The sequence below is a fragment of the Erythrolamprus reginae genome, chromosome Z (genome assembly GCF_031021105.1).
Source record: "Erythrolamprus reginae isolate rEryReg1 chromosome Z, rEryReg1.hap1, whole genome shotgun sequence".
Classification (NCBI taxonomy): Eukaryota; Metazoa; Chordata; class Lepidosauria; order Squamata; family Dipsadidae; genus Erythrolamprus; species Erythrolamprus reginae.
Genome location: NC_091963.1, coordinates 121,304,336 through 121,429,817, shown reverse-complemented (window position 1 = coordinate 121,429,817; position 125,482 = coordinate 121,304,336). Strand labels below are relative to the sequence as shown.

The following is a 125,482-nucleotide window of genomic DNA, read 5'->3' as shown; positions in this document are numbered from 1 at the left end:
ATAGCTTGATGGGCATGACTTGGTGGGGGTCATGTGACTGAGTGGGCATTGCCAATTGAACATCACTCACAGTAAGGTTCAGTAGGTGTGGTCAATTCACTGTCACCCACCAAGCCATGCCCACCAAGCCTTGCCCACAGAACCATCAGAAAAGGTTGCTGCTGTAGCCTGCCCCTTTCTGGTTCCCCTTCCCCCCCAAAATCAAAGTACCTTAAAGGGACATCACAGTTCAACTGCCTTGCAAGTAGCACTGCTGTGATGCTGTTCCTCCAGCACAGTAGGCCATTCTCTTGGCTGGATCCAGCAATGGGATGCAGCTGTGGACATATATCAGCAGGAAATGGAGGGCATGTGCATGGCCAGCATGAAGAACAGGGCAGCACTGGGATTTTAGGCTTCTTTTTTGACCTGTAAATTTTGGTGCAAGCAACCTGCAGCCACTGCCTTTTTACCAGCCTTAACTGAACCAGCAGCAGCAGGTGGAGGCTTCTCGTGCTAAAAAAAGAGCTGGTGGGTGTAGGTTTTTCCGCCCAAACTAACAAAAAATACAGGCTGAAAAAAAGGCCTGAAGAAGTACCAGTGCCACTGTCACCACTCTGTTCTTTGTACTGGCCCTGCATGCACACTCCATTACCTGCTGGTGCCTCTCCCATGCAGACCCAGTCAGGAGAATGCCCTGCGGTACTGGAGGGATGGCATCTCTGCAGAGCTGCTTGGTAGCTAGAGTCTAATTGGGGATCCCCACTCCCTCCAGCCGAGCCTAATCGGGGACTCCCACCAAGATGCTGACAAAAGTGAACAGGGTGGAGGGTGAATGGGTGGCATGTGGACAGAGGCTCTGAGAAAGGCCAGAGCTGGGGAATGGCATGTTCCCTAGCCAATATGAATGGTGAGCAGGCAGGGGCTTCAGGCAGGGCAAGGCCAGACCCAGGGAATAGAATGTTTCCCAACCCAGCTGAGATGAATGGTGAGCAGATGGCATGCTTACCTTTAGTGAGCACAGCAGGCGAGATGTAGAGGTGAGGTGATTAGCTGGGCCATGGGGTGAAGGCAAAATATATACCCAATGGACAGAGTGAGCGGGTGGGCAGGGTGAGTGGTGAGCGGGATGGTGGGGCAAGTAGTGAGGGGGACAATGGAATGAGTGGGGAGCAGGTGGAAAGAGTGGTGGGCGAGAGCGAGAGCAGTGACTGGGCAACCAGTTGGATAGAACCGTGGCCAGCTAGAGTTTGTATTTGCCAGTTCAGTGAACCAGTTAAATGTATTGGCACTGGTTTGGGCAAACTGTTCTAAACTGACTGAATACCATCTCTGATCTTGTGGGTGCCTGTATATGCAGTATGTATATAATTGTTTACTCACACACTGTCTTTGGTAGAAATCATTCAACATTTTAGACAATTTGTATCTCCAGACTGCAAAGCAACTACTGTAGATTTTGTGACAATTATAGAGTATTTCCCCATTACAAAATAGATATTCAGACTGAGGATTTGCTGCTCTTTTGACATTAATTAAGGAACTTCTTCATCCTGAAATATTTTAAAGGATCTTTTTTAAGAAAATGAATGAGCTGACGAATGTAAGAGCCACATTGTTATTGTTTTTGAAAGGAATATCCTGCCTAAAATAGATGAGTAAGAAGAAGTAATTTTATTTTTTTTAATCCTTATTAAAATTATTCCCCAGCTCTGGCCTTTCTCAGAGCCTCTGCCCACATGCCAACCATTCACCCTCCACCCCATTCACCTTTGTCCGCATCTTGATGGGGGTCCCCGATTAGGCTCAGCTGGAGGGGGTGGGGATTTAATCCTTATTATTTTTAGTAGATAATGCAGTGAACATTATTTCCCTTCCAAAACAAAAATTTTATGAGATGCGTTGAGAAATGAAAAAGGGATTGTCCCAAAATCCCCAAGCTGATTTTATGCAATGTGAATTAAAATTTAGGCTTTCCTATTATCTTTTATCATTAGACCAAACTGGCTTCCTAGAAACTGGTGAGTATCAGGATTCCAAATTGCATCAAAAATTCAATCAGTCTGAGGCAAAGTATTCCTCAAGATTTCAATTAATTAGCAGAGTCGTGTTGGTACACCTGGGAGAAAGCTGATACTGAAGTTGAAGTTTCAAGACCTTGTCCTGCTTGTTATGGCTACATGTTATGGTTACATCCAGTGAAGGGCTGCAATACTGTGGACATTTAGAATGTCTAAACTGCCAGCCCGCAGACCAGATCAGTCATATGTTGGCCACACTCATGCCAAATTTAGTGAACTGGTAGCATCAGAGCATATTAATACAAGGCAACTAGCAGTTGGAACAGAGTTCTTTTCAGGTGGGGAGAGGGAATAGAATGTCAAAATTTCGAGCTCACAGGCCAGATGTATCACACACTGGCCACATCCATTCCTGGCTTAGCGAAGCGATAGCATCAGAGTGTGTTGATTTAAGGCAACTGGCAGTTGGAACAGAGTTCTTTTCTTATGGGGAGGGGGAGTAGAATGTCTACACTTCCAGTCTATAGGACAGATGAGTCATGCGCTGGCCATGCCCATGCCCGATTTAGTGTGTTAATATAAGGCAGTTCTTTTCAGGTGGGGAGGGGGAGTAAAATATTTAAATCTGCAGGCCAGATGAGTCACATTCTGGCCACACTCATGCCTGGTTTAGCGAAGGGGTAGTATTAGAGCAGTGTTTCCCAACCTTTTTGGAGCCGCGGCACATTTTTCATATTTTCAAAATCCTGGGGAACATTGAGGAGGGGGGTGTAAAAAAAGTTTGGACAAAAAAAATCTCTCTTCCTCCCTTCCGCTCTATTTCTCTCTCCCTCCCTCTTTCTCTCTCTTCCTTCCTTCCTCTCTCCATCCTTCTTTCTCCCGTCCTTTCTCTCTTTCTCTCTCCCTCCTTCCCTCCCTCTATGCGTTTCTTTCTCCCTCGTTCCCCCCTTGCTCTCTCTCTCTTGCTATCTTTCTCTCTCTCTCTCTCTTGTATCTCTCTCTCTTGCTATCTCTCTCTCTCTCTCTTGCTATCTCTCTTTCTCTCCCCCTTTCTCTCTCATTCCTTTCTCCCTCTTTCCTTTCTATCTCTCTTTCTTTTTCTCCTTCCTTCATATCTTCTTTCTCTCCCCCCTTCCTCCCTCTTTCCTTTCTCCCCCTCCCTTTCTCTTCCTTTTTCTGTATCCTTTCTACCTCTTACTCTTTCTTTCTTTCTCTCCCTCCTTCATTCAATTTTCTCTCCCTCCCTTTCTCTCTCTTTCCTTTTTCTCCCTCCCTTGTTCTCCCCTGGGGTTACCTGTGCCTGCCCTGCACCACCTAACACGGACGGACATCCCCCGGTCGTCGGTTCGTCGCCCCCCCCACGGAGGGAGATCAGGCTGGCGAGGGCGGTAGATCTGCATCCCCAGCCGCGCGGAGGGAAATCGGGCTGGCGGGGGTGGCGAATCCACCTCCCCAGCCGGGTGGAGGGAGATCGGGCTGGTGAGGGCGGTGGATCCGCGTCCCCAGCCACCGGAGGGAAATCGGGCTGGCGGGGGCGGCGAATCCACCTCCCCAGCCGGGTGGAGGGAGATCGGGCTGGTGAGGGTGGTGGATCCACGTCCCCAGCCGCGCGGAGGGAAATCAGGCAGGCGGGCGGGTGGCCGCGGCTCTCTGCGCACCCCTGGAAAAGGGTGCACGGGGGGCATTTTGGGGTGCGCTGGCACAAATTGAACAAATTTGGGGCCCTCCCGCCGGACCCCAAAGGAGATTTATTGCCGCCCCTGCCAGGGAAGCTCCAGCTGGCCGCGGAGAATAAAGCTCAGCTTCCGGTCTCAGAAGCTGAGCATCGCGGCACACCTGATCATGTCTCGCGGCACACCAGTGTGCCGTGGCACACCGGTTGAAAAACACTGTATTAGAGGATGTTAATATAAGGCAATTGGAACAGAGTTCTTTTCAGGTGGGGAGGGGGAATAGAATGTCTAACTCCTTAGCACCGGAGCATATTAATATAATACTGTACAAGAAATACTAATACAGTGATCCCCCGTTTATTGCGTCCCCAACCATTGCGAACAGGGTACTTCGCTATTTTTCAACCCGGAAGTCAAAATACCATCTACGCATGCGTGCCCGTGGGCACGCATGCGTAGATGGCAACCGGGAGATCAGCTGCTGGGCGGCTTCCCTGAGTCTTCCCCCTCTTGCTGGCGTCAGCGAGGAGTTTCCCCACTGCCCACGCAAACTCCTCGCTGCCGCCCGCCCTTCGCCCGCCCACGCCGTTCATTCTCGCCGCACGGGCCTGTCCACGCTGTCTCTCGGCGCTTTCGAGCTGAGTCGGGGAGCGAGTTCGCTCCCGGACTCAGCACGAAAGCGCCGAGAGACAGCGCCAAGGAACGGGCCTGTCCACGCTGTCTCTCGGCGCTTTCCAGCTGAGTCGGGGAGCGAGTTCGCTCCCGGACTCAGCACGAAAGCGCCGAGAGACAGCGCCAAGGAACGGGCCTGTCCACGCTGTCTCTCGGCGCTTTCCAGCTGAGTCGGGGAGCGAGTTCGCTCCCGGACTCAGCACGAAAGCGCCGAGAGACAGCGCCAAGGAACGGGCCTGTCCACGCTGTCTCTCGGCGCTTTCCAGCTGAGTCGGGGAGCGAGTTCGCTCCCGGACTCAGCACGAAAGCGCCGAGAGACAGCGCCAAGGAACGGGCCTGTCCACGCTGTCTCTCGGCGTTTTCCAGCTGAGTCGGGGAGCGAGTTCGCTCCCGGACTCAGCACGAAAGCGCCGAGAGACAGCGCCAAGGAACGGGCCTGTCCACGCTGTCTCTCGGCGCTTTCCAGCTGAGTGGGGGAGCGAGTTCGCTCCCGGACTCAGCACGAAAGCGCCGAGAGACAGCGCCAAGGAACGGGCCTGTCCACGCTGTCTCTCGGCGCTTTCCAGCTGAGTCGGGGAGCGAGTTCGCTCCCGGACTCAGCACGAAAGCGCCGAGAGACAGCGCCAAGGAACGGGCCTGTCCACGCTGTCTCTCGGCGCTTTCCAGCTGAGTCGGGGAGCGAGTTCGCTCCCGGACTCAGCTCGAAAGCGCCGAGAGACAGCGCCCCCCGGACCCCCAACCCGGGTTTGGGGGGCTGCTAGGAAGCCCCCCATGCGGGGGCAAACAGCCGCGCCGCCCCCAATCTTCGGCTCCTCGCTAGCTCTGTGGGAGTAAAAACACCCTCTGCACATGCGCAGATGGTGTTTTTACTTCCGCATCGCTACTTCGCGAAAACCCGCTCGTTGCGGGGGCTCCTGGAACGGAACCCTCGCAACGAGCGGGGGATCACTGTAATCTGATGGTCATTTTGAAAAATCCTTTCTGAGTGAACATCTAGAAGCAAAGAGAAACATGCATGCCAAGTTTCAAATTTGTAGGCTTTACAGTTCTAGAGATTTCATGATGAGTGAGTAATATTTGTCTTTTATTTATTTATTTTTATTGATTGATTTTGCCCAATTCACAATGAGGGTTTTAGTGGGTGTACACATAGTAAAATACATAATGAAGGTTATAGAGGATATACTCATAGTAAAATATATCTAAGAAAGAATATAAGAGAAGATATAGGAATAAAACATTACAATGAAAGAATAGAAGAAGAGATATAGGAATAGAAGAAAGGTATAGGAGATATAGGAGAGCAGTAGGACAGGGGACCGAAGGCACTCCAGTGCACTTGTACTTGCCCCTTACTGACCTCTTAGGAATCTGGAGATGTCAACCGTGGATAATCTAAGGGTAAAGTGTTGGGGGTTTGGGATGACACTATGGAGTCCGGTAATGAGTTCCACACTTCGACAACTTGGTTACTGAAGTCATATTTTTTACAGTCAACTTTGGAGCGGTTAACATTAAGTTTAAATCTGTTGTGTGCTCTTGTGTTGCTGTGGTTGAAGCTGAAGTAGGACGTTGCAGCATATGATCTTGTGGGCAATACTTAGATCATGTTTAAGGCATCTTAGTTTTAAGCTTTCTAGGCCCAGGATTGACAGTCTAGTCTCGTAGGGTATTCTGTTTCGAGTGTAGGAGTGAAGGACTCTTCTGGTGATATATCTTTGGACATTTTCAAGGGTGTTAATGTCTGAGATGCGATATGGGTTCCAAACAAATGAGCTGTATTTGAGGATGGGTCTGGTGAAAGTTTTGTAAGCTCTGGAAAGTAGTGAGAGATTGCCAGAGCAGAAGCTACGTAGGATTAGGTTTGCAACTCTTGAAGCCTTCTTGGCTATATTGTTGCAGTGGGCTTTGGTACTTAAATCTTTTGTTATTAGTATACCGAGGTCTTTAACTGAGTGGGTTTTATCTGTGATAATTTGATTATTCAGTTCGTATTTGGAGTTTAGATTCTTTTTCCCAATGTGTAGGACAGAGCATTTGCTAGTTGAGATTTGGAGTTGCCATGTGTTAGACCACTCAGAAACAGAGTTCAGGTCTTTTTGGAGAGTAGTTGTATTATCGGTGGTGTTGAAGAGTTTTACATCATCGGCAAAGAGGACACAGTTGCTTGTGATGTAATCGCAAAGGTCCTCGATGTAGAGAATGAAGAGCATTGGTCCCAGTACACTACCTTGGGGAACACCGCTTTTAACTGGGACGGGGTCGATATGGAGCTTCCTAGTTTGACCACATGTTGTCTGATTACAGGAATGCTGTAATCCAGCTGTGGAGGGATCCTGAGATGCCATAGGATTTGAATTTTAGGAGTAGTTTCATGGACCACTGAAGGCTTTGCAGAAGTCGATATAAATTGCACCTATAGATTTCCCTTGATCTAGATGAGTTGCCCATATATTTTTGCAGTGGACGAGGTGCAGGTTGCAGGATAGTTTTTTTCTGAATCCAAATTGTTTGTTAGAGAGCAAATTATTAGTTTCTAGATGGAGAGTAATTGATTGATTTATAATTGATTCCATGACTTTGCATGGGATGCAGCATAGTGATATTAAATAGATAGTGTCAGGCTGAAATCTTCATGTGGATTTAAAGAGTTCAGCCTGACACAACACAAGGGGTGGGGGTGGGAGGGGTAGTGAGTAGTCCGAGGGGAAAGTTACCAGACACAACCAAAGATTCCTTTCTCCAAGCCAAGGTCACCTTTTGTTCTGCCTCAACTGAAGAGAAGAGGAAGTTGATAAGCCCTTGCACACAGACTCTCTCATGATGAACTTGTGGGTATGGGGGATGTAAGATGAACCTTAACCTAGGTGGGATTCTGAGAACTATTCAGAATCAGAATGACGATGGTATAGCCAACATGGTTCTGTTAATAAATTGAGCTCTGATTGAGAGATTTGGACTGGGACTTGGTTTATTTCTCAGATGCTATTTGGAGCGCTGACAGACAGACAGACAGATAGATAGATAGATAGATAGATAGATAGATAGATAGATAGATAGATGATAGATAGATAGATAGATAGATAGATAGATAGATAGATAGATAGATAGATAGATAGATAGATAGATGGTTGAATCCAGATGTAGAAACATCTAAGGCAGTAAAGGTGAGATAAAAATAAAATAAATGAATGAATGAGTGAGTGAATGAATGTATAGTGGCTTGTCTATATAGAATGCATTCTTTAATAAGCCTTACTGCAATAAGACTAGCAAGCTATATTGACAATTGTCTACAAAATTTTACTATGGAAGCAGCTAGAAGAAAGAAAAATGTCTCTCCAGCCCTGCCTTTCGGCCTTCTTTTTTTACTGAAGGTTATTATTATTTTTTAGAATGTAGATGCAGAACCATCTGTCCATCCAACTTTTACCTCGCCCAAATCCCAGTGTCTCTATCAGTAGCATTTTTTACAGACTGGGGAAAATAATTTGCTTTCCCAGTACAGCTATAATTTAAAAACACAAATGCAAAGAAAAGTAGCAAGTGGGAATGAACTCAAATGTAGTTTTCTTAAAAGAAAGAGAATGAAATAAACAGGTCCAAACTTCTTCCCTTTGTTGGTTAACATTTTCCTTAGAGGTAGAAACTTCATGTTGTTGTTTGTTGATGTTAAAATCTGCTTGAAATTTGTAATTTACTGGAAAAGTGGCATGTATAATTTTATTAAGATGTAAAAAGAGCACAGTTAATATTTGTTTTAAGTATTTAATTAGTTCATATATAAATAGCTAATCTATTAGAGAACAGATGGAAAAGGGAAAATATAGACATATATATAGATAGGAAACACATAAAGTAAAACAGTACATAGTAATATAGAACTCATAGAAATATACAAAGAGACATAATTCGTATTATTAGAGATAAACAGAAATTTAGAAAATATGCTCCGAGTCTCCAGAAGGGGCGGCATACAAATCTAATAAATAATTAAAAATAAATAAATGTGAGTATTCCCAATTTTGTTTCAGAACAAACTTACTTTTTACAATTTTAATCAAATTTCCAGAGAAAAATCTTCTTCAGGGCATTCTTAATGTCCTTATTTCTTAAGGTATAAATCAAAGGGTTTAACATGGGAGTGATAATGCTATAAAGCATAGAAATAAGTCGGTCTTTCTCCAATGAGTATGTTGATATTGGCCGGACATAGGTGAAAATGGAGCTTCCATAATACAAGATGACAATAGTCAGGTGTGAGGTGCAGGTGGAGAAAGCTTTGATCCTCCCTTCATTGGATTGAATCTTCATAATAGTGGAGATGATATAAATATAAGATAGAAGAATGCAAACAAATGGAATCCATCCTATGAAGATTCCAACTACAAGTAAGATAATCTCATTTAAGGTTTTGTCTCCACACGAAAGCATTAGAAGGGGGGGAATATCACAGAAAAAATAATTGATGTGATTGGCTCCACAGAATGGCAAACGGAATGTAAAATAAGTGTGAAGAGCTGAATTGAGAAAGCCACTTGCCCAGCAGGCACCAGACAATTGGAGGCAAAAGGGTCTTCTCATAATTGAAGTATAATTCAAAGGATGGCAAATAGCTACAAAGCGATCATAGGCCATTGTAGCTAATAGGATGCATTCAGTGCCCACAAAAGTCAGGAAAAAATAGAGTTGAGTTACACATCCAGCATATGTGATACTCTTCTTTTGTGCCATGAAGTGTACAAGTATCTGAGGAACATTGGTGGTGGTATAACAGATATCCAGAAAAGAGAGATTTCCTAGGAAGAAGTACATGGGAGTATGAAGCTGGGGATCTAGACAAGCAACAGTGAGGATTGAGATGTTCCCCATGAGAGTACCTACATATGTGGCAAGAAAGATAAAGAAAAGTAACAGCTGCAGTTCCTGGAGACCAGAGAAGCCCAAGATGAGGAATTCACTTGGAACAGATTCATTCATCATTGTGAACTTAGACTCAGAACTTAATCATGGTTTTTTAAATCAGAAGAATAATGCTCAGTTGATGATCAGAAATCTAGCAAGCAATTCAATACCTAGAATCTAACATTTCTCCAGTCACATAATGAAATCTGCACCCTCGTTTTTTACTTGCTCTATCAAAAATGTCATCTTACAATACTATCACAATGCAGTTGTTCATATTCATATGCTTATTAATGCACAAATAGGAAAAACAGTTTGGCATCGCTTAATCCATATAGAGTACCACAATAACTCATGCAGATTTTAAAATTATGGTCTGTTGAATAAGCTATATTTCACAAGCAGCACACAGCATTCTAAGTTAAAAATAGCGAAGTCACTTTATCTTTTATTGAAGTTGTAATGCTCAGTTCCGTGCAGATATTATGACCACAGATGTTTATAACTGGGAAATCTTGAAAGGAATTTTCAAACTGTGAAAAGACATTCAAATAATTAAGTATGTTTCTGCAAACCTCGATTTGAATTAAGAAAAAAATGCAATCTAAACAAGAGCAGCCCAAATTTTCTTTTCTAAAAAAACAATGATCAACATTTTAAGCTGCTGTAGCCTCTTCCAGCTTCATTCTTAATAGTTTTCTGTTTCAAGGCTAAATATGAGTGATTTATCCATAGATTGAATATGCAGATTCATTGCAATTTTATCTAAATGCCACTTCTATGCTACAGGTTTAAAAAAAGTAAAGTCATTCACTTAGTCAATATTCATGTTTAAAAGGTATCCTAATTATTATCTGGTTTGAATACAAACAGACAAATCAAATCATATTTTCAAAGAAGGAGCAAAAGAGCACACATAATTTTTGTTCAACATACAATACTACAAATCAGTTGATGAGAATACAGTAAAGTAAAATCCATACTGAATTTGTGGTACAGTGATCCCTCGATTTTCGCGATCTCGATCTTCGCGAAACGCTATATCGCGATTTTTCAAAAAATATTAATTAAAAATATTTTCCCACCCGATGACGTCACTCTCTTCCTTTCTCATCTTTCTTTCTCTCTCTCTTTCTCTATCTTGCTTCTTCCTCTCTCACACTCTCTTCCTCCCTCTCTCATCTCTTTCTTTCCTTCTCTCTCTTTCTCTATCTCTCCCCCTCTTGCTCTCGAGCGGCGGGCGGCGGGCGAGCGGCGGGCGGGCAGCAGCGAGGAGCCGAAGATCGGGGTTTCCCCTTTGCGTGGGCGGCGGGGAAACCCCGATCTTCGGCTCCTCGCTGCTGCGGTGCTGCCGAGCAGATCAGCTGCTGGGTGGCCAAAGGAACCTTCCCTGGGTCTTCCCCGCTGCCCACGCAAAGGGGAAACCCCGATCTTCAGCTCCTCGCTGCTGCGGCACTGCCGAGCAGATCAGCTGCTGGGCGGCGGAAGGAACCTTCCCTGGGTCTTCCCAGGTGCGGAAGTAAAAACACCATCTGCGCATGCGCGGCCATGGAAAACAGGGTGCGCATGCGCAGATGGTGTTTTACTTCCGCACCACTATATCGCGAAAAATCGATTATCGCGAGGGGTCTTGGAACGGAACCCTCGCGATAATCGAGGGATAACTGTACTTGGAATTCTCAAGTTTGTTGAAAAATAAGGTAGAAAACCAATTATAAAAGATAAATCTAATAAGCAAAACCTAACTTACCGTGCAATTCCTTTTCAAAGAAAATTTAGAGCACCTCAAACAACAAACTCAAACAATAGCAGTGATATGCACCTAAATACTGAATAATTTCCCCTTCACATATATAAGTTCAGCAACTATATAGTTCACAGATCTGACACCTCAGTTTCTAATACAGTCGCAGGCAGGTACTTTTCTATCTGTCTTCTGGGGATTATAAGAAAATCGGGATGATTATAAGTAAACAGGGTATTACAATTACATTCACTGAAAATAAGGATAAAACTGTTCTAATAATGTGATGTTGCAATTACATTTCTGTCCATGAAATAGCTTAACTAAAATAATCTCAAATCTATAGTGCTTAAACATAGTGCAGAAATTCATTTTATTTTTGAAATCAGCATACTGGTGACGTCCATATTCTTCTTTACCAGGTTATGTATCTGGAAAGATATATTTTACTTCAGAGGTGGTATTCAGTCAGTTAGCCCCAGTTTTGGATGAACCGATAGGAGAAAATTGACCTTGTTCACTGAATGACTCTGTAGTTTTATCACCTAACCCATAAAAAATTACCCTTAGACTGTCCACTGTTGATCTCACCCAATTCCTAAGAGGTCAGTAAGGGACGTGAATAAGCGCACTAGCATGCCTACTGTCCCTGTCCTAATGTTCCCTCTTATCAGTATCCATCTTATGTATAGAAACAATGTCATATCTATGTATATTACCTATACATACTTGACAAATAGATAAGTAAGTAAATAAATAAATAAACAAACAAACAAATGATTTGCGATAAAAAAAGAAAGTCTGAAAGAAATCCATACTGAATTTGTGGTAATTGGAATTCTGAAATTGGTTGAAAAATAAGGTAGAAAACAAATTATAAAAGATAAATCTAATAAGCAAAACCTAACTTACTGTGCAATTCCTTTTCAAAGAAAATTTAGAGCACCTCAAACAACAAACTCAAACAATAGCAGTGGTATTGTAGACTTTCTCTGAGTCAATTATGAACAGACTGTTAACAAAGTGCTTTGAATGTTTACTTTGCTATAGTTTAACCTGGTAATAATTTTTTTATATATAAGTAGTGTCTGACAAATCAATTGGGTTACAAATAGAGGTACAAGCTTATAAATTGTGGACCTCCATCACAAGATGGGAAGCTGCTTTAGTAGTTTTATCACTGTTCAACTCAGAGTGATAATACAGTGGTACCTTGTCTTATGAACGCCTCTTCTATTGAACTTTTTGAGATACGAACCCGGTGTTTAAGATTATTTTGCTTCTTCTTGTGAACTGTTTTCACCTTACAAACCCAAGCCGCCACTGCTGGGATGCCCCACCTCCGGACTTCCGTATTTTTGCAATGCTGCAATTTCCCTGAGGCTTCCCTCGCTGGGAAACCCCAACTCCAGACTTCCGTTGCTAGTAAAGTGCTCACTTTTGCACTGTTGGGATTCTCTTGAGGCTCCCCTCGCTGGGAAACCCCACCTCCGGACTTCTGTGTTTTTGTGATGCTGTGGTTTCCCTGAGGCTCCCCTCACTGGAAAACCTCACCTACGGACTTCCGTTGCCAGCAAAGCATCCGCTTTTGTGCTGCTGGGATTCCCTTGAGGCTCCCCTCACTGAGAAACCCCACCTCCAGACTTCCATTGCCAGCAAAGCACCTGCTTTTGCACTGCTGGGATTTCCCTGAGGCTCCCCTTCCTGGAAAACCCCACCTCCAGACTTCTGTGTTTTTGCGATGCTGTAATTTCTCTGAGGCTCCCCTCTCTGGGATTCTCTTCATTTCTGCCAGTGCTGTTTTGAATCCCAGCAAGGGGAGCCTCAGGGAAATTGCAGCATCGCAAAAACACAGAAATCCGGAGGTGGGGTTTCCCAGGGAGGGGAGCCTTAGGGGAATCCCAGCAGTGCAAAAACGTGCGCTTTGGCTGGCAACATAAGTCCGGAGGTGGGGATTCCCAGCGACGTAATGCAAAAGGGGTGAGTTTTGGAATTGCACACATTATTCACTTTTACATTGATTCCTATGGGAAACATTGTTTCATTTTACAAACTTTTCAACTTATGAACCTTGTCACGGAATGAATTAAGTTCGTAAGGCGAGGTACCACTGTATGTGTTTCTATACTTTGAGGGGTGTTTTAATTGAAAACTATTTTTCCAACATTTTTTGGGGTTTTATTTTGTCTCTTCATTTTTTTCTTTTGGATTTTGAATAAAATATTTTTAAATAATTCATTCAATTCAATTTCATCTCAAGTAATTGCATAATGCTTACTTTTTACATTTATTTAGGAGATTCTTTTAGTTCTCATGACTTTAAAAAATGATTTGGACACTTTTTTATTTTCTTAACTTAATTTTTTGGAACAATACTTTTGCATTTTCTTTTTCCTGTTGATTTCTTTGATTATATTCTGCAGTTGTCTTTTCTTCTTTAAGTACATTATGTCACATCTTTCTTAATATTTGCACCTATTGTACCCCTTTCTTAAAGATCTTCTTTTTATTTAGATTTTCATTACCATTTTATTCAGCATCTTTTTTATACTTCCTATCATAATAACTCCATGCATTTGTGTCACACTGCAACATTTCTTTTCACTCTGTTTCAAGTAGATTCTTTATAATCTTTCCTTTTATCTACTTTATTTCCTTTTTGTTGGCAGATTAATATATTTGGGCATACTTTTTTATATATAGTACAGTGTTTTTCAACCTTTTTTCTTCAGGGGAACCCTTTGGTGTCATCAGATTTCTGGCAGAACCCTGGTTGAAAAACACTGCATTAAGCTGTACACCCTGAAGCTGAAATAGAATTCTTTTATTGGCCAAGTATGATTGGATACACAAGGACTTTGTCTTTGGTGCATATGATCTCAGTGTACATAAAAAAGATACATTTGTCAAGAATCAGCCAGATTTTGCACAGCAATCCTATGTGATGGGGGGGTGCGCTATGTGGCGCGCTGGGTCACTGGCCACTGTGGGCAGTAGTAACAGCTTGAGGCTTCAGCTGACACAGAAAAAGAAAAGGCAGAGAAAGAAGGTGTCCCTGCGGTTGACCCAAAATTATATTTAGAGAAAGCGCTAGTGGCTTTGTCTTGCAAAGCAAAAGGAAAGGTAGAGAACGAAGGTGGTCCTGTGGTTGCCCACAAATTAAATTGAGAGTCAGCGCTAGTGGCTTTGTCTTGCGTAGGAAAAGGAAAGGCAGAGAAAGTAGGTGGTCCTGCGGTTGACCCAAATGTACATTACAGGTTCTCAGAACAAATCTCTGCAAAAAATAGGTTTATTGAACAGAAACTTTAGTCAAACACAAAGTATACAAATCTAATTAATAATAATAATAATAATAATAATAATAATAATAATAATAATAATAACCAAACTTTCACCATAAAAATATAACTGACTATATAACATGATAAATTTTACAACTGTCTGTGAGGGTGGTGTTGGTGGTAGTGGTAGTGAACGCTCTAACCACTCACTCAGGTGGTGGCACAGCAACGTCCTCTGTGATCCAAGACTAGTTCATTTTTAGAAATGTCAGTATATCCACGTTGACTGTGGATAAGTGGATCCTTCTGTCAGTGATGACCCCTCCTGCGGTGCTGAACACACGCTCTGACAGGACGCTTGCCGCAGGGCAGGGCAGCACTTCCAGGGCATAGAGGGCAAGCTCTGGCCACGTGTTCAATTTTCCTACCCCAAAATTGAAGTTGGTGGAGGCATCGCATGGACAGGTATTCGTCCACCATGCGGTTCACGTGATGCCTTCTGCTATGGGGCATCACATCTGAGAGTGGTGCATCTGTGTGGATGTCGAATATGACATTATGCATATTTGCAATGTCTTCCAATGACCACCCCCTTGTGTTGCTGCCAGTGTCCCCACTGCATTGCCGACTGCGTCCTACTTCTGCTCCTACTCCGTGTGCCACCACTGGGCACTCCAATTGCTCTGGGAACTCTTCCAATAGTGTGTCCACGACTGCACGCTTGTACTTGCCTATTCTGTGCTCCCACTCGGCTGCTGGTATGAAGGAGGTGATGCGGTCCTTATAATGGGGATCCAGTAGGGCGGCCACCCAGTAACTGTCCGAGTCAAGGATGCAGGCTACCGTGGGGTCATTCCGCAGGCACTGGAGCATGTAGTGGCTCATGTGAGCCAGGCTGCCCAGAGTCAAGGTGATGTTTTCATCAATAGGTCTCTCCTCCTCCTCTTCCTCCTGCTCCCCCCTCCAGCCACGCTCCATTGGTGCCTTTGAGCCACCCTGCTGCAAGTCCTCCTCCTCCTCCCCCCAAAATACTCTACTCTGGCTGGACAGCAGAGTACCTGGCTGCTCTCAGCACAGCCCCCCACCCTGCGAGACATGGATTTTCTGGGAAAATGGGCCTTCCTCTGCCTGCTCCTACTGTTCCGCCTGCCGCTCTGTTTCCTCCTGTTGCAAAACCTGCATGGCCTGAAGTGTTTTTTCCAGTAGGCAAACCATGGGGATGGTAGCACTGATGACGGAATTGTCAGCGCTGACCATATTGGTGACATACTGGAAGCCATTCAAGATGGAACAAATGTCCCTCATGGAGGCCCACTCATTGGGGGTAAAATGCTGTGGGTCTGCACTTCCACTTGAATGTGGGTTATGAAACTGGTAATCCACTATTGCCTGCTGTTGCTCACACACCCTTTTAAGCATATGCAGCATGGAATTCCACCTGGTTGGCAAATCGCAGATGAGGTGGTGGGTGGGAAGGCCAAAGTTCCTCTGCAGGGAAGATAGGCGAGCAGCAGCAGGGTGGGAACGTCGAAAGTGCACGCACACCGCACACACTTTACCCAGCAGCACCGACATAATTGGCCAGGAACTTCTGCACCACCAGGTTGACCACATGCGCCATGCAAGGGATGTGAGTCAACCCTGCTCGGCCCAAGGCTGCCACAAGGTTCCCCCCGTTGTCGCACACCACCTTCCCTGGCTTTAGGTTCAGTGGCAGCAACCACTCATCTGTCTGCCCCTAGATGCCAGTTCATAGCTCCTGGGCGGTGTGTGGTCTGTCCCCCAAGCAGGTGAGTTTCAGCACCGCATGCTGCCATTTACCCACAGCTGTTCTGAAGTAGGTAGTTGCCAGGCTGCGCTTACTGGATGCAGAGGAAGAAGAGGGGGAAGCAGAGTAGGAGCAGGAGGCAACAGCAGGCACCGACTGATGTCCAGTAATCCTGGGTGGTGGAAGGATATGCGCTGAACTGCTTCCCGCCTCATTCCCTGCTGCCACTACATTCATCCAGTGGGTAGTGAGAGAGATGTACCGGCCCTGGCCATGTTTGCCGGTCCACGTTTCGGTGGTGAGGTGGATGTGGGAACTGACAGCATTTAGCAGCACACACTGAATTTTCTCCACTACATGTTGGTGCAGGGCAGGGATGGCCTTGCATGAAAAGTAATAGCAGCTGGGGACAGAGTATTGTGGGATAGCCAATTTAAGAAATTTCCTGAAACTTGGTGTCTCAACCAGGCAGTAGGGTAGCATTTCAAATGCAAGCAGCTGTGAAATTTATTTATTTATTTATTAATCAGATTTGTATGCCACCCCTCTCTGTAGACTCGGGGCAGCTAACAGCAATAATAATACAATGTAAACAAATCTAATATTTAAGTTAATTTAAAAAAACCCAATTTAAGAAACCAATCATACATACTGACATACCATGCATAAATTTTATAAGGCTAGGGGGAAGGGAAAGTCTCAATTCCCCCATGCCTGATGACAGAGGCGGGTTTTAAGGAGCTTACGAAAGGCAAGGAGGGTGGGGGCAACTCTGATATCTGGGGGGAGTTGGTCCCAAAGGGTAGAGGCCACCACAGAGAAGGCTCTTCCCCTGGGTCCCACCAAGCAACATTGTTTAGTTGACGGGACCCAGAGAAGGCCAACTCTGTGAGACCTAACTGGTCGCTGGGATTCGTGTGGCAGAAGGCGGTCCTGGAGATATTCTGGTCCAGTGCCATGAAGGGCTTTATAGGTCATAACCAACACTTTGAATTGTGACCGGAAATGCTGGCATTAAGGGCCAGGGCTCATGGGTGGGATGGCCCGAATGTCCGCTTTCTCTCAAAACCTTTTGGGATAGATAGCTGGAGGCGTCTGTAATATGGTAAATGATTTAGCTTTACTAGATAAATGGTCAAAGCAATGGAAACTGCAGTTTAATGTTTCCAAATGTAAAATAATGCACTTGGGGAAAAGGAATCCTCAATCTGAGTATTGTATTGGCAGTTCTGTGTTAGCAAATACTTCAGAAGAAAAGGATTTAGGGGTAGTGATTTCTGACAGTCTCAAAATGGGTGAACAGTGCAGTCAGGTGGTAGGGAAAGCAAGTAGGATGCTTGGCTGCATAGCTAGAGGTATAACAAGCAGGAAGAGGGAGATTATGATCCCGCTATATAGAATGCTGGTGAGACCACATTTGGAATACTGTGTTCAGTTCTGGAGACCTCACCTACAAAAAGATATTGACAAAATTGAACGGGTCCAAAGACGGGCTACAAAAATGGTGGAAGGTCTTAAGCAAAAACGTATCAGGAAAGACTTAATGAACTCAATCTGTATAGTCTGGAGGACAGAAGGAAAAGGGGGGACATGATCGAAACATTTAAATATATTAAAGGGTTAAATAAGGTCCAGTAGGGAAGTGTTTTTAATAGGAAAGTGAACACAAGAACAAGGGGACACAATCTGAAGTTAGTTGGGGGAAAGATCAAAAGCAACATGAGAAAATATTATTTTACTGAAAGAGTAGTAGATCCTTGGAACAAACTTCCAGCAGACGTGGTAGATAAATCCACAGTAACTGAATTTAAACATGCCTGGGATAAACATATATCCATCCTAAGATAAAATACAGAAAATAGTATAAGGGCAGACTAGATGGACCATGAGGTCTTTTTCTGCCGTCAGACTTCTATGTTTCTATGTTTCTAATGCTTTCCTGGGACAGTGTAAACATGCTTGGCGATGGTGGTGGTGATGCTGGTGCTGCTGCCGGTACTGCTGCTGCCGGTGGTGCTGGTGCTGCCGGTGGTGGTGGTGGCGATCCATCAATGTCCCTTTGGGGACAGACAGGTGACCTTGTTGTTTTGGGGGGGGGCATTGGCAGTGGCCGAGGCAGCCACAGCAGAAGAGGAAGACCCAGGCATTTGAATACTTTTAAGGTATTTTCCCCACTGAAGATCATGTTTTGAAATCAGGTACCTGGTCATGCAGCTGGTGTTGAGATTATTAAGATCTCTCCCTCACTTCAGGGACTGCTGGCAGAGATTGCAAACGACCTTTTTCTTGTCTTCTGCTAACTGCTTGAAAAAATGCCATGCTGGTGAGATTCTTTGTGACATATGAGGCATGCTCGGCTCCTGGACATGGTGGGCAGTAGTACACAGAGACTCAGCACTGAGGATTTGCAGCCTTCTCCCTCCACTTCTGCTGGCTGCCTGGGTCTGTGGGACTACCACAGCCTCTTCCTCCTCTGAACTCTGTCGGCCTTCGGTCCACGTGGGATCTAACACCTCATCATCTTCTTCCACCGACTCCTCCCTGCTAGCCTCCTTCTCAGACTTTACATTACAGTAAGCTGCAGGATCGGGGATCTGGGTCTCATCGTCATCGATCATGGTCTTCCCCAATGATGCCATGGACACCTCCTCTTTCTCCGGCAGAAGTTCCTGGCTATCCAGAAGCTCAAGGTCTGCAACTGCGGATTGGGCAGGTGGACGCCCCATGACATCCCAGTTGCAAGTTTCAGAAAACAGCATTAAAGACTCCGCTGCTTCTTCTGGGCGAGACGGCCTTGCTGCTTTGGAGGGTGGTGATGACTCAGGCAGTGAACACACAGATGTGGTGGAGTGTGTTGAAGGCAAAACCAAGGAAAAGGTAGCGCTGCATGACATGTCATCTCCAACTTCTTCTTGCATCAATCCCCGGCACTTGTTTGCAACAGAGGAGACGCAGGTGTTACATGCCCTCTACCTGCCCCTGCAGAACCAGCTCCATCACCACTACCAGCAGCAGCACAGCCATGTCCCTTTTTCACGGCTTTCTTCATGTTTGAAGGCTTGTGGTGACACTGGTCCAAGGAACAGATGAAGGTGCGGCATTCAGGTGGAACTAGAATTAGAGAAAAAAATGCCTTGTAAAACTTAAATGCCCACGCAGCAGTAGAGCTTTTGAATTAGACAGAAAAAACATCAAAATCAGATGCATGAAGTCGCCCCATATTTGTCAAACAAATGTAATCTAAACTCAAACATAAGCATAGAGACAGAAGAAATAACTTCTTAATGCAAACAAGATTCCCAGAAGCATCACCATTAATGATGAGAAAAGGAACAAGGAGAATTCTGGAAAGCATTTACTTTTATATAAAAAATGATACAGGATTATTGAACTAGATCTATTCCTAAGGAAACTGGTAAAATAATGCAAGAAAATTCAATGTGGGCAAATATCTTTAACAATATAACAATATAAGTTATAAATGTCAGATAAAAGAATGGGTAGAAACATTAGACAATGTGCTTTTGGCAGAGAAAAGACATATTTATTGATGATGACTGGAAGCTCCATATGGGCCTTTTGCATAACAAATGAACAAAATAAATGTGATATATAATTTTGATCATTAGACAGAGTACAGAAAGAAGAAAAAAACGATGGGACTGGAATGGAGTGGATGGAGTGGAGTGGAGTGGAAAGAATAGAATAGAATAGAATAGAATAGAATATTATTTATTCGCTAAATGTGATTGAATCCCACCCATTTTATGAGCTGCACTGGAAACTGGTTATTTATCATACCACAGCTGACCTTAGAACACCATCTTTCAGCTGTGGTGAGAAGGGCATTTGCCCAGGTTCGCCTGGTGTGCCAGTTGCATCTCTATTTGGATAGGGAGTCTCTACTCACAGTCACTCATGCCCTTATCACCTCAAGGTTCAACTACTGTAATGCTCTCTATATGGGGATACCATTGAAAAGTGTTCTGAAAGTACAGATTGTGCAGAATGCAGCCACACAAGTGGCCATGGGCCTTCTCAGGTATGCCCATATTTCTCCAGCACTTTGCGAACTCCATTGGCTGCCGATTAGTTTCCAAACACAATTCAAAGTGTTGGTTATGACCTATAAAGCCCTACATGGTCTCAGACCAGATTCCTTACAGGACTGCCTTTTGCCGCATGAGTCCCAGCAACTGGTCAGGTCCCACAGAATTGGCATTCTCTAGGTCCTTTCAACTAGTCAGTGTTGCCTGGTGGGGCCTAGGGAAAGAGCCTTCTCTATGGGGCCCTCTAGAATCAGCTTCCTCCAGAGATTCGTAGTATCACCACTGTCCCCGCTTTCTGCAAAAATCTAAAAACCCATCATGTTAACAGGCCTGGGCCATTAGACATTAGCACCCAGCTGATGAAGTGAATGTATATTTAACTTTTTGAATGAGCGTGATTGGTTTTTAAGGAATTGGGGGGTTAGATTAGTTAGTTTAATTTTAAATTTGGATTTAGGTTGTTTTTATTGTTCTTTTATATGTTGTAAGCCACCCCGAGTCTTCTGAGAGGGGCAATATATAAATCCAATAAATAGATAGATAGATAGATAGATAGATAGATAGATAGATAGATAGATAGATAGATAGACAGTCTGTCAATCAGTCAGTCACACACAGAGACAGACAGACAGACAGACAGACAGACAGACAGACAGACAGATGCAGAGATGGAGGCATTGCTGGGAACAATATGTTTGTTTTCTAGCTTTGTGTTTTCTTTATGAATCCTGTCTTATTCTGGATTGACACTGTTTCTAATTAAATCATGCCTTGAAAACTGGACTTTTCTTGCCTCATGAACATTCTTGTGTGTAGATTTAAATTTGCCTGGTGGATAGAAGTTTTCTGGTGGAGTTATTTTGTTTAAGAATCTTTCAAGTACCTTGCATTATTTTGTCATTGCCCTGTGAACTAATCTTGGTCTGCTCATGGCTGGACTTAATTGGGAGAGTTCAGGTTTTGGTGAAGGGAATTGCTAGGCAATATTCATAAACTCTCTAAACCACACATGTTTGTGTGAGTGAGCAGGGCAGCACAAGAGCCTATATATATATGATTTAAGAATTTGCAGAAACATCTGTTTTATCACCAATACGTACTTGACAAAACAAATTAAATAAATAAGTAAATATATAAATAAATAATGCTTACTTTTTAAATTTATTTAGGAGATTTATTAGTTCTCTTGATTTTAAAAAAACTGATTTGGATGCTTTTTTTAGTTTTCTTCACTTAAAAAAAACTTTGAAAAATACTTTTGCATTTTCTTTTTCTTGTTGATTTCTTTGATTATATTCTGCAGTTGTCTTCTTCTTTAAGTATATTGTGTCAAATCTTTCCTAATTTTTGCATTTCTCGTAATCCTTTCTTAAAGATCTTCTTTTTATTTCTGTTGTGTAGGTTTATTCCAATAGTCATATGTTTAGATAATTTATCCAATGGGAAATGAATTCCCAATTCAAAAAATACTTAATTCTGTTTTGCCATCTATGTTAACTAATTGTTCTGATGTTTCCCCAAGAAGGTACTTCTCTTTCTCTGCTCTCTGTCTCTGTCTGTCTCTGTCTCTCTGTCTCACTGTCTCTCTTTTTTGTTCTTTCTGTGCTCTCTCTCTCTCTCTCTGTTTCTCTGTCCTTCTCTCTCTTACTCTGTCTATGTGTCTCCCTCTCTCATTCACCCATCCACCCATCCACCCACCCACCCACCCATCCATCCACCTACCCACCTATCTAATCTATCTATCTATCTATCTATCTATCTATCTATCTATCTATCTATCTATCTATCTATCTATCTATCTATGTATCATCATCATCATCATTTTCATCATCATCATATATCTCTAGTTACCAATGATAGTTTATTTTTTAAAAAATCAGTTAATAATTGATTTTTTTTAACCAGACTACCATCCCCTTGAGAAAAAATGGATGGACTTACAATACTTATGGGAGCACAGTTAAAAGATTTAAAAATCAAGTTGGAAGCCAAGATTGATGGACAAAATATATCTATTTGACTCCTGTGACATGGTACCAATGATGCCACATAATCAAATAATGCCATTTAGAAATGTACCATGGAGAACAAAACTGCAGTGACTGAATTTCTACTCTTGGGACTTTCTGATGACCCAATGATCCAACTTTTCTTGTTCCTGGTTTTTTCATTAATCTACTTAATAACATTAGTAGGAAATATGGTCATCATACTGGTAATAAGGGCTGATCCTCAATTATACACTCCAATGTATTTCTTCCTCATGAACTTATCCTTACTTGATATCTGTTATTCTTCTGTAACAGTTCCCAAAATGCTACAGAATCTCCTGGCTACTAAAAAGATAATTTCTGTCTGTGGTTGCATAGCTCAGGTCTTTTTCTTTATTTTCATGTTTGGAACAGAGATCTTCTTACTTTCAGCAATGGCGTATGATCGTTATGCTGCTATATGCTACCCACTGAGATACAGCACCATTATCAGCCATCGCTTATGCATCCAAATGGTACTGGCTGCATGGTTGTCAGGTTTCCTGGATTCCTCTGTCAATACCCTTTTTTTAACAAACTTATATTTCTGTGGTCCGAGTAACATTACTCATTTCAGCTGCGAGTTACCTCTGCTCTTGCAACTGTCTTGTACTAGTACTTTTGCCAATGAAATGGTCATTCTTTTCTTTAGCATGCCATTAGGATTTGCCGCCCTTCTCCTAATTATAGCTTCCTATGTACATATTTTCATTTCCATTGTCAAGATAAATTCTGCAAAAGGAAGGCAGAAGGTATTCTCTACTTGTGCTTCCCACCTAACAGTAGTTTTCTTGTTTTGTGGGACTGCTATTATTAGATACATGAAGCCTACGTCTGGTTACTCAGACACTATGGATAAGCTGGTGTCAATCCAGTACAGTATCCTAACTCCCATGTTAAACCCCATTATATACAGTTTGAAAAACAAAGATGTAAAAAATGCTCTAAAGAAGCTTTTTAGAAAGTGACTTGAACTTATTAAATTTGGAGATTTCCTTAATGAAGAAAGAGAATGCATTAAGGCAGAAATAGCAAAACTGGTGACCATGATGTGGCAGGCTTCATTAAATTACTAGCTGCACTTGTCACTTTCTTCTACAGTTTTATCTCCCTTTAAATTATGAGATAGGGTTCAACCTGTTTGGAAGGGCTTGTACTTATAGGGCTTTCATCTCTTCACTTATAAGTTATAACTTCAATCAAACTATAGTAATGTTTAAGCAGATCCCACATTATAGAATGTCATATTCACTAAGACTATGTGTGTTAAGACCATGATTGGTAGTTTAAGATAATCTTGACTCCAATTGCATTTTTTATGGAGCTGGATGTACTGAATTGGAAAAGTAATTCTAGTCTAAGACAAGGCTTTTCGGTGCTCTTGGAACATATATATATATATACTTGAATTTCCTTCCCTCTATAAATAAGTCTCAAGTCTCGCTGTGTTCGCCCCAACACAAGGACAGAAGCACCAGGCTGAAGATGACGAGTGGGACCTTGTCGAAATGTCGCCAGAAATCTCTGAAACTTACACATGAAGAAACCCAAATATGCTAAAACCTTCATACCTATACCCGTGAAAATCTACAAACACACACACACACACACACACACACATAATAATAATGCAATTAAATTAGGAAACTAGGATAGAAACTAAATTACGAAACTGCAAGAAAAAGTCCACTAATTCATTATGCCCATTCCAATTCCTGTCCCCCCTTTATCTAAAAATGATAAACTAGTTCAAATATTTATCTCTGTATTTCTACTTAAACTAAATTGCAATTGTTGGGGAAATTATCAATTTAAAATCCTAAGGAAAGATTTTATTATTAATAGTTAAATGAGGGTATTTGATCTTGGACTCAAAGATAACAGTCAGGGTGATTTGTAGTAAAAAAAAGTCAATCTTATAGATTTTCTATCAGTAAATTATAATGTCAGACCGTTAACAAAGTACTTTAAATTTTTATTTTGTTCTTTGCTCAAACTTATTATTTTTTAAACATATGTATTGGACTGATTAATTGGGTTACAAATAGATATACAAGAATATAAATTATAGACTTGCTTTGCAAGGGCAGAGAGAGAGGGGCAGCATACAAATCTAATAAATACAAATACAAAATACAAATTAATATTGCAATAGTTTTGACACTATACAACTAGGGGGGATAGGTTGTATTTTTTTCCTTTTTAAAATGCACACATTTTCAACATTTTTGTTTAGTTTTGTCCAACTACTTTTGCCAATAACAAGTTAGTTTTTATCTGTAGCATGCCATTAAAGTTTGCTGCTCTTTTGGTAATTATACCTTTCGGCATTGACATTGGCGATTCCATTCTGCTGAAGGGAGATAGAAAGTATTTTTTGCTTCCCCTCTCACAATAGTTTTGTTTTGTGCGACTGCTTTCATTAGATACATGAAACCTGCCTGGTGTCTGGCTATTCAGACACTATGGACAAGCTAGAGTCAATTCAATCCAGTTGATCCAGTCAATCCCATAGGGTCCCCATGTTGGACATATAAAGTCTGAAAAACAAAAGTCCAAAAATAATCTAAATAATGTTTTGGAAAGTGACTTCAAACAGCTGATCTTACTAAATTTTGAGATTATCTTGATGAAGTGTCTCCTGCTTGGGATTTCCTAGATCTAATACTTGAGCAGGGGGATCTTAAAGGTCCCTTTCAATTCTGTCATTGCGTTATATTTACCCATCCAAAGATAAGAGTTAGAGGAGATGGGATAACTGGGTGAGTTTAGGTGCTACTCACTATAGTATAGTCCTGAAAGCAGGACAAGAATGAGTAGAAGATCGTTAAAGAAAAATTCAACCTGGAACTAAGGAGAAATTCCTGACAGTGAGAACAATTAATCAATGGAATAGCTGCCTGTTCTGTGCAGCTGCTTATGAATTAAGACAAGTGACTTTGGCTTAATTGGGATCTGTTGAATATGGCACACTCTTAGCTAAGCCATAATGTCTTTTATTTAATAAAGTTTTTACTCTTAAAATTTCTTTTAGTTACAATTATTATTTTATATTTATATTTATCTCCATCCTTAAGTTTACTCCACTATTTGCTTTGTGTAGATTAATAAGTACAATAAATATGTATTTGTTTGAAAAGAAAGGCTATGTAATTAAATCCTATGCTTGTAGTTTGGGCAAAATGGTGGAGAGAATTATGACAAAAGAAATACCAAGGTTGTACTTAGTTTATTAAAATGTTTACTAAATATTTTAAGATCCCTTCCTCTGTATCCATCTCCATGAAAAAAAATAAAAACTAGATAGAAATCCAATCAATTTTGCTGCATTCTCCTGATGTAATGTCTGAAGAACTGTGTACCATTTATTTGTTATGCTGGGGATATTTTCTCTTCAGAATGGGACAACTTGCCATGCCACAGTCAATTCACTGCAGCCAACTCACCATGGCCAACCAATTACAGGACAACTCACTATGGTCAGCTCACTGTGTGACAACTCATTGTGGAACAATTTAACAATTGCATTTAATTACCTTTTTTTTTTGCAATTCACATTTCATTCAGTTCCTCCTTTTGCATCCTTCCTTTAATAATTCTATTACACTATTTCTTTAATATTAGCATTACTCTTGTCCTGTAGTAATTTGTCCTGTGGTGAGTTGGCTGTGGAGAATTATTCCTGCAGAGAGCTTGCTATGGAGATTTTGCCATGGCAATTTGTTAATAGCGAGTTGGCTGTGACAAATTGACCTTTTTCTCTTAGCTTTTGCCTTATAGAATTATGGAAAACAAGTAGTCCTTGGCTTTTATGACATAATGGTAGTAAGTCAATGCATGTATATAACTGGATGTGATATTCCAACATTTTTTGTGAGAGTAATAAAGTAAATTACTATGGCCATTAAGTTAATCCATGGTCATTAAGTAAATGCTGTGAATAACAGGCAAAAAAGATTTAAAAACCAGCAAAAATATCACAAATTATGTTTACATGTCTGTGGGATGTTACAACTATTTTTAAAGTTGTATTGGTTGCCAAGCACCTGAAAAGCAATTATTTGACCATATAGTTGAAGTCAGTAATGAGCTGCCAAAACTTTTACTGCCACACTGTGAGTGTGGCTTATTTTGTGTGTGTGGCTTGATGGTCATGTGACTGGGGTAAGAGTGGTTTGCTGTCCAGGTGACCAGGTGGAAGTGGCTTGAACAATCATCATTGTTCAAGTGAACTGTTAAGTCCTCGATCTACAACCTCACCAGTGTCGCTCACTGGGGTGATAATTTGTTTTGCATTTCCCCAGCTCTCCTTACTGGGTCACCCCCTGCCTCAGGCTGGGTAGCTAGGCGAACAGGTGCTGATCAGCTGTTGATAAAAGATGGGGGAGGGAAAGGCCCCCCTGCAACTCCTGTCAGTGCTGGTCTCTCTGCCACTTTCCAAGGAGGAGGAACAGGATGGGAGGGGGGATTTTAAAATATTGGAAAGCTGAGGGAGAGTTACATGGGTATTATTGCCACATGAGATGCATTTCATCTCAGCTGGGGAAATAGACCGCACAGAGTTTTTTGGCATGGCTCGGCTCAGCTCTCTTTTCCCCCCTGCGGCTGTGTGCTCCTCGCTTTTTTCCTCTTTTCTCCTTCCTGGCCTCAGGCCTTTGTGAGACTGTAGGGGAGCCAGGCAGGAGAGAAGAAAGCTCATCCAAGGCCAGGAAGGAGGAAAGAGGAAAAAAGCAAGGAGCGCAGATGCAGCAGCAGCAGGGGGAAAAAGGAGAGCCCAGTTGAGACCAGTAATCCCAGAAGTGACTGCCGCCGATCAGCTGGAGCTGGGCATGCAGCTTCATTTCTACTTGTAGAACTACATTCCACCCAATCCTATCTGCTGCCCACCCCTGGTTGAAGCCCAACATTTTATATTACAGTCTATCATAATTTCATGTTACTGCAATTCAAATCCAATTCCAAGAGCTAATTTTGAACTTTAAAGTATGTCATGCCTGCTGTGATGAGGACACAAATCTTATGATAAGTAAAAGAAATTGAATTAAGGACTGAACATTCTAAAAACATAAAGTTGGGTGACATTTTGCAGATGAAATAAAGACAAAGAATTTCACTATCTTTATTTCCAAAGAACAAGTTCAGATATTAGATAGTATTTATGCCTGACACTGGTCATATTACCCATATTCTATTAAATTAATCTCTAGGGGTTTTCAGGAAACTCAAGAACCCATCCACAATTCAAGAATTCCATAGACCACCTCTTTTCCCACCCACCCACACAGTGTTTAACAAAGTACTCAACAGCTCTAACCACTGGGAAATTCCCAAACATATTGTAAAGATATTCCAGCTCTACCAAAATCCTGGAGTAGGCGATTTAAACTCACAATTTACCCCATAGTAATGAGAAAAATATCTAGGCATGGCAAATGATTGACAAGAACATCTCTTTACTCAGAACATGTCTCCAAGGTGAAATACTAAAGCTAATGTGCCTTTCTATGATTTTATATTTCTTGCCAATCAATAGTGATTCCTTTCCTTTATATAATAATAATATAATAATGTATTAAACTTGTAAATACGCTTGTTAATTAAACTTTATTTGTTTAATTTGGAGCAAAGTATATCATATTCCAATAAAAATAAACTGATCCCAATATTGGAGACCTGGGTAATATTGTTCTAATATTAATATTCTAAGCAAAATGGATTTCTAAAAGTCATAAATTTTCCTCAGAAATAACTGTTGCCATTTTAACCTCCACTGATGATGAATATTCAATTTATGTTTACTTTGGGCATGAGTATTATGCCAGAATCCTATTCGGGTCCATACCGAATTTTGCGGTGTTCGGTATGCCAAACATGACCCCAAATTTTTTTGAAACTTCAGGCAAAATTCGGGGTTGCGTTCGGTGTTCGCAGCTTTGACATCACCGGCAGGTTGCTAAGGACGCCAAGGTGATCACTTCCTGGATTCCATGGAATCCAGGAAGTGATCACCTTGGCGTCCTTAGCAACCAGCTGGTATACGTGACGTCAAAGCTCCGCCCCCGGAATCTCTTGGTGGGATTCCCCTTTCAAGTTCGTCGAAATTTTGCGTACAGTTCGTCCAAACTTGCCGAACCCGAACACTGTTAGGTTCGCACATCACTACTACCCTGTTTCCCCGATAGTAAGACACCCCCGATTGTAAGACGTATCGGGGTTTTTACAAAGAACATTAGTATTACAAAGAACAAGGAACATTTTATTCTATTGTTAGTGTATTCATATTGTCTAAACAGAAAGGCATTTTAAGTATTCATTTTTTGGATGTAATATTGGATGTAATTTAATATTAATTTAGAAAGAATTTATAAGAATTGAATGAGCCAAACAAGATTCTTAGTTAGAATACACACTTAAAACAATGACATGTATTAACAATAGAAAGAATAGATAATATAGATACATTTGCTAGTCACTTTAATCTATGGTAATAGACAGGATGAACTCTAAATTTTCCAGAAATAAATGTAATATTAATTTACAATTCTGCTTTTATCTCAAGTATAGTACCTTCAGAAATATCTTTTTTAGGCAATTTTTAATATCCTTGTTTCTTAAAGTATAGATCAAAGGATTTAACATGGGAGTAACTATGCTATAAAGGACAGAAATGAGTCTGTCTTTCTCCAATGAATAAGCTGATATTGGTCGGACATAGGTGAAAATGGCACTTCCATAATATAACATAACAATAATCAGGTGTGAGGTGCAGGTGGAAAAAGCTTTGATCCTCCCTTCATTGGATTTTATTTTCATGATAGTGGATATGATATAAATGTAAGATAGGATAATGCAGACAAATGGAGTCCATCCTATGATGATCCCAGCAACAAGCAAGATAATCTCATTTAAACTTGTGTCTCCACATGAAAGCATCAAGAGGGGAGGAATATCACAAAAGAAATAATTGACCTGATTAGTGCCACAGAATGGCAAATGGAATGTAAAATAAGTATGAAGAGCTGAATTCAGAAAACCACCTAACCAACAGGCATTAGCTAACTGCACACAAAATGTTCTCTTCATAATTAAGGTATACTTTAAAGGTTGGCAGATAGCTACAAAGCGATCATAGGCCATTGCAGCTAGAAGGATACACTCAGTTCCCACAAGAGAGACAAAAAAAATAAAGCTGAGTTACACATCCAGCATAAGTGATACTCTTCTTCTGTGACATGAGGTGCACAAGTATCTGAGGGACATTGGTGGTGGTATAACAGATATCCAGAAAAGAGAGATGTCCTAGGAAGAAGTACATGGGAGTATGAAGCTGTGGGTCCAGACAAACAATCGTGAGAATGGACATGTTCCCTAACAGAATACAAATGTATGTAGCAAAAATGATAAAGAAGAGTAGCAAATGCAACTCTTGAAGACCAGAGAAGCCCAAGATGAGGAATTCATTTGGAGAAGTTTCATTGGTCATTGATTCACAATTTGCTCATTTCTGTTCTATAACGAAATAAGAAAGACAATAAGGTTATGATGCCAATTACTTTTAAATTTTATTTTTTTCTAAGGCATGCTCATTGGATGACCAGAAAATTGCCAAAACCAGATAACCTGCACCACATAATTAGAAAATAAATCTGAAAAATGCTTAATGTGTTCCTTGCTTACTGCATATTAGTAGAAAGTGTAATCTATACATATTTACTGACTCTGGCCAGAAATGGTAACTTGATTCTGCATTATGATAAATGAATATGCATGTTTGCTTTCTCATTTAGACAGCACGGAGTTCACATGTTATAATGCATTGAATTTACCAAAGTATCAAACAATTATTCACCATATTTTTTTTCCTTTTGCATTTCTCCGGTAGTTGTGCATTTTTTTTGTATGCTCAGCAATTTCATATAAGAAAAACTATAAATGCAGGATACATTTTTTCCCTTGGCCAAATTATCCTAAAGCTGACCCTAACTAGAGTTGAAAGGGAATGATGTACTTCTCTGTCCAAAACAAGTTTGAAAACATGGGTCTAGTGCATCCTAGTTTAACATCTAAATATTTATGCCTCATTGGATGCTGCTAAATAAAAACAGTGAAATCATTTTATTGTTTACTTCCAGGTACATTAACAAAAATGTATTGAGACGCTCCTAAAGAGCAGTTATGCAAATATTCAATTTATTTTATATACAGAAATAATATTGTGACCAGTTTCAAAACTATTATCAATAGCTTTCAATTTCTTTATATTCTATTTGTACAATACTTTAAAAATAATAATAATAATAATAATAATAATAATAATAATAATAATAATAATAATGCATTTGTTATTATTATTATTTATTATTTATGATGATGATGCACCATTACCAACTATCATTAATAATTATCATTATTATTTTTTAAAAGCACACAGAAACATAAAACCACATTTAGCATTATATATCTATATCTACCTATATGGCAAAATAATTTAATCTGAGGTAAACAACAGAGCTAACAATCAATCAAAAATAAATCTGTGATCTTTTGATTAAAATAGATGACCCAAAATGAGAACATAAATGATGTTACAGAAGAAACATCAATTTACCATGATGTAGGCAGAGTTTCCTTTTTTACAACAAAGCAACATTTTATACATTAAATAAAATAAGTATGATTTTAAGCAGGGAATTAGATGATGAGTCCATAAAAGGAATAACAAGTATCCTAATTAAATTATGCTTTGACTTTTTTCACTAAACAGACTGACTTAAAAATCTCTTTTCTCCTGAACTAAGTGCAGGAAAAGAATTTATTTTAATTTACTATTTCCAACAAGCATGGTCTTAGAATCCAATACATTTATCTGAAAGTGCATTTTCTATTTGATTAAATTTGACTGACTTTAAGTAAAAATGGAGACAGCCAAGCAATCAAGCCAATACATGTTCACACAGTCTACTGCTTTGCTAGATAGTGAAGGAATAGTAATACAGTACTGTAAAATCAAAATAATGATATAATTATCATTCTGACAGAAATGTGAACATAAAAATGAGATTATTTCACCTGAATTGATTCATATTTACCTTTCTTACCCCAGACAAGTATAATATATTTGATGAACTCTATAGAAAAATGCTCCATTTATTTGCTGGTGAAATTCAAAAATGCTAACCTTGAATTAAACCCAAGAGGCAAAATTAAAATAATTCCACCTCAGATCAAGATGGCTACCAGTATATAACCATATCAAAGACTTTAAAAAAACATTTATCAATTTATTTATTCCAACTTCAATTTAATAAGCTAAAGACAGTGAAAAGTTTAGAAATAAAGTGCTTTAAAATGAATTAATGATCAATTTTGCTATCCATTTCTTTCAGGAAATATTGGGAAAAGAATGGGAAAACACTAATTTATCTGGTTTTTAGCTTCCTAGCTATTCCATCTATTAATCTTACTAAGTTCTATTTTTTTCCAAAACCGAAGTATTAGTTATACTGTACTTATCAATATGCATTCTCTCTTGTCTGCACTATTTTAGAAATCAGTGAGTTTGGCTATATAAAAGTGTTAGTCTTTATTGTGATTATATAAAAACCAATGTAAAGGGAATCTCCTTTCTTGACCACATCACAAATGGCACCATTCAGCAACATTTTGGTACGGTATCAGTTATAGAGAATATAAGAGAAGGTTGGTGCGTTGCTATGGACATGCAATGCATGCCCTTGGGAGCAGCAACTTCCACCATTGTCAAGACTGCCTACCAACTAGAATTCAATGGCCGGAAATCTCATGGGTGCGCAAAATAGAGATGCCAAGACACCATCAACAAAGATATGCAAACTGCAGGCCTGCACCCTGGAGAAAACAGCTGACCATGCAAAGTAATATCGCCGGCTGACTCACCGGCCCCACGGCGCTGTTGTGGAAGGGCCGGGCAGACTCGGACCCTTCCGATGGCGGCCGCCATCTTGTTTTCGGCCGAAATCTCGCGAGGCGAGATTTCGGCCGAGGATGCCATGCCCACGTGGCTGGGCATGACGTCGGGTCCGGGCGGGGCCTGCTGGCCCTATTTAAGGGACAGCAGGCCGGGAAGAGAGCCTTTTCGCCCGGACCTTGGTACAAGAGCAGACACTCTCTGGTGCTGCTCCGCCGCCATTTTGGTTGCCCTCGTGTTGCGGCCGCCATTTTGTGGCCTACCGAGAGGGCGAAGAGTTTCTTCCTGGCTGGAAGCCGACGTTGGAGGCTCAATCCTCAACACCTGGGAAGCGGTTTTCAGCGATCCCCCTCGGGCTCGAGGGGGACTGGTAACCTCCTCCCGGCCGGGAGGAGGCCGCGGTGGAGGCGTCGCCTCTGGGGTCCAGGGCCTTGGGCGGTTGGGAGGCCGGATTGCGGGCCTGTAAGGCCTACCTGTGAGGGGAGGCTTTCCACTAGCGCCTGGGGAACGGGGCCTGGGGGGTAACAGGGGCTTCTCCCGTCCAGTATTTGCCCTAGGTGGGGCACAGCGGTAGGGGGCCTTGCTTGCCACTGTAGGTGAGGTTTTGCCCCAGGTAGTTTGGGTTGCCCTGCATATTGGGGATAAGTTGGGATGGCTCCAAAAAAGAGGCCTGCCACTGCCCCTGCGGCTCCGCCGGCTGCACGCCCCAGGAGGGCCCTTAGGCCTTCTGCCCGGGCTCGGGCCAGTAGGGAGGGGAATGCGGGGGTGGTCCCCGAGCAAGGGGGGGGGTTTCGTTGCCTCCTGCCCCTCAACCTGTTCTTTCTCCCGCCATGTCTTGGGCCAGGGTGTTGGAGAGGCTCGACGAGCTCGAGCAGTGGCGGAGCGGTGCGGTCCCCGGAGCGTCCATCGAGCAAGTTCCCGCGGCGTTGGGGAGAGATCCGGCGGCGGCCCAGGCGGGGCAGATGGCTCCGGTTGGACGACAGGCCCCAGCAGGGCCGATGGCGGCCTTCCCGGGCCCTGCAACAATGGGCCCCCCGTGGATGTCATCAACCCCATACGGGGCAGGTGAGGCTGCACCACACACCACACCGTTGTCCTTTATTCCTTCCCCCGCTCCGGGTTTTCCCCCGGCGGGGGTTGGGAGTGGGTCCAGTTTTTTGGGGTCCTCCACGGGCACTTGCGGGCAGGTTTGGGCCCAGCCGGTTCCTCCTTTGGGGCCGCCCGCGGCCGGCCCCGGCTTCGCAGCCCGGGACGGGGCCTACGGGGATACCTGCGGTACCCGGGGCAGGGGGGTGGGTTCCCCCGGCCCCTGCTGTTATGCCCCCGCTACCCGTTTTGCCCTACCCCCACGGTGCGGGGGTGTTTGGCATGGCAGCCAACTCCGTATGGGACCCGTTTGCTTGTATTAAAGCAGGGGCTATCCCGTGCGGGTTGCCGTCCACCCCTCTAGGATGCCATCTTCACCCGTCGGTCAAGGAGGCTATTTGGCGGGGTGAATACGTGGATCTTTTTTCGCTTTTGAACCGAGAGGTTCCCAAGCAGGAGAAAGAGATTGTTCCGGGGGAGAAAACCAAGAAGACCAAGGTGACGAAATGCTTCAGCTCCTGGCTGTATGCTTTCCTCACCTACGGATCTGTGGTGATTCAAAGGCAGCCGGCTATGGCCTCTGCCATGTTTAAGTATATAGACTTGATTGCTAGGGCCCACTTCGAATATAAGGGCACCATATGGCGCCATTATGATAAGGGTTTCCGTATGAGGATGGCTGTTGAGCCTAACTTGCCTTGGGATATGGTGGTGCCGGACCTTTGGTTCCGGGCCACGCATATGTCAGGGAAAGAAGGGTGTGAGCGTACGGATAGTGGGCACTTCATGGAGGAGGAGCCTGGCGTGGCTTCACCGGCCAAGGCGACTCCTGGTGTGGCTGGCAAGGGGGCCTCGCCCGCTTGTCATGAGTTTGCTGCAAAAGGGGCGTGTTTTCGTCCCTTTTGTAAGTACAAGCATGCCTGCGGGAATTGTGGGGGGTCCCATGCAGCTTCAGTCTGTCCCCGCCCCAAGAAAGGGGCGGAGAAGAAGGGCGGGGGTCCAGGAAAACCTTCCCCACCAGCTGGGGGAAAAGGGGCCCAGCCCAATTAATGTGTCGGTGCTCGAGGGTTGGTTGGTCGACTACCACCCTCGCCCGAGAGCCGAGCTGCTCTTGAGGGGCTTCTCAGAGGGATTTAGGATCCCTTACGTGGGTGTTAGGAAGGCCTTCATGTCGGACAACCTCAGGTCGGTTGTCGGACATGAGGACATTGTGAGGGCTAAGATTCGAAAGGAGGTTGCCGAGGGCAGGGTCCTCGGGCCTTTCCCGGAGCCGCCTTTTTCGAATCTTAGAGTGTCCCCCCTAGGGGTGGTCCCCAAAAAGGCGAGTGGTGAATTTCGGTTGATTCACCATTTGTCTTTTCCAAAAGGGGAGTCAGTGAATGACTTCATTCCTGACGAGCTTTGTTCAGTCCGGTACGCATCCTTTGATGCGGCCGTGGCCATGGTTAGGGAGTGTGGGGTGGGAGCCTTAATGGGTAAATGCGATATTAAGTCGGCATTCCGGCTCCTCCCCATTCACCCAGGCGACTTCGAGCTTCTGGGCTTCCATTTCGAAGGTGGGTTTTATGTGGACAGGGCACTGCCCATGGGCTGTTCTGTTTCCTGCTCTCTTTTTGAGAGCTTTAGTACCTTCCTGGAGTGGGTGCTCAGGAGGCGCAGTGGCCTGGGTTCGGTCGTTCATTACCTTGATGATTTCTTGATGGCCGGGCCTGCGCAATCGGAGCAATGCTTTGCTGTGATGCGGGACTTCGAAGCCCTTTGCGCTCAATTGGGGGTGCCTTTAGCCCCCGAGAAGACCGAAGGCCCTGCCACCAGGATTACCTTCCTCGGTATTGAATTGGATTCAGAGGAGCAATCTTCCAGATTGCCCCTGGACAAGTTGGTAAAAATTAGGAGTAAACTCGAGGCGGTCCTGGGATGCAGGAAGGTTACTCTTCAGCAGCTCCAGGAGTTGGCCGGGATCCTTAATTTCGTCTGTCGGGTAGTCGTGCCTGGTAGGGCTTTTTCTCGCCGGTTGTATGATGCGATGAAGGGGCTAAGTTTGCCCCACCATCGTACCCGCTTATGCGCAGGGGTCAGGGCTGACCTCTGTGTATGGCGGGAGTTTTTGGAACGTTTTAACGGGTTGTCTTTCTGGCGGCAGGAGCTTCTTTTGGAAGCGGAGCTGCAGCTGTGTTCCGACGCCGCAGGGACTTGCGGTTTTGGGGTAGTGTTAGGTGACCAGTGGTGCTGGTCGGCATGGCCTCCGGAATGGAGTGCCTGTTCATTGGTTAAGGACTTGACCTTTTTGGAGCTTTTCCCCTTAATAGTGGCCTTAGAGCTCTGGGGGGAGCAGTTCAGGGATAAGACTGTGCATTTTTGGTGTGACAATCTAGCGGTTGTTCATGTTGTGAACGCCCTGTCCTCTAAGAGTGACAGGGTGATGCGGCTTGTCCGCCATTTCGTGCACAGGTCCTTGTCTTTGAACGCCTTGTTTTTGGCTAGGCACGTCCCTGGTTTAGATAACGGGGTGGCTGACGCCTTGTCCCGTGGTCAGTTGTCCAGGTTTCGGACCCTGGCCCCGTGGGCCCGAGAGTCGCCAGAGGTGTTTCCAGCCCACCTGTGGAGCCTGGGCGGGCTCTCGAGAGCTGGAGAGATGAGGCCTCCAGGGCGATCGCCTTATCGGTAGCTCCTAGCACCCTGCGGGCTTATCAGCGTGCAGGTAAGGAGTTTGGGGATTTCAGGCTGGGTAAGGGTTACCCCCATTGCTGGCCTGCCCCGGTTGAGCACCTAGCCGAATTCTGTGTCCTGCTGAAGGGGCGTGGCCTTTCAGTAAGGACTATCAGGGCCAGGTTAGCCGGCCTCGCCTTTCTGTCCAAGGCGGGGGGGTTTGGTGAATTTTCGGGTGATTTTCGCATCCGGAGGATGCTGGAAGGCTGGGTGAGGGAGCGACAGGGGTTCCCCTCCGACACTCGTCGGGCCCTGACGGTTCAGCAGCTGTCTCTGATTAATCAGACGTTTGACAGTCTGTGTGCCTCTCTTTACGAGGCTCGGCTGTTTAGGGCAGCGACTTGTGTTATGTTTTTCGGGGCCCTCAGGGTCAGCGAGGCAATGGCCTCCTCGCAGTCTGACTTGTCGCTCCGCGCCTTCCAGCTCGCTGATCTGTCCTTTAGACCGGGGGGTGTCTCTCTTTTGGTGAGACACTCCAAGACAGATCAGTTACACAGAGGGGTTAGACTTGAACTTAGCGCAGCCACCGATAAGTCTGTTTGCCCGGTGGCTGCTTTGCAGCAATTTTGTGTTTTGCGTGGGTCAGGGTGTGGGTACCTTTTTTTACACCAGGATGGCACCCCCCTGACCCGGTATCAATTCTGGGCGATAGTGTCTAAGGCTATGTCGCAGGTAGGCATGGATCCCGCCGGCTATGGAACGCATTCGTTCCATATCGGCGCCGCCACTAGCGCGGCACTTTCCGGTTTCCCGGCCCAACGGATTCAGGAGATCGGCCGCTGGCGGTCAGCGGCATATTTGGGTTATGTTAGGCCCGCTGAGGATTCTGGGCAGGGTTTAGGCTAGGTAACCTCTCTGTGTGTGTCCTCTTCCAGGTTCCCAGTCCAGGCAGAAACCGACGGCGCTGCTGTGTGGCCACAGCATGGTCTTCTGGGCCGGCCGCTCCGCAGCTAGAAGCGCCATCGGGACCCAGCTGTCGTTGGGACGGTGGGTCAATGTTGTTTGGATGGGCCGGAGGGGTATGCGGTGGGAGGGGCTCCTACCGACGTTGCTGGGTACTCAGCATCTCAGGGCGGTACCCGGCGCTGCTGGGCGGGCGGCTACCCAGGGTCGCGCCCAGATGGGACTGGGTGGTCGGCAGCCCATAGCCGCACCCAGATGGCTGGTCTTGCACCTTGGTGGCAATGACCTGTGCCTGCTTGGCGGTCTACCGCTGATCGTCCAGGCGCGCGAAGACCTGCGGAGGCTTCGCACGGTATGGCCCACCACACAAGTGGTGTGGTCAGAGATCCTTCCAAGGATCGTTTGGAGGGACGCCATTTCCCTTAGGGCCATACACCGGGTTAGGCGTAGGGTGAATAAGGCCGTGGGAAAAACTGTCAAAGAATTAGGTGGGGTTGTAGTGGCCCATCCCCTCATCACTGTAGATCGGCCGTGGCTTTACCGGGCCGATGGCGTTCACCTGTCAGAACAGGGGAACGCCATTTTCTTACAGGACCTGCAGCGGTCTCTGCGTGAGCTGGCGCAGATAGAGGGGGGAGTCGGGGGGCCAAGATAGAGATCTGACCCCCGCTCCGTGGCAGGTTAGGGGCGGAAATCTGGGTGGTTTCAGCAACTGCGCGTTCTCCCTTGGGCATCTTTGGGGATGATTGACAGGTTCTCTCCAAGCCCATGGTGGGTGCTACCTACGCGCTTGGGGGGAACCTGTCTTTGGGTCCCGCTATTGAAGTCCCAGGGTAGGGGTGAGCCAGCGGGACCCCCCTCATGCGAGTGTATGGCAGGGTCTCAGGTGAGGGAGAGGTCCCTCACCTGGACCAGCATCGATTACGCCCATAGTTGCCCAGGAATGTTGACCTTTTACGTCATTTCCGCCCCGGTTTGACCCTGCAGGTCCACTGTTTCCGGGTCATAGTTGAGTATGTTGATTTATGCAAATTTATGCTAATTCATGCTAATTTAATTAATAAATTATGCAAATTTATTATAATAAAAATGACCCAAGTTTAAATCCAGCTCTTGTGTCCGAGTCGTTACTCCGTCTCTTCTGCAATATCGCCGGCTGACTCACCGGCCCCACGGCGCTGTTGCGGAAGGGCCGGGCAGACTCGGACCCTTCCGATGGCGGCCGCCATCTTGTTTTCGGCCGAAATCTCGCGAGGCGAGATTTCGGCCGAGGATGCCATGCCCACGTGGCTGGGCATGACGTCGGGTCCGGGCGGGGCCTGCTGGCCCTATTTAAGGGACAGCAGGCCGGGAAGAGAGCCTTTTCGCCCGGACCTTGGTACAAGAGCAGACACCCACCCGCCCTTCCCTATTTTGCAGTGTGCCTAGTGGGTCGCCTTCGGGGGCCGAATGGGAATTTTTTGCAGCCTCGCCCATTTGGCCAGGCTGTTTTTTCGCCCATTCCGCACTGGGGAGATGGATGTGCGGTTAGGGGGTGTTTGCATTTAATTAGGTTAATTGGCTTACCTCTGGTCATTGGGTAGGCAGGTTAGGGGCGGAAATCTGGGTGGTTTCAGCAACTGCGCGTTCTCCCTTGGGCATCTTTGGGGATGATTGACAGGTTCTCTCCAAGCCCATGGTGGGTGCTACCTGCGCGCTTGGGGGGAACCTGTCTTTGGGTCCCGCTATTGAAGTCCCAGGGTAGGGGTGAGCCGGCGGGACCCCCCTCATGCGAGTGTATGGCAGGGTCTCAGGTGAGGGAGAGGTCCCTCACCTGGACCAGCATCGATTACGCCCATAGTTGCCCAGGAATGTTGACCTTTTACGTCATTTCCGCCCCGGAAGTGTTTGTTTGACCCTGCAGGTCCACTGTTTCCGGGTCATAGTTGAGTATGTTGATTTATGCAAATTTATGCTAATTCATGCTAATTTAATTAATAAATTATGCAAATTTATTATAATAAAAATGACCCAAGTTTAAATCCAGCTCTTGTGTCCGAGTCGTTACTCCGTCTCTTCTGCAATATTCAATCACCTGAAAACAGGTCCTGCACTTGTTATGCTTGAATATGCTAGGAGGAGGAAGAGGAGGAAGAGGAGGAAGAGGAAGGGGGAGAGGGAAAGGGAGAGGAAGAGGGAGAAGAGCAGAGCCAAGCAGGGGAAATTTTGCATATGTGCAGATTTTCTAAGTGCTGTCTAAAATCTTTTGGGTATTACATTTAATGGACTGATAACCATTGAGAACACCACAGCCAGCTTTTGTTTTAATATCTTGCCTTGCCTTGTCTTGTTTTATTTTTATCATAATTAGTTACCCTGTGAAATAAAGTGCTCCTTGTTAGTACATGATACTCAACAGTATTTGGGGTTGCCTTGTATGTAAACTACCAAGTGTGGTTTGATGCAATATACCTTTAAGGACTTTGGCTGGTTCGCCATAAAAGGGCGCCAGCACTCTCTCCTGATGATGATGCTGGATAGCTCATTCATTCTTTGCCTTTGCTTGTGAGTGGAGTATATTCTGCTTCATGCTGCTATGTGCGGTTTGTTGTTTATTTCTGCTTTGTGCTTGTAAATATGTATATATGTAAATAATACTTGTTTAGCATACCGAGTCTGTGTTGTTACTGGATCTACCACACATCCACACTCTTACAAAAAACTCTGCTCTGTATATGTCGAAGGACTTGCAGCCTAGCTGCTCCAAGACATTCTAACATTGGATATGGGCCCAATGCTGGCAGAGAAAATTGTGGCTTGTTAATGTGTGGTTTAATTTAGCCAGCATTGTATCACAGTTAGTATTTTTGCTGTAATAGTATTATTATTAAGATGGCAATGTTCCAGTCCAGTAAAGCTTTCTCCATTGCTCAGTTGGATGGAAGCAACTACAGCACATGGTCTGCTAAATGTACTATGTTGCTGCAATGTGAAGGACTGTGGGATATTGTTCCTGAATCCCCCGATTTGGATGCCTCGGATCCTGATGTGGAGGAGGATGCCAAGAAGAGAAAAGACTTTATCCAGGACAATAATAAGGCTTGCAGTTTAATTGGTCTTATGCTTGCAGACCAGCAACTAACTTACATTCATGGTGAGAACTCAGCTGCCAAGTGTCGGGACATTTTGTCACGCTGAATATTGACAGCCCTAGAGACATTCAGTAATTAAATAGTTAACTGTGTGTGTTTTACTAAGATCCTCCTATTATGATGTAATATCCTGCCACATCTAACCTCACATCCTTCTTCTTCATGTTTTTTGGAGAAAGGTGTGGGGGAGATGAGGAGAGTTGGGTGGACAAAAACGGGAAGAAAAGAATCATGGAGCTCAAGGGAGGAGAAAGGTGTGGGGGAGATCAGGAGAGTGAGGTGGGCAAAAATGGGAGGGAAAGTGAGGTCCACCCCACTCTCCTCATCTCCCCCACCCCTTTCTCCTCCCTTGAGCTCCATGAGCCTTTCCCTCCCGTTTTTGTCTACCCCACTCTCCTCATCTCCCCCACACCTTTCTCCTCCCTTGAGCTCCATGAGTCTTTTCTTCCTGTTTTTGTCCCCCCTACTCTGCCCAGCAGAGGGCCTGTTTTTGTGATCCTGGGATTCCCCTCCTGGGATTTCCCTACAGCATTGCAAAAACGCAGAAGTCAGGAGGTGGAGTTTCCCATGGAGGGGAGCCTCAGGGGATCCCAGGATCACAAAAACTTGTGCTTTGCTTGCAATGAAAGTCTGGAGGCGGGGCATCTCAGTGGCGGTGGCAGGTTCGTAAGGTGAAAAAAATTCATAAGAAGAGGCAAAAAAAATCCGAACCCTCGGTTCGTATCTCAAAAAGTTTGTATGATGAGGGGTTCATATCACAAAGTACTACTGTATAATCTCTTCCAGGTCAACATCAATCTTGAGGCATCTGAGAAGCCTGATTTTTGTTAAGCTTATGTCATGACTACCCAAAGACCTTTTTTCATTTTGAAGAATGCTCTTCAAGCTTTGGTGGCCATTTTCCAACTTTCATGTAAATTAGAACAGCGGTACATCATCCTTTCAATTTTTTCTAGTGATATTCTTTCCAAAGTTATGATAAATTAATGGATTGTTTGATAATGAACACTATCTTAATTTTTGAGGTGATAGGCTTCAAGATGCATTTTTCAGATATTTCTCTGGCTCTGTTGAAGATGAACTGAAGATCTTCATGCTTTGTGGCAAGCATAACGGTGTCATCAGCATATCTTAAATTGTTTATCTAAATACCATTTATTTTGAGGCTAGCATCAATGTGTTCTAGTGTTTCATGGAAATTTGATTCAGATTCGTATTTCTGCATCATCTGAGTATTTTCAGCCTAGTCTCATATTTGCTACCTGATACTGTTGTGAATGATCCTTGTTGGCCTCAGGACATGCCTGATTCTGATTCATTAGGTTCATTAGGTTATCCTGGGTTAGGGAGGTTGTCAGAGGAAACGGGAGCCCAGAGTGAAGTTGATAGCGAGGAGTGTCCAAGGGAGCTGATGTTACAATGGGAAGTTGGTCTTTGTCAGATAGTGATATATCTTGGATCAATCCATTCCTATCAGCATAGGAATGGATTGATCCAAGGTATAGGAGAATAGCAAAAAGGTAAGAAGTATTAATCCACATTAGTAGCTTTGCAGATTGTAAAATGTCATTTCCAGGTTAGAGCAGGAAGTGAAGGTGGGATTTAACAACATTGATCAAAGAGAATGGCAGAGATATTGTGGTGTTCCTGAAACAAAAGAGTAAAAACCCCATGCTGTCCTTTTCAAATTGAGTCATAAGCTGCACTGCTGAATTTATTATAAATCCTGGTAAGCTGATAAACCTAAAGCTGTGATTTGTAGTCCTGTTATCTCCGAGCTGGCTGAGAATGGAATGTTGGAACGCTTCCCTAAAAAGTTAGAGTTTTCAAGCCGATAGAATTTGCTCTAGTCTTGCTGTTTTGTTTTTTACCTTGCTAAAGTTTCATGTATCTAAACTGGTCTGAAGATAAATAAAAGAGACTATTGTTTCAAGAAGTGGGTCTCTGAAGTGAGTCTTGGAAAAATAAAGAAACCATGCCTAGAACAGATAACTATATAGATTCTTTATGATTCAGATGTCTTTGTCATCTAGTCCCACTTATTTCAAGGTTTGTAATAGTTTGCTGTGTCTTATTTTATCTAATGCTTTTTCAAAATCAATGAAGAACACGTAAACACTGTGATTGACATCTCTACAATGCTGTGCAAGAATTTGAATGCTGAATATGGCTTGTGTACCAAGATTGTTTCTGAAACAAAATTATATGTTACTTAGATATCTCTCCCTCTCCCGCCCCACCCCCCCACCCCATACATTGTTGTGTGAATTATTCTAAGGAATATTTTCAGGACATGATTCATTAAACTTATTGTTCTGTATTCAGTACAGCTTTTTTGGGGGGTGGGGGGGGGTTATCACAAAAGTTGATTTTGGTTAATCAGAAAACCCTCACATTGAGCCAAGTCAGCTAAATGTTGAACAAAATTAATGTGAATATTCACCTTTTAAAAAAAAATTAGCTGAAGTGTCATAACAACACAATTTGAGACTTTTAGCGATGGCACTATAATGCTGTTTTTTTGTACCCTGGTCAATAGATAGTAAGCATCATCCAAGAATTTCTATATCCTATTACAATAAATAATTATTTCAGACCTGGTTTTCCAGCAGGCCTGGGGCCATTGGGTTATCATTTTGATTCAGTCATGAATGATTGAGAGTATGTATGGGTTTTTAAGGGTTATTAATGTATTTTTGTACTGTCTTTTAACTGCTGTTATTGTTGTAAGTTGTATTTTTGCATTGCCTTTAACTGTTAATTTGTAAGCTGCCCAGAGTCCAACTGGAGCTGGGTGGCATATAGATTTTACAAACAAACAAACAAAGATAAGAAATGTTCTTAGCTACACTATTCCGAGTGGAAATCTAATCCCTAATGTATATATGTGGACATGCCCAGCAAAGCAAGTCAAAAAGATAATATATGAAAATAATTCTGTCATAGTTTTGACTAATTGGTTAGTTACTTTAGTGCATACTGAAGGGGTAAGCAATTATATGAATATTTTAATGTCACTATCCTCTTAGGACAATATTATAAATGCCCTCACGACATTTATTACTCACTACAAAATTAGAATACATATTGCAATTTTTATAGCACATAATACATAGTATTCAATCTATTTAATAAATATAATTTGGATTGGAATCAAAATCTAGGATTTCCCCTCCTAAAGCTAGGTTGAAAACAAATTTTATATTCTGTACTTTAACTTCATTTTCTGCAGCTGATTATTCTGAAATGATAACAGCTTGTCCAATACAAAAATGGAAAAGGTATGTGATTTGAATGTTTATTGCTTACATTTCAATTTATAATTTGTTCTTAAATTTATTTTAATTCTCAATTTAAATATTAATTTCATCTTTCCTTTATAGTTTAAACATATATGAATAATGAACATAGAAAGTTTTTTCTATGATTAAATCCACTGAAAATATTTGTAGGATATACAACTAACCAAACTAATGCAACATGAAATTAGGTGTAACTGGATAAAGGTTGTCCTTAAAATTAGAAATCAATTGCTTTATATAATTGAATTGGAAAAGCAAATTGTGATTCACTCTGTCTCTTTGTACCATGCAAAACTATATTCAAAATAAAATAATGAATCCAAGGTAAGTGAAATGAAGAGATTTAATGTGAGAGTGAATTGGAATTCATTTTGAAACCTTTAACAGGACTGTGGAAAAGAAACAGATAAACAACAGAACTGTTATATACATATAATAAAATTGTACCATTATAAATGAATTACTTTAAAAAAATACAATTATAAGTGAAAGAAATAATGTAGAAACTGAAAAAATGATGAATGCTATTATTTTAGAATAAGAATAAGAATAACTGAGTCTGGTTCAGCATCAGCTACATGTTATTATAACAAATTATTTCTAATATTATCATTATTTTCACTAAAATACAATTTTTAGTGAAAATAATGATAATATTGTAAACAACCTACCATTCTATAGCAGTACTGATATTGCAGTACTGATATTGCAAACAACCATGTTACCATTCTATAGCCAATAAGGCAAATGCCAACAGCAATTTCTCCCTGCCTGTAAAATTATTGGATCTTGCTCATAGAACTGATATCATATAACACTCATGGCTGATCTTGAAAAATATAGTAACCCAGAGCATCTCAACATGACTTAACATACTCTTTCATCACCAAGTTTAAAACGGAACGTTCAGTTTTGTTGCATTTATCAGAATCCCTAAATTAAATAAATAGAATGTTCAGAATATTATATGTAAGCTGATTAAATGCTTTGTATATTGAGTTTTCCTTCCAGGTCTCAGATATTTTTTTAAATAACTGTGCTGAAAATGAAGTGCTGACCAGAACATTGCAACTATTCCAGATCTGAAATGAGAACAGGACAGTATAAATTTTAGCATGCCAATGTTTTAGAATCCTAGATATATTGCTAAATTCATCTTGTTGTAGAATATTAGACTATAAAATAGAAAATTATGCTTTGATGAGAATTGTCACCAAATATTCTTCTAGTAAGATAAAGTTCTGAAGCATGTACAAAGAACTAAAAAAAATTCAAACTATGTCAAAAGATTTGAAGAATAATTGTGTGGCTTACTTTATTAATAGTTTAAGCAACCATTCATTTTTACTTCAAGAGTAATCAAAATTCTACAGAATAATTCTGGACACAACTTTTACATTATTTATCTTTAGTACAATTTTATTATTATTATTTATTTATTTATTTTTACTTGTTTATTTATTTAGTTTTGTCAAGTATTGCTAGCATATAAAGATATTACAAGGTTTATATATATAATACTAGTGAGCCAGAGAGACATCAGGATAGGGGATGGAAGAAAAATGGAACATATTACCATGCATGATGGACCTGTCCAGTGGTGAAAAATTTTTGGAATAAAATTAAAAGCTATTTAGAGCTAATAACTGGTCAACAAATCTCTCTGAAACCAGAACTATACATACTCAGAATTATTAGACAAAAATATCTAAGGAAGATCGATATTTAATAATATGGGCCGGGGTGGCGCAGCAGGTAGAGTGCTGTACTGCAGGCCACTGAAGCTGACTGTAGATCTCATCACCGGCTCAAGGTTGACTCATCCTTCCATCCTTCCAAAGTGGGTAAAATGAGGACCCGGATTGTGGGGGCAATATGCTGGCTCTGTTAAAAAGTGCTGTTGCTAACATGTTGTAAGCCACCCTGAGTCTAAGGAGAAGGGCAGCATAAAAATTGAATGAATGAATGAATGAATGAATGAATGAATGAATGAATGAATAAATAAATAAATAAATAAATAAATAAATATAATCATAGCTGCCAGACTTGCTCATGCGCAGACTTTATTTAAATTTAATAAATAAAATTTACAAAATTGCAGAGATGAACAAGATGACATTGGAAATACAAGAAAGAGACAATACTGAATTCTACCAAACTTGGAGCAGATGGTATGATTGGGTGAATAAAAAAAAATTAAAAAACCTAAATATCTATAATATAGCCAAATCTTTCACAATCTGAAAATATACAGGAAAAAGTGGGGGGAAATGTAAGCAATCGTGTTACTCCCCTCGTTCACTAGAGCAACAAGCTCTGTGAGTTAATGGCCATAATATCTAGAGATAATTTGGATCTGGTTGCCATAACTGAGACATGGTTTAAGGATTCCAATGAATGGGAAATATCCATACCAGGATATACACTGTATAGGAAGGATAGAATAAAGAGAAGGGGAGGTGGAGTAGCCATTTATGTTAAAGAAAGTCTAAAAACAATACTAATTCAAAATACATGTAAAGATCTGGAGACCCTCTGGATTTGCATGCAAAATAAAGACGGTTCTGTCATTAGAATTGGGGTGATCTATAGGCCTCCAGGGCAATCTGAGGAACATGACAACAAGATGGTGGATGAGATTACCCTAATGGCAGTAAAGGGAGATATTGTGGTTATGGGTGATTTCAACATGCCTGATGTTGACTGGAATATCCCCAGTGCCCTTACTTGCAAAAGTAAGAATATAGTAGAGGCCTTTACAGGAGCAGCTATGGCACAGCTAGTTAAGACACCAACTAGAGGGGAGAATATTCTAGATTTAGTTTTTACAAATGGGAATCGGGTTTCAGAGGTCAAGGTGGGAGAAAATTTAGGTTGCAGCGACCATCTATGTTTGTGGTTTGATGTAAAAACTGATTGTGAGCAATCCTATACTGCAACCAAAGTATTGGATTTCAGAAAAACAAATTTTAATGCAATGGGGGAATATTTAAATAATGAATTAAAGGGGAGGGATAAAATGGCAGGAGCGAGCACCCAGTGGACTGTATTAAAAAAGGCCATCTTAAAAGCCACAAGACTTTATGTAAAGCAAGTAACTAAAGGTAAAAGGAAGAAGAAACCGCTATGGTTTAGCAATGATGTAAGGGCTATAGTCAATGAAAAAAAGGCTGCCTATAGGAGGTATAAAGAGTCTGGAAGTATAGCTGATAGAGAGGTGTATAAAATGAGACAGAAGGAGGCGAAACAGATAATATATGCTGCTAAAGCCTCAAAAGAGGAAGAAATAGCAAAATCTGTAAAGAAGGGGGATAAAACCTTCTTCAGATATATTAGTGATAGGAAGAAGAAAAACTGCAGCATCACAAAGCTTAGTACCGGGAATAATACATGCATTAATGGGAATAAGGAGATCGCTGACCATTTCAATAGCTACTTCTGTTCAGTTTTCTCAAAGGACACCTTACAAAATAATACTATAGAGGGATATAGCATTGCTTCCAGCTGTACGGATTCAGCTCCAGTGATCTTAGAAGCCGATGTCTTAGAAGAACTTGAAAGATTAAAGATAAATAAGGCAATGGGTCCAGATGGCATCCATCCCAGAGTTCTTAAAGAACTCAGATCTGTCATTGCTACCCCCCTGACTGATTTGTTTAACCAATCCCTGTTAACAGGAGATGTTCCTGAGGATTGGAGAATGGCCAGTGTTGTGCCTATCCACAAGAAGGGCAGTAGAGAAGAAGCTGGAAACTACAGGCCAGTTAGCTTGACATCAGTTGTAGTTAAAATGATGGAGACTCTACTCAAAAAGAGGATAAATCAGCATCTAAAAAACAATAACTTATTGGACCCAAATCAGCATGGCTTTACTGAAGGCAAATCGTGTCAGACTAATCTCATAGAGTTCTTTGACTATGTCAGAAAGGTGTTGGATGAATGTGGTGCCGTGGATATTGCCTATCTGGACTTCAGCAAAGCCTTTGATACGGTTCCACATAAAGAGCTGATAGATAAATTAGTGAAGATTGGACTTAATCCCTGGATAGTTCAGTGGATTTCAAGCTGGCTGAAGCATAGACATCAGAGAGTTATTGTTAATGGCGAGTATTCTGAGCAGAGACAGGTTACAAGCGGTGTGCCACAATGGTCTGTTCTGGGTCCTATTCTTTTTAATATGTTTGTGAGTGACATAGGGGAAGGTTTGGTAGGGAAGGTTTGCCTATTTGCCGATGACTCTAAAGTGTGCAATAGGGTTGATATTCCTGGAGGGGTCTGTAATATGGTAAATGATTTAGCGTTACTAGATAAATGGTCAAAGCAATGGAAACTGCAGTTTAATGTTTCCAAATGTAAAATAATGCACTTGGGGAAAAGGAATCCTAAATCTGAGTATTGCATTGGCAGTTCTGTGTTAGCAAAAACTTCAGAAGAGAAGGATTTAGGGGTAGTGATTTCTGACAGTCTCAAAATGGGTGAGCAGTGTGGTCGGGCAGTAGGAAAGGCAAGTAGGATGCTTGGCTGCATAGCTAGAGGTATAACAAGCAGGAAGAGGGAGATTGTGATCCCCTTATATAGAGCGCTGGTGAGACCACATTTGGAGTACTGTGTTCAGTTCTGGAGACCTCACCTACAAAAAGATATTGACAAAATTGAACGGGTCCAAAGACGGGCTACAAGAATGGTGGAAGGTCTGAAGTATAAAACGTATCAGGAAAGACTTAATGAACTCAATCTGTATAGTCTGGAAGACAGAAGGAAAAGGGGGGACATGATCGAAACATTTAAATATGTTAAAGGGTTAAATAGGGTTCAGGAGGGAAGTGTTTTTAACAGGAAAGTGAACACAAGAACAAGGGGACACAATCTGAAGTTAGTTGGGGGAAAGATCAAAGGCAACATGAGAAAGTATTATTTTACTGAAAGAGTAGTAGATCCTTGGAACAAACTTCCAGCAGACGTGGTTGGTAAATCCACAGTAACCGAATTTAAACATGCCTGGGATAAACATATATCCATTGTAAGATAAAATACAGGAAATAGTAAAAGGGCAGACTAGATGGACCATGGGGTCTTTTTCTGCCGTCAGTCTTCTATGTTTCTATGTTTCTATACACTAATATGCTGAAAAAATAAAATAAAATAAAAATAGCTGTAGCATTATTGTCAAATGGTAGGTTGGCAAATGTGTAAATCGTTGAGTGTTTACGATTTGATATACAATTTCAACTATGAAAGACAATAGCTGTATCTATATGTCTGTACAGGTCATGTTTTGTTTGTGTCTTTTGTTTTTGTATATTTTGTGGTATTTATGTCTTTTTTCTTAATGTAAATAATTAATAAAGATTACTTTTTAAAAAAAGAAAGGATAGGGGACGGAAGACAGGCTGGTACCCTTCTACATGCCCCTTATATTACAGTGACCAGTTGTTTCGCCGGAATTGACATTATTTACTAGTCGAGCCCCAACCAGGGGTCTAGGTTGTCACAATGTATTTTCGAAGTATATGTGCTGAACTGAGCAGTGCGGCTTTCTGCATTTGACTGATAGTGATTTTGTCCATTTTAAGCTGTTTTAAATGTAATGACAGTGGTTTCGGAACAGCAGCTAGTGTTACAATTACCACCAGAATTACCAATGGCAATCTGAGCCATAATTGTTGAATTTTGGTTTTTAAGTCCTGGTGTTTTGCAATTCTTTGTGGGTGTTCCTTTTCATCAATCTTGCTATTCCCTAGTATTGTGATGTTAATGATAATTACCTTGTTGTTGTTGTTGTTATTGTTGTTGATGTTGTCATTATTATTGTATTATTATTATTATTATTATTATTATTATTATTATTATTATTATTATTATTCCTCTGCAGGGAAAAGAACCATTCAACACAACCAGAGTAATGGAGTTCCTGTTACTGAGTTTCTCTGATATTGCCGAACTGCAGATGTTGTTTTCTGGATTCCTTCTACTGATCTATTTGCTAGCCTTGATCGAGAACCTTCTTCTTATCACCATTGTAGTACTGGACTGCCAACTTCACAAGCCTATGTACCTTTTTCTAGCTAACTTATCCATCCTTGATGTTTGCTTCATCTCTGTCACAGTCCCTAAATCCTTGAATATCTCTTTAACACAGATCAGATCTATTTCTTTTTCTGGATGTATGATTCAAATCTTTTTGGGAGTTACCTTTGCAGTAGTAGAATTTACACTCCTTGCTGTCATGGCCTATGATCGCTATATTGCCATATGTTATCCATTACATTATCAATTGCTAATGAGCAAAATAAAGTGCTTCTGTATGATAGCTGTCTGTTGGCTGAGCAGCATTATATATTCAACATTGCACACTCTAAACATCATTTTCTTACCCTTTTGTGGGCCAAATAATATAGATCAATTATTCTGTGAAATCACTCATACTCTGAAGCTTGTTTGTGCTAATACTTATGGCAATGAAATGGCAGTTTTTATCTGCGGCATTATTTTTGGCATACTTTTCTCATCTCCAGTTATTGCATCTTATGTTCGTATCTTTTTGACCATCAAAAAAATCCCTTCTGCCCAAGGGAGGAACAAAGCATTCTCCACATGTTTTCCCCACCTTGCTGTTTTTTCCTTGTTTATGAGTACTGGGATGTTAACATACTTAAAGAAAAACTCAGAATCATCTCTCACAGAAATCCTAGCATCTTTGTTGTATTCTACTGTGTCACCAATAGCCAATCCAATCATTTACAGTTTGAGAAACAAGGAGATCAAAACAGCACTTGAAAAACTGATTAACAAAATCTTCTATTACCGGAAAGTGTTTTCAATAAAGTCAAGAGAAACAACATGGGAAACATAACCTCAGGAATTTAAATTTCCTCACAAAACACTTTTATCTGTGCACCTATTTTGTGTGTGTGTGTGTTTGTGTGTTTTAAATAGGATTCTTTTTTTAAATTTAGAACCTGAAGGAGAGAAAATGGTGTTTGAATGATAGAGTTGATCAAGTACATGCAATATTTTGCTATAAGGTATTTTCTCCAAATAATTGTTCCATTTCATCATAAGATGAAAATATTTCATTACAGAGACAGATATTAGTTGAGTAGAGTAATGTATATGTAATATAAACTAGAAATTTGTCAAAACTATGTAAGATGAACATTAAAAGGTGGTAATTTCTATAATATCAAAAAATAAGATTGCTTGAACTGTGCAATTAACTGTTCAATTAAAGTTGAATATTGGGTCAATAGATAACTGCAAAGTTAATTAATTTATAATATAAAACAGGTTTCTATCTTGAATTTCATTTAATGCTACGGTGTTAAGAGATATGGATGAAAAAATGAGAAGACAAAACAGAAAAGGAGACAGAAAAAATTGGCAGATATCTATTTGATTTCTAACTTCCCCCTTATTTATATTTTGAACAATATAATAATAATAATAATAATAATAATAATAATAATAATAATAATAATAATAATAACGACGACGACGACGACAGCAGCAGCAGCAGCAGCAACAACAATGGAAGGGATCTTGGAGGTCTTCTAGTCCAACCACCTGCTTATGCAGGAAACCCTATACTACTTCAGAGAGATGGTTATCCAACATCTGCTTAAAGCCTTCCAATGTTGGGGCATTTGCATCTTCTGGAGGCAAGCTGTTCCACTGATCAACCATTCTGACCGTCAGGAAATTTTTCCTTAGTTCTAAGTTACTTCTTTCCTTGTTTAGTTTCCACTCATTTTCTACCATCAAGTGCTTTAGAGAATAAATTGACTCCTTCTTCTTTGTGGCAACCCTGGAGATATTGGAACACTGCTATCATGTCTTCCCTGGTCTTTCTTTTCATTAAACTAGCCATGCCCAGTTCCTGCAACAGTTCTTCATATATTTTAGCCTTCAGTGCCCTAATCATTTTTGTCACTCTTGTCCACATTTTTTCTAAAGTCTCAATATCCTTTTTGCATCATGGTGACCATAACTGAATGCAGTATTCCAAGTGTGGCCTTACCAAGGCCTTATAAAGTGATATTAACATTCCACGTGATCTTGATTCTATCCCTCTGTTAATGCAGCCTAGAACTGTGTTGGCTTTTTTGGCAGCTGCTGAGCACTGCTGGCTCAATTTAAATGGTTGTCCACTAGGACTCCAAGATCCCTCTCACAATTACCATTGTTGAGCAGTATACCATATATACTGTACCTGTGCATTTTGTTTTTCTTGCCTAACTGTAAAACCATGCTTTTTTCACCACTGAATTTCATTTTGTTAAATAGCCCCGATTGTTCAAGTTTGTCAAGATCCTTCTTTATTTTGTACCTATCTTCTGGAGTGTTGGCTATTCCTGCCAGTTTGGGTCAATTTGATAAGTTCAGCATCTATCCCCTTCTCCAAGTCATTGATGAAAATGTTGAAGAGTACTGGGCCTAAAACAGCCTTGGGGTACTCCATGGCATACATTCCTCAATGTAGATGTAATTCCATTGAGCACAACAAGTTGAGTGTGGTTAGTTAGCCAGTTTTGAATCCATCTGGAGGTGTTGCTGTCCATCACACACTTTTCTACTTTATTTAGTAGTAGGTTATGGTTTACTTTGTCAAAAGCCTTACTTAAGTCCAAGTAAGGCCACATCAACAGCATTCTCCTGGTCCACTAATTTTCAAAGAATGCTATAAGATTAGTCCGGTATGATTTGTTTTTGACAAATCCATGTTGGCTTTTGGTTATTACTTTGTTTGCTTCTAGGTGTTCACTGACTCGTTGCTTGATTATCTTTTCCAAAATCTTTCCTGATATTGAGGTCAGGATGATAGGTCTGTGGTTTCCTGGATCCTTTTTTCCCCTTTCTTGAAGATGGGAACTACATCAGCTTTTTTCCAGTCCTCTGCAATTCCCCACTCCAGGATCTTTGAAAGATATAGTTCAGTGGTTCTGAGATCTCGTCTGCCAGTTCCTTCAGAACCTTGGGTCCTAGTGATTTGAATTTGTCTATGGTGGACAGGTGTTCCCTTACCATTTTCTTCCCTATTTTAACTTGTGTTCCTAATATGTTTTTTGTGATGCTTTCTTTGATAGGTTGGGCTGGTTTTTTTCCCTTTATGTAAAGAAAGATGCAAAAAATATGGTGAGTAAACTCTGCTTTCTCCCTTCTGTTTGTCCCTTCTTGCTGTTTTCTTCCTGGAATGGACCAATTGTTTCCTTGACTTTTTTCTTGCTTTTAATATGTTGGAGGAAGTTTTTTTTAATTTCCTCTTCTTTACACATTTTATACTTGTCCCTTTTGTCTATCAATTTATCAGAAAGTTTTTTATGAAGCCATGCTGATTTCTTTTGTGACCTATTATTTTTCTTCTTCATTGGTATTGAACTAGTCACAAATTTTATAATCTCACTTTTCAAAACTTTCCAAGCTTCTTGAGTTGTTTTCCCCTTGAGGATTCTCATCTATGGAATCTTTCCCAAGTTCTCTCTGAATTTATTGAAATTAGCTCTCTTAAAGTCCAAGACTCTAGTTTGACTTTGTTCTACTGTTTGTGTTTGCATAATGTTGAATTCCAATATTGCATGATCACTTGCCCCAAGGTTCCTGTAGCTTCAACACCTTCTATCATCCCATCTCTGTTAGTGAGAATTAAATCTAATATGACTGATCCCCCTTTCCCCTTCTCTACTTTTTGGGTAACAAAATTGTCTGCTAGGTTTGTTAGGAACCTGTTGGATCTTCCACTTTGTGCAAAGTTTGTCTCCCAGTTGATGTCAGGGTAGTTAAAATCCCCATTACTATTGTGATGTGTTTTCTACATAACTTAGTTAGCTGACTAGCAAAAGGTTCATCTACTTTCTCTGTTGGTTGGGTGGCCTATAGTATAGACCAGTGATGGCGAACCTTTTTTCCTATGGGTGGTGAAAGTGTGTGCGTGTATACTATCATGTATGCATGAGCGCCCACACCCATAATTCAATGCCTGGGTAGGGTGAAAATGGCCTCTCCCTCCCCCTGGAGGCCCCCTGAAGGCCAGAAATGATAAATTTCCCAACTTCTGGTGGGCCCTGGTAGGCCCGTTTTTCCAACTTCTGGTGAGCTCAGGAGGCCCATTTTTTTCCCCTCCCTAGGCTTTAGAGGCTTCCCGGGAGCCTAGAAAGAGCAAAAAAGGCCTTTTATAAGCTGAAAACACCCTCCCATGGCCTCCATGTGAGCAGAAAAGCAACTGGCTATCATGCACATGAGCTGAGCTAGGGCAATGGCTTGCGTGCCAGCAGATATGGCTCCACGTGCCACCTGTGGCACCTGTGCCATAGGTTCGCCATCACTGGTATAGACCTATGGCAATGGCAATGTTGACCCTATGTTTACTGTCTACATAACCTATCTTGTGCCTGATTGGCCCATCTTTATTGCCACCCAATTGATTAGTGCAAATGGTATGGCATATGAAATGCTTGGTTTTGCTTGACAGTAAGGCTGATAAACTTACCCTTATCTTTGTTGTGTGCCCTGTTAACACTATTAATTTTAGATTGTTGAGGACAGAAATGATTGTTGGGGACAGAAATGTTGTACCAATTCATTCTCTGTCCCTGCTATTCAGTTTAAATGTTTATCCAGGAAGTCTGTGAATTTAATACCAACCACCTCAATCCCTTTCTTTGATGGATGCAAGCCATCTCTTTTGTACAGTTTTTCATTGGACTAACTGCAGACATTATGACTAGTAAAGCCAAAGCCTTCCCTTTTACACCATTTTTTTTAGCTCTACATTAAACTCTGCTACACGTTGGCCTTTCCATTTTTGTTCCTTATATACTGGTAATATCTCTGAAAAGTTAAGCCTACAACCTATACTACTAAATTCATACTACTAGCTCTGGAAGTCATTCTGAACAGATAATACCAATATCATTTGTGCCAAGATGTATAATAGCATCAACATCAAAGTTCTTACTGGCATTCTTGACTATCTTAAGAATATACCTCTTGTGTCTGCCTGCAGTAGCACCTGGCAGATATCTGACCTCTTTCAAAACCTTGTCCTTTCCTAAATTTACATCCCTTACAATTGAATTACCAACCAGAAGGTGGCTTCTCTTTTTGGATACCTTGCTGCTCTTGTGTGACTGATGTGTAATAGGTGATTCACACTTTTCACTTTCCAAAATGAGTTCTTCATCTTGGACAATGATCCCCTGCTTATTCGTGTTGATATGTCTTGATATGTCAATTTAGTGTCCCTATTAAGGTCAGTCAGGGCACTATATCTGTCACACTGGGACACAGCATAAGCATTGTGTTTGTGTTTCACAGCTCCGATCCTGCTAGATCTCACAGTTCTCTATGCTGCCCTTCTCCTGCAGGGTCTCTGTGGTAGAGGGGATGGGTGATGTGGCTCATTAGAATGGAATGCAGAGTGCAGATTAGAGATTCTAAATAAGTAATATGTCCATGTACATTAGTAATTTGTTTACAAAGAGGACAGTATCCAAATTTGAAAAGAGTACTTCAAAACACAGCTCTAAAATTTGTACTATTTATCTATTTATTTTTGTGAATAGGTGTAAATTTGTACAATTTATCATTAATATTTATAGTTTCTATTAGCTCTTAAAAACCATATTATGAATACTTGTATTTGCCTTGCTACATGTTGTGTTGTACATATTTTTTGTTTGAATTTGCTTAAATTTCTATTTTTTGGTGATACTCTACTAAGGCACAGCTACAACACGGAAACTGCTTTGGTCACGCTGATGAATGATCTCTGGTTGGCCTGGGGCAGGGGTTTATCCTCTGTCCTGGTGCTTCTTGACCTCTCAGAGGCTTTCAATACCATTGGCCATGGTATCCTTCTGCGCTGGCTGGAGGGGTTGGGAGTGGGAGGCACTGTTCTTCAGTGGTTCTCCTCCTACCTCTCCGGTTGGTCACAGTCGGTGTTGGTGGGGGGGCAGAGGTCAACCTCTAGGTTTCTCCCTTGTGGGGTACCTCAGAGGTCAGTCATCTCCCCATGCTGTTCAATATCTACATGAAACCACTGGGCGAGATCATCCAAGGGCATGGGGTGACGTATCATCAGTACGTTGATGATACCCAGATGTACATCTCCACCCCAGGTCCAGTCAGCAAAGCAGTAGAAGTGATGTGTCAGTGCCTGGAGGCTGTTGGGGTCTGGATGGTTGTCAACAGACTCAAACTCAACCCTGATACGACGGAGTGGCTGTGGGTTTTGCCTCCCAAGGACAATTCCATCTGTCTGTCCATTACCCTGGTGGGGGAATTATTGACTCACTTGGAGAGGGTTTGCAACTTGGGCATTCTCCTCGATCCACAGCTAACATTAGAGCACCATCTTTCAGCTGTGGCGAGGAGGACATTTGCTTAGGTTTGCCCGGTGCACCAGTTGCGGCCCTATTTGGACCGGGAGTCACTGCTCTCAGTCACTCACATCCTCATCACCTTGAGATTCAATTACTACAATGCTCTCTACATGGGGCTACCTTTGAAAAGTGTTCAGAAACTTCAGATTGTGCAGAACGCAGCCGTGAGAGCCATCGTGGGGCTTCCAAGATTCACCCATGTTTCTTCAACACTCCGTGGCTTGCATTGGCTGCCAATCAGTTTCCAGTCACAATTCAAAGTGTTGGTCATGACCTTTAAATCCCTACATGGCAATGGACCAGATTACCTCCGGAACCACCTGCTGCCACACAAATCCCAAGTTTACAATTCTTAATGCTTTTTTGGCAATGCTATTACAATGGGCTCTAGCACTTAGGTCATTGGAAATGAGTACTCCAAGGTCTTTGACTGAGTGAGGGTCCTCTGCGAATTCACTTTTACCAAGTATTTATTTAGTATCTAGATTTTTTTTACCAATGTGTAGGACAGAGCATTTGTTTGTAGAGATTTGAAGCTGCCAGTTGTTAGACCATTCAGCTACATGGTCAAGGTCCTTTTGAAGGATAGAAGTATTGTCAGAGGTATTAAATAGTTTAACAACATCAGCAAAGAGAACACAATTGCTGGTGATATTGTCACAGAGATCATTTATGTAGAGTATAAAGAGAGTAGGTCCTAAAACACTGCCTTGTGGGACGCCATTGTTAACTGGAGCAGGATTAGATATGGCATTACCTATTTTGACCACTTATTGTCTTTTGGACAGGAACGCTGAAATCCAACCATGCAGAGGTCCATAGATGCCATAAGATTTTAGTTTCAGAAGAAGTTTGTCATGAACTACTGAGTCAAATGCTGTATCTTTCTTTTACAACAATTATTCTCATTATATTAATGTCCATTCTTCATTCTCAATATCAGATTTTATCCGTCCAGCAATTTAAAACTATGTCACTCTACACTGAATGGTGTCAGAATGAACCACATCTGTACATATAATGATATTTTTCTTAATATAGTCAAGAAACACAGAAGGCATTTGCAAGAGATGATAATGGTGAAATTGTCAATTTATTCATTATTTTAACCATAAGACTATCATTAAAAAAACTTGTCAATTCTCCTGTTATTTCCAATCTTGAATATAAAAATTGCTGATATTTCTTTCTTTATTCCTGATATTGTATGTTCTTTTCTTTTCTTTTTTTTCTTTTCTTTTCTTAGTTGATCAGATAAAATTATTATTATTTATTATTATTTATTAGATTTGTATGCCGCCCCTCTCCGAAGACTCGGGGTGGCTCACAACAGCAAATGTATAGTGTCTGAGCGGCAGTCCCCTTGGGACTGGGCGGCAAATAAACAAATAAATAAATAAACAAATAAACAAACAAACAAATAAATAAATAAATAAGAATCCCTTCTTTTTTATTAAAAGAAATTAATAATTTTAAAAAAACAAAATCAATTAAAACTAAAACAACCAGCAAAACCAAAAACATAACTATTTAAAAAAACAGGTGAGGGCTGGGTTTTTTTTTCTCTGTTATTATTTAAGTGCTTTTACCATATGCTTTAAATCAAGTGTCACTTCTCTCTTTGTTTCTCTCTCTCTTTCCTGTCATTCTCTGCCTCAATCATTTTCTCATTTATCTTTTTTTCTCCCCTTTTTTCTATCATTTCTCTCTCTCTCCCTTCCACTCTTCTCTCTCTCTTGCTTTTTCTGTCTCTCTCTTGCTTTCTTCCTCTCTCTCACTCTCTTCCTTCCTCTCTCATCTCTCTCTCTCTCTCTTTCTTTCTCTCTCTATCTCTTTCTCTCTCCCCTCTTTCTCTCTCTCTCTTTCTCACTTTCTCTCTATCTTGCTCTGTCGCTCTCACTCTCTCTCGTTCTCTCTCCATTCTTCCCACAGCGGAGACCGGCAAAGGTGATTTTCAATGTTGGGCATGCACACTCCCCATTCCCCTGCCAGCCCACCCGGAACATTCAAAGTAATAAAAACCTTCGCCGGTGAAGGTTTTTCTTATTTCGAATGTTCCAAGCAGGCTGGCAGGCGGGGGGAAGCAGTGAGAAGCCTGGTGCACGAGGGGGCCGGAGGCATGGGGGGCGGGGGCGGCCGCTGCTCCATCCGTGCCCTTGGAAAAGGGTGTTTGGGGGCATTTTGGGGGGGGGCATGTGCACAGGCATGCACAGCTTACAGGGAACAGTGACTGTGAGCAGTGAGTCCGGTCCAGATAGGGCCGCAACTGGTGCACCAGGCACACCTGGGCAAACGTCCCTCTCGCCACAGCTGAAAGATGGTGCTCTAATGTGAACTGTGGACCGAGGAGGACGCCCAAGTTGCGGACCCTCTCTGAGGGGGTCAATAATCCCCCCCAGGGTTATGGATGGACAGATGGGATTGTCCATGGAAGGCAGAACCCACAGCCACTCTGTCTTATCTGGATTGAGTTTGAGTGTGTTGGCACCCATCCAGACCCCAACAGCCTCCAGGAACAGGCACATCACTTCCACTGCTTCGTTGCCTGGACATGGGGTGGAGATGTACAGCTGGGTGTCATCTGCATATTGATGATACCTCTCCCATGCCCTTGGATGATCTCACCCAGTGGTTTCATGTAGATATTGAATAGCAGGAGGGAGAGGACCGACCCCTGAGGCACTCCACAAGGAAGTGACCTTGAGGTCGACCTCTGACCCTCCACTAACACTGACTGCAACTGACCAGAGAGGTAGGAACAGAACCACTGAAGAACAGTGCCTCCCACTCCCAACCCCTCCAGCCGGCGCAGAAGGATACCATGGTTGATGGTATCGAAAGTTGCTGAGAGGTCAAGAAGCACCAGGACAGAGGATAAACCCCTGTCCCAGGCCCGCCAGAGATCATCCACCAACGCGACCAAAGCAGTTTCCGTGCTGTAGCCGGGCCTGAATACGCAGTAGCTACCTATAGCATCACAGTTCAAACAAGTTTATTTTCTTCCTGTTTTGCCTTTTTAAGGTTTTTCTTAAACTTTCACAATCATAGATAGCCATGGGAAGACAATAGAGAAGTCTGATGTAAACTACATTTGATTGCCAGGCTGATGTCCTTGCTTTTTTATATTCAGCTCATGTTCATCATGTGCTGCATCCACCATTTTGAGCTTTCTACAATTCTAGGAACAATATTTTTCCCACATATTTTATCTCTTCACTATCAATTTTTATACTGACATTTCCTTTCCTTGCAGTGATCATGAACTTGGCCTTTTAATATTCAGAAAGAGACCAAAAGTTGTCCCAAGTCCACGAAGAGGGGCGGCATATACAGTAAATCCAATCAATCAATCAATCAATCAATCAATCAATGTCTCAATTTTCTTAATTTTATCAAAATCATGAGCATATTGAAGATAGGAATTGAAATAATTTTGAAGCATTAATCAACATGTTTTTTTGTCTTCATTATCTATAACTCACTTGATTGATTACATTCTTGATAATTTTCTTCCAATATGATAATTAAAACACAGAGGTATTGTTTTAACAATTTTTCCCCATGGGAGGATGGAAGAGTAGGCTGCTAAGCAAAATTACAAGCACATGTGTGCCTTGCTCCATTCCCATTGGAACCTTCTCCCTAGAGTCAACATTGTATTTTTACCAATAATGCCTCAACTCTGACATAGGTGGAAGAGGAGATGAGGAGCAAACATAGGAGATAGTTGTGGAGCTGTATAACCACCAGCTAATAAAATAGATCAACAAAAGAAGGACTTTTTTCTTTAGAAGGAGTGGACTATCCAAAAGAGAGGAAAAGAACTATAACAGACCGGCAAGATTCTTCTTGCTGGTCATTGATAGAAAAAAAAGGAAGAAAGATCAGATATAAGAGATTTGAGACAGAACAGACTTAAAAAGATGGAAACATTGAGGCATAGTAGTAAATACTATAGAACATAAGTTATAGCTAATCCTAATAGAATAATAGTTAATAGTAGTTAATCAAAATTTATTAAATTTCTATTTATTATGCATTATATAAAATTATATATTGTATATACTATATAAATTATAGTGTCTAGCATAAACTGTGTCATAGCATATTGTACTATTAATGACCACTGACACATCATTTTTATATGTTTATTTTTTATAAAATAGAAAATTTATCTAACCCAGATAAATTGTTCCAGGGGCAGTGGTTTTGTGTCTCCCTTGATCTTGGTTCAAACTAGTTGGATATAATATTTTTAAAAGAATCCATGACAGGGAGAAAAGGGTAAGAAATAACAAGTTAAAGGTAGCTCTGTAGAGGTAGTCTTCTAATTATACAATTGTGAGAAGCTCTTCCTACTGGTAAGGACAATAAAACTCTGTATCTCTAACAGTATGGTGCTTTTGTACTGGAGTTTTAAAAACAAGGAATTTGATTTTTAAATGACATGCAACAATCATTGGTTGTTTAGATTTTTATATTTCTGTACTATTGATAATTGAACCATTCAGTTAATCAGAGAAACACAGAGTGGAAGAGATATAGGGAAATTGTCATTTATTTGATGAACTGACCTTTTATTGTCCAGCTGAACCTAGAGCAAAATCAATCAATATATGCTTAGTCTTTTACAAATTAAAACTGAAGCAATGAGAAATACATTATTATTTGATATAGTAACAAAAGATTTTCAAATCCTCCAACATTTTTCTTCAATCCATCCTTCTATTTTAATATAATTACTGTTCTCTTCCTCTTCCTTCTCCTCCTCTTCTTCAGAATATGCAATATCAGCACAATGAAAAAGATGATAATAAAAAGTAGGGATAACTTGCATCGAACTCACATTTAAATATTATACTGTCTTATAAAGAAAGTAATGGGTGATATATTATGTAATTGTATCATTATTCTAGGAAGCAATAAGTGAGGAAGATAAATCCTTACAGGAACTATATGAACTAAGATAAATACTAATCAGCACAACATTTCACACTTAGCCATCAGTGTTTACATGTAAGTACGAAAATTTAAATTTCTTTTCTGTGTCTGTAAATTTATTAAATTTCTATTTATTATGCATTATATAAAATTATATATTATATAATCATTTTTTTAAAAGTTAACATCAAACAATAAAACAAAATTGTGGGAAATCCCTTTAAATGCATCTGTGCAAACCATTATAGGTGTACCTTGGCATACCCATATAATACCAACCCTCTGTGTGCTGCATTGGCTACCAATTAGTCTCCAGTCACAATTCAAGGTATTGGTATAAAGCCCTATATGGCTTAGGACCAGATTATTTACAGGACCATCTCCTGCCGCATACTTCCCAGAGACCAATATGTTCACACAGGATTGGCCTTCTCCATGTCCCATTGACTAAGCAATACAGTTTGGTGGGACCTCAGGGGAGGGCCTTCTCTGTGGCTGCTTCAGCTCTATGGAATAAACTCTCCCCCGATGTCCATACTTCTCTAACCCCACTGGCCTTCTGAAAGGCTGTGAAGACCTGGCTTTGCCAGCAGACCTGGGGGCCATGATTACTATCATCTGTCATGGCCAAATTGTGTTGAATGGTATGTATGTATATATTTGATTGGTTTATAGCTTTGTGGATTTTTATAAACAGGGGTTTTATTGGTTTAGTAATTAATATTTGATTTCTTTTTATTGTATTTTATTTTTATATTGTTGTAAGCCACCTTGAGTCCCATTGGGGTTGGGTGGCATAGAAGTCAAACAAACAAATAAATAAATACCCTCAGAATCAAAGATAGCAACCATTACTTTGAAGTGAAAACTTACTGATAGCACAATTTGTACATGTATCCATTGATACATTTTGCTATCTACTGTTTCAATCTTTCACTTTCCTACCTATTTTAGATTAGATATATTGTGTATGATGGTCTGGTGATTCATTAATGGTAAATTAGACATATGCTGAATGAATTGTTCTCAAATATATTTGAAAAACATGTAACAAATATATTGCAATTCCTATGTAAAGTCTGCATAATTTAAACCAGGAATAAAGGTTCTATAAATCTTTGGTCTTCTTAAATGAGGAAAGTCTGTTTTATTAGGAAGTGTAGAATCTTACTTTTTCACCATTGAATCTAACAAAATGAAATTCAATGGTGACAAAAGTAATGTTCTACAATTAGGCAAGAAACACAAAATGCTCAGGTACAGTATATGTAGTACATTACTCAATAGTAGTAACTGTGAGAGGGATCTTGGAATCCTAGTGGACAATCACTTAAATATGAGCTATCAGTGTGCAGAAGCTGCCAAAAAAATCAACATAGTTCTAGGCTGCATTAACAGAGGGATAGAATCAAGATCACGCAAAATGTTAATACTACTGTATAGGGCCTTATAAAGCCAAATTTGGAATTCAGTTTTGGTCGCCAAGCTGTAGAAGGAGTAGGGAGAAGAGCAACAAAGATTATTAAGGGACTGGAGGCTAAAACACGAAGAATAGTTGCAGGAACTAGATATGCCTAGTTTAATGAAAAGAAGGAACAGGGGAGACATGATAGCAGTGTTCCAATATCTCAAGGGTTGCCACAAAGAAGAGGGATTCTCCAAAGTACCTGAGAGTAGAACAAGAAGCAATGGGTAGAAACTAAACAAGGAGAACTAAGAACTTAGAACTAAGGAAAAATTTCCTGACAGAACAATTAATCAGTGGAACAGCTTCCCTCCAGAAGTTGTGAAATCTCTAACACTGGAAGCTTTTAAGAAGATGTTGGATCTGTTTGAAGTAGTGTAGGGTTTCCTGCCGAAGCAGGGGTTGGACTAGAATACCTTGTAGATCCCTTCCAACATTTTTTTATTATTATTATTATTATTATTATTATTATTATTATTATTAGTAGTAGTAGTAGTAGTAGTATTAGTATGTTTCAAAAAAGAAGATGATTATAATACCTATAAAATCCAGCAAGAAACTTAAGTGACTCAGTAGCACGACCAAAACATTCTAATTGACAGCCTTTAAAGTTATTCCAGAATGGACCTCAGAACAATTCATTCTTTAAAAAAGAAAATATTTTTATTGAACATTTTTTAAGTTGAACAATTTATTCTTGTGTAAATCAGCAGTTGTAAAATTGTGTCCACCCTCATATGTTATTTAAGTTCAATACCCAGTATCTTTAACTTCAATAATATATATAACTTAGATTCATAGGTAAATTCATATAACATAGATAAATGATTCTCAGGAATCATTTCTAATCCATGGTGAGGATATACATATTTTTCCTATCTATAAGTTCATAATATATTAATACTGCAACTTAACCACTCCTTTTTCTTTAATTCTCTTTTAATAAATTAACAATAAATTTGAAGCATTTTAGAAGACAGCTTATGGTGGAAAAGAATTTCAAAAAATGAAAATAGATAATATCCAATGGAAAGCTATGGAAAGATTGCACTTTATCTATTAAAGATTTTTGCTACTTCCTGGCTGGTAATTGCTAGTCATTCTAGCAAATATTTTACTCTTTCTTTGATAAAAAGGGAGATAGTTTTCTCTATTAGAAAAGGATGGTAAAAAATATAATTATTCCTCCTAAGTCAACTCCCAAATGTACATGTTTATAATTTTAATGATAATTCTTATATCATTTTCTTACAGAAAGAAATCAGTTCAGGAGATTGACTATAAAGTTTGTTTAGAAAATTGCCTGTATATTATCTGCTCATAAAGAGCAGGGACAAAGAAAAAAGCTTGTTGAAGAATTTATCAAATTTGTCAGAGAATCACACTCCAAATAATGTTAAAGGCATGGAAAAGATCAGTAATAATAACTAATCAAACACATGTTGCAGAATTTATTCTTATGGGATTTTCCAGTTACCACGAACTTCAGGTACTCCTTTTTGTCATTTTCTTTCTTGTTTATACAATATCTTTGACTGGAAATGTCCTCATCATACTTGTCACAACAGTAGACCCTGCACTTCATAGTCCCATGTACTTCTTCCTCCGAAATCTTTCTTCCTTAGATATTTGTTTCAATTCAGTAATCGTTCCAAAAATGCTAGCAGACTTTATTTTGCAGAAGAAGACAATTTCCTATATAGGCTGCTTCACACAGTTGTATTTCTTTTTTTTCTTTGGTACAGTTGAGTGCTGCCTTCTTGCTGCAATGGCCTATGACCGCTGTGTTGCCATTTGTAATCCATTACGCTATCCAGAAATTATGAACAGAAAAGCATGTTTACAACTAGCTGTGGCTTCATGGTTTTTAGGCTTCCCTAACTCTACTGTCACTGCAGTCACTGTTTTTAGTGTGTCATACTGTGGGCCTAATACTATTAATCATTTCTTTTGTGATAGTCCCCCACTGTTGGAGTTGGCTTGTGCTGACACATACATTGTTCAAATTGAGGCTCTCACAACTAGTGTGATATTCATACTGTTTCCTTTCCTCATTATATTATTCACATATGTCTGCATTATTATTACCATCTTGAGAATGCCTTCAGCAGAGGGGAGAAAGAAAGCCTTTTCAACATGTTCATCTCATCTTTTGGTAGTAACCTTATTTTATGGAACAGCTATATCTGCCTACTTCAACCCTAAGTCAAAGTACTCACCAGACACAAAGAAGTTTCTTGCCCTCTTCTATACAGTCATCACACCCATGTTAAACCCTATTATCTATAGTTTAAGAAACAAGGAGGTCAAAGCTGCAATGAAGAGGACCTTACACCAGAGAATGTCTAGAACAAAATAAAACTAGTTGATCCATTATCTTAAAGCTAGATGACATTTTTGTCAACGTTAAAAAATGAAATGTAAGGATGTGTAAAAGGTTTATTGTGTCTAATTTTGTTTTTCTTTATTTTGTCATCATTTTCAAAAAACAAAGAGTAACATGTACATTGAATCATTTTTAGAGTCAGAAATGAAAGATGAAACAGATATGTGTACCATGTTTTCATATTGTTTCAGTTCTGTACAGATAATAATCTCCTTGCTAATTGAGAAAGGTTGTGAGGATACCTTACAAATATAATCAGATTCCTTTTATTGCCTCTTAAATTTTCCATCTTGGCCCAAATGATTTAATAATGATACAAACCACTGTTTCATACATTCATTGAATTCTTCATCAACAATGTAAATGTAAACAGGAACATTGGGTTATGAAAATTGTATTTTAACAATAAAAATTGTCTTTTAGTAAGAGTTAATGCTGTTTTTTGGTGTATAAAATAATCTATGTATGCTATCTTTTGTCTTCTTAAAGAACATGGAAAAATTACTACTAGCACATCTATAGCAATCTAACCAAAATAGAATTGGACCTAAAAAGCTGTTCATAAAAAGCTATTGAAATCAATGGGATTTAACTGAATAAATATGCAAGATCTTTTCCATGGCTCAATTTAAAGTTTGTGTCTAAACCATTTTGTTTTAAAGTTGAATCAATTCCTAAAATGCTTTGAATCTAAAAAGAATAATATATTTATATCTTAAAAGAATACATCTAATGTAGTGTTTTTCAACCTTTTTTCTTCAGGGGAACCCTTTGGTGTCGTCAGATTTCTGGCAGAACCCTGGTTGAAAAACACTTCATTAAGCTGTACACCCTGAAGCTGAAATAGAATTCTTTTGTTGGCCAAGTATGATTGGATACACAAGGAAATTGTCTTTGGTGCATATGCTCTCAGTGTACGTACATTAAAAAGATACATTTGTCAAGAATCATGAGGTATAATACTTAATGATTGTCATAGGGGTCAAATAAGCAATCAAGAAACAATCATTGTAAACCATAAAGATACAAGCAACAATTTACAGTCAAGTGGGAGATTGGTGATAGGAATGATGAGAAGACTAACAGCAATAGTAATGCAGCCTTAGAGGATGGAGGCAGAATCAGCAAGTGCTGCTACTGCGTGGGAGTCATTGGCTGCGGAGTAGCAGAGAGAGAGCAAGAGAGAGGGGGGTCTGCACCACGTACCCTCTCTGGCCTGAGCAGGGAAATAAGCGGAGGCCATTCACTCCATTCCATCCACTTTCCCTCCCCATTTTTTGGCAGCTGCAGGGGCCAGTGGGAGGGTCAGAGTGAAGGCAAAGTTGGAGCATATGCGTTCCGCTCCACTTTCCTCTCCTCCTGTCCTCTCAGGCCCCGAGCGTGAGGGGAGTTGGAGAGCGTGCTCTCTTACAGTGCCCTGCACAGGGAAAAAGGAGATAATGAGTTGGTCCTTTTCCTCTTACTTCCTCTTCCTCCTGCTCCTCCTTCCTACCTTCCTCCTCCTGCTCTTCTTCTTCATCTTCTTCCTCCTCTTCCTCTTCCTCCTCCTTGTCGTCCTTAATTTTTTAGATTAGAAAAACACAAATACAGGTGCGGGAAGGAGGCCTGAGGAGGAGTGGGAGAGAACCTTGAGCTGCCTGGCGTGCCTCGGCCCTGAACTGGGAAGCTCCGCATCGGAGGTGCTGGAGAGGCAATCCCTCCCACCTCCTCCTCTTCCTCCTCCTCCTCCTGCAGCTGCAGCCTGCACTTTGGCCCTGTTGCTGCAGCGAGATGTTAGTGGGGCCGCTGCCGCTGCCACTCCTCCTCCTGCTTGGTGGCTGCTGCTGCTGAGCATGATTGATCTGCCGGACACAAGATGGAGGAAGAGGCTATCCTGCTGCAGAAGCAGGTGGGATTGAAGGGGACCTGCCTTGCCATGCCTTTTTATTAAATCATTGGACCCCTGGCTGGCCCTTGTGGAACCCTTGGGTTCCACGGAAGCCGGGTTGAAAAACACTGAAATGGGATTTAGAAAACATAGAAACATAGGGACCTTCCCTATGGTGGATCCCTATATTGGAATATTATTGCCCTGGAAATAAGATTTATTTATTTTATTTTATTTATTTATTTAGTCCAATACATAATGCACATTGAAGAGAATAGATGTGTAGTAATATAAATAAAGAAAAGAGTAGAATAAAAGATATAAAAGTATATGTGAACATATTTGAAAGGAAGAGAAGATAAACGAGATAAGGAGAGACAATTGGACAGGGGACGGAAGGCACACTGGTGCACTTATGCACGCCCCTTATTCACCTCTAAGGAACCTGGATAGTCTAAGGGGAAAATGTTGGGGGTTAGGGGCTGACATTACTGAGTCAGGTAATGAGTTCCACGCTTTGACAACTCAGTTGCTGAAGTCATATTTTTTACAGTCAAGTTTGGAGCGGTTAATATTAAGTTGAAATCTATTGCGTGCTCTTGTGTTGTTGTGGTTGAAGCTGAAGTAGTCATTGACAGGTAGAATGTTGCAGCATATGATCTTGTGGGCAATACTTAGATCATGTTTTAAGCGTCGTAGTTCTAAGCGTTCAAGACCTAGGATTGATAGTCTGCTTTCGAAGGGTATTCTGTTTCGAGTGGAGGAGTGAATGGCTCTTCTGGACATTTTCAAGGGTGTTGATGTCCGAGATGTGGTATGGGTTCCAGACAGATGAATTGTATTCACCTCCATGGAACTGCATGCAATCTTCTGTCTCTGTTGGAGGGAAGGCAGAGTATCGCAGGACAGGAAGGATGCAAATACCATTACACTGTATAAGAACATAGGTGACAGGGGCAACTGTAACAACTACCACAGCATCTCTCTTCTTAGTGTGGTAGGGAAGGTGCTTGCCCGTGTCATGTTGAAGAGGCTCTAGTTGTTTGCAGAAAGAGTCTATCCAAAATCACAGTGTGGATTCTGAGTCAACAGGTCCACTATTGATATGGTATTTTCTCTTAGGCAGCTGTGGAAGATATGCAGGAAACAAAGGCAGCCACTTTTTGTAATGTTCATAGATCTTATGAACACATTTGAGTTGGTTAGTAGGGAAGACCTTTATAAAATCCTCCCCAGAATTGGACGTCCACCCCACTCCTCAACATCATCAGGTACTTTCATGAGAAAATTAACCCTGCTGTTCTGTTCAAGCCTGTGCAACACGAAATCGAAGTTTGAGACCCTGTAAAAAATTTCCCTGCATTTCTGAAATTTGAAATTTCCTGACTTTTCATCATTTCAGGGGTTCTCTCTATGAAAATTTTTTTTGGGGGTAGGGGGCTTAGTTTTTGCTGGGTAAAAAAAGTCACACTTGTACTGTTTACGAGTCTGTGTGACTCTCACCAAAAATTCTTTATTTCAAGTGCTTATATTTGGTCAATTTGAAAACTTCTTTCCCTTGTAAACTAGGTTAAACATTTCTGCACACAATGAAATGAAAATTGAAATTAAAAAAAATAATGCTTATTGGTTTATTTTGCTCATAAAATCCCGCCCACCCCCTTTTTTGTGATTTTCTTTCAATTTATAGATAGTTTAGCCTGCAAAATGTTTACAATTTTACTAAATTTGGTATGGGATTACTAGTTTGAACATTCCTGATAATAAGAAAAATATAAATGAACTGAAAAAAAATGATGCTTATTGGGTTTTTTAAATCAGAAATAAGGCCTCCCCCCCCCCCCCGATTGCTTGCAACCATTTTCACTTTTAAAAAATTTTAGGCTCCAAATCTGAAATATTTTTATTATCTTAGGCATTCATTTACTCAATTTAACATTGCTGATCATCATAAAAATATTTTGGGGGGTGGGGGGCCTAACCTTTTTCTGGTCGTATATGACCCGGACAAAAAAGACTTTTCTTAGGTATTTACATTTGGTCGTTTTGGAAACGTTTTTCACTGGGAAGCTAGTTTGAACATTTCTGAACATAATGATATGAAAATTGGACTGAAAAAAAATGATGCTTATATTTTTATTTTGATCAAAAAGGCAACCGCCCATTTTTTGAGCATTTTGTGTCAGTTTATATTTTTTTAGGCTACAAATCTCTAAGGAATTTTCCCCCAAAAGTTTTTATATACTAAATTGAACATTCCTGATCATAAGAAAAATAGAAATGAATGGAAAAAAATAATGCTTATTTGTTTATTTTGGTCACAAAAGGGACACCCCCCTCGGCCTTGCTGTGTGCCATTAATTTCACTTTTTTATAGATTTGGCTAGAAATATTGGGAATATCCTTTTGAAAAGCAAGCACATGATAGACAGACAACTAATTTTATGAAAGAAATCCATTTTACTAAAAACAAGTATGTACTTTTGAAATTAACAGCATAATTTTTATATAAATTGAAATAATTGGACACAACGGGGGGGGACTTTTATGTGCAAAATAAACAAATAAGCATCAATGTTTTCAGTTCAATTTTCATTTCATTATGTTAAGAAATGTTCAAACTGGTAATTCAATGCCAAAGTTATTGAAAATATTTGGAATTAGGGACCTAGAAAAAATTATAAAGTGACATGCTTGAAACAATGGGGGAGGGGGCCCTTTTATGAGCAAAATAAACAAATAAGCATCATTTTTTTCCAGTTCAATTTTCATATCATTATGTTCAGAAATGTTCAAACTAGTAATTCCACACCAAATTTAGTAATATTATACATTGTTTGCAGGCAAAACTATCTATAAATTGAAAATAAATTCACAATTATAAATTGAAAATAAATTCACAAAAAGGGGGGGGGGGCTTTTATGAGCAAAATAAACCCATAAGCATTATTTTTTTATTTCAATTTTCATTTCATTGTATGAAGAAATGTTCAACCTAGTTTCCAAGGGAAAGAAGTTTTCAAATTGACCAAATATAAGCACTTAAAATAAAGAATTTTCGGTGCGAGTCATACAGACTCGTCAACAGTACAAGTGTATAGTGGTTTTGAACAGAGCAGCAGGGTTAAGGGCACTGTAGTTTTTGATGGTGGCATACAAATCTAATAAATAATAATAATTAACATCAGACTCCTTTGACATTCGAAGTAAAGTGAAACAGGGCTGTATCCTCACACCAACTCTCTTCGGGATATTCTTTCCTGTGATGCTGAAGCATGCTTTTGGAACTGTAACAGAGGGAGTCTATCTCCAGGCCAGATCAGATGGAAAACTCTTTAGCCACAAAAAATTGAGAGCAAAATCTAAAGCCCAGATGATATGCTTATGGGATTTCTTCTTTGCTGACGATGCTGCCATTACTGTTCATTCTGCCAAAGACCTTCAATGATTCATTGATTGTTTTAGGAAGGCCTGCCAAGATTTTGGATTAACAACCAGCCATTCTCGAACTCGCCATTTTAGCCATCCTAGAGTTCTAGGAACTCTTTCCAGAGGATGATACCATAATCTTGCAAGACTGAAGGTTGCCAATGCAGACTGTGTTGTTTCTTTGTGGCATATAATATTTGGAGATATATGCATAAGTTTGTGTTTGTTTGTTTGTTTGTTTATTATTTTGTCATGTTTATGTAGTGTATATTGGAGGTGTGACTCCTTCAGAACTGTATGCAATGAAATTTCATTTTAATGTATGCCTATTAGTGGTGAAGTAACAATAAAGTTATTCTAAAATTATAATCATCCTTGTTTGCAAATTAAATTAACTATTTCGTTTTTTCTAAGTCTTCTAAATACTAAAATAGATGAAATATATCAATGATTGATATAACAGTGTATTATGATATGTACCTACTAAATTATGATTCCTAACTATTGGTAGTGGGGTATTTAATAATTCAGATTGGGTATATCAAGATTTGTTCATATATTATTGGGTTTTTTTTAATCTTTATGCCTTGAATATTAAAACCACTTTTTTTTTGCTTTTCCAGTTAATGTACCTTCAAAAATGTACAAACTATATATGTGTATTTGTCGGTTGTGCAGAAGCACGTAAATTGATTTAGTAAATAAAATAAAATGTCATTCTAATAATACAAACATTTTCTGTTCGTTTGTTTTAAAAAGACATTTATTACACGATCAACTTTTTTTTTGCTTAGCACATTATAATCTATCTCTTTAAATCAAGGCAATTTATACTGTGCATTTGAAATAGAATGAAACAGCAATAAAATGCTAAATAAAAACAATTTTCCACCTGTTTTTAATTTTCAAAGTCAGTGGCTTACAGTTTTGAAAGTCCAGGATCAAAACAACAAATCCTGGAATTTAAAAGAAAGCAAAGGTGTTTGAACTTGCTGATAATGTTAGAAATGTGAATTGCCTATATATATTATATTTGTGCAACCTACCAAAAAGCTATCTTCTGATGTAACAGAATTGTACTCACAAATTTGGGTAGTAAACATATCTACCTAGGCTATCAATTCCTGTTTGTCTCTACACCCAATGGTTTTTTTTTCTGTAACATTGCCCATAACAAAAATCCAAATAGTTTTAGAAGCCTTATTCCTCTATACAATTAATATAAATATTTTTCTCAAAATGTATTATAAATAAAATGTAATAATTAATATTCTGAAATGATATGAGAGGTATAAGAGACAAGTGCTAGATAACCATGTCTTCAGTACAAAGTACATGTAGTATCCAAGGAAATAGCAATAATTAATTACAATCAAAATTTGTGAGATGCACCATTCAATAATGCCTTAAGTGAGAAAATGAAATATATATAAACAAAGATATAATTCAATATTTCCAAATATGAATGATGTTACAGAGGGAAGGAGGGAGGGAAGGAATAATGGACTCTTATATCTTGTATTTTTTTCCCTTCCAGAACAAATATTTGCAAAAAAAAAAAAAATGGAATCAATGAGATAATTAAAATTCTTTCTTATTTATCAGCAAACTGAACATTAGTCTTTTTAAAGCTGTTTTCATATCTTGGTTCCTCAATGTGTAGATCATTGGGTTGAGCATTGGAGTAACCACACTGTATATCACAGCTATTACTTTGTTTAAGTCAAAAGATGAACGGGTGGTTGGACTTACATACATAAAAATAACAGTTCCATAATATAAAGAAACAACTGTCCGATGAGAGGCACAAGTGGAGAAAGCTTTGTGGCGACCATGTGAAGATGGTATTTTCAATATAGTTATACCAATATAGGTATAGGAGATAATGGTGCAGAGAAAAGTACTCAGAATCACCATTGATGAAAGCAAGAAGGTAATTTGCTGTATCAATGATGTATCAATACAAGCCAGTTTTAATAATGGTGGAATATCACAAAAGAAATGATTGATTTTGTTCGGTCCACAAAATGGTAAATTTATTACCATAATGGCAGCTATCAAAGGAGCAATACAGCCACCTATCCAGCAAACAATCACAAAAATAACACATATTCTTTTATTCATAATTATTGAATATCTGAGTGGGTAGCATATGGCTATGTATCGGTCATAGGCCATCACTGCAAGCAGGAAACATTCAGCTGACCCAAAGAAAAAGAAAAAGTAGGATTGCAAAAGACAGCCAACTAAGGAAATTATGTGCACATTCATCAAAAGGATGGAAAGCAATTTAGGGACAGTTGAAGAAGTATACCCTACATCCAACAAGGATAAATTTCCCAAAAAGAAGTACATAGGTGTTTGAAGATGGTTATCTGTATTAACAGTTATGATGATGATGATATTACCAGTCATAGTAAGGAGGTACACAATGAGAAAGACAAAAAACAGAATAATTTCTACTTGTCTTGTATTAGGGAAGCCCAAAATAAGAAATGTAGTTATACTTTGATTCCAAGGTTCTGTAGAGGACACCATCTGCAAGATATAGAAAGAGATATGTCAGAAGTACTGTGGTTTTAAAAAATTAACTAAATTTAATACAATAATATTAATTATATATCAATTTAAAATTCATTTAATTATTTAATTAATTGACTGTAACATTCAAACTAATGGGTTTGCCCCCTTTCTTACAAAATTTGCATTTGTTTAGTAACGTATACTGAACTATGAAGCAATTGTTGAAAGGAAAAATATAAATATTGAATGGAAAAATATAAAATATATGTAATGCATATAGATTTGATACATATTGCTTTCTCTGCAATATGATTTTTACTAATATATCTTCTATATACGTTTTCTAAAGCAGAGGCAAATATTTTGTTTGGCTAATCACATTTAGCCAAATAAAATTTTCTGTTCTATTCCATCCCACCCTATCCCATTCTATTCTATTTTCATTCTTTCATAAATCATTAATAAATTGTCAAATAGAGTGATAGTCAATTGATTTAAATATGCTTAGAGTATATTTAATTATACTGCTTGAAGGAAGGAGAACTTTCTCAAGGAATGAAAGTAGTGGAGCAAATTTTTAAAAAGAAGGAAAATATATGCTACTTTCACTACATTTTCCTCCTCAAATTTAGTAAGAGAAGTCCAATATTCATTCTATATTAAGATCCCTGAAAACATAAACTGAAGATGTTACCTCATAGCTTTAAAAAGATTTTGGGGGGGTTGTTGAAGACTGACTTTTATTTTCTGGAGTTGCTGAAGAAATGCTGAATTTTGAAACATCAATATAATACTTATAAGCAGATGCATTTTAATGCAGTCACTTCTTATGATTTCAGCAGTTAAATTAAAGATGGCAGAATTTCTGGAAAGAAAATTTACTTTATTTTTCTGGCCCAAAAAAGTGAACACTGGCACTGAGGCTAAATGCAATTACCTCTAGTAACATCTCTAAGGAAGTTATCAATCTCTTGGGCTTTAATTTAGATTAAATAGGAATACATTTTTTTTTTTAAATAAAGTTTAGTAACAGTACAGTAGTTTAGTAAGAAGAATGTCATAATCCCCAATGACAATGGTACTGAAAGTTATGTATTTATCAGGAATCTAAAACCAATACAGAATCTATTGCTTTACTCATATAGACACTACATTTTTGCTTATTCATATTGCTTCATTTTTATAGCATTTTATTGTTTATTATTGCATATTAGTACATAAACGTCCTGATAAAAATTAATAATGAAATGGATATACTTTGTAGAGCCAGCTGATAGTTGTACTGAGGTATGCATATACAACAAATTTTAAAAATAGGTTTTCTAGGGAAAGGCTGTTTTTCTAGGAAAAAATAGAGGGAAAGGAAAAAAATGTTTGTTTGTTTGTATTTGTTTTTTCAAGTATGTATTGGTGGTATACAAAGATATAATAATATTTATATACATAATACTAGTAAAAGAGAAACATTAGGACAAGTGATGGAAGGCACTCTGGTGCACTTATGCATTAGGAATCGGGTTAGGTCTACAGTGGATAGTCTAAGGGTAAAGTTTTGGGGGTCAGATGATGATACTACAGAGTCTGGTAGTGAGTTCCAAGTGTCAAGTACTCTGTTACTAAAGTCGTATTTTCTGCAGTCGAGTTTAGAGCAGTTTACTTTAAATTTGTATCTGTTGTATGCTTGTGTGCTGTTGTGGTTGAAGCTGAAGTAGTCATTGACAGGAAGGATGTTGTTCTTTCTCAAGTCTCTGTCTTGGTGAATATTTCCTCTCAATCCCCCTCAGCAAAAAATCCCACAAACACATATACTGTTTTCACAGAACGTATCTTAGCTGACTGGTAATAACTCATTTCTGAAAGCATACAAGATTAAAAAAATGTGCACAATTTCATTTAGATATGAAATGCAATATGGTGATATAATATGGTTATATAACAGAACAGAACTTGGCTGTACTGATGTTCTTTTCTTTACAAGAATAAAATCAACCTTTTCTCTCCATTTTCTCACATCTTTATTCATGTCTTAACTTTATGGGCATGTTGCAGATTTGAAAAAGTCTCTTCACTTTTTTTGCTTTTATTTTTATTTTGCATCTGATCTGTTTCCCTTTAATTAATGTTACATTGTGGCATCCTTTACATTCCTCTAAAGACTAAAAAAAATTAGTTTCTTCATTTTTCCCAGGCAGAGCTGAGTAGTTCTACAAAGCAATGATACTATAGAATGAAAATTGAGTTGACAAAATAAAATGTTGATTGAGTCAATTGCCCTGATTGTATAGTGAATTACAGTGATACAGTTGTTTGATGTCAAGATAACAAAATCTATCCTTACAATCATTGTGATTACTTTGATATTCCAATAATTCTGGATTTTGTTCACAGCAAACTCTCTACATCAGGAAAGAGAATCTTGATGCTACCCTCCTAAATTTTCTATCACAGAATCAATTAGAATGTCTTAAAGATTTTAGCACTGAAACTCCTTTAAATGCAGCCCTTAAAATTATATTTTTACATATGTATTCCTGTGCTTACTTGTACTCCATGGGACCATACAGGGATATGTTTGTAGTGTTTTGAGTCCCAACTTGGTTGCTAAGTGATGATGTAATGAAAGAACTTTGAGCAATTTCTATTATGGCTGAGTGCTAGTCCTGCCTTTGTTGGATCTTGGGTGAGGGTATATGCTTATGAAAAGACCTAGCTGACTCTTTGCAGCAGAGGCAGAGAAACGACACGGACACAAGAGCTGGATTTAAAATGGGTCATTTTTATTAATTAAATTTGCATAATTTATTTAAATAAATTTGCATAAAATAACTATAACCCTAAACAAGGACCCGCAGGGTCAAACAATCGCTTCCGGGGCGGAAAATGACTTCATAAAAACTTCCGGGGTAACATATGGGTGTAGCTCCATGCTAATCCAGGTGAGGGGGCCATGCCCTCACCTGACTCACTGCCATGCACTTGCATGTGGGAGGTCCCACCGTCTATCCCATACAAGGGGAAAGCAATGGGTGGGACCCAAAGACAGGTTCCCCCCAATTGCTCAGGTCGCTTCCACCACAAGCCTTTGGAGAGAACCTGTCAATCATCCCCAAAGATGCCCAATGGAGAACACGCAGTTGCTAAACCACCACGCAGTTTTCCGCCCCTAACCTGCCTACCCAAATGACCAAAGGTATGCCAATTAGCCTGAGCATGAGCGAAGCACCCCCTAACCACGTATCCGTCACCACAGTGTGGAATAGGCGAAAAAACGGTCACAGAAAATACTGCGACCGCCAAAAATTCCTATTCGGCCCCCCGAGGGGCGACCCCCACTGGCACACTGAAAGATAGGGAGGGTGGGTGGGTGTTCACCTCTTGCCATCCAGGGCGAAAAGGAGGCCCTGGAGCCTGTACAGCCCTTTTATAGGGCTGCAGGCTCTGCTCTGGATGACATCACTGGGAAGGCCAAAGCCTTCCCAGGAGGTAGAAACAAGATGGAGGCCTTGCCAAAGGTCTGTGTCTCCCTGGCCCTGCAGCAAAATGGGCCGGGGATAAGTCACCGGCCTGGTATTACCTCTTATGTGCTGCTGTGAGCTATTGAGGAGGGTGGGGGCTATTAGGAGTGAGTCTGCTTCCTGCCTAAAACAAACAAACATGTGTCTCCATTTCTCATCCAGGGAGGTATAATATTCTACCCTTTTTAAATATTTCCTAGAATATTTCATTTTCATAGGATTGGGGTGGGAGCTAACTTGCCACACATGTCAGTATTATTTATAAAGCAAACATATTGAGTATTATACATTCAATTTAGGCTCATTGGAATGGTCTCAGTTCTCACCCGTGGTGAAAACATCTATTTATTTTCCTGTCTATATGATTGAAAAATTGAACTTGAAGCAGTACTGAACTCTTTTTCTTTTAAACTGTTTATCATAAATATTCAATTGTACAGCCTGTTTTACAGAAAACATATTTCACAAATAAAACTTACTATGTGTTTTGGAGAGTTTTGAAGTTTCTTGATTGCTTTAAATATTAGTAAATATTACTAATATTTAAAACCTTTAAATATTAAGGTTTTATTAAAATTATCCAATCTCTGAATATTTTTCTTCTTTTCTAACCTGATAACCTAATTAAGATAATTTTGAATCAGTTTACCCTATTCCTGAATATCACAACAAATTTTCCAGACAGAAAAGAAGCATATATAAAAGAATGGAGAGGCAAACTTTCAAGAAAGACAAGCATATATTGTAAGATAACATAAATAATAAAATAATAGCATGCACCATGTTTAAGAAATAAATTAATTTGATAATCTTTAGATTAAAGACCAAATTAATTTTGTGTTTACGGATAGAATTCCTTGGATAAATCAGGTTTTTTTCTTTCTGACCCCCATTCTAAAGATTATTCTTTTTAAAGCTGTTTTCATATCTTGGTTCCTCAATGGGTTGAGCATTGGAGTAACCACACTGTATATCACAGCTATTATTTTGTTCATGTGAAAAGATGAACGGGTGGTTGGACTTACATACATAAAAATAACAGTTCCATAATATAAAGAAACAACTGTCAGGTGAGAGGCACAAGTGGAGAAAGCTTTGTGGCGACCATGTGAAGATGGTATTTTCAATATAGTTATACCGATATAGGTATAGGAGATAATGGTGCAGAGAAAAGTACTCAGAATCACCATTGTAGAAAGGAGAAAAATAATCTGCTGTATCAATGATGTATCTATGCAAGCCAATTTCAATAATGGTAAAATATCACAAAAGAAATGATTAATTACATTTGGTCCACAAAATGGTAAGTTTATTAACATAATGGCAGCTACCAAGGGAGACAGACAACCACCTATCCAGCAAAAAATCACAAAAATAGCACATATTCTTCTATTTATGATTATTTGATATCTGAGTGGGTAACATATGGCAATGTACCGGTCATAGGCCATCACTGCAAGCAGGAAACATTCAGCTGACCCAAAGAAAAAGAAAAAGTAGGATTGCGAAATGCAACCTACTAAGGAAATTGTGTGAACATTCATCAATAATATAGAAAGCAAATTAGGAACAGTGGAGGAGGTATATCCTATGTCCAGTAAAGATAGATTTCCCAAAAAGAAGTACATAGGGGTCTGAAGATGGCTATCTGTATTAACAGTTATGATGATGATGATATTACCAGTCACAGTAAGGAGGTACATAATGAGAAAGATGAAAAACAGAGTAATTTCTACTTTTCTTGTATTAGGGAAGCCCAGAATAAGAAATGTAGTTATGCTTTGATTCTGAAGGTCTGTAGAGGACACCATCTGCAAAATGTAGAAAGTAACTGTATTTATTGTTTTAAAATCCCAATTAATAAATTAATTAAAACATTCGAGACTTTTGGAGTTTCCCTATTTCTTATTAATATTTACATCTGTTTGGCAATGCATACTGATTAAAGAAGGAATTTTTTAGTAATATAGAAAGTATATTGTAAAAAAAATGTACTTTATACTGATAGATGTTAGTCTTCCAAAATATAGTTGTATTATATTTATACTTTGATATACCTGTACCTAATTATGGCATATTTTGAAAATATAACATTTAAATAAATTGTATTTACTAATTCATCTTTAATTCACTTAAGACTTGAATTAAATTATGTATTCATTTATATTATTCAATTTTATTCAATTCAATTTAATTTAATTCAATTCAATTTATTAGATTTGTACGCCGCCCCTCTCCGAAGACGACGACGACGACTACTACTACTACTATTATTATTATTAGCAGTAGTAGTAGTAGCAGTAGTAATAGTAGTAGAGATTTTCAAATATTAGAAAACATGACAGCTGTATTTCAGTACTTGAAGAGATTTCATAGAGAAGAGGGGTTCAGTTTATTCTCCAAAGCTGACGGCAAAACAAAAAGCAATGCATGGAAGCTCATCAGTGGAATATCCAATCTGGAATTAAGGAGAAATTTCTCTCAGTAAGAAATATTTGTCAATGGAACAACTTGTCTCCCAAAGTTGTGGGTGCTCCATCATCGGAAGTTTTCAAGAAAAGTTTGGGCAGACATTTGTCCAGGCAGGGAGTTGAATTAGAACTCCTGTCTTGGGCAGGGGTTTGAATTAAAAGATATACAAGGTCCCTTCCAGACCTATGATTCTATGGTTTACACTCAAAGACAAAATACTCTATAATTTAATCCCTGAAAACAGAAAGCTAAGAAACTTACCTTAAAAATATCATTGCTTTATTTTATATTATATTCAGAAATGGTAAAACGTTTCTCAATTTAAGTCACAAACACAATAATATAAGCAATTATACTAATATATATCTATATATCTATATATCAGGATGAAGACATTTTTATAAACTGATCCGCTGAATTAGAGACACATATATATTTTTTAAAAGGTTGTCTTGCCTTTTTTTTATTCCCCAGGTAAATTTGTAGTAAAATCCCTTCGAATGTTGTAGATCCCGTGGGTTTTAACTTAGACCAAATGAAAATAAAATGGTTTTACATCAGAGTTGAAAATTTTAGAAACAAATGAAATGAAACAATAAAACAATTAAAATAATCTACAAATTGAAAGCATTTGCTGATGTTCCAGTTAAATTTCTATATTACCCAAAGCATCGTTCATATGATGAAGAAGCTTAGCTGATTTGAAAATAATAGTGCTGAAGAAAAAAACTAAAGGCTTCATTTTGGCTTCCTAAGAACAAGCCTTGCAGACCAATGTAACAGTGGATCACCCTATAAGTGGCTACAGCAAAATCTCACACATTGATTATCTGCAATGTCAGCTTCCATGCATTCACAATGTTGGCAAAAAGTTGGATTTGAAACAGTGGTGGGATTCAAGATTTTTAACTACTGGTTCTGTTGGGCATTCTATTAATGTGGGGTGGGGTGGCTTGGTGAGTATGGCTAGATAGGCATGACAGAGAAGGATACTGTAAAATCTCCATTCCCTCCACATTCCAGGGGAAGCTTACTGCAAAAACTCAATTTCTTCCTTATCAGCTGGGACTCAGGAGGCAGAGAACAGATGGGAGTGGGGCCAGTCAGAGGTAGTATTTACCAGTTCTCCAAACTACTCAAAATTTTTGCTAGACAAAAAATCAAAATATCATGATTTGCAAATTTAAGTTGAGTGACTATGGGGAAAGAAATCAATGACTGTATCAATAATAAAAAGAGACTTTGGAGTCTTTGGAGAGGGGCGGCATACAAATCTAATAAATAAACAAACAAACAAACAAATAAATAAAATTCCCAAAGGGAATATTTTTCAGAGTACAAGATGCACCCCCCCCAGAGAGTTGAAATGTTGGTATATGTTATATACTCAATATAGCCATTTTTGGCCTCCCAAAGCCCTGCCCCCATATTCAATTTTTATGAAAAATGGGCCTGATATTTTTGCAAAAACAGAGTGTGCAGAGGGCTTGGGAGGCCTGCAGAGGGCTCCTGGGGACTGGGGAAAGACAAAAAAGCCCCCGTTTTTGCAAAAAAAAAAAAAGATATATGGATTTCATTTTCCAAACCCTATGCATGCCCCACTTTTAGGATAAAGAGTTGGAAATGAGCCCATTTTTTGTGAAACACAGGGCATGCAGAGAATTTGGAAGGCCTGCAGAGTGCTACTGGGGGCTGGGGAGACAAAAACATTTTTTCTTACTTACCTCTTTGAAATTTATTTATTTATTGACTTCCAGTCTGGTTCGGGACCGCTGCAGAGGCTCCGGGGCGGGGCTCTGTCCCTGAGACTCCTTTCACCCCTCCAGAAGTCGCGGTTTGCGGTTGGATCGGGTTCGGATCCTAGAACAGGGGGCTCCCCTCTGTCTGAGGAGCTATCGCCGAAGCTCCGGAGGCAAAGGTCTGCCCCGCAGCTCTGGAAAAGGGAGAACCGATCCTTGGCATCTCAGAGGATTCGGCCATTGTGATCCGTCCACACCAGGGGGAAGCAGAAAAGCGAGGAGAAGAAATTTGAGACTTTGAAGCATAATAGAGCAGAAAGAGAATACAAAAGAAAAGAAGAATTAAGGTGAAATGTATTTATTTATTTATTCATTCATTCATTCATTCATTCATTCATTCATTCATTCATTCATTCATAGTTGGATTAATATGCCACCTCTCTCTGAGAAGAAATAATGGGGTGTCTTATGCATCAGTGCATCTTATAGTCTGAAAGGTATGGCACATGGAAATTTTGAACTTATTAGACCTCCATATTCTGACTAATTTGGAATTGCCTATATACTCAGATGCTGACATAATAGTTCTTGATTAGGACTTGAACTATTATGTTTTTATCAGTCCTAGACTGTGAATCGAATTGAAGATTAATGATGATGGTGTTGGTGGTGATGGTAGTTTTGGTGATGATAGTAAGTAAGTAGATTAGGAAGACTTACTGGAGAGACCAAACTGGCATACAAAAAAGATGAAATGAAGAACTGAAGAGAGGCATGGAAAGACAAAGAACCACATGGCTAGAACATTTTTAAAAAATAGCATGGAAAGCAGATTTATTTATTTATTTATTTATTTATTTATTTATTTATTTATTTATTTATTTATTTATTTATTTATTTATTTATTTATTTATTTATTTATTTATTTATTTATTTATTTATTTATTTATTTATTTATTTATTTATTCCAATACACAATAATGCACAATGAAAGTTATAGAGAAGAAATACAAAATATAGGAAAGACTATAGGACAGGGGACGGAAGGCACTCTAGTGCGCTTATGTACACTCCTTACTGACCTCTTAGGAATCTGAAGAGGTCAACCATTGAAAGGTAAAATGTTGGGGGTTAGGGGATGATACTACAGAGTCCGGTAATGAGTTCCACGCTTCGACAACCCGATTACTAAAGTCATATTGTTACAGTCAAGTTTGGAGTGGTTAATATTAAGCTTGAATCTATTGTGTGCTCTTGTGTTGTTGTGGTTGAAGCTGAAGTAGTCTTTGACAGGCAGGACATTGCAGCATATGATCTTGTGGGCAATACTTAACTCATGTTTAAGGCGTCATAGTTCTAAGCTTTCAAGACCCAGGATTGTAAGTCTAGTTTTGTAGGGTATTCTATTTTGAGTGGAGGAATGAAGGGCTTTTCTTGTGAAGTATCTTTGAACATTTTCAAGAGAGTTAATGTCTGAGATGTGATATGAGTTCCAAACAGATGAGCTGTATTCAAGGATGGGTCTGGTGAAAGTTTTGTAAGCTCTGGTAAGTAGTGTGAGATTTCCAGAGTAGAAGTTACATAGGATTAGATCAACAACTCTTGAGGCCTTCTTAGCGATGTTGTTGCAGTAGGCACTTAGATCTTTAGTTATTAGTATTCCGAGGTCCTTGACCGAGTGGGGATTATCAGTGATAATTTGTTTATTAAGTTTGTATTTGAAGTTCTGATTCTTTTTGCCGATGCATAGGACAGAGCATTTGCTTGTTCAGATTTGGAATTGCCATGTGTTGGACCAGTCAGAAACTGAGTCTAGGTCTTTTTGTAGACTAGTTGTGTTATCAATGGTGTTGAAGAGTTTTACATCATCTGCAAAGAGAACAGTTTCTTGTGATGAGATCGCAAAGGTCATTGATATAGAGAATGAAGAGTGTAGATCCCAGTACGCTACCTTGGGGGACACTGCATTTAACAGGGACGGCTGCAGATATGGAGCTTCCTATTTTGACCACTTGTTGCCTGTTAGACAGGAATGCAGCAATCCAGCTGTGGAGGGTTCCTGAGATGCCATAGGATTTGAGTTTTTGAAGTAGTTTGTCATGGACCACTGAATCAAAGGCTTTTGAGAAGTCAATATAAATTGCATCTATAGATTTTCCTTGATCAAGATGAGTTGTCCATGTTTTTGCAGGATAGTTTTTTTCTGAATCCAAATCGTTTGTTAGAGAGCACTTTATTTTATTTATTTATTTATTTATTTACTTACTTACTTACTTACTTACTTACTTACTTACTTATTTATTTATTTATTTATTTATTTATTTATTTGATTTGATTTGTATGCCGCCCCTCTCCATAGACTCGGGGCGGCTAACAACAATAGTACAAAACATCATGTAAATCCAATACTAAAAACTAATACTAAAACAATTAAAAAACCCTTATTTGTAAAACCAAACATACATACAATCAAACATACCATGTATAAATTGTAAAGGCCTAGGGGGAAAGAATATCTCAGTTCCCCCATGCCTGATGGCAGAGGTGGGTTTTAAGGAACTTACGAAAGGCGAGGAGGGTGGGGGCAATTCTAATCTCTGGGGGGAGTTGGTTCCAGAGGGCCGGGGCTGCCACAGAGAAGGCTCTGCCCCTGGGGCCCGCCAAACGACATTATTTTGTTGACGGGACCCGGAGAAGGCCCACTCTGTGGGACCTAACCGGTCCCTGGGATTCATGCGGCAGAAGGTGGTCTCGTAGATACCCTGGTTCGGTGCCATGAAGGGCTTTATAGGTGATGACCAACACTTTGAATTGTGACTGGAAGTTGATCAGCAACTAGTGCAGGCTGCGGAGTGTTGATGAGACATGGGCATATCTGAGAATGCCCACGATTGCTCTCGCAGCCACATTCTGCACGATCTGAAGTTTCTGAACACTTTTCAAAGGTAGCCCCATGTAGAGAGCATTGTAGTAATCGAATCTCAAGGTGATGAGGGTGTGAGTGACTGAGAGCAGTGACTCCCGGTCCAAATAGGGCCGCAACTGGAGCACCGGGCAAACCTGGGCAAATGTCCTCCTCGCCACAGCTGAAAGATGGTGCTCTGATGTTAGCTGTGGATCGAGGAGGATGCCCAAGTTGCAAACCCTCTCTGAGGGGGTCAATAATTCCCCCCCAGGGTAATGGACGGACAGATGGAATTGTCCTTGGGAGGCAAGACCCACAGCCACTCTGTCTTGTCTGGGTTGAGTTTGAGTTTGTTGACACCCATCCAGGACCCAACAGCCTCCAGGCACCGGCACATCACTTCCACTGCTTCATTGACTGGACATGGGGTGGAGATGTATAGCTGGGTATCATTGGCGTATTGATGGTACCTCACCCCATGCCCTTGGATGACCTCACCCAGTGGTTTCATGTAGATATTAAATAGCAGGGGGGAGAGGACCAACCCTTGAGACACCCCACAAGGGAGAGACCTAGAGGTCGACCTCTGACCCCCCACTAACACCGACTGCAACTGACCAGAGAGGTAGGAGGAGAACCACTAGAGAACAGTGCCTCCTACTCTCAACCCCTCCAGCCGGCGCAGAAGGATACCATGGTCAATGGTATCGAAAGTCGCTGATAGGTCAAGAAGCACCAGGACAGAAGACAAGCTTCTGTCCCGGGCCCGCCAGAGATCATCCATCAACATGACCAAAGCAGTTTCTGTGCTGTAGCTGGGCCTGAATCCAGACTGCTGAGGACCTAGATAATCGGCTTCTTCCAAGGACCGCTGGAGTTGGAGTGCCACCACCTTCTCAACAACCTTCCCCATAAAGGGAAGGTTGGAGACTGGACGGTAGTTATTAAGCACGGCTAGGTCCAGGGAAGGCTTATTGAGGAGGGGGCGCACAAGTACCTCCTTATAAGGAACTGGAAAGGACCCCCTCTCCAAGAAGGTGTTGACAATCTCCTGGACCCAGCTCTGTGTCACCTCTCGACTGGCCAAAACCAACCAAGAGGGACACGGATCCAGTAGACAGGTGGCGGAACTCATAGCTCCAATGGCCTTGTTCACTTCATCAGGTGTCACCAAGTCAAACTCCTCCCAGACAGATGGACAAAGATGTTTAGCCCCAGTCACCTCGACTGACTTGTTATCATCCGATACTGCTATAAAATTCGAGTCGAGGTCCACCCTGATCCGAGCGACTTTATCAGCGAAAAATGAGTTAAATTCCTCGGCACTACCCTGGAAGGGCTCCCCATCTCCCCCCTGATTTAGAAGGGAGCGGGTCACCCTAAACAGAGTGGGTGGGCGGGATTCCGCTGATGCAATCAAGGCGACATAGTACATGCATCTTGCCGCTAATGATCTTCCCAGTCTTTCTGTCAGGCAGCTTATTCACCCTTCTCACATTTTCCTTTTTATATTCAACTTTCCAGCCAATAGTGGGTTCTAAAACTCTTTACTACCACTTTGCACACATGCAGAAATGTCCTGGTGGGTAGGCGGAAAAGTATCCTGCTTACTTCCTAACCAAAACAGTTTTACTATAATTATGAATTTGAGTTTGTTTTAGAGGTGAAAGTATCATGATAGGAAGCAAGAGACTGTGAGTTCAGGTCCCGCCTTAGCCATGACAGCTAGCTCATTCTCATTAAGCCCAGCTACCTCACAGGGTTATTATTATGGGGAAAATTGTAGGAGGAAGATATGTTCCACCATCTTGAGTGGTTTGTAAAAATAAATTACTATTATTTTCTTATTATTAGCCTGGAATCCCACTTATGACTATATAACTGTAACTTGTTGCTTGTATCCTTACTGTTTCCTAGTATGATTTAGCTGCTTATTTGTACCCTAAAACTATCATTTAGTATTGACCTTATGATTCTTGATAAATGTATCCTTTCTTTTTATTGTATGTATATTGAGAGCATATGCATTAAAGACAAAATCCTTGTATGACGAGTCATACTTGGCCAATAAAAAGTTCTAATCTAATCCTAATCTAAAGATGAAATAGAAACAAGCAAAATAAATAAGGAATCAATTAATACAAAAATATTGGGCAGCTAAAGAGGCATGTGATTTTAAAGTTTTTCTTGCTTGCTAGTTTGTTATTTTGTTAGGACATCTCTAAACAGAGGTGCATTTGTTTAATATTTTTCACATCACAGCAATCCACTCCTGGAGTATTAATTATTTTGAAGTTGCTTAGTGTCCTATACGCTTTAAAAAAGCAAAATCTATTGTTTTCTTCTTAAGAATTGCTTTTTGTTCAGGTCAGGTCTCAACAAAATAATGTAGCATTTGGGGAAAAACAGACAACTCAGCAATCCAGCACTGGAGGATAAAATACAGAAGATCTCCACAGCTACTATATATTTTCCTTGGGCACTCAAGTAAGTGGGGACAAAAGTGAACCAAACACTACAAAATACCAACATGCTGAATGTTATAAGTTTGGCTTCATTAAAACTATTTGGCAACTTGCGGGCAAAGAAAGCCACGGTGAAACTGAGTATCGCCAGGAAACCCATGTAGCTCAGGACACAATAAAACATGACTGGTGATGACTCATTACACTTCAAAACAATTACTTCAGGTACTGAATGCATGTCCATATCTGGCAAAGGAGGAGAAGTTATCATCCACACCAGAGAGATGCTTATTTGAACAAAAGAGCAGGAAAGAACAATAGAGCAAGCCAGACTGTTGCCAACACATTTTTTGAGCCTGGATCCTGGTTGGGTGGCCATAAAAATGAGAACCACAGTGATGGTTTTTGCTAGCACACAAGAAACAGCAAATGTGAAGATGATGCCAAAGGCTATTTGCTGGAAAAAGCATGTTGCCTTCTTTGGTTGGCCAATGAAGAGCAATGCACAAAGGAAGCACAGCACAAGTGAAATAAGAAGCATGTAGGTAAGGCCACGGTTATTGGCTTTCACAATGGGCGTATTGTGGTGCTTTAGAAATATTCCTAGTATTACAACTGTTGTCAATGAAAATAAAAGAGCACTGGTGCTTAAACTGATACCCAAGGGTTCTTCATAAGACAAGAAGGTTATAATCTTGGGAATACATGTGTTCTTATGTTCACTAGCATAGTAATCATCAGGGCATTTGACACAGTCAGCCATGTCTGCAAAATAAAGATTTTAAAGTAAATTTTTATTAAATTACTGGAATGCTGGAAGTTGAAGGATGCATTGATACAAGGCCTGCTTTAGTGTTTGAAATTTATGCATAATCACCTAGAAGATGGCACACCACCATTTTTAAAGAATTTATTTGTAGAGAGTGGAATAAATTGAAAATATTAAAATAAATGGTCATTGGAGCAGATAACAAAATATTAAACAATATTAGAACTGAACAGCAAGATAGATCTTTCTTCCTGTCCCCCAATCTTATTTTTATTCTCTTGACACAATGTAAATATTTATTTATTATTTTTTTATGTATTATATTTGTATGCCGCCCCTCTCTGCAGACTCGGGGTGGCTCAAAACAATAATAAAACAATGTACAGAGAACAAATCTAACATTTACAAATATCTAAAGCCCATTATTTAAAAGAACATACAACACAAGCATACCATGCATAAACTATATAGGCCTGGGGGAGATGTCTCAATTCCCCCCTGCCGGACGGCAGAGGTGGGTTTTAAGAAGTTTGCGAAAGACAAGGAGGGTGGGGGCAATCCTAATCTCCGGGGGGAGCTAGTTCCAGAGGGTTGGGGCTGCCACAGAGAAGGCTCTTCCCCTGGGTTTCGCCAGACAACATTGTTTAGTCGACTTGGAGAAGGCCAACTCTGTGAGACCTAACCAGTTGCTGGGATTCGTGCAGCAGAAGGCGGTCTCGGAGATATTCTGGTCCGATGCCATGAAGGGCTTTATAGGTCATAGCCAACACTTTGAATTGTGACCAGAAACTGATCGGCAACCAATGCAGACTGCAGAGTGTTGGTGTAACATGGGCATACCTGGGGAAGCCCATGATTGCTCTCGCAGTTGCATTTTGCACGATCTGAAGTTTCCAAACATTCTTCAAAGGTAGCCCCATGTAGAGAACATTACAGTAGTTGAACCTGGAGGTGATGAGGGCATGAGTGACTGTAAGCAGTGACCCCTGGTCCAGATAGGGCGACAAATGCCCCCCCGCCACAGCTGAAAGATGGTTCTCTAATGCAGTGATTTTCAACCTTTTTTGAGCCGCGGCACATTTTTTACATTTACGAAACCCTGGGGCACATTGAGCGGTGGGGGGAGGGGGCTAAAAAAGTTTGGACAAAAAAATTATCTCTCTCCCTCTCTTCCTCCCCTTCACTCTATTTCTTTCTCCCTCCTTCTTTCTCTCCCTTCCTTCCTCTTTCTTTCTCTCTCTCTCCATCCCTCTTTCTTTCTCTTCCTTCCTTCCACTCTCTTTTGCTCTCTTTCTCTCTCCCACCCACCCTCCCTCCCTCTGTCTTTCTCTCTCTCTCTTTCTTTCTTTCTCTTTCTCTTTCTCTCTCTTGTTCTCTTTCTCTCTCTCTTGCTCTTTCTCTCTCTTGCTTTCTTTCTCTCTCTCTTGCTTTCTTTCTCTCTGAGCTTCGCGGCACACCTGACCATGTCTCGTGGCACACTAGTGTGCCGCGGCACACTGGTTGAAAAACACTGCTCTAATGTTATCATAAAGCACAAATACGACACAGAAGTGGTTAATGGTGAAGACTGTGGTTAGGGACATGAACAGGGCAGGAGTTGATTTACCTATCTGTATATCTTCCATGAGTCTTTCCTTTGAAAATAAACCCTATGTTATAGCTATACATTTTAATGCTCACCTTTGTACTTGGATATTGATCCTTTGGGGCAAGTAATGCAATCATAGCAACAGAAAGGTTGTCCTTCTTTCCTTTTTTTCCTAGAACCTTGTTGGCAAGGGGCATTACAGAGAGAAAGAGGCAATGTCTGTCCATCAATGAATAAACAATGTTAATTGGGGTAATCTCATTTCAAATTAATTCATTAAAATCAAATGGTATAATTTTCAGGAGGACATTAGTAGACCAAATCATACAAAATCAAGATATCTGGTTACTCTTGGGAACATTTTCCCTTCAAATATCATATTATTTTGAAATGCTATGAATACATGGTAGTCTACTCAGTCTGGGGTTCTGTTTCCTGGCTGTATTAACATCCATAGTAATAATTTTATTTGGTTCCATATGTATATATTTTGTAATATTTTAATTGTTTTTCATATATTCTGCCCTGGGTCACTTGTTACAATGTATGGGAATTATTCTTTTTTATATTTATTATTATTAAATGTATATGCCACCCAACTTTCTGCCAGTGAGATGATGAACTGTTCTATTAAATTATTAATTCTAGCTTGCATCAGAAACTCTTATCTAGGTAAGTCTGATACAAAAATCTTGTGTCAAATTAAGCCAAGGTCTGCAAAAAGGAATTAAACATATCTAGAACTAAGACTTCCTGCTAAGCCCTACTTTTAAGAATCATAGTATTCACATAATATTTTTAAGCAAGGATAATGCCAAATAGTTGGGGAGAAAAAGTCATAAATGCATTAACTGGATTAGTGATGAACTATTCTGTCCCTCAAATAGTGCTAATTGGTGAGGTTTCTGCTATACAGATTCTTTTTGGGGGGGAACTGGGTATTTCTTGGGGGTATTTTTCTATGCTTTTTATTTTTATTTTTTATTTTTTTCATTATGTGGATAACCCAAGCTTAAATAATACAAACTGTGTTGCTATACAAATCTATTTATTCATTTAAATCAGTAAATGAATATTTTTTAAAGATTCATAAAATCTTACATCTATATTAAATGGAACCTTGAATGTGGAAAATATATAAAATATTTTCATTTAACTCCTACCTGGTTAAACCTGCTGTGCCATATCATAGCATCTTTGTTAATGGTGAAGACTTCCTGTGGAGGAGATTGAGGATCCATTTTTCCAACTTTCACTCCAGTGAACGATTTGTTTGGAAATATAACCCAGTTGATGATGTCCAACTCTTGAACAAGTTCCCTGTTCTGATTAAAGAAAATCTTTTCACCAGCACTGTTGTTAAATGATACAGATTTCATAAAATGGAATATCTAGATCACAAAACAAAATAATTTTAGAAAGTGTGCATATAATAACAGTGCAATTACTATTACTAACTTGGTTAATTTTTATTACAATTTTTATGCTCGGCCATTATTTATGTTCTCTCCAAAAGACTCTAGGTGTCTTACAACATATCCAAAATTAAAACAGGTATAGCATAACAAAAAATGTAACAACCCCCAAAAGAAAATAATATGGGGTAGATATACACACTAACCCTAAAAATAGCAATGTAATATTTCAGAGACTCAAGATTTCTTCTGCTCCAAACAATTCTGTTCAATTCAATGCAAACAATTCAGCTCAGTACTATTGAAAGGAAATCAGATTGGTATATAATGTAAAAAACATCAATTTAATGAATTATTTTGAGTGACGACAATGATGTCAGTCAAAGATAATTCATTATTTTGTTTTTAAAAAAATATTATCTATCAATCTTAGTTTCACATTTCATAGTATTTGTGGTTTTTCATTGTTTAAGAATTGAATTCATATTTTAAAAATTGATACTAATACTATTCATTCACTACTTTTTATTGTTTGCCTCAACATATTTCTATAACTGTGTTATAACTTTGATTCAAAACTTCTCTTAATGGGATTCTGTTTATCCTTCTTATCTTTAATAGTGCTTTATGTAATAAAGTCAGTGAAAGTGATGGTTTCCTATATTAATACTATGTATCACTATTTCCAATAGGTATATTTTCAAAGTGTAAAACATAATTACAAATATCCATTTGATTTGATATTTATTTTGCAGATGATAAATTCATTCTTTCTACACATATTGCTTCCAATACTAATCACAATTTCTGCCACATTTACTTTATACATAATAAAAGATATGAAAGTGACTATCACTTCCATTACCATCCAGAGGATAGAATTATGAAGCTTCTTTCCTTTTTGTTTCATCACTAACTTTCTTCTAGATGTGGAGGAATACATAGCTTGCAGAGCATGAGCCACAGCATACACAGCATTGTAGATGCTATAGCTGTGGCCTGTTACTCTTTTTGGAAAAACATGTTCAGGAAGGCTCTCTAACTTCTCCTTTCCACTGCAAATATTCTCTTTCCCATGTCCCAGATCAGAATCTTGAAATACACATCCAAATGCATGACTCCAGAAATCCTGGATAAAACCATCTTCTTTTACAACAGAAAACCTTTGATTTTGAATATGTTGTTGGAATCCTTTCAGTTCTTTGGCATGAATTGCAAATGATATTGCACCATGGAAGTCCTGCAAATCCCAGGTTTTTTTACTGGTAAAGAATTTCAACTCCATCCCAACAGTCAGGATCCATACTTTCCCTTTTGGGTTTCCAAACAATTCTTTCAAATCTGTATTTAGTAAATATCTCAAAAAGATCATGGAACGTGTATCTCCATTAAAAACCAAGACACTGACTTCATTAACCATTATTATTTCATAAAATGCTATTACACAGTTGAAAAAAAATCCTGTATTGGCATTATAACATGAACTGCTGAACAACTCTATGAAGGCAAAACAAATGCCCTTTTTGGAAAACTCGGGTACCAAGGTCTGTATGAACCAGTCTAAATTCATCCCATTTGCCACCAATAATCCTATCCACCTCCAATTGAAATGTAGAAGTAAGTGGAGGATACCCCTATACTGATAAATTCCATTTGGAACCATTTGGTAGAAGGAAGGGAGATTGGTATCGCCTGCTTCAAGTCTAGCAGATCCATACATGAACTGTCAAAAAAGAAAAATAATGGAATTGTACAGAAGAATAATTTTAATAGTATACAACAGAAAAGAGCAAATACTTTCTACTGAAAAATAATGTATTTTAGAGTTTATAGAATGATAACATAATATTTTTTATAAAATTTCAGAAAGTAACAATGCACAGCTGTCAATAATCTAGAGGAGTCTACCAGAAAATTGCATGATAACAGTATAGAATTGACTGGGTAGATAAGACAAAAAAAAATCCCTTCTTTCCCCTTCTCCTCCATAGGAAAGCAATGATTAACCATTGCATTATATTGCCAAAAAGGACATATTATGTTCCATGTAGTCACCAAGAATTAAACTTCACTCTTGAAACTTATAAATATAAATATATTCATACATTTCTTTATATCTTTACATATGTGCATGTGTATGTGTCAACGTGTATGTATGTACATATATAAGTATGTATGTCCCAAAAGTTAAATGAATGTAAAATTAATTGTCTCTTTTCCTGAGAATCAGATTAGGTACCACTGAACTATATATGAACTAGGCAAGTACAGAATTCAGTGTGTATGAAAGACAATATCAGCTAAAAAACTGGATTTCAATTTGTTGGGGGGAGGAGGAGGAAGAGTAGGAGATGTCAGGTACTAAAACAATTGCCAAACAACCCCCAGAATTAAAAATTGTTAATAAGAATGATGAAGTAATATCTCATAAAGAATAAAAAAGAGATGGCACTGCAAAGAAATATGTGGCCAGTACACAGAAAAAACAACACATACACAGAGAAATAAAGAGAAAGCAAAATAGAGAACAATATCTGGCAAAGGCTAAAAGCAGGAAAGTTAAAGTAAGCTAGAAATGCTAATTCTAGATGCACAAAACCAAACATTAGGAACAAATTCATTAATTGAGAAGACAGGAACAGATAGCATTTCAACAGACTTGAAATGCTTTGATTAGACAACTTACAACTCTGTCATCTCATTCTGACTTAACTATAGTTTATAAAATCATATACCAAAATGTCCTACCTGTTAACAACTACTTCACCTTCAACTGCAACAACACATGAACACGAAATCGATTTAAACTAAATGTCAACCCCTCCAAACTAGACTGCAAAAAATACAACTTCAGCAACAGAGTAATCAATGCCTGGAATGCACTACCTGACTCTGTGGTTTCTACTCCTAACCCCCAAAACCTTTAACCTTAGACTATCTACAATTTACCTCTCCCCCTTTCTAAGAGGTCTGTGAGGGGCATGAATAAGCGCACCATTATGCCTACCATCCCTATCCTATTGTCTTCTATCGTTACTTTTTATCATTAGTTATCTAATGTTTTATTTGTACAAATTATCACCCTATAATTGTTTGAATGAATGAATGAATGAATGAATGAAAGAATGAATTGAATGAATGAATGAATGAATGAATGAATGAATGAATGAATAAATAAATAAATAAATAGCTAATACAGTTTCTGTAAAAAGTGAAGAAACAGTGGACCAAATGATTAGCTGTTACAAGAAGATCATACAGGTTGATTACAAACAATGGCATTACAAATTAGCACCAATGGGACATTGTAATACCTGCAATAAATACTATGCTTTCAGTAAGAACTGGTGGGATAGAAGTGATAGAAAATGAAGAAATTAAAGTTCTGTGGGAGTGTAGAATTCAAACAGACAAGCACCTGCCACATAATACCCTAAACATAACAATTGTTGATAAGGATGACAAAAAGTCTGGAGATATCAGTATCTATAAACAGCCAAATAAAAGAGAAAGAACTGGAGAAAATAACAGAATATAAAAACCTGCAAACAGAAGTAAAAGTAGTGGCCAAATAATCCCAAAACATTTGAAGCACTACTTGAACACAATTGGTATTGTCAAAATCACCACCAGTCAATTGCAAAAGGCAGTTTTATTTGGAATTGCTTATATCCTACCACAATACCACTAATACTTGTCAAATAATTTTTTCTATCACAGGACCTTGCGAAGGACTAGATAAGTACATCAAAATTCCAGTTCCAGTCTAAATATATTCACTGTGTAGAGTATATGGGGTGTTCAGGGAGAGGTAGCACGTCTGGTGTAAGAGCATGTCATGTCCTTTTATGGAAGCTCATTTTAGGGCAGCTTTAGTGTAGCTCATTCACCCTTGGTCCCCACCTTTCACTTGTGGCTCCCAGTAGCAATAGCATGTGCAGTAGCCACACCCATAGTTCCTTCTAAGCTGAGCAGTGAGCAATTGCTCACTTAAAAATCATCATCAACTCAGAGTTTTCCAAACCTGCCCAGAAGCCGAGAGGGAAAGAGTGAGAGGGAAGGAGAGAGAGAAGAAGAGAGGAAGAGAGAGAAACAGATAGAAAAAAGAGAGGAAGGAAAAGAGAAAGAAAAATAATGGGAGTAAGGAAGAGAGAAAGAAAATCAAAATCTAGTTTGAAACTAGCTCAACTATTTAAGTGGCATTTTGATATTGATAGAGTTGCCCTATTATGAGCTCACTGTTATAGACACACAGTACAGTATTTTATTTTTAAATTCTCTGAGGCAAAACAGGGTGGGTTTTTTATTTATTTATTTGTTTGTTTGTTTATTATTTCTGTGCCGCCCAGTCCCGAAGGGACTGTCGCTCAAACACTATACTTTTCTGCCCACCCCCCCAAAAAATTAGAGGGAACACCGGCCACACCCCAAGCAACAGCTCTGACAGGCTGGCCAAACCAGGTTGAGAGTAGCCATTGTGTCACTGACCTTCAATGAGATAGGGACTGGTATAACTCAAGCATGTTAAGACAGATTCCAGAGGACTGAGCAAATGAAATCTACTAAATTAGGACAACAATGGTGAAGGCAGTCTCTGCATATGATTTAGTATGCTAAGAGCATGGCAAGACACGAAAGACACCTTGGTCAACTACTGAGCCCAGGCCATCTTCAACTGTCTTGACTCTTGTCCTGCTATTGGAGCAAGATGAAATCTGGGAAGAGAGAGTGAGGCTATGTGCAGCACTTCCTCACTTTAATTCAATTAACGCACAATTCTTGACATCCTCCCCAAGATGTCAAGGTTCTCTTTGAAAATGATGGATGAATATCACATATTCACTGTGTGTCCAGCCATAATAAGTGAAAAACACATGAACATATGCAGGAAAAAACAATCACTCAAGTGGGGAAAGAAGAGGCAGAACATATCTGTGGGATTTTATAAACAAAATTGATTTTATAAACAAGACTTGATAGGTAAATAAAAATGCCAAATCCAGTCTAAAAATCTGCCTCTGCAGCCCTAATGAATGTAAAACACATAAACTCAAGCTTACAAAATAATTACTTTAGGTGAGTGGGGTGGAGGTGGAACTTACCTGTGGAATTTTATAAAGACTCATAAGTATTGGAAACTGGTGTATGATATCTGAGATCAATCCCTCAATAATTGCAAATAGATTGTCTTGAATTATGCACTTATAGTTGGGCAAAAGTTTGCTATTTGGAGAAATCAAGTTTATTGCTGCATGGTAAGTCCACTTTGCATTTAGATGACTATCATAAATATTGAATCCCAGGGTAACATTGGGTAACATTTGGGCATTTTGATTTATCTGTTTCACAGCAAATATCAAAGCCAAGATATGTTGATAATTTTCAGTCGCTACTCTGTAAAGGAAATGTTCAATCTTGGATCATATGTCACCCTTGAATCATTTAAAGGAAGCAACATGTGTTTATTTAAGATTGCATTTACATTTGTATTCCAAAAGTTTTTAAGTTTCCCAAAATATTTTCCTCATCCCTTTCATGGCCATTCATTATGTAGATACTGAGAACCTAAAATATTTTAGAGGAATGTTGGGATGCAAATATTGGAGTGAGTTTGGAAATGAGCATGAGGCATGTGACACTTTAGGCTAAGCAGATTATGGAAAGGGAGGAACACATTAGAGCTAAAATAGTTTGAAAAATATATAACAAAACGATATTGGAAATGGGATATACAAGATGAAAATAGTTATAGAAAAAATAATACTTAAGTTGTTAAAAAGTTTCAAAGAAGTTTTTCAGGCATATAATAAGTCAGAAAAAAATTAACAATAGGAGAAGAATGAAAATATAAAACAAATAATAACACTAAAAGATAATTAGCTAATTCTTTCAGCCAGAGGTAAGAAACCTGCTATTCTCCTCTTGCTAGTGAATGACTTCTGGAATAATCAGAAGACTAGTTGACCAAGAAGGAATTGATTGAACTCCTTATATCATAATGATATGCTTCCCAAGGCATTTTGCTATATTAAATCATAGATGTTGCCTTTATAAAGTGAAGCCCCTTTTTAAGGAGTATCATAGGTGAGGTGTTCCCTTGCACATTGTAGTGAAAAAAAATCCTTATACAAACATTTTTCCCAAAGGGGGCTCAGAGGGATATTGATTGAAATTGTATGGATGCATATGGAAGGCAGTTTGATAAATAATGCCTCCATAGATGAAATCTCCTGGCTCATAATACTTGGGAATGGACAGTAGAACATGCTTTGTCTCACATTTAGTATGTCCAAATTTGCATCCTACATCAGGTAGCAACAGCAATAGCATGAGCAGCATCATTCTGGTTGCTAATGTATTGTCTGCGGATAGTTCCCTTTTTACAGTTGTACTACTGTATTAATAGAATGTTCCACATTGATAATAGCAACGTTCCCTTTTTGCAGTTGTGTTATTAATATTGTATAGTGACAATAGTCAGATTAGAATGGTTGCCCCCTTTACTGATATTTGAAACATGAAGGAAGGAATGAGAAAAAAGTAATTTTGTGCTTGCCAGCTGGATCTCTTGATGCTCTGGTGTCCGAAGTTACATTAATAGGATCCTTTATAGCTGCATTAAACATGTTTTTGGCTTTAGCAATTCCCAAAGGGAATTTCAATGCTGCAGAAGTAATTGCAGGGACATCATATGTTCTGTTAATTCTGTTCATCTGTTAATTGCAGGGACATCTGTTCATCTGTTAATTGCAGGGACATCATATGTTCTCTATCATATTGTGGAAAACTTTTGTGCCCACACAGAAACCCAAAGTTAAAAAAAAGAAAGACCAGAAAAAATTGCTTGTATTAAACATTTTATTTATGCTTAATTTTATTAAAATTGAAATTGATTGACATACTTGTGCACTGAAGTCACTTGTATACATTTTCAGCAGTTTTGTCATCTGATTTTCATACATTATTTTAAGCCAGTATGAGCTGGTTTAATATGAGAGGCTTATCATGAAAGAATTTATAGTTGCTCATGAAAAAGCATCTTTGGGATGTCCAATGTGAATATATCTATTGGATTGTTATGACTTCCCTGAACTCATTATCACACACCCCTTCACCCACAATCTATCTTTGGAAGAACTGTCAGAAGTTGTCCCTAGTGTCTAGGGTGAGAAGAAATTATATATATAAATAATAATAATAATAATAATAAATAATAAATAATACAATAATAATAATTATTATTTTATTTTTTTAATTAGATTTGCATGCTGCCCCTCTCCGCAGACTCGGGGCGGTTCACAACAATAATACGAACAATATATCACAAATCTAATATTAAAAAGTCTCTAAAAATCCCTTATTTAAAAAACAGACATACACACAAACATACCATGCATAAGATGGGGGAACTGAGATGTCTCAGTTCCCCCATGCCTGACGGCAGAAGTGGGTTTTAAGAAGTTTACGAAAGGCAAGGAGGGTGGGAGCAATCCTAATCTTTGGGGGGAGCTGGCTCCAGAGGGTCTGGGCCACCACAGAGAAGGCTCTTCCCCTGGGTCCCGCCAGACAACATTGTTTAGTCAACGGGACCCAGGAGAAGGCCAACGCTGTGGGACCTAACTGGTCGCTGGGATTCATGCGGCAGAAGGCAGTCTCAGAGATACTCTGGTCCGATGCCATGAAGCGCTTTATAGGTCATAACCAAGACTTTGAATTGTGACTGGAAACTGATCGGCAACCAATGCAGACTGCAGAGGGTTGGTGTAACACGGGCATACCTAGGGAAGCCCACGATTGCTCTTGCAGCTGCATTCTGCATGATCTGAAGTTTCCGAACACTTTTCAAAGGTAGCCCCATGTAGAGAGCGTTACAGTAGTCGAATCTCGAGGTGATGAGGGCATGAGTGATTGTGAGCAGTGACTCCCGGTCCAGATAGGGCCGCAACTGGTGCACTAGGCGAACCTGGGCAAACGCCCCCCTTGCCACAGCTGAAAAATGGTGCTCTAATGTAAGCTGTGGATTGAGGAGGACGCCCAAGTTGCGGACCGTCTCTGAGGGGGTCAATAATTCCCCCCCCAGGGTGATGGACGGACAGATGGAATTGTCCTTGGAAGGCAAAACCCACAGCCACTCCGTCTTATCAGGGTTGGGTTTGAGTCTGTTGACACCCATCCAGACCCTAATAGCCTCCAGGCACTGGCACATCACTTTCACTGCTTTGTTGACTGCACATTGGGTATCAGTAGCATACTGATGATACCTCACTCCATGCCCCTGGATGATCTAACCCAGAGGTTTCATGTAGATATTAAATAGTAGGGGGGAGAGGACTGACACCTGAGGAACTCCACAAGGGAGAAGCCTCGAGGTCGACCTCTGACCCCCCACAAACAATGACTGCGACTGACCGGAGAGGTAGGAACAGAACCACTGAAGAACAGTGCCTCCCACTCCCAACCCTTCCAGCCAATGCAGTAGGATTCCATGGTCGATGATATCGAAAGCCGCTGAGAGGTCAGGAAGCACCAGGACAGAGGATAAACCCCTGTCCTGGGCCCGCCAGAGATCATCCATCAACGTGACCAAAGCAGTTTCCATGCTGTAACTGGGCCTGAATCCCGACTGCTGAGGGCCTAGATAATCGGCTTCTTCCAAGGTCCGCTGGAGCGCCACCACCTGGATACTGGACAATAGTTGTTGAGAATGGCTGGGTTCAGGGAGGCTTCTTGAGGAGGGGGCGTACAAGTGCCCTCTTATAAAGAGCCAGAAAGGACCCTCTCCCTAAGGAATCATTGACAATCTCCTGGACCCAGCTCCGTGTCACCTCCCTGCTGGCCAAAACCAGCCAGGAGGGACACGGATCCAGTAAACAGGTGGCAGAACTCACAGTATGCATTCATGTTGTTTTGATTGTTCAATTATTGGGTTTTACTTATAGTTTAGATATTATATTCAACTTCTTTTCATTGTTTTTGCATTTATATTGTTATTGTAAGCTGCCCTGAGTCCTTCGGAATTGGGTGACATAGAAGTTGAATTAAATAAATAAATGAATGAATGAATGAATGAATGAATCAATGAATCAATGAATGAATGAATCAATCAATCAATCAATAAATAAATAAATAAATAAATAAATAATAAGGCCAGTTGCCTGACAATTGGCAAAGGAATCTATGTCCAATGCCTCTTTAATTACAAAAGCTCCATTTCCTCACAGGTTTTCTTCCTCCTTCCCTGATGCATCTTGCTATGGCAGTCAAACCTTCTGAGATTGAAAAGGAATAAAACTAAAACTCAGAAACAAATATAAAATTTGTGCAATCATTCAGGAATATAGTTAAATCTATTACCCAGTTAAATCAAATTTTCCAAACAGCCGCAGCTGCCTTAAGAATGTAGAGTGTTGTCTAATTCAATCAAGATATGAACAATTAGTGCAGATTAAAGACTTTATAGCGGAGGGAGATGACGACAAGAAGCAATTCTTTCATATGGTACTATTCATTAAAAGGAGTTTAACATGCTTTATTTAATAAGCTGTTTTTTTAAAGATTGACTACTGCTTTCTTCTTAAAAATTGTTTTTTGTTCAGCTCAGGTCGTAACAAAATAACATAGCATTTAGGGAAAAAAAGACAACCTAGCAATCCAGCACTGGAAGATAAAATACAGAAGATTTCCACAGCTACTATATATTTTCCTTGGGCACTCAAGTAAGTGGGAACAAAAGTGAACCAAACACTACAAAATACCAACATGCTGAATGTTATAAGTTTGGTTTCATTAAAACTATTTGGCAACTTGCGGGCAAAGAAAGCCACGGTAAAACTGACTATCGCCAGGAAACCCATGTAGCTCAGGACACTATAAAACATGACTGGTGATGATTCATTACACTTCAAAACAATTACTTCAGGTACTGAATGCATGTCCATATCTGGGAAAGGAGGAGAAGTTATCAGCCACACCAGAGAGATGCTTACTTGAAGAAAAGAGCAAGAAAGGACAATAGAGCAAGCCAGACTGTTCCCAACACATTTTTTGAGCCTGGATCCTGGTTGGGTGGCCATAAAAATAAGAACCACGGTGATGGTTTTTGCTAGCACACAAGAAACAGCAAGTGTGAAGATGATGCCAAAGGCTATTTGCTGGAAAAAGCATGTTGCCTTCTTTGGTTGGCCAATGAAGAGCAATGCACAAAGGAAGCACAGCACAAGTGAAATAAGAAGGATGTAGGTAAGGCCACGGTTATTGGCTTTCACAATGGGAGTATTGTGGTACTTTAGAAATATTCCTAGTATCACAACTGTTGTCAATGAAAATAAAAGAGCACTGGTGCTTAAACTGAAACCCAAGGGTTCTTCATAAGACAAGAAGCTTATAATCTTGGGAATACAAGTGTTCTGATCTTTATTAGCATAGTAATCATCAGTGCATTTGACACAATCAGCCATGTCTGCAAAATGAAGATTTTCAAGTAAAATTTTATTACATTGACTGCAGGAAGTTGAAGGAGGCATTGATAGAAATTGCTTTAATATTTGAAATCTATGCATATCTATCTATCAATCTATCAATCTATCAATCTATCAATCTATCTATCTATCTATCTATCTATCTATCTATCTATCTATCTATCTATCTATCTATCTATCTATCCATCTGTCCAATACATAATACATATAGTAGAGAATAGACATGAGGTAATATATATATAAAGATAAAGATAAAAATAGAGGAAAAGATATGTGAAAGGAAGAAAATATATATAATATATGAGATAAAGGAAAGACAATTGGACAGGGGACGAAAGGCACACTAGTGCACTTATGTACGCCCCTTACTGACCTCTTAGGAACCTGGAGAGCTCAATCGTGGATAGTCTAAGGGAGAAATGTTGAGGGTTAGGGGTTGAAACTATTGTGTCTGCTAATGAGTTCCACGCTTCGACAACTTGATTGTTAAAGTCACATTTTTTACAGTCAAGTTTGTAGCGGTTAATACTAAGTTTGAATCTGTTGCGTGCTCTTGTGTTGTTGCGGTTGAAGCTGAAGTAGTCATTGACAGGTAGGACATTGTAGCATATGATCTTGTGGGCAATACTTAAATCATATTTTAGGCATTGCAGTTCTAAGCTTTCTAGACCCAGGATTGTTAGTCTATTTTCATAGGGTATTCTGTTTCGAGTGGAGGAGTGAAGAGCTCTTCTGGTGAAATATCTTTGGACGTTTTTAAGGGTGTTGATGTCCGAGATGTGGTATGGGTTCCAGACAGATGAGCTGTATTCAAGGATGGGTCTGGCAAAAATTTTGTAGGCTCTTGTGAATAGTGTGAGATTGCCGGAGCAGAAGCTACGTAGGATCAGGTTAACAACTCTAGAAGCCTTTTTGGCGATATTGTTGCAGTGGGCTTTAGCACTTAGGTCATTTGATATTAGTATTCCAAGGTCTTTTACTGAGTGTGTGTTGGCTGTGAGATTTTGTTTATTCAATTTATATATGAGGTTAGGATTCTTTCTGCCGATGTGGAGGGTAGAGCCTTTGTTGGTTGATATTTGAAGTTGCCAGATGTTAGACCAAACTGAGACAAAGTTGAGATCTTTTGGGAGAGTAAATGTGTTGTCTGTGGTGTTGAAAAGTTTTACGTCATCAGCAAAAAGAACACAGTTGCTTGTGATATGATCGCAGAGGTCGTTGATGTAGAGAATGAAAAGAGTAGGACCTAGTACGCTGCCCTGGGGAACACCACTTTTGACAGGGATGGGGATGGAAATGGCACTTCCCATTTTGACAACTTGTTGCCTGTTTGACAGGAATGCAGTAATCAAACTGTGGATTAGTCGAAAGCTTTGCAAAAGTCAATATAAATTGCATCAATGGATTTTCCTTGATCTAGGTGGGTAGTCCAAATGTTTTTGCAGTGAAGTAGTTGTAGGTTGCAGGATAATTTCTTTCTGAATCCAAATTGTTTGTTAGAGAGTAGGTTATTAGATTCTAAGTAAAGGGTGATTGATTGATTTATAATTGATTCCATGACTTTACATGAGATGCAGCATAGTGATATTGGTCTGTAGTTGTCAACGAGAGAAGGGTCTTCCTTTTTTGAAGATGGGGATGACTATTGCTTTTGACCATAGCTTGGGGAGTATGCTGGTCCTGAAGGATTTTTGGAAGATAATACTTAGAGGTTCCGCTATAGCAGAAGAAAGCTTTTTTTAAGACATATGCACAAAGACCGTCTGGTCCGACTGATAGAGAAGGTTTGAGGTCACGGATTGCTTTTCAACGTGGTCTACAGTGAAGTCAATTTGAGTTAGGTTGTTGAGAGAGTTTGAGGCGCAATTTGCAAAGATGGGGGACGAGCCATTACTGTTAACAAAGACAGAGCCAAAGAAAGAGTTGAAGAGGTTAGCTTTGGATGGATCATCGTGGTATTCTTTGTTGTTGGATCCTACGAGAGGTGGAATAGGTCTAGAGTCATTGAGTTTGTTGTTGACAAAGTTGTAGAAGGCTCGGTTAGATTTGGTGCGAAGGAGATTTTCCTCTTGTTTGCTGTGGTAGTTGAGACATTCTGCTTTTATTTGTTGGCAAATGCTTTTGTAGCGTCTTTTGAAGTTGGTTACTTGGCCTTTTTTATTTTTATGCCAGAGAGATCTTTTTTTGGTTTGTAATTTCCTTATTGAGACAGGTAAGTTATTATTTTTTTTGCCTCTGGATGGAGTGAGTGGCACATGTATTCCAATAAGTCTTTTAATTTGGAGTGAGAATGTGTTGTAGAGATCATCAATGGTGTTGCAGTTAGAGAACAAAGATTGCCAGTTGAGAATTGAGAGATGGCATCAATAAGTTCATAGTTGGCTTTCCTAAAATTGTACTTAGGTGTCACATTATTCAGGTGCGTGTTAGGAATGGTGTAGATTGAGGTTGAAGTTAATCATACTGTGATCGCTGTTGGAGAAGGGTTCTTTTATATGCAGTCCATAGATAGTGCTTTTGCTATTACAGAATATGAGGTCAAGACAGCTATGAAGTCTGGTATTGTTCAAGTCCCAAGCTGGTGACAGCATTGTAAAGGGCAGTATGTATACGTTCTGTGGAGCATTCATTTAGGGTCCAGTTGATGTGTGGTAGGTTGAGGTCACCAAGGAATATAGTGGGATTATAGATTGAGTGAATTTTTATAGAATATAGCTATACCACCTCTTCTGTGGGGTTCAAGGTCAGACTGGAAAACAAGGTAGTTACTTGGTGTGATGATGGAGTCGGGATAGGATGTATTCAGCCATGATTCACAAACAAAGATTATGTCAAATATATTGGTGTCAAGTAGGAGGAGGAATTTAGACAACTTGTTGATAATACTTCTTGCATTTATTAGTTTACATTTGAGATTGAATTTGTGTTCAGGAATGAAATTGGATTGAGTTGAGTTGAAGTTGGATTGAATTGAGGTAGTAAGGGGCATGCCTTCCTATTCTTTTTTGAAAGTGTTGGGAATGTCCATTTGTTGGTGAGGGATGGTAGGTAGAGAAGTGTAGGATGGCTGAGGAGGGGCAGTGGGTTGGGAGATGAAGGGAGGGTTGTGGGTTTTGGTTCTGATGCATTCAGAGCGGTAGTCTATGTATAGGTTAGTTTCGCCATGATCACAACGTTGCTTAAGTTCGTCCTGTAGTTCACGAGAGCGGATGCGTTGAAGTAGAGTTAGACCTGGTCTGGATCTGAGTTTGTTGTATTTGGTGTTATTTCTGGCGATGGAGTTCATGGTCTTGATGAAATGTTGTTTGGTAGTTTCACTTTTGCAGACTATTCTGCAAAATTGGGGAGCCTTTGATCCATCACTGTACCTCAGTACAGGGACGCTTCTAGTGACCTCTAAGATGTCATCAGGGGCTATTGTTTGAGGACCCTGGTTGCAGATGATATTATGTAAATTTGTTAAATTAGTCTCCCCATTTTCCTCCAGGCCAAATAGGATGGCGTTCTGTCGCTTTTGTTCATGCTCCATAGTATCTATAACTAGGGTGGGGATGTCTGTAGTTGGGTTTGGAGGTAGAGGTTGTGGTGGCTTAGGTGGAATATAAAGTGGTGGTGGTGGGGTGGTGTAGGGTACTTGTTTTGGTGTTTTAGCGTTTATCAGATCTTGGATGTTTTTTTCCAAGGAGGCAAGCCATGGTTCCATGCTTTCTGTGTAAGTTTGTTGAGTTTTAGAGACTGCTGTTAGGATTATATCGGACAAATTGCTGAAGGAATCTGGTTTCGGAGTACAAGATGGGCAGAAATAGTAGAATGAGGGATTATCTTAAAGAAAAGTGGTGACATGTTTATTTATGTTAAGGCAGGTATGGTGAGCTGATTTTTTGCAGGAGTGACATTTTATAAATCCTTCTTATATATTAATATTGTTGTTGCATATCTACTCAAACATGGATAAAGTAAATCACCATGCCAGCATGTTTTTGAATATTTGATATGGAATAAAGAAAATATGTTAAAATAAGTGGTCAACAAAATATTAAGTGATGTTAGAACTGAACAGAAAGATGGATCTATCTTCCTGCCCTGGATCCTTATTTTTATTTTCTTGACACAATGGAAATATATCATGAAGCAGAAATCTAATATAGAATTGGTTAACAGTTAAAAGCATAGTTAGATACATGGCAGGGTTGATTGACCTAGATTTTTCATGACTGTTTATTTTGAAAACAAAATGTAGAATTGTATATACTAATGCTCACCTTTGTGTTGGGATATTGATCCTTTGGGGCATGTAATGCAGTCATAGCAACAGAAAGCTTTCCCTTCTTTCCTTTTTTTTCTAGATCCAGGTTTGCAAGGGGCATTACAAAGAGAAATAGGCAATTTCTGTGCATCAATAAAGAAATAAGTTAATTGGAGAGAATCTAATTTCAAATTGATAGCTAAAAATTTATGTGTTGCAAACTTCATCATAGTCCAGTAAAGAATAGTCAACTAAATGTATATGTGGAGAGGATGTGTGGTTACTCTGTTGCAATCCTTCCATTTGGGATATGGAAATCTTTTTATTCAATTTACCAGTGGGGGAAAACATGTTCTACTTCATATTTCTCACTAGATATTTGCCAAGTGTGACACAAAATTGTTTGTGAGAAAAAAGTCAGAAATGCATTAACTGAATCAATGATTAATGCAGATGAATCTGTCTTGTCCTGTCCCTCCAATGTTGCAATCAGGTCTAAAGGACATCTGAAATACATCTTCACATCAACTCTGTCCTTTAGAACCTCCTACCATCTGAAATCTGGCAGTATTTCCAAAAACTGGTAAGGACCTGGCTTTTCCTCCAAGCCTTGTGGTGATCTGAAGCTGAAGTCTAAGAAAACTGTGTTGCAGAACTTGGTATGCTCCATTTTCTAATTTTATATGCCTTTTATTGTTTTTATGCCTTGTGATTTGCGAGCAACCAAATGATACATTATTTAAAAAATGGGTTATTAAAAACATATTCAGTTAATTCCTACCTGGTTAAACCAGCTGTGCCATACTATTGCATCTTCGTTAATGGTGAATGCATTCTCTGGAGGAGATTGAGGATCCATTTTTCCAACTTTCACTAGAGTGAATGATTGATTGGGAAATGTAACCCAGTTGATGATGTCCAATTCTTGAACAATCCCCCTATTCTGATCAAAGAAAATCCTTTCACCAGCACTGTTATTAAATGATACAGATTTCATAAAATGGAATAACTAGATCAGAAAATAAAAGAATACAAGTTTACATGTAACAGCTCTATAACTGTTATAGTTTATCACACAATCAGCCAAATATTCAGGGTATACCATATTTTTGGAGTATAAGACGCTCCAGAATATAAGACACACCTTAGTTTTTGGAAAGGAAAATAGGAAAAGAATCTGCTTATCAGATATTCAGTTGGCTAGCATCCTTTGTCTGGTCAGCTTCAGCACATTATTTTATCCCCTGGTTAGGGCTTTAAAAAAACCTTATTCAGAGAGGGTAACAATGAAAGAGCTTGCAAGCAAGTAACAGCTGGGCAAATCATTAGCACCTGATTAGGGCTGGAAAGAAACATCTGGAGCAAGTAGGGCAATAAAAAAAATTCCAAAGACTTAGGGCTTGGAAAACATTCATTGCAGAGAGTAACATTAAAAGAGATTGCAAGCAGGTAAGAGCTGGGAACATCGGAGAGGGGTGGCATACAAATCCAATAAATAATAATAATAATAATAATAATAATAATAATAATAATAATAATAATAATAATAATAATAACAAAAATAAAAATAATAATAGTAATAATAATAATAATAATAATAATAATAATAATAATAATAATATTAGCACCTGGTTAGGCCTGGAAACAAACATTTGGAGCAAGTTACAGCAATGAAAAAACCTGCAAAGATTTAAGGTTTAGGAAATATTCTTTGCAAAGAGTAACAATGAAAGAACCTGCAAGATAAGAGCTGGGAAGATAGCACCTAATTAGGGTTGGGGGAGGGAAAAGCTTTGAAAAAGCTACATTCAGAGTATAAGACGCACCTGAATTTTCAGCCTCTTTTAGGGAGGAAAAAGATGCATCTTATACTCTGAAAAATAGGGTAACTGGCATCTTTATCATTATCATCTAATGTGTTGCATTGTACATAGACCTTACAATCAGAAGTGACAACAGAAATTCCATTGCTAAATGATGCAGTAGTTAATGAGTTGCATTCTATGAACTTTTGGTTGCATTTATTATGCAAAGCCCCACACTTGTCAATCACTTGATTGATAAGCAAATCCATTTTCTGCTACTGTCTTTGCTTACTGGAAGCCCTCTAGAAAGATCACAAAACTCTGGGATGTTGTACTTATTAGACCTCCTGTAACTGCCCCCCTCTAAAATAATCTGTACTGTTTACAACATGGCCAAGTCTACAGAGAGAGGCGGCATACAAATCTAATAAATAAATAAATAAATAGATAGATAGATAGATAGATAAATAAATAAATAAATAAATAAATAAACAAATAAATAAATAAATAAACAAATAAACAAACAAATAAATAAATAAATAAATAAATAAATATCAAAAACAAAATATAATAACCCCCAAAACAAGAGCAACTACAACAATAAAAATTTGAATACACACTAACTCAAATAAAGAAAGCCAGGTCTCAAGGGCTTTTTGCGATACTCCATAAAGTTTTTTTTTTTCATCTTTCGCAAGAGTAAATTATTGACTTGGAAATTTAACTCAGTTGATGATGTCAAGTTCTTGAGATAGTTTCCTATTGCAGAAGAGACGGAGTAACGACTCGGACACCAGAGCTGGATTTAAACTTGGGTCATTTTTATTATAATAAATTTGCATAATTTATTAATTAAATTAGCATGAATTAGCATAATTTTGCATAAATCAACACATTCAACTATGACCCGGAAACAGTGGACCTGCAGGGTCAAACAAACACTTCCGGGGCGGAAATGACGTAAAAGGTCAACATTCCTGGGCAACTAAGGGCGTAGTCGATGCTGGTCCAGGTGAGGGACCTCTCCCTCACCTGAGACCCTGCCATGCACTCGCATGAGGGGGGTCCCGCCGGCTCACCCCTACCCTGGGACTTCAATAGCGGGACCCAAAGACAGGTTCCCCCCAAGTGCGCAGGTAGCACCCACCATGGGCTTGGAGAGAACCTGTCAATCATCCCCAAAGATGCCCAAGGGAGAACGCGCAGTTGCTGAACCACCACCCAGATTTCCGCCCCTAACCTGCCTACCCAAATGACCAGAGGTAAGCCAATTAACCTATTAAATGCAAGCACCCCCTAACCGCACGTCCATCTCCCCAGTGTGGAATGGGCGAAAAAACAGCCCCGCCTAATGGGCGAGGCTGCAAAAAATTCCCATTCGGCCCCCGAAGGCGACCCACCAGGCACACTGCAAAATAGGGAAGGGCGGGTGGGTGTCTGCTCTTGAGCTGGGTCCGGGGCGAAAAGGCCTGCTTCAAGGCCTGCTGCCCTTAAATAGGGCCAGCAAGCCCCGCCCGGACCCTACGTCATGCCCAGCCACGTGGGCAAAGCATTCCCGGCCGAAATCTCGCCTCGCGAGATTTCGGCCGAAAACAAAATGGCGGCCGCCATGGAAGGGTCCGAGTCTGCCCGGCCCTTCCGCAAAAGCGCCGTGGGGCCGGTAAGTCAGCCGGCGATATTCTGATCAAAGAAAATCCTTTCACCAGCACTATTGTTAAATGATACAGATTTCATAAAATGGAATAACTAATTCAGAAAATAAAACATTACATGTTTGTACGTATTACTGCTATTGTTACTATAGACCTACATTTGTAGTGCTTGACTTGTGATCAGAATTGAGATGAAAGTTTCATTGCAATTCAACAACTGAAGTTGTTAAATGATTCGCAAATGATTTTTCAACATTTTTAATTGTGATTATGCAAAGCACCATATTTGTTAAGTAAATCATCTGGTCAATAAACAAATTAATCTTCTCCCACTTTGCTTATTGGAAGACACCTGAGAAAGTCACCAATGACAATCATATAATCGTGGGATGTGGTACCAGGGGATTTACTTAAATTGCCCACTCCAAAGGTACAGGGCTGCTTACAATATAGTATTTAACTAAAACAATTGAAAATATAAAAACAAAATATACCAGCTCAAAAAAGAGAATAACCATTGTTAGTACTATGTACATAACAGGTTGGGTTTGGCAATATATAACACAAACATGCTTACATGTATTAGAACACTATTGTTTTAAGAGTTAGTGTTGCAGTTAGCCATAAGAGGGAGCCAGAAACCTCTCTCCCTCTCCCTCTCTCCCCCCTCTCTCTGCTATTCTCTGCTAGTTTGTATTTAGAACTACGTGTTGGTTTAATGTATTTCTAGGCTGAACAAGTATTCTTGTAGTATTGTATTGTATTGAGAATTATTGATTGATATAATTGTCTATGACTAGGATTGTTCTTGATTAAGATATTTGCCAAAGTAAATAATATTTTATGTAATTAATGTATCTGGATTGCATTACTGAATTATTACTTGTATCTCTGAGCTAATCAACTGGATATCTGCTAGACCTCCATATTTCCTCTGTGTATGTATATCTTTGACTACTAAGATGGACATGCACATTAACACCAGACCTAGTTAAAAGCCAGGTTTCAGAGACATTTTGAGAATTACCCAAGGGATAATTGTAAGTATCTCTTAAACCTTGTGTCTTAAATCTTTCTCAATAATCTAAGCCGGTGATGGTGAACCTTTTTGAGACCGAGTGCCCAAATTCCAACCCAAAACCCATGCATTTATCTCCAAGTGCTACTAGGGCAATTTACCATATTTTTCAGACTGTAGGACACACCAAGATTGTAAAGAGGTAACTAAGAAAAAGTTTTTGTCCTCTCTGGCCCCCACAAGGAGCAATTTGCAGCCTTCTCAAACCCTCTGCAAACCCCTCTGCAAATCAGGTGAAAAATAGGCCCAGTTTTGCAAAAACTGAGGCAGACAGAGGGTTTGGAGATCTGCAGAGTGCTTCTGAGGGCTGAGGGAAAGCACAAACACCCCAGTTTTTGTGAAAAAAAGCTGTCTTTTGCAAAAGCAGGTGCAGAGACAGGACTTCAGGAGGCAAAATATGACTGCATTTGGTGTACAAGATGCATTAAAATTCCCTATTAAAAGGGGAATACTCTGGAAAATACAGTAACCTGAATAGAGGTTTTAGTTTAGAAAAAAACAACTCATATGTGATTAACTTTTTTCCTCTGGAAAAAACCCACAATAACAGCACTTTCAATGAATCAACTAATTTATTGAAATGTAAAACTTTGCATTTGGCATGCTTTTTATTAATCTGGTTTTTGCTTTTGTATGCCCGCTGATAATTTGTCTAACCTTGCTCATTTTTTTTGAATTTGCTGATCACCAGTGAGTGGAAGAAAACAATGTCATGGAGAAAGGGATGGAGAGGGCTATATGATGTTTCTCTCCCTTGCACCCTCCCTTGTGCCCCCTGCACCCCCCTTCATGATCACCCCCATGTCAGCCCACTTACAATTAATCTGGTGAAGAGAGGGAGCAAACAGCAAGGATTCTCTTTGCAAGCCTGCTACTATGCATTCTGGTCACTTAGCATGCATGCTAGGAGCCCAGATGTTCCATGACCGCCACTTCGTGTGCCTGGTGACATGGCTCCCTGTGCCACCTGTGGCATGTGTGCCGTTGGTTCACCATCATGGATCTAGACAATAGTCTGTGATGCTATAATTCTAACAACTGTTGTGGCATAAAATCTAACATATTATCAATGGACCTATTATGCAAAGTCCTTTGCAGCTCTCTTTATAAACCTTTTTAAAAGTACATAGATGAGAAGTAGAAAAATGTTCCTTAGTAAAAGATTTTAGAATTGTGAGTCACATTACTGAGGCCCTGATGTTAATATACAAAAATAAAGTATCAACATATGAAATAACAAACATAAAGACAAAAATATATGTATAATAGCATGGAGCGTCAAGATTTGTTTTCGTCTAAAATGAGAAATATGTTCAAAAGAAGATTAGATATCAAATCACATATTGTGTCTACCTTGAATGATATGAATCTGTCTCCAACATAATGTTTCAGGGTTTTATTGTTTACAAATTGAATTTACCTTTTAAAAATTTCTATTAATGCCATTTATTCTTGGCTGTTCAATATTTGCTTAATTTCCTATGATTTTGTTATTATTCTATATTCATACTTTTGATATAACTTTGACAAGTTGGTTCAAAACTTCTATTAATGATATTATCTTTTATCACTTATTTATGTTTTGGAGTCAATGATAATAACATCCTCATATGTTAATATAATCTATCATCATTTACAATGCATGCATCTTCAATGACTGTCAGAAGATTATTGACATCAGTCTACTTGAATAGATAATGTATTGCAAATGATAAATTCATTCTTTCAATTCATGCATGGACTAGAACACAAACTAAAATATTGAATCAATTACCTGCCAGAGCCTATCTATATGAAGCGTCTTTCCTTTTTTCTTCATTGCAGAAGGCAATGCAGAGGAATACATTGCTTGCAGAGCATGTGCCACAGCATACACAGCATTGTAGATGCTATAGCTGTGGCCGGTTACTCTTTTTGGAAAAACATGTTCAGGAAGGCTCTCTAATTTCTCCTGTCCGCTGCATAAATTCTCTTTCCCACCTCCCAGATCAGAATCTTGATATGCACACCCAAATGCATGACTCCAGAAATCCTTGATAAAACCATTTTCTTTTACAACAGAAGGCTTTTGATCTTGAATATGTTGTTGGAATCCTTCCAGCATTTTGGTATGAATTGCAAATGATATTGCACCATGGAAGTCCTGCAAATCCCAGGTTTTTTGACTGGCAAAATACTTTAACTCCATTCCAATAGTCAGGATCCATACTTTCCCTTTTGGATTTCCAAATATTTCTTTAAAATCTGTATTTAGTAAGTACCTCAAATAGATCATAGAACGTGTATCTCCATTAAAAATCAAGACATTGACTTCATTATTCATTATTTTCTCATAAAATTCTATCACACAGTCAAAAAAAAATCCTGTATTGGCATTATAACAGGAACTGCTGAATACCTCTATGAAGGCAAAGCAAATGCCTTTTTTGGAAAACTCAGGAACCATGATCTGTATGAACCAATCTAAATTGGTCACCAAAAATCCAATCCACCTCCATTTGAAATATAGAAGTAAGTGTAGTATTCCACTATACTGATAAATTGTGTTTGGAACCATTTTGTAAAAAGAAGGGACATTGGTATCTCCTGCATCATCTCTAGCAGATCCATACATAATCTGTCAAAAAAGAGAATAACTATGTAATACAATGACTGTTAGGGGGGGAAAATACTTGTGAGGCTGCCACAGGGAGGAGTGGGTCATACTATTTTACAAAGCACCAGATAGACAGACAAGGAGCAATGGTTGGAAGCTGTCCAAGGAGAGATTCAACCTGGAAATAAGGAGGAATTTTCTGACAGTGAGAGCGATCAACTAATGGAATGGCTTGCCTGCAGAGCTGGTGAATGTTCCAACATTTGAGATTTTCAAGAAAAGACTGGGCTACTATTGGACTAGTGTGATGTAGGGTCTCCTACCCAGCAGAGGGTTGGACTAGATGACCTGCAAGGTCCCTTCCAACTCTAATAATAATAATAATAATAAATTCATATTGTTGGAAGAACAAGCAGCAGAAGCCACAGAAGCAGCACCAGAAATGGGTGGAGGAGGAGGGTGGGTGGGTGGAGGAAGGGAAGTAGGAGGAAGTCAAACAGATATGCATCTGCCACACAATATTCTATACTTAACAATTATTGATAAGAATGACCCCCCACCCCACCCCAAAAAAAGTCTGGATAGTGCATATTGCAATACCTGGAGACAGCAGAACAGAAATTAAAGAACTTGACAAAATAATAAAATACAAAGTCCTTTAAACAGAAGCAGACCATTTGTTCTACTTCTATTTACAGGACTGTTCTATGTTCTTTTGGAAGAATTTTATAGGTAAATAAATATGCCAAATCCAATCTAAAACTCTGGTTTTGCGAGCGGCCATAATAAATTTAAAAACCACACAAATTCAAAGATACAAAAAAAAAAGCACTTTAAGTGAGTGGAGAAGAGTGGGAACTTACCTGTGGAATTTTATAAAGGCTCACGAGAATGGGAAACCGATATATGATATCTGAGATTAATTCCTCAATAATTGCAAAAAGATTGTCTTGAATTACGCACTTATAGTTGGGCAAAAGTTTGCTATTTGGAGAAATTAATTGTATTGCTGCATGGTAAGTCCACTTTGCATTCAGGTGATTATCATAAATATTGAATCCCAAGGTAACATTGGGTAACATTTGATCATTCCCATTTATCTGTTTCACAGCAAATATCAAAGCCAAGATGTGCTGGTAGTTCTCAGTCACTACACTGCAAAGGAAATGTTCAATCTTGGATCATATGTCACCCTTGAAACTTTTAAAAGAAACAATATATGTTTATTTAAGATTGTATATACATTTGTATTGCAAAGGATTTTTATATTTCCCGAAATACATCATCCCATTCAAGGTTTTTCATTCTAAAATACCTATTATAGTAATACCTGGATGCAAATATGGTAGTTTCGAAAAGAGGGGAAGGCATCTAGCACTCTAGACTAAGTAGATAAGCATATCATTTGAACTAACTTTATAACAAAATGATATTGTAAGTGGAAAATATATAAGATAAAAATTGATACAACAAAAATCATGTTTACATTATTAAGAAGACTCCAAATATATTTTTCAAACATATAATAAGTTACAAAGGAATTAAAAATAGGAGGAAATGAAAATATATTACAAGTAATAAAAGAACATTATATAAGGCAGAGGTGAGTAACCTGGTATTCTCCTGCTGTTAATAGAGCAGAGTAATTAACCAGGAAGAATTTGCTCTACTGTATTTTCTTTTGCCATTATGATGTGCTTTCCCAAGGCATTTTACTATATCAAGGCCCAGCAATTGCCCCAATATGTGAAGCACCTTGTCAAGGAGAATCACAGGTGAGGTATTCACTTCCATTTTGTAGTGAAAAAAAATCCTTATACAAACATTTTTCCCAAAGGGGGCCCAGAAGGATATTGATGAAATTTGTAAGGTTTCATATAAAAGGATGATTGATAAATAATGCCTCCATAAATGAAATCTCCTGGCTCATAATACTTGGGAACAGTTAGAGGAATATGCTGTGTCCCACATATTTTATGTACAAGTTTGCACCCTACATCAGGTAGCAGTAGCAATAGCATTAACAACATCATTCTAATAGGCTATGTATTTTTGCATATAATCCTATCTTTGCAACTATTGTACTACTATTAGAATATTGACAGTGACATTAGCTTCAGTGTTTGCCTTCTTCATCGATAGATTGCAAGACTAATGCAAAACAAGACAAAATGAATAAATGCATAAATAAATATGTAAGTAAAGAAAAAGTTAAATTGTGCCTTGCCAACTCAATCTCCTGATACTGTGGTTTTGGAGGTTTATAGATGTTATTTTAAATTTTGTTATTGCTCATAGCAGTCCCCAAAGGGAATTTCAATGCTACAAAATTAATTGTAGACCTGCTAATTATAGGGGACAGTGTATTTTCTGTTTCAAATATTTTCTTCTACCTATTCAGAAATCAGATGCAGAAATGGAAGGCATGAACACATTGATTGGCACTAACCATTATTTATTTTTTATTTAAATGGAAAAATTATTGATACATTTCTCCATAGAAGTCTCTTAAATAACCTGTTTAGCAAGTATGTCTAGTTTTCAGATGTATGTTTGTTTATTACTGTGACTTGTATGCCACCCATCTCTATATGGGCTCTGAGAGGTTAATAGCAATATAAGTAAGATATTTTCTTAAGCCAGTATGAGCACAACCCATAGATATAATAAATATTACAAATTCAGTTCTAACTTACCTTGCTGCTGGTTTACTTTCTTCTGCACCATGACGCATGCCTCATGCCAAAAAATCCAGGAAAAAAAAGAGAGTGACGACATGCACAATGCTGGAAACTTGGCTTCTCCATATGCTTAAAATAAAATAAAATAAAATAAAATAAAATAAAATAAAATAAAATAAAATAAAATAAAATAAAATAAAATAAAATAAAATAAAATAAAATAAAATAAAATAAAATAAAATAAAATAAAATAAAATAAAATAAAATAAAATAAAATAAAATAAAATAAAATAAAATAAAATAAAATAAAATAAAATAAAATAAAATAAAATAAAATAAAATAAAATAAAATAAAATAAAATAAAATAAAATAAAATAAAATAAAATAAAATAAAATAAAATAAAATAAAATAAAATAAAATAAAATAAAATAAAATAAAATAAAATAAAATAAAATAAAATAAAATAAAATAAAATAAAATAAAATAAAATAAAATAAAATAAAATAAAATAAAATAAAATAAAATAAAATAAAATAAAATAAAATAAAATAAAATAAAATAAAATAAATAAAATAAATAAAAATAAATAAAAATAAATAAATAAAATAAAATAGTTGCTTGTGAATATTTTCTGCATTTCTAATTGAAAAACTCAAGCTGTAATGAAATAGTAATTGTTGTTCTTTCCATTTATCAGATCTCTTCCATTCAGTGAAAAAATGGAGACAAGAAACTACCACTTTCTTCCCTCTTTTCTCAAATGGGAATCAGAGGTAGCTCCCTTCACTTCTCTTCTGCCTTTGTTTGCTTATCTTAGGGGTTCCCAAACTTGCAACTTTAAGATGTGTGGACTTCAACTCTCAGAATTCTGGCTTGTGTATATAAAAAGCCAAGGAAGAATAGCAATTTACTCAAGCATTTGGACTCTTTCTAGTATAGATGTTAACAAAGGTCAAAGCAATCTATTTATTTTCTGTCTCTTTATCAGTAGTGTCATATCTCACAAGGTCTTCCTCCTTTCCTGATACATCTAAGAAATCAGATCATGAGAAAATATTCCAACATCCCTACTTGCACTAAAATTATAGATTGTGTTCTACTTCAAACTTCCCTATCATATTGTCTTAGTGAGAAGAATTAGTGCAGTTCAGGGCACAACATCAAAAGCAGTTTCTCTTAGACAAAAAGGAATTATGGAAGGTATTATTCCTTTTTGCTATAACAGCTATACAGCAAAAGATCTTTTTAGTTCAAAGGTGAAATACTCCAATAATCTTGATCCCCATCTTCTTTGATGGTCATGTTGATGGAGGATAGCTGGACATGGTCTCAGGTTGCCAATTTTTTACTCCTTATCCAGTGATGGGCAGTAGCCGGAATGTCCAGAACCGCCATTCTGCCAGTGGAAATAGAGCCATAGGCTCACTCCATTGCCACTAGCATGCGCAACCAGAGTGATTCCGGTAAAAAAACAACAACCATTTTTTTTTGCTTCCATGCATGCGCAGAAGCAAAGAAACCGGCAACTTTTGCTGCCGGAAGGACATCCGTGCATGAGATTTTGGCTGCTGCACATGTGCAGCAGCTGGAATCTTGCTGCAGTGCCTAGAGCAGCAGCTGTTCTCTTGCACTGCAGGATGCCTGAGAGCACAGAGCAGGCTGCGTGGCCGGAGCTCAGGGCCATCCGGCCTGAATACTCTCAGCATCCCTGCAGGAGGTCACTGGAGCAAAGTAAGGGCCAGGCAGTGGGGGGGAGTCAGCATTAGAAGCACGTGGGCAGGGCTGGGCTTCTAGCTGGAACGCTAAATTGGGCTTACTGCTGCAGCTTGTGAGTGCTCGCAGGGCCAGTGTGTTCTTGCTTCTGCACCTGCTGAAGTAGCAAAATCATGCATGGGGCCGCTGGTGTGCTCTTGTTTCGGCATGAGCAAAAGCAAAAAATCCCACTGAAACATGGGTGCACCTGCAGCTCCATGTGAAAAAAACACTGGAAAATCTCGCACACGTGCATCCTTGCGTGAGATTCGGCTTCGGCGCACACCGGGGGGAGGGGGGGGCGCAGGGGTTAGGGCCAGGAATGGTAGTCTGCCCATCTCCTTATCCCACAACTTAATTTTAACAATCTGGAATTCAGTAATGGGTACATTACTAGGGAGGGTGTAGTGACAAAGTAATATTGCTTTTGCTTGGACATATGTATAAAAATTGCCTAAACCAGCAGAAGAATATCAAGAGCATGCCTTGGAAGTAGAGAGTTTGAAAGGCCTTCTACATTTCCCATCACTCACTGCTATTTTTTTTCCTCCATAGCCCTTCATTTCCCATTTTCCTGCCCATATTCAAATGTTGTAGCTTGAGGGAGAAGGTCCTACATATCTAACCACTGTGACATTAATCTCCTGTACTTATTTACCGGTATATACTGCTGAAATTATTCTACTATAACAAAAAGAATGTGATAAATAAAGGAAATACTTCTCAGCTAAAGATGCATGGGTCTTTAATATTTTAATAAATTGCTCCATTTTGTTAGAACACCTATGTAGAGGTGTGCATTTTTTCACATCACAACAATCAATTACTATTATTCTATGCATTTGGAAGGGGTTTAGCATGCTTTTAAAAGGAAAGAAGGTTCTCTACTGCTTTCTTCTTAAGAATTGTTTCTTGTTCAAGTCAGGTCGTAACAAAATAATGTAGCATTTGGGGAAAAAGAGACAACCCAACAATCCAGCACTGGAGGATAAAATACAGAAGATCTCCACAGCTACTATATATTTTCCTTGGGCACTCAAGTAAGTGGGGACAAAAGTAAACCAAACACTACAAAACACCAACATGCTGAATGTTATAAGTTTGGTTTCATTAAAACTATTTGGCAATTTGCGGGCAAAAAAAGCCACAGTGAAGCTGACTATTGCCAGGAAACCCATGTAGCTCAGGACACAATAAAACATGACTGGTGATGACTCATTACACTTCAAAACAATTACTTCAGGTACTGAATGCATGTCCACATCTGGAAAAGGAGGAAAAGTTGTTATCCACACTAGAGAGATGCTTACTTGAAGAAAAGAACAAGAAAGAACAATAGAGCAAGCCAGACTGCTCCCTACACATTTTTTGAGTCTGGATCCTGGTTGGGTTGCCATGAAAATGAGAACCACGGTGATGGTTTTTGCTAGCACACAAGAAACAGCAAACGTGAAGATGATGCCAAAGGCTATTTGCTGGAGAAAGCATAGTGCCTTCTTTGGTTGGCCAATGAAGAGCAATGCACAAAGGAAGCACAGCATGAGTGAAATAAGAAGCATGTAGGAAAGGCTACAGTTATTGGCTTTCACAATGGGAGTATTATGGTACTTGAGAAATATTCCTAGTATCATAACTGCTTTCAATGAAAATAAAACAGCACTGGTGCTTAAACTGATACCCAAAGGTTCTTCATAAGACAAGAAGTTTATAATTTTGGGAATACAAGTGTTCTTATCTTCATTAGCATAGTAATCATCAGCGCATTTGACACAGTCAGCCATATCTACAAAATAGAAGTAAAATTTTAATCTATTGGCTTAAAGGAGGTATGAAAACAAAGTAAGATTTGAAATCTTCTGTGCACATTCATCTCAATGATGAGTGGCATAATTGTCATAGCAGCAAATATATTTATTTCTAAGAAATAAGGAAAAGGGAAGGGATAAAAAATAAAGGTCATTGTAAGAGACAACAGCATTTCAAGTGACATTAGGTTTAGCTATATCTCTCTTCAAGCCCTCTTTTTTATTTTTTATTTTTAAACTAATGCAAATGTATTATAAAGTGCAACCCTAATACAGATGTGATTAGCTGTGAAGAGCATAGAACACATTATGTTATATAACTATAACACATACTTTTGTTCAGTCTCTGTAAACAGCAATGGCTGATACCCAAAATTCCCTAGTCATACCACAAATACTTACAATGATTTAACACAAATTGACTTCACTGAAAACAACGTTGGAAAAACATTACACAGCCTAAAACCTTCCCTGTCAAGAGGACCTGATGGACTATGTGCATACTTCCTAAAAAAGCTCTCCATAGCCATAGCATAATCTTTGAAAAAATCTTACAGGAACAGTTTCCTACCTAACCTATGGTCACTAGCCATGGTCATCCCCATCTTCAAAAAGGGAGATCCCAGTCTAATAGAAAACTACAGATCAATCTCTCTATGCTGCATCACATGCAAAGTAATGGAATCAATCATAAACCAATCCATTACCATGCATCTAGAAACTAACAACCTACTTTCAAACAAGCAATTCAGGTTTAGGAAAAAATTATCCTGAAATCTGCAACTACTATACTGCAAAAACAGATGGACCTCAAAACTTGACCAGGGCAAAACAATAGGTGCAATTTATATACACTTCTGTAAAGCCTTCTACTCAGTAGAATGATACATTACTTCTGAAACTGAAATCCTACAGCATTTCTAGACCCCTACATGACTGGATAACTGTATCCCTGTCAAACAGACAAGTGGTAAAAATAGGGAAGGGCCTATATAATCCCATTCCTGTTAACAGCGGTGTAACCCAAGACAGTGTACTAGGACCAACACTTTATACTCTATAACAATGACCTTTGTGATCACATTACAAGTGACTGTGTTCTCTTCGCCAATGATTAAAACCCTTCAATACCACTGATAGCACTGCTACCCTCCAAAAAGACCTTGACTTTGTGTCAGAATGGTCAAACATCTCACAACTCCAAATCTCAAGTAATAATGCTCTGTCCTACCCATTGGCAAAAAGAATCAGAACACCAAATAAACTGAATAGACAAGACCTTCCTTACAGATGACCCTCATTCTGTCAGAGATCTTGGAATACTCATATCTAATGACCTAAGTGCCAAAGCGCACTGCTACAACATTGTCAAAAAGGCTTCAAGAGTTGTTAACCTAATCTTATGTAGCTTCTTCTACGGTAATATCACACTACTAACTAGAGCATACAAAACATTTGCCAGACAAATCCTTGAATACCGCTCATCTTTCTGGAACACACACCACATATCGGACATAAATACATTAGAAAGTGTCTAGAAATAATTTACTAGAAGAGCCCTCCACTCCTCTACTCTTATGCAATCAGACTTGACATCCTGGGCTTAGAAAGCTTATTTATTTATTTTATTTTATTTATTTGTCAAACAAGTATAGTATTATAGTACATATTAACATAACATAACATAGGTAGAACGTAGTAATAGAAAAGATAATAAGACAATAGAACAGGGACATTAGGCACATAAGTGCACAGAACTATATCACCTCGGCATGACCTAAGTATAACTCATACTGTACAATTATATGATACAATATCCTTCCTGTCAACGACTATTTCAGCTGCAATTGCAACATTACATGAGCACACAACAGATATAAATTCACAGTTAACTGCCCCAATTCTGACTGTAGAAAATATGACTTCAGCAACAGAGTGGTTAATGCATGGAATCAATACCAGACTATATTGTTTCATCACCAAACCCCCAAAACTTTACCCTTAGACTGTCCCCTGTTGACTTCACCCAATTCCTAAGTAAGGTCAGTAAGAGGCATGCATAAGCACACCAGCGTGCCTACTGGCCCTGTCCTAATGTTCCCGCATTTCAATGCCCATCTTGTGTATATAAGCAATGTTATATCTATGTATATTACAAATACATACTTGAAATATGTGTGTGTGTGTGTGTGTGTATCACATGTTTTTGCTGAATTTTTAAAATTAAGGGAGACTAGGATAGCACTATTTCGGCCTTGTTCTGGCCTCATCAGCTAGCCATACCCTTACTGAGAAAGAACACACACACACATATATATATATATGAACACACCAGAGGTTGCATGACCTATCTATCTTGAATGAATATTACTTCTAAAAATAAATCATATGGTCTATCTATACATACTACTTACCTGTGTGATGGGATATTGATTCTTTGGGGCATTTAATACAATCATAACAACAGAAGGGTTTTCCTTCTTTCTTTCTTTTTCTAGTTCCAGGTGGGCAAAGAGGATTACAGAGAGAAAGAGGTAATGCCTGTCCGTTAATAAAGAAAGAGCAAGATAATTACGGGGCATCAAATTTCAGTTTTTGTCATTAAAATATGTGATACAAAGATCATCATAGTTAGAACAGTAGTAGATAGATTCTTGCAGCAACTAGAAAATATGGCTAGTTGCTGTTTTAGCCCTTGCCATTTGGAATATTTTCCCATTAAATCTCACATTATTTTACAAACCTGTGAAGACATAGCTTTGTGCCTAGGCCTCAGGCTCTGCTTCCTGAGTGTATTAAATTCCATAGCAATAACTTCACTCGGTATGTATGTATGTATGTATGTATGTATGTATGTATCAGTGGTGGGTTCCTACTGGTGCAGTCGGGTGCTTCAGTAGCAGCCCGTCGATTGTGTAATTCTGGTGTGACGGATCTGGTCTGTCCTTGATGGTCCGTGCACTGCCATCATTTTAATATATATAATTTTCTGTGATTTTCCACTCTCTGAGCATCTGCAGAAGGAAAGTTGTCCCCCTGTACATGTGCTGAAGCAAAATTGTGCTGGGATGCACATGTGCCCAAAACACATGCAGTGCACTGGTAGGAAAAGGTAAGGAACCTGCTCCAGTATGTATACATATGTATGTATGTATGTATGTATGTATGTATGTATGCATGTATGTATGTATGTATTGAGATGACCAGAAGTCCTGCTTTTCATTAATGTGTCCCACGTCCCATGCTTTTTCAGAAATGCCCCGATTTCCTCCCTCCCTCCTCCCCCACCCTCTCCTCTATGGTGACAGCAGAAGGAAACAGCAAAGTGTCTTGGGGTCATCCTGGGTGGATTGTACTCCCTGTGTCTCCCAGGTTGTACTTCCTGCATCTCCTAGGTTGTACTTCCTGTGTCTCTCTCAGGGTAGGCCTCACACTTAGGCCATGCTTGCAGGACATGGCCTGGGCACTGGCAGCCTGTGCATCGCTGAGAAGTGAGGGTGTTCCCCAGAGAGAAAGGGAGGGAGGATGAGACAGAGAAAAAAAAATGAAGAGAATATATGTATATATAAGGAGTGGGCTTCAAAAACTTTAGCTAGGAGTTCCCTGCCCAGTTGCTGGGTAAGTGTAACCATGGTAGGCATGGCCTAGTCGACTTCCTTCACCCCAGTGGGGGGAGAGGTATTTTTACTCTCTCTGGGTGCTGGAGGATTTCCTTGAGCATCTGGGAGGGCAAAAACAGCCTCCCCATAAGCCCTCTGCAGGCTGGGAATAGGCCCATTTCCAGCCTTCCTGAACTTCAGGTAAGTCCGTTTTTTTCCCCTCACCAAGCCTCCATGCATCTCCTGAACTTATCTGCATCCAAAACTGCACAGAATCTTAGCTAGAGGTTCTCAAGAATCCCTGCAAACCCCCAGCAGCCCATCCCTGTATTCACACAGTCACTCTGTCACACACACACGCTGCTCTGGATCACTTGTCGAAATGAGTAAGCTATACAAGCTAAGTAAATGAAAAAAAAATCATAAAAATGATTTTCCTTTTTATATGTTTCTGTCCCCTCTCCCCCAGCTATTTGAGAACCAAAACTGTCACAGAGTTCCTCCAAACCTTTGAAAGAAATTATAATAATTAATGTGAAAGAAGGAAAAATAATTAAATTAATGAAATATTTTTTATTTTAATAATTAAAATAAAATGATTAAATGTATTGGACAGCATCAGGTTATTTCAAATAATATTTACCTATTGAATTGAAATTTTGATTAACATTAATGGCATTGGAATGAAAAATAATTAATTTAAATTCTCCTTTTATTTGAGATGCGCCCATTTCTATGTCTGTATCCCTGACTCTTTGAGAGAATGGCAGTTCAGAATGTCCCAAAATAATGAATCACCATATGTAATTTCTAATGAGCAGTAATTTTTCAGTCATAGACGTTGAAGTTGTATGTGCATGGAATGGAATACAAGTTTCATTTTATAGGTAATTTTATCTAGTTTAACATTACCCAGGTAACAAATATAAAGGACTCCCTTTCTTAGCATCTCTGCAAAAATAAACAGTTGTTTTATTTCATTTTATTATTATTATTATTATTATTATTATTATTATTATTATTATTATTATTATTAAATTATATGCTGCTCAAATCTCTGTTCAATGTGGTGGTGATCTGTTCTTTTAAAAGATTGATTCTGGTTTGTGATAGAGATTCTAATCTAACCAAGTCTGAGGTGAATTTTTTGTCAAGCTAAACAAAAGTTCTGATAAGGGAATTAGCCATCTTCAGAACTGAGATTTCTTGCTTAGTTTTACTGTTAAGACTCATAGTGGTTACAGAATATATCTCTAACAAGTTTGAAGAATGAAATGCTTTGAAAATGTATCAAACATAAATGTATATATTTATAGAATTCTTAGGTGAAACTCTTCACATTCAGATTTAATAATTTTGTCAAAGAAATCATTACACTCTACTGCATTCTCATTATTCGATTTTATTGTACTATCCATTTGCAGAGGAGGAGGTCTATCTATTTTTTATTGACATTTCTTTTTCTCCATTGAATTAAAAATCATATTCCTTGATGATGTGATGTCATTGGAAGTAACCTTGAACTCATAGGGGAGAATTTTTGGCTTCATTGACAAATGAAAAAAGCCATCATATATTCTACCAGTTAGTTGCCAAGGACGATACAAAATAGTTTTAGGACAAAAAGTTAGAAAAGCATTAATTGAATCAATAACCAATTCAGACAGACCTGCCCTGCCCTGTCCCTGAAAAATTGCCATCTAATGAGATTTCAGATTCTTCACAGGGGCCCCTGCCGGTGAAGGGCTATCAAAAATTTTACTACCACACTGTGGGTGTGGCTTATGCAGGATGTTCTGCCCTTTCTTTTAACATCTTTCAGTGTAAATGGGGTAGAACTCCATTTTTGCTACCCCACTGAATTCCTCCCCATCCAGGCAGTAGCCCACCCCTGCTCCCTGCCCTTTAGAACCTGTTTCACCCTGAGATCTGTCAGGTTTCCCAAAATCTGTAAAGACAAAACTTTTCCTGACAAATTGGGCTGTTCTGTTCGGGTTTGTGAGACCCGAAATCAAAGTTTGAGACCCTATAAAAAATTTTCCCTGCATATCTGAAACTTGAAATTTCATGACTTTGCATCATTTCGGGGGTTCTCTCTATGATATTTTTTTGGGGGTGGGGGTCTTCTTTCTTGCTGAAAAAAAAATTAGGCCTAAGTTCTGTTCCTGGGTCACCCTGACCCGGCCCGAAAATTCTTCATTTGAGGTGCTTAAATTTGGTCAATTTGAAAACTTTTTCACTTGGAAAGTAGTCTAAAGATTTCTGCACACAATGATATGAAAATTGAACTGAAAAAAAAATAATGGCAGCCCCCCCCCTTTTTGTGAACCTTTTTTCAATTTATAGATACTTTAGCCGGCAAAATGCGTTCAATTTTACTAAAGTTGGTGTGGGATTGGTAGTTTGAACATAAGAAAAATATAAATGAACTGAAAAAAATGATGCTTATTGGTTTTTTAAAATCAGAAATAAGGCCTCACTACCACCACCACCCGCTGCTTGCAACCATTTTCACTTTAAATCTTTTTTAGGCTCCAAATTCGAAATATTTTTAATATCTTAGACATTTATTTACTCAATTTAATATTGCTGATCATCATAAAAATATTTTGAGGGGTGGGGGCTAACTTTTTTCTGGACAAAATTTTACCTACACTTGTACTATTCCCAGGTCTATTTGACCCGAAACAAAAAAAAAAATCTTTTAGGTACTTAGCTTTGGTCTTTTTGAAAACCTTTTTCACTGGGAAACTAGTTTGAACATTTCTGAACGTAATGATATAAAAATTGAACTGAAAAAAATTGATGCTTATATTTTTATTTTGATCAAAAAGCCCCCCCCCCATTTTTTCAGCATTTTGTGTCAGTTTATATTTTTTTAGGTTACAAATATCTAAGGAATTTTCCCCCAAAAGTTTTGATATACTAAATTGAACATTCCTGATCATAAGAAAAATATAAATGAACTGAAAAAAATGATGCTTATTTGTTTATTTTGCTCACAAATGGGCCACCCGCTCGGCCTTGCTGTGTGCCATTATTTTCACTTTTTATATAGATGTGGCTAGAAATATTTGGAATATCATTTTGAACAGCAAGCACATGATAGGCAGACAACTAATTTTATGAAAGAAATCCATTTTACTAGAAACAAGTATGTAATTTTGAAATTAACAGCATAATTTTTATATAAATTGAAATAATTGAACACAGCAGGGGGGCATTTATGAGCAAAATAAACAAATAAACATCATTTTTTTTCAGTTCAATTTTCATATCATTATGTTCAGAAATGTTCAAGCTATAAGTCACACACCAACTTTAGTAAAATAGCGTGTATTTTTTACAGAACACAAAATGAAGTCCAATACTGTATAAATCTTTTAAATAAGTAAATAAATGTTCATTAGAGAAAATTCAATTAATTAATTTCAGTTGATTTATTCATACTCATACCACAATAATTCTAATCTAGGGAATGTATGGTATTTATAGAAACATTACCAATCAATTGAATGTAGCCCTTGAATATAGAGATAGCCAAAGAGAAAATGAGAGAGAGAGAAAAAAAGACAAGTCCTTGTCATTCATATTGCTCAAGTATGACTATGGAAAATATATAAATAATTTTATTTAATTCCTACCTGGTTAAACCAGCTGTGCCATACTATTGCATCTTTGTTAATGCTGAATGCTTTCTCTGGAGAAGATTGAGGATCCATTTTTCCAACTTTCACTAGAGTGAATGATTGATTGGGAAATGTAACCCAGTTGATAATGTCAAGTTCTTGAACTAGCTTCCTATTCTGATCAAAGAAAATCCTTTCACCAGCACTGTTGTTAAATGATACAGATTTCATAAAATGGAATAACTAGATTGGAAAATAAAACATTACACATTTGTATGTAACGGCTATATTGTTGCTATTATTATTATTATTTGTAAGTCTTGATTTATGAACAGACTTGAGACCAGAAGTTCCATTGCAACTCAACAACAGAGGTAGTTAAATGATATGCATCTGATTTTACAACTATTTTGTTGTGCAAACATCATACTTGTTAAATACAGGGGCTGGACAAAAAAATGGAAATACTTGACTTTTTGGCATCATAATCTTTGAACATATTCAAATCAATCAAAACTTGACATATTTTAATATATTTTTTTAAAAAAATATGTTATTTGATATATATTTTAAAACTACCTATTGTTATTACAGAAATTTAAGGAAATTGGTTATAACCTTCTAGAAATGGCAGACCTCTCAGACTTTCAAAGAGGCCAAATTGTTGGTGCTCGAATGGCAGGCGCTAGTGCCCGAATGTTTGGTGTTTCAAGAGGTAATGTCTCAAAAGTAATGACTGCTTTAGAAAGAGAAGGGAAAACGTTCTCAGCCAAGCATAGGTCTGGTCAAAAGTTGAAGTTGTCTGAGAGAGGGGGAACAAAAGTGCCTCCTTGTAGGGAGCTGGGAAGGAACCCTCCCTCAGAGAAGTGTTGATAATCTCCTGGACCCAGATCTGTATCACCTCTCTGCTGGCCGAAACTAGCCAGGAGGGACACGGGTCCAACAAATGGGTGGTGGAGCTCACAGCTCCCATGGCCTTGTTCACTTCATCAGTTGTTACCAGGTCATTCTTCCCCCATACAGATGGACTAGGACAGGCCCCTGTCACCTTGACTGACTCATCAGTTGACATTGCATTCCAATTGGGGCTAAGGTCCGTCTGGA

General features: G+C 39.1%; 9 protein-coding genes across 9 annotated transcripts in view; 2 read left to right on the top strand and 7 right to left on the bottom strand.

The window, feature by feature from the left end:
- Positions 1-8,401: 8,401 nt before the first annotated feature.
- Positions 8,402-9,328, bottom strand: LOC139153919 (olfactory receptor 5V1-like). Its single transcript, XM_070728341.1, has one exon. It carries the CDS (start codon positions 9,326-9,328, stop codon positions 8,402-8,404), a length of 927 nt encoding a protein of 308 aa, XP_070584442.1.
- Positions 9,329-22,172: 12,844 nt separating this feature from the next.
- On the top strand, positions 22,173-23,090 carry LOC139175768 (olfactory receptor 5A2-like). The gene has a single exon (XM_070767042.1). It carries the CDS (start codon positions 22,173-22,175, stop codon positions 23,088-23,090), a length of 918 nt encoding a protein of 305 aa, XP_070623143.1.
- Positions 23,091-28,671: 5,581 nt separating this feature from the next.
- Positions 28,672-29,605, bottom strand: LOC139155004 (olfactory receptor 5V1-like). Its single transcript, XM_070730184.1, is given in 2 exon segments — positions 28,672-29,304; positions 29,306-29,605. Coding segments are annotated over 2 exon segments (933 nt in total).
- A 10,032-nt stretch (positions 29,606-39,637) lies between these two features.
- Positions 39,638-64,794, top strand: LOC139153918 (olfactory receptor 10A4-like). Its single transcript, XM_070728340.1, has 5 exons — positions 39,638-39,899; positions 41,220-41,396; positions 43,130-43,178; positions 60,254-60,396; positions 63,431-64,794. The coding sequence occupies exons 1-5, from the start codon at positions 39,638-39,640 to the stop codon at positions 64,339-64,341; spliced, it is 1,542 nt and encodes a 513-aa protein (XP_070584441.1). The 3' UTR covers positions 64,342-64,794.
- Positions 64,795-71,245: 6,451 nt separating this feature from the next.
- On the bottom strand, positions 71,246-71,842 carry LOC139153917 (olfactory receptor 6M1-like). Its single transcript, XM_070728339.1, has one exon. The coding sequence runs from the start codon at positions 71,840-71,842 to the stop codon at positions 71,246-71,248; it is 597 nt and encodes a 198-aa protein (XP_070584440.1).
- A 4,726-nt stretch (positions 71,843-76,568) lies between these two features.
- LOC139153916 (olfactory receptor 5AS1-like) lies at positions 76,569-77,153 on the bottom strand. The gene has a single exon (XM_070728338.1). It carries the CDS (start codon positions 77,151-77,153, stop codon positions 76,569-76,571), a length of 585 nt encoding a protein of 194 aa, XP_070584439.1.
- A 7,996-nt stretch (positions 77,154-85,149) lies between these two features.
- On the bottom strand, positions 85,150-96,017 carry LOC139153915 (vomeronasal type-2 receptor 26-like). Its single transcript, XM_070728337.1, has 8 exons — positions 95,958-96,017; positions 95,649-95,768; positions 94,538-94,620; positions 94,158-94,449; positions 89,921-90,778; positions 88,804-89,031; positions 87,733-87,859; positions 85,150-86,048 (listed from the first exon to the last, which is right to left on the bottom strand). Exons 1-8 carry the CDS (start codon positions 96,015-96,017, stop codon positions 85,150-85,152), a joined length of 2,667 nt encoding a protein of 888 aa, XP_070584438.1.
- A 2,598-nt stretch (positions 96,018-98,615) lies between these two features.
- LOC139153914 (vomeronasal type-2 receptor 26-like) lies at positions 98,616-113,644 on the bottom strand. Its single transcript, XM_070728336.1, has 6 exons — positions 113,607-113,644; positions 111,774-112,065; positions 110,089-110,931; positions 104,561-104,788; positions 103,796-103,922; positions 98,616-99,514 (listed from the first exon to the last, which is right to left on the bottom strand). The coding sequence occupies exons 1-6, from the start codon at positions 113,642-113,644 to the stop codon at positions 98,616-98,618; spliced, it is 2,427 nt and encodes an 808-aa protein (XP_070584437.1).
- Positions 113,645-116,229: 2,585 nt separating this feature from the next.
- Positions 116,230-125,482, bottom strand: part of LOC139153913 (vomeronasal type-2 receptor 26-like) — a 21,236-nt gene continuing 11,983 nt past the window's right edge. Inside the window, exons 5-7 of the mRNA XM_070728335.1 lie at positions 124,394-124,621; positions 119,565-119,691; positions 116,230-117,128 (exon numbers count right to left, since the gene is read on the bottom strand). Coding sequence (XP_070584436.1) covers positions 116,230-117,128; positions 119,565-119,691; positions 124,394-124,621 — 1,254 coding nt within the window. The remainder of the gene's footprint in view (positions 117,129-119,564; positions 119,692-124,393; positions 124,622-125,482) is intronic.

Excerpts from the sequence above, each read along its gene's own strand:
- LOC139153915 (XM_070728337.1), bottom strand. The coding sequence starts at position 96,017 with ATGTATGAAAATCAGATGACAAAACTGCTGAAAATGTATACAAGTGAC. Across the intron at positions 95,769-95,957 it reads CAAGTGACTTCAGTGCACAA|ATGAACAGAATTAACAGAAC; the intron begins GTATGTCAATCA and ends TGCAATTAACAG. Across the intron at positions 90,779-94,157 it reads GTCTTTATAAAATTCCACAG|TTCATGTATGGATCTGCTAG; the intron begins GTAAGTTCCACC and ends CTTTTTTGACAG.
- LOC139175768 (XM_070767042.1), top strand. The coding sequence starts at position 22,173 with ATGGAGAACAAAACTGCAGTGACTGAATTTCTACTCTTGGGACTTTCT.
- LOC139153917 (XM_070728339.1), bottom strand. The coding sequence starts at position 71,842 with ATGGCCTATGACCGATACATAGCCATATGCTACCCACTCAGATATTCA.
- LOC139153916 (XM_070728338.1), bottom strand. The coding sequence starts at position 77,153 with ATGGCCTATGACCGGTACATTGCCATATGTTACCCACTCAGATATCAA.
- LOC139153914 (XM_070728336.1), bottom strand. The coding sequence starts at position 113,644 with ATGCGTCATGGTGCAGAAGAAAGTAAACCAGCAGCAAG. Across the intron at positions 110,932-111,773 it reads GCCTTTATAAAATTCCACAG|ATTATGTATGGATCTGCTAG; the intron begins GTAAGTTCCCAC and ends CTTTTTTGACAG. Across the intron at positions 103,923-104,560 it reads GGCACAGCTGGTTTAACCAG|AAATTGCCTATTTCTCTTTG; the intron begins GTAGGAATTAAC and ends ATTGATGCACAG.
- LOC139153918 (XM_070728340.1), top strand. The coding sequence starts at position 39,638 with ATGGCAATGTTCCAGTCCAGTAAAGCTTTCTCCATTGCTCAGTTGGAT. Across the intron at positions 43,179-60,253 it reads CCAATACAAAAATGGAAAAG|TAACAAAAGATTTTCAAATC; the intron begins GTATGTGATTTG and ends TATTTGATATAG. Across the intron at positions 60,397-63,430 it reads GAAAAAGATGATAATAAAAA|AATTTATTCTTATGGGATTT; the intron begins GTAGGGATAACT and ends CACATGTTGCAG.
- LOC139153919 (XM_070728341.1), bottom strand. The coding sequence starts at position 9,328 with ATGATGAATGAATCTGTTCCAAGTGAATTCCTCATCTTGGGCTTCTCT.